The sequence below is a fragment of the Ammospiza nelsoni genome, chromosome 8 (genome assembly GCF_027579445.1).
Source record: "Ammospiza nelsoni isolate bAmmNel1 chromosome 8, bAmmNel1.pri, whole genome shotgun sequence".
Taxonomy (NCBI): Eukaryota; Metazoa; Chordata; class Aves; order Passeriformes; family Passerellidae; genus Ammospiza; species Ammospiza nelsoni.
The window spans coordinates 5,802,347-5,944,968 of record NC_080640.1 but is presented as its reverse complement, the minus strand read 5'-3'; the positions used below and the strand labels follow the sequence as shown (position 1 = coordinate 5,944,968).

Sequence of the window (142,622 nt, the reverse complement as noted above, 5' to 3'; positions counted from 1 at the left end):
GTCCTGAGGAGGCAAAACCTGCCTGGCTGCTCCCTCCCTTGGGCTTCTCACATTTCCGATGCTGGTGAGGGGGAGGGAGGAATGTAAAACAAGATTTCTCTGCTGCCCTAATCTATGTTATGCCCCTTTTAGTTTTTCTCCTCACATTTCTAAGTACAGACGTGGCTCTCACAGCACAATGTGGGCATAGATACCAACCAAGGACATCATGGTTATCCTGCTTATTTGCTCTAAATAGGAGCAACAACAGGATCAGTGGGGAAAAGGGAGCTGCCAGGGGAAGGAAAGAGCAGATTTAAATTCTCTGCATTTCAGCAGGGCTAGAAACAGTTAAATGGGTCACCCCACTTCGATAGGTTATCCCATTATTGAAGTTGTAAGCAGTGTTGGAGCATAAAGGTTTTGGGCACAAAAATGTCCATGGTTATTTTCAGAAAACAAATGTGTTTTAAAAGGTTTGAGTCCAACAAAGGGTCTGAGCGGAGGGAAATACTGGAGTGATGGGAATTTTAAAAGGTATAAGCATTTACAAACCAACCTAATTTGGAAACTAAGAAATAGGAAGATTAGTTTATTAGGTTTGTTTCTTTTCTGATTTCTATAGCAGAGTGTTTTTATCAAGTGAAACAAGAGTCAGTGCCACAGCTAGTCAAATATAACAAGTGGGAGAGAGAGGGGAAATAATTCTGAAACCCTTCTAAAATGAAAAGCTTTCTTCTAACTCAGGAGCCATAAATAAAATCAAGTATTTGCCCTCAGGGAAGAGCTTAACACAACTCAAATTCAGCTGGAGGAATCTTTCACCAAGGCAGTCTTTGCCCTCCCTCTTCCTGTGCCTTCTCCTCACCCTCTTCCCTTTGGGAGTCAGAGCCACTCTGCATTTAATAGCTACCAAAAGTCACCCTGAAGGAGCCAACAGAGCCACTAAAAGCTGGGCAAAGATGATTTCTAACAACTCCATTGCCTGAAGCAGGACTCCAGCCTGCCAGGCTTATCAGCACAGCCCAGCCCCATCCCTGCCCCAGGCTCCCACAGCACCCCCAGCCTGCTCCCCACAGCACACTGCACCATCTGCAGAGGGTTTTGCTGGTGCAGGATTGTTCCCCCACCTTCCACAAGAAAATATTCCAGGTTGGAGGGTTTATTTCAGGAGGGGTTCACACCAAGCCAGTTTATCACACCAAAAAACCATTTGCAATCTAAGTCCACTTCCCCCATCCATCTGAAAACCACACAGAAGCCAAACAAAATCTCATGGTCACCATTTCTCCCTTCACCACAAAGTCTTCCTTCCTTCCCTCAAAAGCAAAACAAACCCTGGGACCAAAAGCAAATCACTTTTATGAAGTGGGGAAGGACAGTGCAATGAGTTCAATGATGTCAAGACAGCCAAAGACTTTCTAAAGTCTTAGATTAGCCACAAATCCAAGTGCAACAGGCCAAAACTCTTTTTAATTCCACCTGTATAAAACCAAAGTCACTTTCCAGTGAACTCAGTAGAGCTGCTCCAAATTTACTATGGTATAATTCAAAGTAGTGTGGGAAAGGAATGTATAAACAAAGTCTTATTCAGGCTGGCTTGTGACAAATGGTGACATTTTCTTCTTGGAATAAAACCTGTCAAAATTCATGTAATTAAGCAGAGACTGCCTTTGCTGAACAGGCTTTATTTTCAAACACCAAAAACATCCTGTATGAAGTAAATCTGTGTTCTTGTTTTCCAGAAGTCTCATTTCCAGCATGACTTACATTCCCCCTTGGAAGATTTCCTGAGCTAGGCTGCCTCAACCTTGAAATAATTGAAATAATCCAAAAGTGTGTGCAGCAGTGAGGGGCAGAACTGCAGTCTTGTTTCCAGCCTGGCTGTTTCTGCATTCCTGCTTTGCCTGTGTGTTCACAAAAGTTAAGGATTCTTCCAAAGGTGTTACAACTCACAGCAAGATAAACCAGCCCTTGAATGGATGCACCTGTAACTGGTCACAGGCTGCTCCAAAGTATGTTACACTTCTTTACAAAGAAAACAAATCACCCAGAAGCATGTTCATATTGTGAAACAGCCCAGGGAAGATTTGGGAGCTGTTTTTAAATAAAAGCTAGCACAGCAGCAGCCGTGGAGGGGTGGGATGGCTCATTTTGGGTACAGCTGCCTTCTGCTGTTGATAACAGCTCTCACTGCACAGGGGACCCCAGGTCAGCAGGATGCCCCAGAGCCTGCAGGGAGCAGCAGCTTCCATTAATTCCAGGCACTCCATCAGCAAAACGACCCAAATCCCTCACAAGCAGCAGAAATGAGAATCCACCAAAAAAACCCAGGCAAAACCCATGTAAAACCTCCCCTTCAGTGGGAAGAGGAGGTTGCATCCCACATCCAGGTGTAGGGGCTGAGCTTTTCCAGAACAAAATACATCCCCACAAGGCCCAGCTAGGAATGTGCCTACAATAGCATGGAAATAATAATACACCAACAATCCAATTCCAAGAACAACACTGGAAAACGCTGAGTTTGCCGAAGCTGATTCATGGCTCTGAGGGAGGGGGGGAACAAAAGGTGGTTTTGACACATCTTGTTCCTGCCTCCTGTTTTTCTCTGCTTCTTTGCATTTTAAAATTCAGATGCTATAATTGGAATTGAGTGAAAAACAGAACTTGTGTCATATGAGAAACTGACATTCTGGCATGTTTTTCCATTGAATCAGAACCAAAAAAAAATTAAAATTTCTCATGAAGTGACAATCCAAAAAAATCCAGTTTTGAACTCGTCCATATTGATACAATTTAAATTTTTGTTTTGAGAACATCAAAGCAATGTAACAAATTAAATCCTGCTAAAGTATATCAACATTTTGCGTGAAGAATACAAACAAACACAGAAACAAGGATTTTACCTTTCCAAAGCAAAACAAAAATCCTCCTTGGTTGTAAATATCTGTGAGATTGACATGTCTCAGGAAGACATTTTGATGAAATTTCGTTTTCTGACAGAAAATTGTTCCATCAGAAATTTTAATGAGCTTTCCTTCAGTACAAACACGTCTGTGTTACTCATGCCTAGGAGGAAATGTCACTGTGCAATATTTTGCTTGGTGAGGTGCCTCCCCATTAGGATGAGAATATTACACCGAGTCTGATTTGGTTTCTCCACATTCCCCCCTCCCCATGCACAGCATGCACATCTATCATCTGATTAAAAACATTATTTATCTCTATAGAAAAACATATATTTCCTAACAAGCCAAGACGTTTATAAATAACATATAATACTACAGCCGAGTGCTAAACATCATGATTTAGGATGAAAGAAGAAACCTTTCTGATCATTGTCCTTTAGTATTTCAAAGCCCATTTTTCATGTTTATTCGCTGTCACTGGCAATAAGTGATTGCCTTGCTGTATTGCATTTCCTCTGCAATGGTGAGTTGTTTGCAAAAGGAATGGAGGACAAGCTGTCACATCAAAGAGAAAACACTGAAACCCACCAGGAGGTGAAGCAGGGGTTTATTGGCTTTTGCCCTGGGTTTTGACAGTTAATTAGCTCTCCTCCAATTTATGCTCGTGTGGCAGCTACACCGGGGTCACCAGCAGCAGCTCCAAGGTGAGGATACAAGGCAGGGAAAGTTGTGGCACAGCCCCAGCAGAGCAAAGGGCTCCATCCCTCACCCAGCCACCACTGATGGCCTCCTCCCCTAATGAAGCCTTTGACTTGTTTGTTTTCTCTTTCACCACACCGAGGACTCTTTCAGCAGCTCTGGGCGCTGAGGAATTGCCAAAGTGCTGCTAAATGAAGCAGTCAGAGCAGCAGCGTCCCTGGGAAACGCTGCTCCTTCAGCTTTCTTTGTGTCAGCTGCCTTGGGCAGGGGAAGAGGAGGAAGATGACAATGAAGGGCTTCACTGCAGGGCTGGGCTTCACTGCCTGCTCTTCAGGGCCTTTCAGGACCTCACCCACATCTTCTGGCACCCAAAGACTTTCCAAGGCTTGGCAAAGCAAGTGCTCTTCCCCCTCTTATTACCTGTTGCTCTCTCTGCTGCTTTGGTGGGTTTTGCCACCTGCACAGGTTTTACCTCCTCTGCCAGTTGGAAACACCAAGTGTAGGGAAAAATCAGAGCCCAAGGTGTTGTCCTGGGGCAGGAGCACAAAAGCAGGATTTTCACTTCATGGAATAAACCTTTGGTGAAATCACAGGTCTCAGCTGCAATAAATGCTGGAAGAGTGCTGCCCTGCTTGATGCCTAGTGAAAAGCAGCAAGGTTTCACCTCTGAAAAAAGACTCTATCAATTTAGAGGTCAGGTAAACATTTCAGGGGAGTATGACAGACAGTAGCACCAGAAAAAGAATTGGAAATGAGATGCAAATTCACTTTATATTAAACACCCACTGAATGGGAATTCCTAGACATAACTGAACCAGTCAAGGCTCAGACTGGAGAGCCAGCCTTGAATAATACAGAGCTCCTTGGCAATGTCCTAGATTTGCCCCATTTCCAAGTTAAATCTTCATACCTTGTAGAAAGCACCTGCTGCCTCAAAAATAGTTTGTTTTTCACAATTACCTGTTCAGACCTTACCTAAGCAGAGAGAGGCAGTTTCCAGGCACACAGGAAGCATCTTTCCTGCAGAGACACTGCTGAAGAGTCAGCCTCATTTAGCCACATTAAATATGGAAAGCACTGCACTAAAACAGCACTGGCACAATATCCAGCTTCCTATCTCAATATCCCAGCTTCCCTGCAGCTGGATCCTGATGAGATCCAGGGTCTGAATCAGGGCTCCCACGATGGGACACTGGATGTGCCTCCCGCCAACAGCACCACAGTCCTTTGTGTTCTCTTTGTAAAAGACGCAGAAAAGTCACCAGAAAATTGAAAGTCTGAAGCACACAATAATCCAACTTTCTATATTAAAATCACTTCTGGAAAAATCTTTTTTAAGTGAGCCAGCCAATTACAGGAACCACCCCAAACAACCCCCTCCACACAAAAGCTGGAGCAGACTGGGATTTAAGCTCTAGTGAGATGCAGCAACAAGCTCATATGAAGCACCTGCAGGAACTGAGCTTGGGCCTCAAGAACACAAAAGGGAGAGATTCCAGCTGAGCATGAGGGGCCAATCCCCAAACACTGGGCCAGCAACAGCAAGGGAGCCAACACCTTGCCCAAACCCACCTGGAAGTACCAACAGAGTCCCCCTCTCAAATCACTGAATCACAGAATTATTTGGGTTGTAAGGTATCAATTCTTTATTTTCTTTTTCTGTTTGGGTCAGGATTGAAAGTTCTCAGGACAGTATTTTGTGTTCAGACTCAGATGTTTATTATTTCTTACCTATATTACAGTCTTACAAGCCATGAGTTCTACAGCACTTCACTAACAAGCTACAAAATGGCCCTCTATCTATCTCTACAAGGTCTTTTAAGGAAAAAATACCCAATTAAGAAATGACACCTAAATTATTTTCACTTTTAACCCAATAACTAATCACCCATGCCCTGCCATGTGGACTTTTCTGTCCAATTACAAAATACCACCCAAACCCATGAAGAAGAAGGTGCAGGAGGAGGTCCAGCCACCACCCTAAAACCTCCAACTTGCTTTATATATATTACTATATTCTAAAAGCTTAAACTCTAAGTTTTCCACCCTGTGATATCACACACTTGTATTCAAACTCCACACCCACAATCCCAGGGCTATCAATCAATTTTGGAAGCTTGTCCACAGCCTCAGGTAAATGTAGTGTTCTCTTGAGGGTCTGTGCCTTTCAACACAGAAAGCCTGAAATTCTCAGCAACCAGGGTTCCAACAGGAAGGGACCTCAAAGATCAATTCCAAACCCCCTGCCATGGACAGAGACTGCTACCATCACGCTGTGTTGCTCAGAAACACGAACATTTCCAGGATTCAGAGCACAAATGCCTCCTTCCTCTGACGCCAAGCAGCTGAGACCCACCTCTTCTGAACACCTACAGCTAGGTGTGATGATTCCAGCTCCTGCAGCCCACTCCTAACATCTGAAACATCCCTCCAAGCTGCAAACCCCCAGTGCTACCCTAATGAGGGACGGATGTGAGAGCCACTGGCACCGAGGCGCTCTCACGAGACGTGCGAATCAAGAGCTGAAACTCAGCGCGTGGGCTCGTGGCTTTGTGTTCCTCTCAGCTGTGACTCATTGTGTGGGATAGAAAGCTGCCTGCCTCCCCCAAAATATCATGGAAAGTAAGCAGTGCTCACGTTACACAGCAGGGGCCAGGGCTGTGTTACTCACAGGGAGCCTGAAGACTTGGCAACGTCGCAGCCAAATCTGTCAGTGACATTTCACACAGGCCATTGAGCAACCAGCAGAAGAAAACAATTTTCAGCCAGTGTTGAGCCAGAGAGGTTCAGATAAGAAATAGGATAAAGGCTCTTTCAATTGAAGGTCACCTACCTCCTTTCTCTTCCTGGAAAGCTTCTTTGCAGTCCCCTCCCTTGCTGTGGTGAGCACTGCACACAGGTCCTGCCTTCCCTGGGGTGATGAGATGTGACACTGCTGCCTGGGGACTTGGATGCTGCACCTGGGAAGGCTGCCAGCTGGACAAGGCAAGCCAGCACCTCTTGCAGATTAGCAATGAGCCCAAGCAAGCCTTTTTTCTGCACAAGTTTGGAAGTTTGAGAGTTGGAGCATGCACGCTAACACACTTCCCAGAAGATTTAACAAATTTGCATTGGAAAATGTTCAGTGATTCAGCTCAGGACTCCTCACCCTCCCAAGTAGGCACATCAGGTACCCTGGTGTGTGTTACCTGAGCATGTCCCAGTGAAGCACCAGCAGCTGCTGCACTGCTCTAAGTCAGGCACTGCAACCATTTTGCAGCAGGAACATTAAAAAACAAGGTACTGAATAGTCAGCTCAAAGGGAAAGCAAGTCAGAAACCCTTAATGTGATTCCTTGGCTTTGATCAGGGAATGGTTTTCACCCGTAGGTGCTTGTCTCCATCAAGGAAAACAAGTTCCTTCATACCTGCTCCAGGATGTAATCATAAACAGGAGGAGGCAGCCAGCGGGGAGAGGTAAGACATACACACAATATGCACATTGACAGCAGTTTTGTGCATGTTACTGCCTAAAACTCTTGTCCACTTTAGGACAGTGACCAAGCCTCTTGTGGGCCCTCCCTGAACCAGTTAATAATGCAGTTAGCAGGAGTCAGGAAAGCCCCAGATGCCATAACCAAGGCAGGAGCCAAGTTCTGCTGGAGAAAGTCCCAGTCACACAGTGCAGGAGAGGGACTGGGTCTTGGCCAAAGTCTTGCAAGACCAGCCAGGATGGGCTTTGCACCCACACCAAGGTTTCTCTTAGATGTTTTTGGTACTAATTTCCCCCAGCCCATACCTGTGAGAAGCACCAAACACTCCTCCACTGGCTCTCACTGAGGATTATCAGCATTTTTTAGGTTTACAGAGGCTGCGTGGGTGCAGCAGAAGCTTGAGACCAATCACAGCACTTAACCACCCTCTGCCCTTAAAGGATTTTTGAAATTGCTGCTGCTTGAAGAACCTGAACTCACAGGATAGGCAAGACCCCAGCACACAATGACCTGCTTTAAATGTCTCTTTGTCTTTGGGAAAACACAGTGAGGCTTTTGAGAATGAATTAGAGAAGGTAAAACTTCTAAAGGAAGATCCATGGTTGGACATCTTTTCCATTACAAAACCATACTGACATTTTTGACTTGTGCCTGTATATCTTTTGTCAGTGGAGCTGTGAGTGAGACTCATGAGAGAGGGTTCAGAGGGATTTTGTGCTACCCTCAACCTCATATTTTTATAAACATCTCTTTTCATTTCTGACCGCACTGCAAATCCATTATGGACAAGAAAAGCAGCCCTAAAACACAATTAAGAGATGGAGTCATGGTGTTGCAGCCTTGCAGCTATGAAGCAATGACCTCAGCAGAAGGAATAGAAGGGATAGAAGACACACTAATCCCTATTAAAGGGGGAAGCTGGCAAATAATGCTTTTTAAATCACTTAAATCTGCAGCACACTGAGCTGAGGGTGCATGAGGAGAGCTGATGTAGCTGTGCCAATGGATTTCTGTGCTCCCTGGGGCTCACCCTGCTAGCAGGGCCACTGGGGAGCTGGATGAGCACTGCGTGTCTAAACAAGCACAAACACACTCAGCTCTTGGTCTCATGACAGCACACAGACACACTCAGCTCTTGGTTTCATGACAGCACACAGACACACTCAGCTTTTGGTCTCATCACAGCACACAAACACACTCAGCTCTTGGTCTCATCACAGCACACAAACACACTCAGCTCTTGGTCTCATCACAGCACACAAACACAAACACACTCAGCTCTTGGTCTCATCACAGCACACAGACACACTCAGCTCTTGGTCTCATCACAGCACACAAACACACTCAGCTCTTGGTCTCATCACAGCACACAGACACACTCAGCTCTTGGTCTCATCACCCAGAGACTGCAGGGGATTCCTGCTGGGGGCCCCCCTGCTCACACAGAGCAGCCTGGTTCTCACAGAGCAGGCACAGCTTCATGCTCAGGATGGCACAGCTCCAAAGGGATGCTTTATTAAAAAGTTTTTTTCCCAAGCCTCTACTCCTACCCACATCTGCTTAGTGCTGCAGGGGAGCTCAGAGCCCCCAGAATTTCCCAAGAACCTTCTGCACACAAGTTACAGCACAAAATCATGGAGGGCACTTTTCTGGCAGGTTCTTCCCCCTCCCCTCACCCAATTTCAAAGCTTTTGGCTTTGAGGGGTCAGTGGGAAAAAATAAACAATGAAATAAACCTGTGGGAGGAAGAGATGTCAGAGGAGAAGCAGCAGAGCAGGGCAAAGTCTCTGCTCACCACAGGTCTGCTGGCAGCCAGGGACTGTGAGGCACATCTGGCAGGAGAAGTGCCACTGCACAATCACTCAAAGCAGCAGTGCTTCTTTTAGAGGCATTCACATGCCTGGGCATCCCACCGAGCCTCCAAATAAATAATGTTTGATTGTGACAAGTGCCTAGCATGCTCTGAATGCAGCAAGGAAATAATGCACTGGCATTATGAAAATATTAGGGAGGAAAAAGTCAATCCTACTCATCCTATGAAGAACAAAAAAAAAAAAAAAAAAAAATTACTCAAAATCCCACACAATTGACTAAATATAATGTCCTCACCAGCATCAGCAATCATAAAAAAAACACTTTTCTGGCAAGGCTCAAGCTACCTGCAGAGAATTCACTTTGCTTTTCTTCTGACAAGAAGCTCAAGGAATAAAAATGGCATCCATCCCTCTTTCCTCTATGTGCTCCCTTCTGCTCCATATGGTGCTGCCTGATAGTAAATGAGAAATTAAAAACATTAGCACCAGCCCCTGCCCTCTCCTCCCCCACTGCTTTCTCCCTGCAGTGGCTGCACAAAATCTGCTGGCCCAAGCTGGGGACAAAACCATTTAACTGTGAGCTCTGGAGTCACACAGGAGCCCTCTCTTGTCTCCCTAGTTCATAGATGCCACTTTTGCCAAGCACTGACTGCCCTTCTGAATTATTTCATCTTGGAAAATAACACTATTGGCCGGCTGAAACTCACACCATGGATTATTTCTTTATTTATTTAAAACTGAAAGTAAAGATACAGAGACAATCATGAACTAAAACTAAAACCTTTGAGTGTGAGGCAGGCAGCAGTAAGCTGTTACATTACATATCCCAGTCCTTCCAAAACACAATTTGTAGAGACATCTTCTTATTAAAATAAATTCAGAACTAAATTTTCCCAGTAAATTCTAATCACAATCTGCAGCTGACAATTTACTTTCTCTTTCACATCCCTTCAAAATCATCTTCAGCATGTGCCACGTGCAGTTGGTTCCTCCACAAAAGTGTTGTAAAACACGATGCAAACCTATTTTTTTTTAATAATACTTGGGAACGGTTGAATGAAAAGCCCAATAACAGAGGGAAGTAATCAGCAAGCACTGAATGGTTTTTTTAATTATTCCTGTAGCAGCCAGAGTGGAGGCAGGAGCAGGTACCAGGTGGCTTGGGGGAAGCTGTCCCTGCCCATCACACTCTGCAGGGTCAGGGCCAAGCAGAGGAGGGGAGCTCAGGCTGAAATGGGCAGAGTGAAGGTGACAAATCCCTCATCCACATGAGGGATTCTATGATCTGTGTCCACAATTCACTCTGCAAACACATGAGCACTGCAGATTAACCTCGCAGGAGAGCCAGTGTGATCATCCCATCACAGCACTTTGGAAAGCTTTGAGCACTGAGGGTAATTAAGCTTTGTTATCATTATTATTATTACCACAGCCACAGCCTTGGCTTTGATATCCCAGGAGCCTGAGGAGATACAGACTGTGACCATCACAAAAGTTGCACCATGTTTTCAATAAGAGCTTTCAAGAAATGCTGATTCAATCTCTGCATGAAGCTTTCCCTGTTTGTCCATGATCTGAAGCAGCAGCAGCAGGGCAAATCCCGACATCTGGCACTGCTCACACAATGTCCAGGCTGCCCTTCAGAGTCCCTGTGCAAGGTTTGGGATGTTGTTACCATCACCCTCCACACCAAAATGTTCCCACCAAGTGGGTAAGGCCATAAAGTCCCTCGAGCAGAGCTCATTCAAAACGCGTGGAGAAATGTGCAAAGGAGAGAGTTACAGCAGAATGCAATTTTTCATCCATTCTGTGAGAAGAAGCTTGCTTCAAATTAAAAAAAAAAAAAAAAAGATAAACAACCAAAAACCCACTGATAACTGCCAAAACTGCCTCAGACTTCTTGACTGCCACATCAACAAAATCTATGTCTACAATTCACTGTGCACCCTTCAGCCCAGCACAAGCCAAGTGCAGGGGAAATGTCCTAAAAAGAGACAGGGGTTTCATCCCTTAGCAAAACCAGTGCAACCTGAGCAATCCCTGCTCTTCCCACTCCCCTGCTCCTATCAGCCATGGCAGGTATTTCCCATGAAGGGATCATGGAGAACAAGGTGCATGGAGCTTGCAAACTGGGGAATACAAGAGGTGACAGTAGCCTGAAAATGCAAGGGACTAGAGAGAAGAAATTAATGGATAAAAGTGAGAAGCAGCCTGAAATTAGAAATGAAAAATCCATGTTGAGTGTGAAGGAACTCTCATCAATGCAGAGAATTACAAGGCAAATCATTTACCTGGAAAACCTGACTAGATAAGCACAAAAAAAAACCCAAATGAAAAGGCACTTGAAGGGAAATAATTCCCTCTCTAAATAAAAGATTGTTTGTGATACACTCCAATATTCACTCAATCTCTTATAAAAGGCAGAGATTCCTGCCTAGTCAGAAAACACAGCACAGCAGAGATCCAAAAGTGAGCCCTGTCTAGTAAGGCTTTGGACAGAACAGCTTTCAACTATCTGCCAAACCAAGGATTTTTAAATTAAGCATATTTTTGTCATGTAGACTTAAAGAGGAATCCAGAGCTGGAGAATGCTCCTTCTCACTGTCAGTTGGAAGGATGATGTCACATCATGCATCAGATTCAGGTGGAAGCACCCAGGTACCTCCTCTGGGGGAAGCAAAAGACCCAGAAATGAGTCTGGGGGTGCTTCGAGTGTCTTTGATGGTTTATGACCCACAAAGCACCCACAAATGAATGACTGAGTCATTACCCATCAGCATTCCAGCCTCTCAAGGGGGTACATCCCAGTAATATTTCCCTCCCCACCTTCCAGCGTGGTCACACTCACTAGCACAGGGAGATGCAGCCAATAAAAGCAAAACCAGAGATGAGATGCTCCTCCTGTGGGGAGAAAATCAGCTGTGGGGTGAAGCCAGGCTGAAAAAAAGGATTCCTTTTGCAGTGGAATTTCTTTGGATCTGCTGTGCAATTCTGTCCAGAGAATGTTTGCCAGCTCAGATATGAGATGTACCCACCAACCTGAGCTTTGGTGGTGCGCTGAAATTAAAATAAAGTTATGAGCAGAGCCTGTGCAAAGCTGACACACAGAGAGAAGGGCAGGCAGAGCCCATCCCTCCCAAACCCAGGCCCAATGATCCCTGCCATGGCCTGAGCTCCACGGGGAGATGTCCCCAGGGCTTTCCCAGCCTTTGAGGCTGCTCAGCCAAGTGTGGATGTGTCTGTGAGCACAGCTCTGCTCCAGCTTCTCTGTTTGAAAGTGTCTGCAGACCTGGGGCTCAGTGTAATGCAGCACAGGGCAGGAGCAGACCTGAGGGAAGCTTAAAACCAGGATAAACAACTTATTGTGGGTAATGATTTTCTCAGTTTTTCAACCAATGCAGGGCCAGTCACCCAAAGGCAGGGCTGTGAGTCTCAACATTAGCACAGGCATAACAAAAATATTGTATCATAAGTACATATAAATAATAATAAAGTATTTCTATTGCATCATAAAAAGCGTCTGAGTGGAAGTTCAACAAGCCAGGATTATTTTCACAGACCTACCATGTTACTGATGCATGTGAGGTCAAGAAATACAAATAGAGCAGGTAATTAGAAGGGAAGTGTGTGGTGCTGAGCAAACACATCAGGCATGGGAAGATTTTCTGCTCTGGAAAGGCAGAGAAATTGCATTTACAGAACTACCTCGTGTTGGTTTGAGCATTCATGAAAAACCAAGGACTTGCAGATTTACAAATCCAAGATAATCAGCCTGTAGAATTGCAGTTCCTCTTTCAGGGTTTGAACATGGGGCTCTGTAGAGACCAAACTCACCAGAAAATGAGATATCAGGGACAACCCTTGGGGACAAACAGGTCACATTCATTGCTAGAAGAAATGAAATAAATGCTCTGCAGCAAACAGAGCTGAGCACAGCTTCCACCAGCAGCAAACACCAGGCTGTGCTGTCATGTTTTACACCCTGGAAAGCAGAGCATGGACACGTCCCACTTGGAAAAATCAGTTGTCCTGTCTGCAGGGAGAAAAATCCTTCCTCTGACACAGAAGCAAAATATCAGAAGCTTTTCATTCAGCTTGCCTTAGCCACGAGTTCTGCTCGCTTCTGAGTCATTTCAAAATCTGGTTTAATTTTGTGTTTCACTTTCCCCTGAAGAGCTGTTTTCAGGAGCACCTTTGTGGGTGAGGGTATGGTAGAAAAACAGGGAATTCTTGCTTTTAAGAGACCCTGTCCTGTGACACCAGGCAGCATTCAGGTGCTGCAGAAGACACTCAATCCACAATAATTCACCTCATCAGCAGAGCAACGCTCTGCCATTGACAAAACCCCTCACAAACACCCAGCTGGCGATATGATTATGCCCTGAGGAAAAAAAGATTGATAGTCCTGCTGATTTCACTGTGCAATAACCACAGAAGCTGCCTTTGTCCACACAGCTCTCTAATCCTTTCCTGAAGCATCATCACTAAACAGCCCAGCCCGACAAAGGTGAGCTCTCCAAGTTGATAGCACATCACAGAAAGAGCAAGCAGAACCCCTGTGTTCAGCTGTAACCCTTCTGCTCACTAATGAAGCTGCAGACACCAGAGAGATTTTTAGGATGCCTGCAAACCTCGTTATAATCCACAACGAAAAGTTCAGCTACAATAGGAAGACACAGAATGTTATAAGTAAAATATAAATATAATATAATAAAAAAAGTAAAACATTTCACAGTGCTATTAAAAGATCCAAACAGTCAACACAAAAAGCCTTACCTGAAATAAGGAAAAAAATTTAAACAAATATTCTTCAGTGTTGTAATTCCTGCAACCAAATTTATTAGCAAATTTAAATTAATCCTGCTCTAGGCATTAGGATACACTATCAGTTACTCCCTCACCCTCCAACCCCCCGGGAAATATTTCCCTATTGCTGTCAGTCAACTGCTTGAATGCTTGGAGTTTACCAGCTGCATAACATATATTGATTTTTGATGAATGACATCTCTCTCTGGGCCATTATGATTTTGTTTTCAAACCTTATTTAATTGTTCGCCTATTTTTCAGTGAAATAAATGCAAAGTGTTTATTCTCCAAAGGCTGTAAACAGAGATCTCAGGTCTAGTTTCTATGACAACCTCACTTGATACAGCAAACCTAGATTATCTCTAATGACAGACATGAAGTTTAAATTGCACATTCTGCACAAACAGTGCACTGTTGACCTTTTATTGAAAAATGGAATACAGAGTGATTAGCATAATGTGCTATGTGAAAGGAAAAATTGTGGAATAATGCAGATTGTAGTTTAATCATAACTACAGTGCTAATCTCTAGCAAGCTGTTTGCCAGAATGTGAAGCTTTAAGAATTAGGATTTTCCCTGGCACCATTTTCAAATTCTGTTAGATAGCAATGCTATCACATTAAATAGTTATCAGATAACACTTGCTGCTCCTGCTATTCCTCTCCCATCACAGTTTTTAACAGGGGAGCAGAAGTGGATAAGCTTATGTAGAAATATGATACAAAAAATCCCAGCTATGAGAACTATTTTTAAACCTCCTGAAGGCATTTTTTTCTCTCATGCTTACAAATTGGTTTGGAAGTGAGAGCCAAAAGACACAGTCCTTTCTGTCGGGTGCTGTCTTCCAAAACCTGCATGTTCTCCTAGGAGGGGAATTTGCATGGATGTTGGTGAATAAATCCCAGCTCATCCTCAGAGACAGGAGCTGCAGGAGGCACTCTGCTCTGCAAGAGCAGAGATGGAAAACATCTTGCCTTCATATTCAGCAAGTCTTGGCAGGCTTTGATTTTTGCCAGCTTCGATTTGTTGTTGCTCCTCACAGAAATGTCTGCAGCAGTTTACAAAATGGGAATTCTTTGGGGAGTTTTGCTGCATGAATTCAGGTTCCCCCTGGAGCTGAAAGAGTCACATGCTTCTCTAAAGGGGACAGCAGGCTGCTAAATCTGTTCTTCCCCCTGTAGAATACTTTTATTTCTTTCAAACTTTGCATGGAACAATAGGACACATTTCTATTTACTGAATGATATTTCAGCTCACCAGTATTCTGCATAATCAGTGAACAGTCTGGAGACAGCCAAGCAAACAAAACCCTAATTAGTATCAAAATACAGTTTTAGATGGTAGAACCGAGAGGTTAATGAATAGGGAATGAGGCAGAGAAACTTCCATCTCTACATTACCCAAAAGTAATGCCAAGTTATTATTGTTTTTCCTGCATCACTAGGAAAAAAAAAAAAAAAAAGTGACAAATACAGAGGAAAATTATAAAAGTAGCTTTCCCTTGTGTAGCAGAAAGTGTTGGATTATTCAAGCCTGGTCACAAACACTGCAGAATCACAGGAGTTCAACTACCACCCCTTTTCCTTCCAGAGTGTCATATTCACCAACTAGATCTTGTCAGCATCACATCAAGGTGGTCTCCTCATCCTCCCTATTCAGCAAACAAGCCAAAAATGATATTCAGGTGCTTGTCTACAGAGCAATGCCATTAGAGGAAACCTATTCCCTCATTTCTCTCTCACTCTGATGGATTTATGCCATTAATCCTGTCAGCTGAGTTGTTTTTAATCAGCAGTTAGGGCAGCAGTAATAATAATAAAGGATTTTTTTTTAGTGCAGGCAACCCCCAGTGTACTTGTGTTCTGTGCAGCTATTCACACCACTGCTATTCTCTGCATATCAAGATATCTCTGGTTTTCAGTGCTTTCCATTTGGCAGTTTTACATTTTTCTTAACAAGCATTGTCTTCCACTACAGCAGCAGGCAGGAAGGAATCAATTAATTTAAAAGGCTTCCACATGGAATTATTATCCTTGGAAATGTAATCCTGTCATTTGATACATCAGATAGCAAGCTGTGTGTTTGGGAAGGTGATGTGTCGCATGCTTAGGTATTTTTAAACCCTTTAATGCTGCCCAAACTTGTCCAGTGAAATTTAAACTTCACTGCCTCATGTGATGGCAAAGAGCATTTTTGGTGCTGCTCACCTTGTGGGTTATGGGACAGAGGCTGCATTGACCATATCTGCACAGCCGTTCAAAGGTCACCACACATTGTATAAATCTTTTAAAAAAACAAGGTAAATATCAACAAAAAATTGACAGCAGAAGCCAACATGTCTGAGCAGTGATGCTACAGGCAGCCTCCCTAACCACTGCTATGTCTAAACACCAATAAATTACTGCTTTAAGAGACATTTTAAATCATAAACCTATTTAAAGACAAGGTCTATCCACTAGCCTCTCTGTCAGAAAAATACATTCCCTGGACTTTTGCTTCCACAGATCAACAGAAGGGAAAAACTTCCTTGCTCTTCTGGCATATTCCTTCAAGCTCCCTTGTAATACTTTTAGTTAGGATACTGACCAATGCTGGTACCTGCAGTTAATTCTTCTCCTGCGTTTCACAGTTCCTCCAGGCACAGTTTGCACAGTTCTAGTCATTTGTACAAATATTTAAAACCAGCAAGACAAACCAAGCATAACAAATCCAGAAATAAAGCAACTCCCACAGAAGCTAACGTTTACCCAAAAGGGAGCATGAGACATCCCACACCTCCCTCCAGGCAGCCTCTTCTGTCTCTCTAAGGTGGGACCTGTGGGCAATAAGGACCAAAATCCTGGCAGTTTATGCATTCCCACCTTGGACTCTCTGTTGTTGAGCTTTTCCAGCCCATTCTGTGACCCTGCAAGGGCTGCAGCTCCTGCAGGTGCAGAATTAGAGATGGTGAAGGTGAATTTGTCAGTCTCATACACAGCAGACACAGACAGTGTCAACCTCGCCATGGGGCTGACATGGTCAGGAACCACCATCCCCCTCTTTTGTCCCACATTTTCAGCCAAGCTGGGATATGGCTACCCTGGCAAAGTGGATGAAACATTTCAACTGGGCAAGAAAAAAAAAATAATAACCAACAACCCTAATTAAATTTTGCCATCAAAGTAAAACACGCTGTTAAGAACACAGAAAATTCATGCTGGCTGCTACAATCACCTTCCTGCAGTATGAAAACACCTCCTAGAAAAAGGCAGCTGAAAATCCGTTTGTTTTGCAATGAACTTTTAGCCCTACAGCACAGCCAAACATCCACTTTTTTTTTTTCCCCTCTGCAACATAACCAGCTCTGCGAGATGCCAGACAGCCAGGAGAGCACTCCAGGCTGGAAACAAAAAGATCCTATTGTCTTGGGACTGCCAGAGTCATTGTTCCTACCCATACTCATCCCACCTCTTCTGCAAGGCTGACAAAACAGTCACAGAGAGCTCTTCCACTCTCAGCTGCTTCACAAGCTGCAAATCTGAGCTGGAGCTGGAAGAAAACAAGTGGCAGAAATGCAGCATAATGCGCTCAGTTGCTGCTGTAAAGAGCAGAATCAGGAGTCCCAAACAGATGTAAGAATCCAAACTATGTTTACCCAGACTTTTATATAGACACAGGTAGCTCATTCTGCAGCTGAAACTGGTTTGCCATTCACTTAGAAACATTTCCAGTCCTCCCTAGCACAGGGAGCTGAGATACCCAAAGGGTGGCCAAGCCTTTGGCTCCCAGCCTTGGGTACCTGACAGAGCCCCCTTTGCAATCCCTGTGAGCACAGGGAATAGTGATGGCTCTCAGATAGCACCCAAATGTTTACTGGGGTTCCAAAATAAAACATCGTGCAGTTCAAGTTCTGTAGTTAATGTATGATATTGCTCATCCTGACCAATCAGGAGGCTGTATTGTCTACCTCTATGTTCTTTGATCCAAGTGAAAACTACATTTTTGCAAGTGAAAATTAGGATTATGTATACAGTTATATTTTTTAAGTGACTTCTAATTTTAAAGACAAAGGTATTCATAAAAAAGGCTTCTACCCTTCACAACAACTTCTGCTACCCCATTTGTTGGCACTTTGTTTCAAATACTCTTGAAATGGGAAAGGACTAATCAAGATCTCCAGCATTTGTCACATTAGGAGTTCAAGTTCAGGTCTTGAACTCTGAGATGAGTGTGCTGGATCAAGGGATGTTCAGAAACTGCTGTCCCATCTATGGAGGAGATTCTTAACCAGGTCAAGAGAAGAGAAGCATGAGGGGTAAGATTTCTCAAAAAACAAAAAAAAAAAAATCTCCAAATCTTTATCTGCTCTACCCCCTTTCTCGTTTTCCAGCAGGGGGATGAGTTGGCACAACACCACAAATAAGTGAATGTGAAGGGACAGAGCAGTCCCCAGCTGGGTGATGCTGCGCAGTCAGGGTGGCTCCCAGCTGTGCTGGATTCCTGCTGTATTGATGGATTGTAGAAGGGTTTCCACAATTATATCATCATCCAGAGCCTGTGAAAAACAAGATGAGAGTCAAAGTGCCAGGCATGATAGGAATGTTAGCAAAGGTGTCTGTAAACTTCTGCTGACCCCTCACACCAGCTAGGTTGAGAGCTCTTTTATTAATGCTAATGCTTTTCATATTAGTGCTCACAAAGAAATCCTGCTGACTGCTGGGTCAGGGAGTTCACAAGATGTGTTGGCCACATCAGCAATGCACTGATGATTGTTCCTGACATGACCCCACAGCTAATGAAGGGCCATTTGTGGGGGAATTGCTTTTCACACAGAAGAGGTCTGTGATGAAGGCATGGAGCACATCTGAAGAGGTCTGTGATGAAGGCATGGAGCACATCTGGAGCAGGACAGGCTGATGTTTGTGTGGTGCACTAATGAAAGAGATCTCCACTCCCCTGAGACACAGTGTGGCTGTGCCCAGTATCCCTGCGTTTCATCTTCCCATTCATTCCTGTCAGTTCATTTCCCCATGCACCAAGCACTGCTCCTGCTCCTTGTTGCTAAATGACCAACACCCTCTCTTTATGACTCCTCCCATCAAGTGTTTCACCTGTAAAATTGGACCTTTTGAAGCCAAGGTCAATATACAGCTCAGCATTTCTCATCCTGCACATCTTTCCTTTGGGTCCCTGTCAATTGGTTTTCCAAAGGATAAAAAGCTCAGGTGCACCCTGGGATGGGGATGGAGCAGCAGGAAATTCAAAGGAGCGGCTCACCAAGGAGTCCCAACCTGTTGCATTGCTGTATAATCCTGTGTTAGGCAACATTTCCACTTCCTTTGGTAGAAATCTGTTCCTGTGCTTGCCTGAGCATGAATCCATCACAGAAGAGCAGTCTGGAGAGGGCTTTAGGAGCTCATCCAGAAAGGGACTTGTGGCAGATGTGCCTCCAACCTATTCTGAAAACTCTCTGAAGATCCCCAAGAAACTGGGCCTGAGAAGCCACCCTTTGTGCCACTGTAAATCAAGATATCCTCTGTTACTGTGTCACTGCAGGATCTCAGGAACATCCTTCACATCATGTAAATTATCCTGTTTTGTGATAGCCTGGAGGCTCTCTTCTCTAGCTGATAACACCTTATCTGTTTACAAACTTACAGACTTGCATGTTTAATTTATTAGTAAATAATGGCTTCATTACCTGGTGGGAGGGGCTAAATGTATTATGGGGGATTGCAGAATTATGGGGAGTTTATTAATTTTCACACTGAGGGGAACAAGTCACCATAATAATGTAGGGGAATATAGGTATTACATGATCCTGGGGAGGAAGGGATTGCATGCAAACCTACTGAACCAACCAAGCAGAAAATCAAGAGATCACAAGCAAGGAACAGCCATGCAGAGAAATTTCCCTTCATCACCTTGAAAAGGACCTGCTGGGAGAAAAGAATTCCACATTATGAAAAATGTCAGGGTGTCAGATATTCCTTTTCATCCCTCTGAGCAGGGTGAGGCTGTGTCTGTCTCAGCAAGCCTTTTCCATTGGATCTGTTGTTCTTTGCACAAATCTGGTATCATATCAAGCAAGGAACAGCACTAACCCAGGCTCAGGATTTCCACCCCACCAGAAACCTGCAAAACCTTGGGTTCTTCTTGGGAGCTGTGTTTCCTCTGTGGTCCAGGATGAATATGCAATAAAAAGCTCTTTTTAAAATAAATAAAAAAAAAAAAAAAAACAAAAACCCAAACCTTTTCCGCAGAAGGTTTTAACTTTCATGAGCCATTGCTCTCCAGCACAAATACATTTAGTCAACATTCCCAGCTGCATCATTAGCTTCCCACTCAGGTGGGAAGGAGGGGGAATGAGGCAAGGGTTCACAGCTGTATTACTGTTGCCATGGAAAACAGAGCTCCAAAAAGCAGCAGAAGACAAAGAATGTGAGGTCAGCCTGCAGCCTCAGAACATCTCCCTGGCCTCTCCCACTTCTTCACAGCACAAGTGGCAAAACTTCCTCCTGCAAACATCTCCAGCTCAGCCACCAGCGGGGCTGGAGCCAGCCAGGAGGACACAGCGCATTCCTCTCCAGGCAAACCAGCTGCAGCTGACAAAATAGTGCAAAAGGTTTTAACAAGGGCTGAGCTGCTGCCTCAGCCTGGGGCTGGCACGTTAAAAACAGGAGGCCAAGTGTCCAAAAGCTTATCTGTTTTATTCAGCTGTATCAGCTGGCCTAAAATGACATATCTCTCCTTACAGCTCCCCCCGTGGAAATGGGAGTCATTTATCAAGAAGGAATTTTCCCTGAGCTACCTTGACCTTTTCTGCTTGATGCTGCTTTTTCACAGTGATTTTTGCACATTTAGGGGATAGTCACACAGACTAATTTTAAATTAATCATAGGTTTATATGCCCTATATTATAGTGGGACCACAAATGCAGGGAGATCTTGGAGCCCTCCAATATTTTACTTACAGCATTAATTTCTCCTATACATACATTAAATATGGAGTTAAGTGGATTTATAATTATTTCAGTGTTGTTACAACACACACCATTATGTGCGCTTAAAGCAAGTTCACAAAACTTAAAATTATACATATTTTTAAGGAATCCTAATAGCACCATCTGATGTGGTAATTCTTGATCTTGGCTTCCTGTAGGAAGAGCACTCAAACAAGCAGCTAATTTCACACGTAAAACAGCTGTCACATGGTGATGGCATTAAAAGTCACCAAGCTGATCTACATTCAAAGCCATGCCATGGAGGTGAAAGGCCCTGTAGCCAATTATTGCTCCTCCGAGCCAGAGTCCCCAAACACAAACAACATGTGCAGATCCATCCCTCCTGCTCTTTAATTAGAGCCTGCCTGCCCTCTGTGGCAGCAGCAGAAGTGAGAAGGGCACATGTTAGGCAGTGGGGAGATGATCACAAAGAGATCCCAACGTGCTCTGTCTGGCATGACCTGCAAGTTGTACACAGGAACTCAACCCAGCAGCAAGAGACAAGGGCTGTGGTGTCCACACTGCAAAACACCTGATTTTCATGGAACTGATAAATAAAGGGCATCCTGTGCACAACATCCCAGGTCTCTTCGCTGCAATGACTGTGTCACTGACAGATTAATGATTGCTGGGGTTTTTCTGGTAGTTGTGGGTACACAAGGAATACAGGTTTGCACCCATTGCTTACAAGGAGATAACTTTAAAAACATCACTGGCACAATCTGGTACAGCTTGAGCGAATCTGGTGAATCTACCAGACTTGCAGTGATCATGAAAATGGGCAAAAGCTCATAAAAAAGGTCCAAAGAAAGGTGCCAGAGCAGCCAAACTATCTTAGAGACTTTTCAGCCAAAAATTCTCACCTGGCTGTTGTTGCAGGTTCTGACATGGAGGACTGCCATGCCCATATCTATCCTTACTCCCTGCAGGTTTCACTGGCTCTGACTCCAGCCTTTATGGTAGAGTTGGGCCAAGTCTGCTTCTAGTTCCAGGAATAAACAAGATTTTCTGAAGTTTCCCTGGTGCCTCAGGTTTAGCTTTTCTATTTTTCCCATTCTGTGCTGCTTTAGTGTGTGGGTCTGGGTTCACATGAGGGGATGGTGAGCTCTGTGCACAGAGCAGGGAGACAAAACAATTCCTGCTCCAGCTGGGCACCAAGGACAAATGACCCAAATCTCAGCCCAGGAGCACAAACACCGTGGGCTGGAGAGAGAAAAACAAGCAGGGTGGGACTGCCTGGGCTAAAGCTGGAATGGGACAATTAACTCCAAGATGCAAATGGACCAGAATTTATAAAAGTGAGAGACCTCATTACCAGTCGTGTATTTTGTGGCCATTTTGAGTTGTGCTGCCCAAGGTGGATCCATTGAGGCCTCCTAATAAACCCCTACTTTATTCTTTAACTCCATCTAGTCTCTGTTCTAGGTTACCCTTCACAAGGCATCATCCCTAAGATGAAGAGAGGGAGATTTATCCTCCTGCCAGGTGAATCCCCACCATCCCAGGTGCTCCCTACTCACCACAGCCCCCACCTGGCAGGAGCAGGTTTCTGGCATGGAATGGACACAGCCTGCTAAAGAGAGTGGCCTAAACATGGCCAGCCTGGACAGTCCACTAACCCAGAGCAGGTGTGGCAGCAGCATGCACAGGGATTGAGCCACTGAGGATCTATTCCCCAATCCCAGAAAGCAGCTCTAGAATGGAAACAATCCCCTGCAATCAGCAGACAGGAATCTCAACACCAAACCAACACACTTGAGTCATACACAGTCATTCCCAGAGAAATCTCTGTCCTCCTTTACAGTGCACTGACTTCACCACTTAGATTAAATATTTCATTTCTGAATTTCAAGGGCAGTGAATTAAAACAACATCAGAAAAAAAGAGATTGTAGCATAAATAAATGTTGCTGCACCCAAAAAATGCAAGTAATTACTTATTTTTATACACTGCAAGTCAGAATCTATGCATGGGTGTTTTTCTGTTTTCACTGATCTGCATGAACCTTAGCATGGATTTTAAAAACAAATGGCAGCTTGAGAGTTTCCAAAACAATGCTGGGAATTTCACTGTCGATGAGTCAAGAATGACCAACACTTAAGGAATAAGCAGCAGGAGCAGGTTTCTGCCTTTTCCCTCAGAAACAAATGGAGAAGATTTCAGAGCAAGGAGAAAATAACAGTGCAGGGCTGGGAAGAGAGGGTCTGACACCATGCCCTGAGAGCTGTGGCTCTGGCTGATGAATTATCTCTGCTTGGTTAAACCCCTGGCATTGCTAATCACACAAGAAGCATAAAGTGGAAAGTTCATTAGCAAGATCATAAAAGAGTCAGACTGACAGAGATCATTCCACTTGGAGATAGGAAGGCCAGTTACAGGAATCGGAAAATCACTTTATTTAAGGGAAACAGGTTTGACCAGAAGCAGCTCAGAGTCCAGAAAAGACCTGCACTGGGATTCTGCTTTATTTCTGGAGCATAAACAGGGAAACATTTTCTTTGACAGTGGATAAGCCAGACTTTAATCAGCACCATGCTGGCCCAGGGTAGGCTGGGCAGTATCAGCTTTCTGCCAGGGCTGATTCACCCACCTCCACCCAGACCCAAACATCCCAGAGCTCCTCTGCAGAAAACACCTCCAGCACAAGTCACAAGATGGTCTCAAAAGTAGAATTTGCTAATTGTTTCCAATTACATGTGAAGGGTTTACAATATGGATCACCGCCCACTTGGGATTTAAAGGAGATTGCTAAAGTAATTTTGAGATTTCAGGATAATTCAGAACCTCTGTTCCCAGAGGTTACTAAATGTTCTTCTTATTACTATTACAGCCACGCTACACTGGGGGTTGGAATTTGTTTTTTCAGGGGTGGAAGGAAGAGCAGGTGAAATGGTGGTGGTTTTTCTTATAACTAGAAGGAAAAAAACAGAATGTGTATATTCTCCATATTTAGCTTGGTTTTCTAAATAAATATGGAATAATAAATAAATACTAAAAAAATAAAATAATAAATAAAAGGATCCTTTTCACTTTTGAGGTCACTACCTTATTTCAATCCCATTTGGGAGGCAAAAAAATGGGAAAAGGACTTGTACACATCTCATGGACATGAATCAGGTAAAAAGGAGGCAAGAAGTTTTTACTGCCCCTGGGGATAATACTACAACCTGAACTCAGTTAGGAAGACTCAAAAAACAGGAAAAATTCCATTGGTGCCTTTGTAAGCCTTGAATAAACCTGACAAGAGACACAGAACTGCAGGAAATTCAGTCACAGCCTTGACACATGCAAAAAAACTTCTTCTAGTCCAACATCTCTACCTGGAGATGCTCCATCAGCCAGAGCAGCCAATTTCCAGCAAGCATTTTCCTTTCCAGAGAAACAGGCCAGCAGGAGTGGGCAGAGGCAATTAATACAGAAAAAATAAGATTTTTGTCATTGTTTCTATACAAGAGAAAGCCACTGGTCAAGGTTTTCCTGCCTCAGACCGAACCTTGCCAGTGCCCCTCTCCCTGTAGGACTGAACTGTGTCCAGTTCCTTTTATTTTCCCCTTGAAAAACCAGCACTTTCCCTGCCCTGCAAGCAAGTGTTACAGTGCACATCAGGAAGGAAGCATTAAATAAATGTGGATGGTTTCTAAGCACCCTGCTTCATGCAGGATTAACTTGTTCAGGGTACATTTTGGAGAATGGTCCTTTATGTTTATTGATGTCAAATCTAAATTGCAGTGGGGAGAAGTATCCTGACCACAAAAGAGCTCGACAGTTTTACAGCTAGGACACATAACACAATAACCATTTAGCCAGATTAAAGCATACTGAGAGCTGCATCAAATATTGTTTAGAGCACATAAAAACTGCTTTAATATTTAAATGTATCCCATGGCTGGGCTCTTTAGATTTGCTAGATTCACTGGGGCTGCACAGCTATTAGCTTCCACATTTCATCTTCAATTCCTCTTCACAGTAGGAGAAACATAAAAATGAGGGTCACTGCTTGGTCATTTCATTACCCCTGGCAGAGAAATGTGCTTTGCACAAATGAGGAAATATTTCAGATGTAGATTGTTGTAATGTTGGTGTGACAAAATAAAACCGGAGTTAAAAAATAATAACGATACTATAATGGTTATTTTGTAGAATAACATTAAAATAATATGCAGTGTAGCAGTGGTTCCCCTATCAAAGAGCCTGGTGTATGTCATTGTCATCATTTAAAAGATCCATTAGCAAGAGCCCTGGAAATGTATGGCTCAAGGTCACCACCAAACTAAATGAGACTGAGCAGTAATTCAAAAACATTAAACTGTTTATGGTTAGAAATCTAATAAATAAATCCTCAGTACACACACGCACACACACAAATCTTAGCAGCAAACTCATCTACAACTCTTCCTTTATTTCTGTGAAAACAGAAGCTCAGTGAAAGAAATTTATAATCTGCTTAGAGCCAGAAATGGATTAGATAAAGTATCACTTGGGGAGATGTGTGACTTCATGCCACAGCCAGGGATTAGGCTGCACAATCTGTTTAGCCATGGGTGCCCCTGTGACCCGAACACAAATAGTGCCTGTGCCCAAAGCCAGCAGCCACAGAGACAAAAAATGGGCAAGAGCCAGGCAGGAACATGGGCTGAGCAGGGACAGAGCCCTCCATGGTCCCTCTGCCTGGGGACAGCTCCCCTGGCCATGGGGACAGGATCACCACAGCCTCAAGTGAGATTCAATGCAGAACAGGAACACAATGCTATTTACTAATCACAAACAGGGGGAAAAAAACCCAGTTATCTTACTAACCCTAAGCTCTATTTGTATTATTTAAAGCATGGCATTTAATCTATATTCTGAATATCTGAATAAAAGAAACTTGATTTTCGGTCGTATTCTTCTCCCTAAAAGAATTAGTGTGAGTTGTGTTCCTCTGATTTGCAAAATATAAATTTAGATGAGAAAGCAACATCCAAGAGAATCACTCCTGGCACTGAAGGAGAACTTTTGTTGAAACAAAAAGCCCAGCATTCCTTACTGCAAGGTTATTCCTCTACAGCTCTCTGAGCTGGCCCTGAGATCACCCTCAGATCCTCACACTGCTCATGTCACTAGTTCTGGAGGATCAGGGCATATATCTTATGATGATCCTACCAAGAATTCCTGTGTGTAAGAATCACTGAAGTTAGACATGTTCAGCACAATCAAACTCACAAAAATGTGGTAAAAGTAATTTAGAAGAAATATTTTAGTATATTTAGGCACATATACTAAAAGGTTCCCTTAAGAGCAATGAATTTTAGAATAGCCTCCAATGCAGAATATTAGGATCTAAAGACTGAAGCCCAGCTGAATATTAACAAACACAAGAAATCTTTGCAGTCTTATTGTTTCTCCTTGAAAAACATTCTCCTAAACCTCCTGGTTTAGTATCACTTACTTTCCTAAGCCTTATAAAAATACCACAAATGGAAACAAGATTCCCTAACAGAGAATCACAGAACTGTGATGGAAACACATGATGAAACATAAATGCAATCAGAGAAACTGATTCTTGGGGGGAAAAAATGCAGGCAGCATACTCTGCTGCCATTCCTGTAAATGGAATTCAGCTTCCAGGTAACTTACATGTCCTGCTGACAGAATGCTTTATTGATGTCATGGTGATCTTGTATTTCATTTCCCAGCTGAGTGTGGGTGCAAGGGAAAAGGCCTTTGCAGGCAACTGTGCTAACACTTCACATCTGGCTGTGCTCAGCAGCTGTTTGAGGGCTGTCAGTGCCTGGAGAACAGTGGCACACCTCTCTGGAACTTTAACCCATGCTGGATGCACATCCAACAAATGATAAGTTACATATGAGAAAAAATATTACTCTGTTAGCAGTTAAGTCACAGCCCTGCAATGAGTAAATTGCAAAGCAATGCAGCTTTGTCCAATGACTATCAGTTGACCAAAAAGAGCTCAGGGATACGTAACACATGCAAAAATAAAAGCCCATACATCTTGATTTAGATATGTTGAAAGCATTTCCTCTGATATGGCTCTGTAGTTTTCCAGCAGAGCCTTTCCTGCAGGCAGCCCCAGCTCCTCTGCACACAGTAGCACAGCTCCTGCACACAAACCCCACTGCCTGGTGGCTCACTCAATCAGGGCTCACATCTTCCCTGCAAACAGGATATGATTCAAAAGTGACATAATGCACATGCATCCCAGCCTCCCAATAATCCCCTCTCACCACTTGTGGAAACGCTTGGCCAATAAAAGGTAATGACATTATTGCACTAAAGTCATTTCCAAGTGCCTGGCTCTCTGTCCCTGGGACCCCACCAACAGTCAGGCCGCAATCCAGCAAATAAACAAAGGCTTCAATTTTGCAAATGATCTCATTTGCTAGGGGTCAACCCAGATTTCATTTAAATCAATGTGAGCCTCCTGTCTGTACAGGTAGTTGGGACCAGGCTTCACAAATGCGGGGCCCCTCCTTTCCCTCACACTCCCCAAATCCTTCCTTTGCAGGGTTTGTCAGGCACTGCACGGTGCCAGCCATGTGTCACAGAGTCACCAGACACCCAGGACATGCTGTGGCAGCCCCAGGGCTGGTTTCTGAGCCAGCTGCACCCTGGGGAAGTGGGAGGAGAAAAAAGAGAAAATTGGGAAATTTAGCGACTACAAGAAAATGGACCGGGATTATATCAGGTGCAGCACAAAGGACCAAAAGAAAAGAGGCCAAAACTGAGCTCACAGATGTTGCAAAAGCAGGGAGAAAAATCAGAGGAAGACGCAACATGGAGGGGAAGATATGAAGGACATGGCATGGGTACTTAAAAACAGAAAAACATCTTCCCCAAAGTCAAAGCCATCAAAAGCCATGGCATGCCATCAAGTTCAGGGACATGCACCAAAGCTTGCCAAAATTGATCCTGGTTTTGCTGGTGGTGCCCAGCTGCTCCACACCCCTCCAGCACCCCAAGAAAGCCACCTGACAGCAAACAGAGGTCCCTGGAGGCTCCATCCATGCTCTCTGTGCCTCTGCAGACACCAACATTCCCTTGATTTGCACTCTGCCACCACAGGCTGCTCCTGGTTACCAAGACACAGCACAAGAGCAAGCCCAGGGCTCCCCTTTGCCAGGTACAAACATTTCATGGGTATTTCAGGTGTTTCCAACCCCTCCTGTTCTGTAGGAGGTGTTAGATCATTTCTGCCAACACACACACCCTCGCTTCCAGGCAGGGGCTTGGGGGAAATGAATTTATTCTTTGTTAATTTTTCTCTCTTGGATCCTAGCTGCCCTGAGGGAAATCTGAGGGGCTCCCATGGAGACCAGGCAGTCCTTTTCCCATTTTATCAGCCCCACACACCAAGCTGTCCGCTCAACCCCCAGCCCATGGTGGGGACACACCAGACAGGGAGCACCACAGAGCTTCCCACTTTACCATCCATGAGGAGCCCCCAGAGCAGAGCCTGGGGCTGGAGCAGAGACAATTCCTAAAAGCCCAGAGCAGAGAGGCAGTGACTTAATGACAGTTCAGCCATGAATCCAGAAAAGCAACTCATTTGTTGTCTGAAGCTGGAATCCACTTGGTGTGATGACAGATAGCTTAGGAGAAGCAGATCCTGCCTGCCAAGAGAACTTCAAAAAGGACAAGGGGAAAGCAAAAATCTGGCTAGGAACCAAATGCTTTGCTAAACCTAGATAACACACTGTTTACCAACAGCAAACTAGATTAGGGGAGGGGGAAAAAAGGATTTATGCAAGTGTTCTTAATTTAATAATTATCATCAGATATGGCTTTGTTTCTTCCATGTAATTTGTGTAATGCAAATAAAGTACAAGGGCTCTCTTCCCCTATAGGAAATGAGAATTATTAAACATTGCACCAAAAAGAGAAGGAATGTGTTTATTGACATGAAAAATGATCCTGCGGATACAAAAGCTTTTGTATGTTAATTGCTAAATGTCAGAGCAATTTAGAAAGTGGTTGCAGAAGGAAAGAATTCCTTTCCAAAACAGAAGTGGCTTTTCCTAATGCACCATCCTGATTCAAGGCTGCATCTTGAAAGTATTTATGGCTGTGTTTTGATCGGTGACATTGGGTTAGTACCCAAAAACATCCTCACTTCATATTGATGTGGTTACTTGCTAGGAGGCATAAAGGAAGTGAAGGATTTCCTCCCAGTTTTATTACTGAATGCTCAAAATGTTTCCTGGGGTAAACAGCACTAAAGACATCTGGTTTGTTGGGTTTTTTTCTTTTTGGAAACAAAAGGAGAACAACAGTAGCAACCAGGGAATGGAAAAATCCAGGTTGGAGCAGTGCTGTGAACAAGGTTTTGCTCTGGAAGAGGGAAGGGGAACAGCCAAGGGTGTCCTGGGCTGATAGAGTCACTCAGCAGCACTGAGAGTGGTGTCTCTACTCTTCTGTCCTGCTCCACAAAGGAGAGGAGAAATAGAAAATGTGTGATTCAGCTGCCAGATAGTTCGAGATGCTTCACTAAATTAAACTTTGGACTGAAAAATAAAGGAGCTTCTTAACATCTTTAATTACAGCCTGTTGATTTACTGCTCCAGGCAGGGATACAAACCAACAAACCCAAACCTTTGCAGTCCTGATGGAGAAAGACACAAAGAAATCTTGCCGTGCATTCATGAGCATATTTCAGAAGGAAATGAATACATTCCATCCAAAACCTGTTTGTGAGCCATGCAAACCCTTAGAGCAGCAAAGCAGCCACCAGCAGAACCAGTAGTTGCATTGAGTCAAAAAACAGGACAAGTTTCACCATGATGAAACAACAGAACCTGCAGAACATCCCACAGGGATCTCCCTCATCCAGCATCTCCTGGAGAGCCTCTGGCTGTAAAACCTCAGGACAGCTTAACCTGCACAGAGGGAAGGTTGATGTGCCATAGGATGCCTGCCAAGCCATCCCTTCCATGTGCAAAACCTTCCTCTGCCAAACCAGAGCCAGCCACGGTCACAGAGAACTCTCCTTTCGTGAATCTCTCCTCAAAAGCTGCTATTCCCACAGCTCTGCAAAATTGGTCTGTTAAATTAACATTTCTTATCGCAAAATTTACATGCAAACACATACTGTATAAACCTTCTATCAAAATTTAAAACTTCTCTATAAATTCATTTCCCACAGTGTCATGGACAATCCATGGCTTTCCCTGGAGGAAATCATACAATTTAATGACTTCCCTGGTAAGCTGGGCTTATCCATAAAAATTTATTTATTCCAGTTATAGAGCAAGGGACAAGGTTCAGGTGATGCCAACAGCCCTGAAAGTCTGTTATTGTTAGGTTAGATCTGATATACACACGCATGATTAGAACTTAAGAACAAAAAGTTTTTATTTTGTGTGTTCTCTAGGTTATATACTCTTAACAAAGGGTGATTTAAAGTATTAACTACATCATAATAACTTATTATATTGACTGGTGTAAAGTAATTAGTGTCAATATAATTGGTAACATTTTAATAGAAATGTAATAAGGCACGTATATGCATTTACTTCTGCACCTAGTCTAACTTACAAAAATTTTCATGTGTCTTTTTTTTAATTTGTTCTTATGTTGACAGCTTTGTCTTCTTTACTATGGATGCACTCTAAAATAATCAATTGTTATTTCTTCTACTAACTCAGTTTTGCTTGTAGACCAGCTGTCAAGCCTCTCCATACTTCCCCCTTTATGTATTTGAGTGATAAATAGAGCTGATAAGGATTTTTTAGGGTAATTAATTCTTTACTAGTTAAAGTAGTTTACTCCATGCTAGTCTACATGAGAACAAGGTGCCTCTGGAAGTATTGTATTAGCAGGGTGCCCAGGCAAAGGAAGGAATGATGAATCTGAGAACATGGCGTCAGAAGGCTAATTTAGTATTTTATGATACTATATTATATTAAAGAATAATATACTACACCAAAGGATATAGAAAGAATACTTACAGAAAGCTAAAAAGAGAATAATAAAAACTCGTGACTGCTTCCAGAGTCCTGACTCAGCCTGATTGGCCAAAGAATGAAAACTCACAGCAGAATCCAATGAAACAATCTCCAAACACATTCCAAAGGACAACAACACAGGAGAAGCAAATGAGATAATTATTGTTTTCCTTTTTCTCCAAGGCTTCTCAGCTTCTCAGAAGAAAAATCCTGGGCAAAGGGATTTTTTCAGAACATGTGAATGCCCCACAGCAGCACCTCTGCAGCTGCAGTCACTCAGCTCTGCACTTGCAGTTCTCCATTGATCCTGGTGCATTCAGGCACAAGGACCACAGACAGCCCTAGGATCTCTACTGCCTTCTAAGAAGCTGCAAAACCTAGAGGATGAAGAAAATTGCCACCAAAACCATTTAAAGGCTGGGGAGGAGGAACTGCTTCCAGTGAGAAATTTGATGGGCAGGATTTATTGAGCTTATCAAAGAGAAGACCAAGGGTGACTTGATTACAGGGTATTAAGTACCTCCATGGAGAGAAAATACCAGCCATAGAGGGCTCTTTAATCTAGCAGGGAAAGGCTTTACAAGAACCCATGGCTGGGAGCTAAAGCCAGACAGCTTCAAACAGAGAACACAGCGCAGATTTTTAACAGCAAGCTGGCAAAGGATGCAGTGGATTCCTCAGTTCATGCTGATGAATTCTGCACAGCTGCCTCCACTCCCAGCAAGGGCCAGGCCTGCAAGGAGCAATGCTGGGATCCTTCCCCTGCACTCAGCAGTGCTGGAGCCATGGGAGATGCTGGAAAGGGAAGGGACTGGAGCTCCCAGAGCCACCTTGGGAAAGAGCACCTGGCTCTGCACCACAGCCAGGTGAGAGGTGAGCAGCCAGGAACTGTTACTGCTACAGAAAAGATTCGTTGCAGCTGTTTAACAGATACATGTGAAGTCAGCTTTCATCAAAAAGAACTCAAATTTAGTGTAATTGATTTTGGCTTTCCACCTTCAGAGCAAGTTTGAAGGAATATTTGTCACAGACATCTTTTATGGGAAATCCTTTCCTTAGGATTTTTCCTCCTGAGAAGCTGGGAGGCCTCAGGAACAAAATGTAAACATTGATTATCTGCTGCTGTGGAATGCAACAGGTGCATCTGTGATTGGTGTCATGTGGTTGTTTCTAATTAATGGCCAGTCACAGCCCAGCTGGCTTGGACAGACAGCCAAGCCACAGACCTTTGTTATCATTCTTTGCTATTCTCTTCTTAGCCAGCCTTCTGATGAAATCCTTTCTTCTATTCTTTTAGTATAGTTTTAATGTAATATATATCATAAAATAATAAATCAGCCTTCTGAAACATGGAGGTCAGATCCTCATCTCCTCCCTCATCTTGAGACCCCTGTGAACACCATCACAGATATTCAAAGATTAAAGATACAGTTTTGGCTACTGCTTTGTAAAGCATTTGGTATCCCAGTCATGTTTGGGATTCTTCCCTCTGCCTGACTAATTATTTCTATTTCCTGTTTTCTTTGAAATTGCTACTATGTTCTGCATTGCTGGAATCTGAAATATTGTTTCATGGAACATGATTGTATTTGTGCATACCACAAACTCCAGAGATGCCAAATTCCTTTTCATGCTGCTGCTCCTGCTCTTGAAAAAACATTTCCCATCTCCAGCAAATATCAACAGCTCTGCCTCAAAAAAAGCATGAAAACTTTAAACCCATAAAAATGTTTAACCACAGAAACAAAAAAACAGTGATGAAAAATTATATTTCTCTATTTGCACTCACAGCCTGCCTTATTCTGCACTCAGACAACTTGGTGAAAAAAACTTTGGTGGCTATTCATTTTATGAATTCATTTTATTTCAAAACATGATGATTTCCTTCAGCTGAAAGAAAACTCTTGGAATTAAAGCAGAAGACAGGGAAATTGTGGATTTTTCCTAACACTACCACTGATTAAGAGATGGGCCCACTATCACATGGATGATTTCTCTTTTACTGAAATAAAAATCAAAGTTATAATATTCAGTTCCAGGAAATTCAGCTTTTTGTGCTTTCACATCTGCAAAGAGATGCAGGGTCAGCTAATGGGAAGCCAGATGTATTTCAGCTCTTAGTTATATCCTCTTAAACAGTAACTTCAGGGGGTTTTTTGTATAAAAATCTGCGACTCTGCCAGTAAACTCCCACTGAAATTCCACTTTTTAGGGACTTCCCTGTCCCCAGCCAGTGTCACACTGCAGCCTGCACATGTGCTGTACAGTCTTTGTCCCCTTCTCATATCCAGGAAGGTTCTGTCCTGCTTCTGTGTCCTTCTCCCCACACACCACTCCTATTCCCATCATTAATGGTTGATAAATAGCTAATGAGTGGCTTGGACATTAGGGCCTCCCTTTCCATCTGGGCTACATGCTATTTTACAGGCCCTGCTAAATCTTTATTAGATTTGGGTGCACATTATTGATTTAGGTAGATGAGGTCGTTGTAACCTCATCTCAAAGAGAAAGGAAGCAGGAGAAGCCAAATGTAATTCAGCTGTTATTTTCTGTAGCACTGCAAATCAATAGCAGGGGAAAAGGCACAACAAAACCAAAAAGTGTCCATTGAAAAAAAAAAAGAAAGTCATAACTGGACCTTAAACCAAATGCAATGGTCTTACAGGCAATTGGAAGAAAGGAACTGAGATAGGCTATAAAAGTTAAGAGCTGTTCCCATTTTAGCACTAGAGAATAGGTGGTAGGTTCTAGTGAAGAGACAATGTTAATAAAATACCAGGCTGTTCCTAGGGCAAAGTGACATCTATTTATAGAATAAGAACACTTTACCTAAGACACAGTGATGGCTTAATAAAAGGGCATCTTTTGGTTAAGTTATTTTTGCTCCTGTTAAATGGCCATATCAGAACCTGCAGCTCTAAAAAAAAAAAACTCAGGCTTTATACCAAGCAATTTGAGCATCCTGTCAGAGGTAACTTAAGCACAGAAATCCCCCAGAAAGTCTTGCATTCAGAGCTGGTCCCTCTGAAAGATTTCAACCACACTGCCACCACTTATAATCCTATGGATGTGAACATCAAGGGTGTGCATGGGCTCAAAAGACCTTGCACACATACACAAAAAAGGAGCCTGGAGGTGCCACATTCTCTGGAAAAATCCCTTTGCCCAGGATTTTTCTCCTGGGAAGCTGAGAAGCCTCAGAAAAAAGAAAACAACTATTATCTCATTTGCTTCTCCTGTGTTTTGCTGCTTCGGGATGTGCTTGGAGATGGTTTACCCACAGGTGATTGTTTCATTGGATTCTGGTGTGAGTTGTTTTGACTTAATGACCAATCAGTGCCCAGCTGTCAGGACTCTGGCAAGTCACGAGTTTTCATTATCTTTTTAGCCTTCTATAAGTATCCTTTCTGTATTCTTTAGCATAGTTGTAGTATAGCATTCTTTAATATAATACAGTATCATAAAAAAATAAATTAGCCTTCTGAGAACATGGAGTAAGATTCATCATTCAAATGTAATTCAGCTGTCATTTTCTGTAGCACTGCAAATCAATAGCAGGGAAAAAGTCACAACAAAACCAAAAAGTCCAGGGGCAGCACAAATACAATATGGAGGTACTTTAGGAAAGAAATCCTTGCACAGGTGTGTGCAAGAGCTGTGTGTTCATCCTTCCCCAAGCCCATTCCATGCACAGGGCAAGGTGAGCCAAGGGGGAGGCACAGCTGCTGTGTTCACTGGTGCTGTGTGCCCTTCCCTGCTCTTCCCAGCCCTGGTGTCAGGCCATGCTGTCCCTCCCAGCTCACAGCTGTCACTTCAAGGCAGAGGTGACCCCAAGCTGAGCACCTGCCCCTGAGACACAGGTGCCAACTCCGGCACAGCACCCCCTTAGCCCTCCCTATCTGCCCCCCATGAGACAGGGCCTCTCCCTTCATCCTCTCTTTTGGAGGATGCAGCCCAGGGTGGCAAATTCCAGCAGGCAGCAGAGCACTTATCCAAACTCACAAAGGACTTGTGTATTGTGTGCCTAATCCAGGGGCATTTTGGGATTCCCATCCCTAAAGCCACAAACCAAACCACACAAAAGCCATTTTCACCTGGGCTCAGGAGGGTGTTGTTCCCTCCTAATGCACCGTGACAGGCTGCCTGGCTGCTTCCAAATCACAGCTCTTTGATCTCCCCATTCCAAAGGAATAGGAGATTGAGGGCTGCTGGTCGTATCCAGGAGCTGTCGAGTCCCACTAATCTGCCTCCCTTCCACATGACAGCCAGCTGGTGTTTGCCTCTGCAGCCACATTCTGGTGTGGAATTCCAAAGCCAGGGAGCCTGGAGCTGCCACCAGGGGCCTGGGGGCACCTGCACACACCCAGCTGCTGCAGGACTGTGTCCAGTTTATGCCCAGGTCTGTGCAAGCCCCTCTGTCCTGTTTAGCAGGTGGATTTGGCTGCCTGGAAGGATTCCAGGCTGGCAGCTCAGCTCTCTCCCTGCATGGAGCCCTGGCAACTCAGCAGTGCAAGATCCAAACTCTTTATTCACCCCTGTGTTTCACCCAATATGATCAATGCTGGTGTGAGTGCTCATTTTCAGCAGCATTAAATGCTCAGCTCATCAGGGTGTGATAACAGTCACACAGGAGTCTCTCTCTGTGTTTTCTGGTAACAGAAACCATGACAGGGCACAATATATTCCATTTTACTGCCGCTGTGACCAGCTCCCAGGCACTGCCACCTCACTGCCCACCAAGCACAGGTACATCTCCAACCCTTTGCTTTAAACCAGCCAGAGAGCCAACACCCTGGGACCCCATGTGATTTCTAAGACACTGGAGATGAATTTGGAGAATTTTCAAGTTGTCCACACCCCCAGGCACTTCTGCAGCTGATGCTGAGTGCACCAGCCTGGGCTGCTTTGGAGCTCACACCATAGGATCCCTGCTATGCTGCAGCTGAGCACTGAATGCAATCCTCTCCAACAGTGAGGTCTGGGACACTCATAAGAAAATGTGACCATATCTGTCCAAAATATAATTGAGAAACTACTGCCACAGGGGCAGCACATCATAGCCTTCATTTACCATTTCATGGTTTCACAAAAAGGTCAAAACACACTAAAAAGGTCAAAAACATGCCTTCACCAAACTGGTTTGAGTGAAAAGCTGTGTATTTCTATCTGGTGTCAGGGATCACTCAGCTGTCTCCAACTCTTTCCAGATGTGCAGTAAGAGCACAGTTCCTAGTCTTCCTCATCTTCCAAAGACCAGAAACATCCTTGGATCAAAACCACAACAAATTACAGCAGACATCAGCACTGCAGCTGAAAGTGCAAGCCACCAATGGGTATGTGTGAGTTTTATGTGGCCATGTGGATGCTCATTTTCTAGATAAGAAGACAAGGGAAGCTATAAAGTGAAAGGTTTTTTGTTTGACCCAGTGAGAGTCTTCATGCACTCTCCACTCCCTCACTCCAACTTCAAACCAATTCTCTCTTGTTGGACTTTGCTGCTGCTACAGCCAGAATTTCCTTTTTGCCTCATTAGCCAGAGCAGTGGCTAGTTTTAAAGCTTTGCTAACACTTCCTTCCTTCTCCCCATCCATAATGCTCCATCAGACATCATCACGGCTCAGTGAGAAAATAATGAAGAAAAATGCACATTTGACAGTTTGCTGAGACTGCCTGCCCTGCTGGCCTCAATTCTACTTTTTGTTAATTCTTGAAGCACTTATGCCAGGCAGTACCCACTCTGCAGCAAGCAGCAGCCCTGGAATCTCAGAACCCCAGGTCTGTTTCCACACAGCAGCAGAGGGAGATGCTGCAGTAGACCTGGCAGTTCTGGTCCTTGGAGTTCCCACTGGCCACATCTCTGCTCCCTGTGGATACACCTGAACATGTGCATGGAGCTCAGGGCTCCTCAGACACCTACCAGCGTCTGTGCCAGGGAGACACAAGCTGTGAAATGGGAATAAATACTGTCGCAGAGATCTTTTATGGAAAATCCTTTCCTTAGGATTTTCCCTCCTGAGAAGCTGTGAGGCCTCAGGAACAAAATGTAAACAATGGTTATCTGCTGCTGTGGAATGCAACAGGTGCATCTGTGACTGGGCCATGTTGGTTGTTTTTAATTAATGGCCAATCACAGTCAGCTGGCTTGGACAGAGTCCAAGACAGCTGCCTTTGTTACCATTCATTCTTTTCCTATTCTATTCCTTTCAAGCCTTCTGATGAAATCCTATTCTTTTAGTATAGTTTTAATGTAATATATATCATAAAATAATAAATCAAGCCTTCTGAAACATGGAGCCAGATTCTCATCTCTTCCCTCATCCTAAGACCCCTGTGAACACAGTCACAACATACATCATGTAGTTCACCATCAGTGTACAAAGCTTATTCTCTCTAAAGAAATCCTTGAGTCACACTGCCAAAACAGCAGGGACATTTCAAAGTAGCCACACTCAGATTAACCAGCACTTTTGCTGGCTCCAAAAGAGTCAACACAAGCTGATCTTACAGTCCCAGACACACCAGGCTCCTGCTGCCATTTATGTGGCCACAGACAGAGATCAGAGTTCTCATCCTTCACCACTCAGCACCTGGGCTGGCTCCCTGCTTGGCCCAGACCCAAAACCAACACTGTCTGCAGCAAATACAGAACTTGGGGCCACCTGGGCTGTGGTGCTCCACTGGCTCTCACTCACAGCAGCGTTCCCTACAGTTACAAGCTGGGGTAAATAAGAGAGATCATGACAAAGCAAACACCAGCAGGTCATCCTTAATTCAGAAATTGTATTTTCTGTGTTCCCAGCCACCACCATCAGATACTTCATCCTTCAATGTATAGACACTTTCCAACCTGCAGACCAGGAACCCCGGGGAATCCTGAGATAATTCTACAAAGGGTAATTAAGAAAAGTGAGTCTGTTGTTAATGGCCTTAAAGTAGCTCTATGGGGATCCATGTACTCACTGAGAAGTATTTTTAATAAGAGGAAAAGAAGGTTTACACGGACACTCATTGCACAAAGAGTTCATTCTCCAGAGTAGCAGAGGTCAGAGACACCTTCTTGTCCCCTCTCCTGCCCACATCACATCCTTGTGACTGTCCCTGTGCACTCTGTATGTGGTGACCCCCGTTATGCTGTTGTTTTACATAAGCTCAGCCCATGAGAAGCAAAATCAAACAGCAAAAGATCACTGCACTGAGACGAAAGCAGAAGAAAACTTCTTTCCTAAAACTGATGTTCATAAAATTGAAAACAAACTAACCTGAGACAGCTCCTGTAACACAACATCACTGATCAAACATTACAACAGGCTCGCTCTAAGAGAAGCCCCTTGCCTTGCCACATATGCCCAGCCCTCTCTAAACTTCATTAAAGTCTAGTAAAAAATAAATAAGATAAATATCATTTGCATGCATTATAGGAATTAGAAGGGATTGCCAGATGGGGAGCTCTCCTCCAGCAGGGCTGTTGTTTTCCAGCAGAGACCAGCACTGGCACTACCCAGCTGTTTGGGGCCTGTGATGCTCCCACTCCTGGAAAAGCATCGCCCCTGGCTTCTCCCTGTAATTAGTTGGTGCTAATACCCTTGGCTGGCTCTGCAAAAGTCACATTCTGAGAGATCACCCCTGCGAGCAGCTGCACTCAGGAGACAGAACGTCACCGCTGCAAGCTGTCAGCCAATTCATCTCCAGCACAAGTCGGCCTGGCCAGAAACTGGGAGTTCTTTATCTCAGGACAGCAGACTGAGCGGGGCTTTAATTGCTGAGCTATGCTAATGAGCCTGGTGTGTGACACGAGGTGCTGGTGGTGGCTCTGTTTGAGAGCACAGCACTGTCACCACCCCCCCCAAGGGCACACACAATCAGCTTAAAGCTGCAGCCGTCTGGATGCAGAGGAGAAACCGTGTAGGGTCCCCTCAGCATGGCACCTTATCAAAGGCATCACTAACAGCTGCTCCTGCAGGGGCAGCAGCCTCTCCTGGGTCAGCTCGGTTCACTTCCCTCCTTTCTGCCCTCCCTTCACAGGTTTGTTTTTTCCCCTAAATTGTGAGTTCTGTAAACATCGCTGCCAAATCAACTGCAGGGGAACAAAATGATACCAAGAATTCAGTGTTTCCTCACAGATAAGAGCTGTGTCTGGTTTTAAAAGGAGTTAAAACACATTGTGCCAGGGGAAAACCAAACAAAAGAATATCAGCTGAAGTCCTTCTTGCTGACTTCTTGAGTCAAACTCTACTTCAGCCTGCATTTCACCTTTTACCTTTTGGGTTAGTACTGAAAACAGTTATTTTAACACTGACATTTTGGGTTAGTACTGAAAACAGTTATTTTAACACTGACATTTTGGAAAATAATCAGAGAATCACACAATAGTATGGGCTGGGAGATATCTTAATGATCATGTAGCTTCAACCCCACTGCCATGGGTAGGGAACGCATCAGATTACTGAGAGCCTCATCTTCAATATCTCCAGGGATAGGGGATCTACAGCCTCCCTGGGCAAAATGACAGCCCAGGTGGACACAAGGCTACAGATTTCCTTGTCCAGACATCAAATGATGTTTCATTTCCCCATTAATGATGAGGCTTGCCCGCCACAGAAAGCCAAAGCCACATTTCCATGGGTAAGGCCAGTGCTCAGCATCTTTAAAAACCATTAGTATTTAAATGTGGCATTATTATTCTTCTGGCACTACCTAAGGAGGTGTGCAGGCATCCCAGAGCCCAGACACTCTGCAAACATCCATTTCCCCAGTCCCTGAGATCTTCTAACCTGGGGGCCCAACCTTGCACACACTTGAGCAACCACCAGCATCTCGTGGCCCCACTGAAATCAACACAACTGATGAATGGATTGAAATCAGTAATTACCCATGTGCTTAATTATTTGCAGAACTGGGCGCTAAGTGCTTGATTTCCAGCTTTATGCTTGAAAATACTGGTTCTAATCTAGAGTGCCTTACTTTGCACTCAGTCCCACGAGGAGCAGCATGGTCTGGCCTAATTAAGCAAAAGCACTTAAAGTGCTTAACTTGAGCATGTGAACAAACCATTGACTGAACACTGCATTGCTTGGCTTGGATGGCAGGATGGGGCCTCAGCCCAGGTGTGAGGGGGGCAAAACTGAGGGAAACGTGACCCAAACGTGTCCAAGGACAGGTGCTCAGCGTGTTAGACATGCCAGGCCTCCCCTGGTGGGACAGGCAGGAGCCCTGGCAGGGCTCAGGATCCACCCCTGTGTCCCCCACTGCCATCCTGGGTGCCATCCAGGCCTGTCTGTGCAAGGGGGGGCACAGAGGCAGGGCTGGGACTGAAAGAGAAGCTGCAAATGTTCTCTGTAATTCACTGACTGAAAGCCTTCATGCCCAAAACTCATCCCTGATTAAACACTGGCCACAGCTCCCACTGTGCAGCAGGGGAACAGCCCAGCCCTGCTCAGCACTGATGGCCCTGGGGACATCCCTCACTGCCACACTGGGACAGGCACCTTCCAGGGCCACAGGACTTGCAGCCAGACCCCTCTGCACCTCTGCTGCCACCTCTTTTCTTTTTTTTCCAAGCTAAGGAGTACCTGGAATGTGCAGGTGCATGAGGAGACCCATCTCTCCCCAGGCCTAGGACAAAGCCTCCAACCGTGGCTTGCTTCTTACAAGCCCTAATTTTAGGCCCTTTAGGACACAAAATAATGATAACACACTCCCTGGAAAAAAAAAATCCCCTTGGGCCTGTGTAAAATTAGCAGTGTGCTGCCTGTCCCACTTTCACTCCTGCTATGTGGGGCAGCCTGGCTTATTAATACCCTGCGCTCATTTCCACATCCTTTGCTTTCCCCCTTGCAAAGGGAGCCTGGGGGCTGCCAGAATCCTCTGCTGCTCCTCCCAGCAGGGCCAGAGGTGCCTTTCTTACCCTGACAGTCAAAACCTCCTGCACCCCACCTGGGAGGGCAGCAGGATGGGCAGGGCAGGGTGGAGGAGCTGCAGGGGAGGAAGAGGAGGGATGTGCCCTTTGCTGGCACCCCAGCAATGAGGGTGAAGCACAGCTTGGACCGTGCATGAGCCCAGAATGTATCAGAAATGTAAAACATTTAGACTGATTAAAAATATTTCTCAGTGTTTTAATGGCTTCTGTATTCTTCAGTTTATTTTCTTGGATATCACTGTTTTTCTCAAGAGAGACAACTTCAATTTCAGATCAATAAGCCAGCACCACCAAGCAGGGAGGACAATGGAGAACAGTCTGCTTACTCCTTTTACCAAATAACAAAACAGAAAACAAGCGTAAATTTGCACAAGCAATTTCCAAGTGCAAGCCTGATTTTTTGGATTGCTTTTGTCTTTCAGCTAAAATGTGCTTATCAGCTTGACAGAAAATGCAATGACTGTTTTTCACTAGGAATTTTTTACTACTTTAATGGAGTTGTCAGGAGAAACGCTGTTATCCTCACCATGTGAAATTAATATATCAGGAACTTTTCTACTGTCTTGTATGTGTGAATGACATTTATATGGATCATTGCAACTAAAACATATATATCCAAAGGGGGGGGGAAGATATATATAAGATATCCAGTACACATATATAGAAGATATGTATATATATATATATATATATATATGAGATGTCCATATATATATGTCCAAGAGGGGAAGATAAACCGCAGGTGCTCTCCACCCTCCAGAGGCTCTGGCAAGGCATCAAGGACTTCAGTGCCACTCCTGGAGGGAGCTGGGCTGTCCTGCTGTCCTACACACACCCTTCCCCTGGAAACAAAGCACAGCCTGACAGGAAGACTTCTAGAAAGTGTCATCATTACCATAAATCAATATTAGTGTAAAATATAACCTCTGCACAGAAGCAAAGTGGAGGTTGGTGCCTGTTGTCTGCCCAGGTGAGAATCTCCTGACAGGGATCCCCAGGGAAAGGGAATTTCAGAGGTGCTGTGAGATTTCTCCCAGTGTGCAAGAAAAATCCCAGCTAAACCGAAATGTGCAAAGAGAGGAGAGAAAAATGGAACTGACCCCAGACACATCTACATTAGAGCCTTTTAAGGAGAGGAAACCTCAGCTAAAAGAACAAAGTTTTCGGAAATAAGGTTTTTCATAATGTCACACAGCCTGTTCTTTCACTCCAGACAACATCCTGCTCCAACATTGTATTTATGCTCACAGAGAGTGTTGTGACACTCCAACCCTAAGGCAGCTCCCCTGTTAAATACTGATTTAACCTCAGCTCAAACAAAAACCTCAAAAATCAGCACTCAGTTTGATTCAGATATGGAACACAACAATACACGAAGAGAGAGAGGAAAGGAAAGATCTGGGGGAAATGATGTTGTATACCTTAAAAAGAGAAATGTATAAACTGCCCTGGCCCCACAGAGCCTCAGGAGCTAAGCCTATGAATCAAATACATTTCAGTAAACAAAGAAATCTACTGGAATAGCACTGCTTTTTCCTGTGTAGGTTTTTATTTTTTTTACTCTCATGGGGACTGCAAGTTGTGTTGCTTGGTTTGTGGTTTTTTTTTTCCCTTTCTAAGGTACATTATTCCATTTAAGTGCTTGTCTGTATTTATTAATAGAACAAAAATGAGTGAACTAGGAGCTGCTCTGGGGAGGCTGAAAGCCTCAGTGAATCAGAGGAACAAATCCATTTAGGAAAACTCTTATTTTCCTAAATGCAAAAGTTCCTTTCACATTTGAGTTATTTTCCTCTAACATAATCAGACCCAGAGACATGCCAACGCTACAACACCACGTACACACCCCAGGCAGGGCCCTCCAGCTGCATCTCCTGATGTTGTGCTAAAAAACAATCAGAAAGTGGCCAAGAGCAGCTCACAGTTGCTAGGAAGCAATGAGTTGTTGTCATCTTATTGCAAAAGTTCCATACCTTCTTGGTGATTTCTCATGGGCACCTCCTCACAGCACAGCCAAGAAACTCCAGCTCTCTCCTCACCCAGCTAAGCCACTCCTTTATAGCACTTATCATTATTGGACACAGCTGTGGCCTGTTAAGGGCAGGCCTGTTCCTAATCTTTGGTGATTGGTACAGCTGCAAGTCCTCAGGTGTGAGATTACCTTCTGCACTACCTTTATTTTCTTACATTCTATCCCTCCACAATGAATGGAAAATGTTTAGGAAACATCCCTCACTCAGGCTGTGGAGGAGCCCCTGTAGGACTGGCACCATCACAGCTATTGCTGCCAGGTAGTGGATGGAAGACATGAAACCTGAGATGATTCTGGCCCTTCACAACTGTCCTGTACCCCCAGGTGAGCCCCAGGGCTGCCAAAACCTCCTGAGCAGGTGGGGACAGCTCAGAGCTCCCTGCAGAGGCACAGGGGACATCACTGCTGGCTTCAGACAGGGAGAGCATCCTGCTGTGAGTGTCCACTGCTCTGGTAAACCCTGGGGAAACACCTGAGCAAATGCACACACAAAACCAGACACAAATGTGGGCACAATCCCCAAAGCAGTGGAAAGGCAGGTGCCCAGAGCTGGTCAGGAAAAGAGAGTCAGAAGAAAGTAAAAAGAAACGGAGTCAGAAGAAAGTGAGGTACACAGGAAGATGTGTCAGCAAAGGTCACCAGAGAGAGAGAGAGCACAAATTGTCCTCTTGCTAATGAAAGGGGTTTAGTAATGTGGGAAGAAATGTTTCCAGAGCAGCTCATCCCTTATCAGAGCCCCCCTCAGCCCTGGCAGAGACACCTGACAAAAGCAACCTGGGAACCACAGAGCTCCCTGAGCACACCAAAGGTCACAGGTATTTGATTCATTTGCTGTCCCCAAAGGGCATTGCTATTTATTTGCTTGCTGTCAGGATCTGTGCTCTGCAGCTTCAGCTCTCTCTTGGCTTTGCTAAAATCCTTTCCCAGCCAGTGGGGGCTGCAGCTGGATCCAGCAGAGCCAGGACAGTCTCAGCTGTGTCCCCCAGCACCAAGCCCCTGTTTGCAGTCCCTGTGTGCTCTCCAATGAGATTAGCTGATTTCAGACAGTACCTGATGAAAGCTGAGTTTTTTCCATGCCAGGATTTGGCTTCCCAGCCTGAAAACACACGGCTGGAAGGTTGGCCTGGCACTCAGGCTGCAGCATGTGACTCTTTAATGAGGGAGGTCTATGAGCTGCAGGACTAATGCACACAGCTCCCTGATGTGACCTGCTTCACTGGAGTGGAAGGATTTTTTTTTCTTTTTTTCTTTTTTTTTGTGATTAAGGCCCACTAAGGGGAAACAAGCCTGTTCTTGGGTCTTTCACAGCCCTAGCAGGTGATTATGAACAAATTCTATAGCCATGTCCTACCTCAGGAGTGCCCCACCACAATAACGAGGTAAAAATGCCCTTTGTCACAGGAGGATGCAGCAGGTTCAGGAATTAGAGGGATGAATGTCACAGCAATGCTTGTAAAATGTAAAGACTAAAACTGGAGCAAGCCCTGCAGCGCTGGCTTTGAAAGCCTGCGTGGAATAGCTGGATTACAGTGGTCCTTTGGATCTCTGAGCAGCACCTGCAGCAAACGTGGCTGCAGTGCTCCCCTCCTCCTGCCATCCTGCCCAACAGCAGCCTTCTGTCCTGGAAGAAAACATGGAATCATCTCCTAATAAAGCAGCAGCTGACACAGCAGAGCAGGGGGATAACTCAGGGACAGGATTGCTGAATGCCAAGGACCTGGCTGGGCAGGGGCAGGGGCGTCCCAGGCACTCAGGGCAGGATGGAATCCCCAGCTCCATGGGGAACACAGAGGAGGCAGGGCTGTGTTCAGAGATGCTCAGACAGGTTTGGGGTCCTGGTGGTTCCTCAGCTCAGCTTACAGACAGGGAGGCAGTGTTGGTTTGATTTTTTAAGTTTTTCTAAGCCTTCTGATGTTCATATTCTTGTAATGAACTTTCTTGTTGCAGACATCTTTTATGGAAAATCCTTTCCTTAGGATTTTCCCTCCTGAGAAGCTGTGAGGCCTCAGGAACAAAATGCCAACACTGATTATCTGCTGCTGTGGAATGCAACAGGTGCATCTGTGATTGGTGTCATGTGGTTGTTTCTAATTAATGGCCAATCACAGTCTGCTGGCTTGGACTCTCTGTCTGAGCCACAAACCTTTGTTATCATCCTTTCTTTTTCTATTCTTAGCCAGCCTTCTGATGAAATCTTTTCTTTAATTCTTTTAGCATAGTTTTAATGTAATATATATCATAAAATAATAAATCAGCCTTCTGAAACATGGAGTCAGATCCTCATCTCTTCCCTCATCCTAAGACTTCTGTGAACACCGTCACACTTTCTTACACATTTTAGGTAAAAAAGTGATTGGTTTGCATTCCTTTATAGAAGAGGAGAAATTTGATAGACTGTTGGCTTGTACAGTGTCATTTGAGAGGTGGCACTGTCACTCTCCAACCCACTGTCACTTTTAGAAGTCTATAAATGCTGGAGTCAGAAATTAAAAATTCTCTTTTTACCTTGTGAGAGCAGCATGTCCATATCATGTTATTTCATGTCCTGTGGTGACAAGGCAGGGCTCCCCAGAGCTCCTGCCCTGGATCTCAGAGCTCTGGCAGAGCCCAGGGTTTGCTCCTTTTTGGGGTGCCAGGGCTGGCACAGCCATCAGGGTGAGCCTGTCTGCTGCTGAGCACCATCCCCACACTGTCCTTCTGTCTGCCCTGCCTCCCCAGGGGCTGCTGGGATTTATAAATATCCTTTCCCAGACTCCTAGCAAAGACACAAATCTGGTTTGCAGTTTAACTCCTGGGGCAGCCCATGGCACCAATGCTGGGAAGCTGCAGGACTTTGGATGCCAAAGACATTGGACACCAGGCCATTTGGACACCAAAGAATTCCAAAGGCTTTGCATGGAATTCCAGATTGTATCTTTTTTTTTAAAAAAGATAAAGGGAGGCTGTGCAGGGAAATGCCACCCTTCAGAATCCACCCACTGCTACAAACAAAATGCTGAGCTGGAGGAACCTTGGTCTGAGCCTGTTTTTGTGCTCCTCTTCAGCTGTACACAGTGTCTGAGGGTTGTACTGGGGCAAAGGATGCAAATCTTCCCGTGCTCCTGGCATTACTGGTGCAATTCCCACCGGAGGGCCATGTTAATTTTGGAGCCCACAATTCATAAAGGAACTGACAAGTTGCAGAGAGTCCAGAAAGGAATATGAAAGATGGAAAAACAGCATTTACAGCTGCAGGAGCTTCGTCTGCTTAGCTTGTGAAGAGTTTAAGGGATGACTTGGTTAAAGAATATCAGTGCTCACAAGGAGAATTAAATGTTGAGATCGGGGTCCTCAATTAGCACAGGAAACCTTGACACTGAAAGCAGGCAAGTCCTGACTGGAAACATGAGGCACATGTTTACCAGTGTAAATAGTGAATTTATTACCAAAGCCAGAGTTGAAGCAGACAGGATGACTCTTCATTACAGGGATTTTAATAACATTTGAATGTTTTTTTCCTGAAAAGACATGTTGAAATTCAAACAAGCACAAACAGAACCAGCCTTGTGACCTGTATTATCCAAGGGAGCAAAGAGCAATGCTTCCCTTTTTTCACATTCATGGCCTTCTCTCCCTTCCACCAGCAGTCCTGACAGCAATTCCAAGTGTGTAACAGCTTGGAGCATAATTCTGATCACAGATCCTCCTGGCAGAGCTGCTCTGTGTTTGTGCAAGCACCAAGGAGTTCTCTCAGCTCTCTGCCAGAGATAAAATATAAAAGCCATAAATACTATTATAGGGACACCGGTGCTCCCTCCTCACTGCCTGAGGCCAGAGGCCAGCACAAAATTCACCTCCTCACTCCCCTCCTAGTGCCCAGCAGCAGCAGGGAATCCTCTGACACATCCTGGTGCAAGCAATTCCAACCAGCCCTCAGTTATCCATCCTGCATTTCCCTAATATCCAATCAAACAGCTCTCAGTTATCCACCCTGCATTTCTCTAATATACAACCAGCCCTCAGTTATCCACACTGCATTTCCCTAAATCCAACCAGTTCTCAGTTATCCATCCTGAATTTCCCTAATATTCAAACAACCAGCCCTCAGTTATCCACCCTGCATTTCTCTAATATCCAATTAAACAGTTTTGTTATCCATTCTGCATTTCCCTAATGTCCAACCAGCCCTCAGTTATCCATCCTGCATTTCCCTGATACCCAATCAAACAGTTCTGTTATCCATCCTGCATTTTCTTAATATCCAACCTCTGTTATCCATCCTGCATTTCCCTAAATCCAACCAATTCTCAGTTATCCATCCTGCATTTCCCTAATATCCAATCAAACAGTTCTCAGTTATCCATCCTGAATTTTCCTAATGTCCAACCAATTCTCAGTTATCCATCCTGCATTTCCCTAAATCCAACCAATTCTCAGTTATCTATCCTGAATTTCCCTAAATCCAACCAGCCCTCAGTTACGCATCCTGAATTTTCCTAATATCCAACCAACCAGCCCTCAGTTACCCATTCTGCATTTCCCTAAATCCAACCAATTCTCAGTTATCCATCCTGCCTTTCCCTGAATCCAACCAACCAGTTCTCAGTTATCCATCCTGCATTTCCCTAAAATCCAACCAGCCCTCAGTTATCTATCCTGCATTTCCCACTTCTCAGTTATCCATCCTGCATTTCCCTGATATCCAACATCCACTGTGCTGTAACACACTCCTCTGTGTCCTATCCAGCAGGATCACAGAGAACAGATTATTCCCTCTTTTCAAGGCATTTAAGACCATTTTCATGCCTCACTGTTCTCTCCTCCTGACTTGACAGCACCCATTTCTCCTCCCTTTCCTGAGAGGCCACAGCTCTCTTTAGTTTTTGCTGCTGGATTCCTCCCAAGTGCACCTCCTCCTGCCCAAAACATCACCCCCAAAACTCCACGTGGGGCTACAGAACTTCCACAAACCCACACCAAACCCCAAGCTCTGTCACGTGTGCCTGAGAGCAGAGCTTGGCCCTCTTTTAATCCCATTGCCTCTATCAGCCATATAATGTTTTGCACATTATCACCCCAATTATAGAGGCTTGTAGGTGATAATGAGATTGCCCTGGATGTATTCCAGCAAAGCACATTCTAGGTTTTACTAACTTCATTAACCAAGAAAAGCTGGTTAATGGCTGAAAAGTGCAACGATGCACATAATCACACCAGTTGCTTTGCTGCTACAATTATATTATTAAGATGGATCTTTTGAGGTACAATTTTCATGTATAATTAGTGGGTTATACCTTCAGAAAAAAAAAAAAAGTAATTTAAAAGCACCCAAAGGTTTGAGCAAAATAGTTCTTGCTGAAAACACAAATGAAGTCATGCTCTCAGGTCAGACTCTGAATGGGATTTGTGAGAAAACAGGAGTGCAAGAATTTAGAAACTTGACAGAGGCTCCTCAAGGATGTGAAATGCCAAAGCTGCAATCCACTGGCACACACTGGGAACACCCAAACTCAGTGGTGTCCATGGGTACCCAGGCTGTGACTTCTGACAAGACAGCAGAGCCCAGAATGTATCAGAAATGTAAAACATTTAGACTGATTAAAAATTATTTCTCAGTGTTTTAATGACTTCTGTATTCTTCAGTTGTTTATTTTCTTGGACATCGCTGTTCTTCCCAACAGAGACCACTTCAATTTCACATCAAGAAACCACCAAGCAGGCAGGACAATGGAGAACCCTCTGCTTACTCCTTTTACCAAATAACAAAAGAGAAAATGAGTGTAAATTTGCACAAGAAATTTCCAAGTGCAAGCCTGATTTCTTGGATTGCTTTCCTCTTTGAGCTAAATTGTGCTTATCAGTTTGACAGAAAATGCAATGACTGATTTTCACTAGGAATTTTTTACTAATTGAATTGAGTTGTCAGAAAAAATGCTATTATCCTCACCATGTGAAATTAATATATCAGGAACTTACCTACTGTCTTGCATGTGTCCATGACATTTATATGGATCATTGCAACTAATACATATATATCCCTTCTGCTTGGTAGAATTTCACACAATAAAAAACCTTCAGAACGGAATTTGTTATTGTCTAAAAGTCCTTGAATTTGGCTGGCTCTGCCAAGGAGCTTAGCAGGAGACTTTGCTGGATTTAATCAGCCAGCCAGACCTCAGAAATTCTGCTGGAATTCTTGTTGCTATCAGAAATATGCACTAGCATTTGCTAATTCAGTTCAGAACTGATTCAGAAACTAAAAGCAATAAATCTTCATGCAAGCACTGAGCTCTCTCAAGGATATCCTGGAGCAGTGATTTTTTTTGGAGAGGAGGAATACATAAAGGAATGTAGAGTGTCTAGCCAAAATTTTATTTGAAATACTTTTTTCAATGAATGCAGAGACTTGTCCAAAACAGAAAACCTCTGATTTTTCCCAAATGCATTGACTTGGCTTTCCACTTCCAAGAGACAAGAAAGCAGGGACAGCAGGAGATGAACAAACTCTTAAGCAGCCCCTTTTAGTAAGGAGGATTTTCATCTCTGATATTAAACAGGGGTTTAATCTGCACTGTGAGTCACCAGGACACCTTTCTGTGCTTTAAGAGCTCTGTGGTCCCCTGACATCTTATAAAACTTCCAGCTTTGAGAAAAACTGCAGGTGCTGTGGCAAGGCCTGCCACAATAAGCACATCCTTCACGTTTGCTGGGCTGGGGTTTCATTTATTATTACTCTGGAGTTAAAGGAAAGTGTGAAACAATATTATCTGCAGGTGAAGCCCACTGACACTCCAAAATTCAGTGTGTGAATTAATACCAAAATATTAAATATATAATTTACCAAATTATATACCAAAATACCCCCAAGAGGCACAAATCAAAATACCCCCAAGAGGCACAAACCCAGCACAGCTGCTGGGGCAGACTCTGACAGAGGCGCAGATAACAACCTGGCAGGACAGTGAGCTCCAAAGATGAACGGCTGGCTGCAGAGGGGTGCAGCAGGCTGGGGTTTAACCCCAGCACCCCCAAATGCACAGCCAGGTCACAGAGGGTGTCAGCAGCTCAGATCAGATCAGACCAGAGCTCCTGCTCCCCAAAAATGTGAGTTTGAGGTCACAGCATCGCAGAATGGTTTGGGTGGGAAGGGATTTTAAACCTTGTTCCAGCCCCTCTGTCACAGGCAGACACACCCTGCACTAGACCAGGCTGCTCAGAGCCTCATGCAGCCTGACCTTGGATATATCCAGGGATATCCAGAGATAGTCAGCAATAATAAAGTTCAGTAATATAGACTTGATTTAATTCATACAAAATTGTAAAATTGGCACACCTCCTGTGCCATTTCAGGCTCTTTCCAGAAGTACCTGGTTCTCCATCTCAACATGGATTTGCTGTAAAGGGAAATCACATTTGACATTTAGGAACTAAAGTGCTTATAACATTTATTACATTTCCCTGATATATTAATAAAATGCATAGACACAAACTGTTCTTCAACAAAATAAGAAACCAAACCTACCTTTTGGTTTTCATAAAAAACATTTAATTTTCTCATGAACAGTATATATGAATTTCCATGCCACTTTAGCATCCTCTCCATAAGTCAGTATATCTTCAGGACAAATATGGTGCTGCTGATAATCATTTGGCTCTTGGCTTTATTTGTGTCCTGCTCCAGTTTGGATGGGCAACTCAAAACCCTGGCTGGTTGTCTATGACCTTTGCATTCTCCTTTAAATTCCATGCATTTGCAAGAGATGATGGAAGAGCTGATAGCATCTCCTGTTTATCAGCCACCATAATTAGATTAGATACATTTTTGATTGTAAAAATAGTTTTGAGATGGATTTTTTTTCCTTATTTTTTTACAGCTTCTATTTCCAACACTTTCAGCAGTGCTCTGATTTTAAAAGACCAGGAAGCACTTTGTCTCCTTCAGCTGACAAACTTTTCTGGGGGGAGAGGAAATACATTTCTCTTCTCTCTGCACTGTCTCTCTGTATGAAATCTCCTCTCATGCTCTTTGCTGTCAGCCCTGGGGAAACTCAGCTGTCCCCACACACCCCTGAGCTCCCCTTCTGCTGCAGGTGATGCTGGGCTGGGCACTCTGGGCTCTGCTGAATGCTCAGCTTCCCTTGACCTTGGCTCAAGGTGCCATTGCTAGAGAGAAAGCAAACCAGGGGAAATGACAGCATTTTGCTGGAAATTCAAGCACAGCCATGTTTAGGTTGCCCATATAACTTTCTGCTGTGATGAGCACATTGCTTACTTGGTGGCAATGATGTATTCTCGGAAGCACCTTTTATTTTCTGCCCTCAGCTCTTTCCAGGTGGAGCAGCAGTTCTTACAGAGCTGGCTAATGCTGTGTGCTGCTCTGCAATTTCAGTGGTTGAATCAAACTGAGACACAGCTAAAAATGCATCATATTCCTCAGCAGCTGTGTTGGCCTGGGCAAACATTTGCAAACATTTGCTGCAGAGGAGTGTCATGTAACTCTAAATGAGTGATCTGGGCAGTCACTGCTGCCCCCAGTGCAGTGAAGGTTGTGCTCTACACCCCGAGGGAGTTTGATGCCCTGTTAAGGAAACACCTGATGTGTTTGGTTATGCTGAAACAGCCTCTGGGCTCAGCACAGACCAGAGGTGAAACCACCACTGCCTCCTTTGCAGCCACATTTCCACCCCCTTGAAGGATCAGCTGCTTCCACTCAACAAAAGCAAAAGCACAGCTCCAAAGAAATGCTCCCAAAACCACAGCCATGTTTTGTGGCTGGCTTTTGCATCCCTAATCCTGCATCACAGAGGTTTTTGCCAGTAAAATGGGGCTGGGATGATTTCTTTATCCCTCTTACCAACACTGTCATGCCAGCTCAGGGCCTCCTTTCCCTGGAGTTCGGGAGACACCGAGCCTGGGATCCCCTCACAGCCCTGACAGGGAGCCGAGGCCTCCTCCCTGTGCAGCCCTCCCTTCTGAGGAGGGAAACGCCAGAGAAGCTCTTCTCCCACAGGAACATCTGATACCTTGTGGAGGCTGACCTAGAACAGAGACTGGACAGAGATATAGAATAAAGCAGGAATTTATTAGGAGGCCTCAATGGATCTACCTTGGGCAGGACAGCTTAAAATGGCCACAAAATGGACAAACCATCATGGGGTCTCACACTTTTATGTTTTTTCCTATTAACATATTGGAGCTAATTGTCTAATTCCAGGTTTAGCCCATGCAATCCCATCTTTCTTGTTTTCTCTCTTCAGCCCACAATGTTTGTGCTCTTGGGCCTGAGATCCGGATTGGCTCTCTTTGGGTCCCCAGCCAGAGAAGGAATTGTTTTGTCTACTTATTCTGTGAAGAGAGCTCACCATCCCCTATTATGAAACCCAGACCCACACACTAAAGCAGCACAGATCTGAAAAATATAAAAGCTGAACCTGAGACATTACATCGAACATCGGCACTGAGGCCTCTGAGCAGGCCCCAGGCTGAAGCTCTGCTACCCTCACTTGTGTTTGTATCCTCTTCTGAAACCTCACTTGTGTTTGTATCCTCCTCTGAAACCCAACTCACCCATGTCAGTCCCACCAGCTGCTTCCAATCTTGTGCACAGGATTGCTCTGTGCTATAAACCTCAGCTTTCCAAACACAAGCATCATCTGTTAAGCAAAAGCTTCAGACAGGATTGCTGAACACCAGGCTGGGAGTCCAAGCAGCACAGGGCATATCTCCCCTGTGTCAGCACACACATCGTGTATTTTCAGTGCTGTCAGAAACAAACCACTCCCTGATATTCCAGAGGGGGGGGGGGGGAAATTCTTCTAGAAGAGGTGGTGAAGCTAATATTTTTAAAAGACCCTTCTGAGAACTTGCCAGCCTCCTGGGGGAGCTTGTCAACATCTCCCACATTAAATGAAAGCCACTTTAAAATCCACAGGGGTTTTGAAGAAAAGCTGGAACGTATCAAAGCTGCTGGGATGGCAAGCTTCACAACGTGCACAATACATCAACACTTGCAGGCAGTAAATCCTCCCCAGCCTCGGGGGAGCTCTCAGCCCCCCAGAGTAAGCCCTTTCCTAATGTATCTCTCAAATGAACTGCTAATCCCCTCTCTAAACTTGACAGCTGTCCTGCGTGCACTCAAACCCCTCTGTGCTTAAATCCTTCTATCGTTCTTGTTAAGTCACTTGTTAGATCATTTTTGCTTTGATACCAAGAAAAAAATCTTTCCTCCAGCCCCAAACAAAGGCCTCACTCACCTGCAGCTGGCACAGCCCCAAATTTCCTGTGTATTCCCAGGAGTAATCTTGGACCCTACAAATTCCTGTGGCCACTGGGAGCTCCCCCAGCAGATTTCTCAAACCCCAGCAGATCTGGTGGCTCCCTGTGCTCAGATCAGCTCCAATTTCTGACACAGTTTTTCTCTGCTCTGAGGAAGCAGAAAACTTTCCCCCTGGCTGGGCAGAGCTTGGTGGTGGTGCTGAATTCACAGTGCCAACAGCTGTTTATTTGTCACTTCTGCTCCAGATGAGAGTTTGCCAGGGTTGCTGTGCCACAAGAACTCACATGAGACACCCCAAGGCAGCTGTGCTCCTACACTGCCCAAGCCCTGACAGGGGATCCCTAAAGGGGACTTTGGCACAGTCAGAAAAAATCCCAACTTCCAGCTGAGGACAAAGCAGTTGTTTTTCATGCAGTTCTCAGTGCTGCAAATGTAGAACATTTCAAAGCACACCAAAACATCAGTCCTTCCCAGAAGCAGCTGCCTGTCCATTAGCTCTTCTTGACGACATATTTTGTTTACTGCTTGAAACTGGTGAAGACTTTCACCAAGACTTTGATTCATTCCATGTCAACAGTGGGATTCCCTGCTCTGGCACCAGCACTGTGCCTGGGTGACCCCAATGAGCTGGCATGAGCTTGGTGCAAGCCTGACAATGCCTGGCAGCTCTGCAGGGACCTGAGTGGAGCTGCTGAGTCTTTGCTCAACACCGGAACATGCAGGTCCATGGGCAGAAGTCTGGACAAAGAAAGTAGTGAAGTAACTCCTGAAACACATCCCAAACACTTGGATTGCCAAGGCACGTGAGCTCTGCTGAGCTGTTGGTCAGACAGAGGATGCTGTTACTGCAGTGCTGGTGACAGGCGTCTGTCCTTCACAATATTTTCCCAGTGAGGATGTTTTTTTATGCTGCTCCAGGTTCTTCATCACAACACAGGGTCATTTTCCTCTCTGCCTGTAGCTACACATCCTGCTACAGCAGTGATGTGAAATTATTCACTCTGCCTCTTGAAATGCCTACAGAAGATAAGACACAACAATTGCTCCAGGAAGTGATGCTCGACCACTCTGACTGATCCCCCTGTGCCCTGTCACCCATCTGTCACCTCTGCCATTCCCTGCTGGCTCCAGTGCAAATCAGGCCCTGAAACACTCCAATGAAGAGGGAAAAGGACAGTCACATCTCAGGGATGAGCTCTGGGCTCAGCCTGACACCCCATGACAGTGAAATGTCCCTGCAGTCACCCAGTGCAGAACTGTGTCCCACACAACGTGGTCTGGAACAGAACTTCCTCTGGGAATGTTTTCAGTGCTGGAGGGAGTCCCAGAGAGTTCCAGCCAGGGAATTCATGCTCTGAAACTCTGCTTCCAGCCAGCTCTGCTCCCTGCAGCCATCCCTGTTGTTCCCTGCTCCTGGGCACACCCACTTCCCAGGCATTCCATGTGGCTGGGGAGGTGGATCCAGCCCCCAGGGAGGGATTCCTGATACCTGAGCTTATGAAACCTGCCCGTTCCAGATGCAAACAAAACACACTGGAAAGCTGCTTTACCTGCCAGAGGAGCATCTGTTTGACAAATCAGGGCCGTGCACAGGGGAGAGATATTTACTCCTGACAAAACCCACCCACCCTGCTCAGCCCAGCAGCTCTCACCAGGAGCTGGAAATTAATAGGATCTTTGCATTGTCAGCTCCTCTTGCCCAAATGGAAAAGCACACCTGATGCTTCCCAAAGGAGGATCTGGTTTCTGGGTGGCCTGACTGGATGGGAACCATCAGAGGCAGCAAAGGGGGTTTGCATCTCCCCACCACGGTGCCTTGTCCTGCAGCACAGCACCTGCCCTGCAGGACTGCCCAGAGGGCTGGGCCACCAAAACCTGGGCTCAGCAGGCCCAGCAGTGGGTGCTGAGGGACCCTGCTGCCTGTCCTGCTGCCAGGGTGTCTGTCCATCCTCCCACTGCACACAGAGCACTCACAGGCACAGCACAGCCAGGCCCATCCCTTCCTAGGGTTCAATATTCCAGACTGCTTCCCCACACCTGAGCAGCACTCCAGTGAGGGCTGCAACTCACCTGAGACCCCAGCCACACCTTCTCGAATTTAATTAATTAAAACTCACTTCTGGCAGAGGTGTAAAGAGGAAATCTCCTCTGCCCCAAACAACTTATTGGCAGCAATGGGAAGGCACCTGCTGCCCTGTTTCCATGAGCTTACAGGGCTCGTTCGAGCCTCTTTCCCCCGTACAAACTTGTTCTGTGCCCGCAGCGCTCTGCGGCGGGGGGCGATTCGCCCCTGCCACTGCCGGGCTCTCGGGGCGGCACCGCCCGGGCCTGTGCCCTGTCGGGTCCGGCTACACGGGCTGCTCCCGGATCATCCTGAGGCTCCGTTTCCGCTCCCCGTCCCGGTCCCGGTCCTGATTCCGGTCCCAGTCCCGATCCCAATCCGCATCCTCATCCCCATCCTAGTTCCGGTCCCGCTCCTGATTCCGGTCCCAGTCCCGATCCCGATCTCTCTCCCGATCCCACTCCTGATTCCGATGCCGGTGCCAGTCCCGATCTCCATCCCGGTCCCGATCTCCATCCCCATCCCGGTCCCCGTCTCCATCCCCCGGTATCCCGGTTCCCCGATCCCGGTCCCCCCATATCCCGATCCCACAGTCCCCGTCCCCCGGTGTCCCAGTCCCGGTCTCGGTATCCCTATCCCGGAATCGCTGTCCCTGTCCCGGTCCTGTCCCCGGTCCGGCCGCACCTGCGGGACCGGAGCGCGCCCCGACCGCGGCTGAGCCACGCCCCCTCCGCCGCTCAGCCAATGAACGCGAAGGAGCTCTGGACATCAGCCAATGGGAGCGCGGCGGCCGCGCCCCCGCCCCCTACTTGAGGCGCTCCGCGCGGCCGCGCGCTCGCAGAGGCGGCGGCGGGAGCGGGGAGCGGGAGCGGTCCCGGAGCGCACGGAGCGCCGCGCCCGAGGCGGGGCCGCTCCCATGGAGGCATTCCCGGGCACCAAGCTGGAGCAGCACCGGCACCTCCCGCCCGTGGAGTGCCTGCCGGGCGCCCGCTACGGCGGCCGGAGCCACAGCGCCTGCGGGAACGTCTTCAACTCCTGGAACGACTACCTGGGGCTGGCTACGCTCATCACCAAGGCCGTGCGGCCCGGCAAGGGCTTCGGCCCCGAGCCCCCCTCGGTGGTGGTAGCGGCCGCCGTGCCGCCGGCCGAGGAGGAGGAGGAAGAGGAGGAGGAAGAAGAGGCGGCGGGGCCGTACTTCGAGGGCGCGCTGGACTTGCACGACCTGGAGCTGTGCGGGCATCACCACCATCACCACCACCACCACGGCGAGGGGCTGCTGGAGGAGCGCTTCGCCGAGTTCAGCCCCTTTCCCGGGCGCGGCGGCCCCGCCGCCGTGGTGTTCGACTGCTCGGGGGAGCACCCGGGCCGGGAGGGCTCTGCCCACGCCTGGGGCGGCGTGGTGGTGGCGGGGCGGCTGCCGGCGCACCCGCGGGCCGCCTCCCGCCTGCTCAAGCCCGAGCTGCAGGTCTGCGTCTTCTGCCGGAACAACAAGGAGGCGGTGGCCCTCTACACCACGCACATCCTCAAGGGACCCGACGGCCGCGTCCTGTGCCCGGTGCTGCGGCGCTACACCTGCCCCCTGTGCGGCGCCAGCGGCGACAATGCCCACACCATCAAGTACTGCCCCCTGTCCAAAGTGCCGGCGGCGCGGCAGCTCCGGCACGCCCGGACCGCGCTGGGCAGGAAGGGCCGCTAGCGGCCGGGACCCCCGGGGCTCGCCCCGCGCCCCCCAGCGCTGACACCGCCCCGGACCCGGCCCCGCTCCCGGCCCCGGGGCGGCCGCTGCGCGCTGGAACGCGCGGAGCCCGGCGCCGGGCACGGGCACTGCGAGGCGGAGATGCGCTGTGTTTGTTTATTGTAAGAAAAAATATATCTATATGTGATTTTTATGGAGACGGCGAGGTCTGACTGGGTGCGGTGTGCGGGGGGAGTCCGGGGTTAAACCCGCGGCCGGGGAGGTGGCGAGGTCCCGGTGCCCATGTCGGGGGTCCCGGTGCCCGTGTCGGGGCAGCGCCGCCTTCTCCCGCCCGGCCCGAGCGCTCCGTGCGGCGGGAGAGCCGCTCTTCATTGCTAATAACAAGGTGTTTAATTAGGGTACAACACTCCGCCTTTCAGCGCTTAAAGCAAACATCCCGGCGGTTTCCTTCGCCGGTGTTAATGCCGGTGTGCAAATCGCCATCGGAGCTGCGCTCGGTGGTTCGCAGCTGCTTCCCGGAATCGCAGCATCCCAGCGGTCAGCCTGCCTCCCGTGGGCACCGATGGCGCTGGTCCCGCTGATCCCCGTGTGGAATACGCGGCTTTAGGGGAGGTCTGAGGGGAGAAAACATCCAAGTGCGTGTTTGAAAACGTGCTGGCTCTGGGCTAGAGTGCAAACCGAGCCCGTGCTGCTGACAGAAAGGCAGAAAGAAGGGCAGTGGAACAAGCTTTGATGCAGCTGTGTTTGTGGTGGAGAATGGGGGAAACCCGATGGAACGAGACCTGCACAAAGCAGAAAGCTGGGACCGTAGGAGAACGGAAGAAAGGGAGGTTGTTTGTTTTCAAGAGTTCAGAGAATGTGGCTTTAACTCCTTGCAACTAAAAGAGATCTACCCGTGTGGATAACAAATATCCTTAACTCTACACAGACCGTACAAAGCTTAAGAATTAGGCTGAAGTCCTGGACCACTCTGGGTGATGGCAGTTCCTTGGTACTGAATATTGGCCAGGGCTGTATCATGTCTAATACCCAAGTGAAAAAAGGCTTTTTTTTTTTTTTTTGGTTGGTTTGATCGTTGTTTCTGTTTTGTTTTGGATGTTTTTTGTTTGTTTTTAGTTGGGATTTTTTGTTTGTTTTGTTTTGAGTTTTTGGGGTTTTTGTTTGTTTTTGGTTTTAGTTTTTTGGGGTTTTTTTTATTACCCAGAGGCAGGACAAGGAGCAGCAGCTGTTTGGAGTTTAAGAGTACTCTGGAGCAGAGATGGGTGCTGGAGTTTTCAGGGCAGAATCACACTGCTGTGCAGCAGGGAGGTGAAGAGAGGTGGGACATCACCAGGAAGGTGAGAAAGGAGATGGGACAGAAAAAGGGAACTAGGAAAGTGAAGAGTAATCCACACTTGAGTGGGGTTTTTTTGAAAAGCTGCTCAGCAGGGTGGCAGATGGGGTCAGGAGAGCAGGACAGTCAAGGATGGAGTCAAAACGTGTGGGATGGGCTGGGCATGGGGACCCAGGGTTCATTACTCACTGTTGACTCCCAGCTGCAGCAATTAGGAGGGAGAATCTGATTTTGTGTGGAAGTGTTCCCTTAAATCTCCATCAGATGGCTCCAAAGATGGTGTCAGGTCTAATTACCAAATGCAGTGGGGTTTGCATTAAATAACACTCAGTGGCTGCAGCTATCCTTGTGCTGAATACATTACATTTTGCCTCTTGCTCTGTGGGGAGTGCACCACAGGCTCTTCTAAGCTGTTAAAGTTAGATGTGTTTGGTTTTGTGATTCCTGGTCCACATAGGTTTAATCTGTGTCCACATTAGAATCGAGCTCCAGTGTGATGCTGTGGGAAGAGTTTTCTTCTGTAATTTTGTTACCTCCTTGTGGGAAGTTTGAAGATCCTTATATACATTTTAATGCAGCTGACTGTTACTGGACACAAAAGCAAGAAAGATCAAAGAGAAAATGTGTCTCGGGTATTTTCTGAGGGTTCACTGGGCATGATTGGAGGGGTTTGCCATGACCCTGCCCCTCCTCTTGCTCTTTCCATTCAGCTGCTGTGCAGCACCAGCCTGAAATCCCTCAGGATAACAGCAGATCTGTGTCCTGCATGGCACTGGCCTTCTGCAGAGCCTGTGTGAGAGGAAAACTTGTGTCCACAGCCTGCAGCTCCTGGTTCTGTTCTGCAGGGAGCTGCAGCCTTGCTCTGGAGAGGCCAGGAGCTGCCTGGCCCCGCTGCTACCCAGCACTGGGCATCCCATCACAGGTAAAGTGCAAGGGTAACAGCTTCAAGACCAGTTGGGGGTGGGGGAAGTAAAAAAAAAAAAAAACAAACCTCAAACTACTGCAGAAAGATGACAGGATTCAGCAAAAGCCAGCCTGACAGCAAGGCTCTTCAGTGACTTTATGTAATCATTCAACAGGACAGCTTGCCCTTTAAAGATTTACAAGTGTGAGTCTAACAAAGACTAAACCTTAAAGGATTTTTTGATTGGTTTTTTTGAAGTGAGCTCCTGTGATTTCTGGCGTACCAGCACACTCCTTGTGGCACTGAGTGAGCAGAAAGATGCTTGTTCTTGGTCACTCTGGAAAGGTTATTACAATAGACAGTGTTTTGTTTTGCTACTTTGACTCCTTAAATACAGGGAACTGTTTGCATTAGTAATTTAAATTCTAGGAACAGCAAAGAGCTTAATCTGAAATCTATGAAAAGTGAGATACTATTTTCACTCTTCTGCAAGCATTTGCAAATCAAAATATTATGGTCACCTGATTAAACTTGTGCATGTAAGTCATGGAATCTTTTCTATAGTGATAGTCTGGCAAGAGCAGTGAACACAATATTGGATAATCATCCTCAGCTGGTGCTAGTCTTGGCAAAAAGCAAGCTACTTTTAATTAGAAACTACTTTCAGGTGCATAGGTAACTTGATTCAGCTGAAGTCAGGTAAGTCTGTGCCCATCTTTAGTGGAAATTCTGTTTGGGCAGGTTGCTGTCAGTCTGCTGACCAGTGACTCAGATGCCATAGGACCCAACCACAACAGCTATAAAATGTCCTTTTTTCTTTTACAGTGCCAGTGTGACCCATCAGATATATAGATTATAGGTTATTTTTTACTAGAGATGCTAAGAGTTGCATAGGGAGGAAGATAGATATAATTCTAAAATTACTGTTTTCTGGACAAAACAAGTGATGCACTGAAAGTGGAACAAGGTTTAGCGAAGCCTCCTGCCCAGGAGAGAAAGGGCTAACAGAGCTTGAAGTGCAGCAAGGGAGGCTTTGATTAGCAAAGTGCAGTGGAAGAGTTGGCAAAATCTCTATCCTACTGTAATTAAATGCATTGATTTTATTTAAGGGAAGGACCAGACAAAGTGTAGAACATTTCAGCTACAGCTGAAAATGGCAAGAAAAAGGAAGAATTGGGTGGGTTTTTTTCACCACTTGAGTGCCCACTTGCTGCAATGCTGCAGTAAACCACAGGATGGGCACTGGTGCCTGAATGAGAGGCACAATTTGGATCTTGCATTTCACTGACCCAATGCCTTCCCTTTGTAGGCTGGCACCACTCAGCAGAACCCTTTAGCCACAGGAGGAAAACTTGCTTACATGCAGCAGCTCCGGCCAAGGAGAGCAGCCCAAGGACAGGGAAATGACAGAGATCTCTTTCATTTACAGCAAGACAAGCCTCCCAGTACTCTTGCTGTCTGAGGTGGCTCCTGGCTGCCCATCAGCCCACCCCAACATCCTCCTGGCCCTCCTCATGGCCTCACTGAGGTCACCAAAGTCATGACATGTCCTGGGCTGCAGATGTGGCTGTGCCCAGTCAGGGGAAACACCACTGCACCCTGCCAGTTCTCATAAATGTGGATTTTGTAAGTAAATATTAGTTTTTATAGGTAAAGCACTCTAGGTAAAGCTTAAATATGATGCCAATTATGCCCCTCTTCTGCTGAGGACCCTGATGGCCCTGTCCATGGGCTGGGTCAGTGTCTGGACTGCTCCTGCAGCAGGTAGGAAACTGCACTTGTCATACCTGACACTGCCCTGCTGGAGATTTATTTTAATCCACCAACATTTGCACCCATTCAAACAGCAGCAGCCTTAAGTTCTGCCTTCTAAACACAGCCTGTCACAATTTGTGTTCTTCTGAGGTTCACTGAAAAATTTAGCTGTTTAAGGGAACATGACTCAAACAAGGCAAAGATTGACACAGAACTCATTTGGCTTCATCAACGTTTTCAGGTAACCAAATTCTGTGTTCATGTTTAATGATGGCGGGAGATGGAGGTTTGAGCTGTTGGATTTGGTCAGCAGAGGTTTTTGATCACTGTCAGTATTGTGTCTAAGCAGATCAAGCAATAAAATAAACACCCTGGCATGCCTGCAAAGCTCACATCTCCCCAGCCTCTTGCCAAGCTGCCCAGCCCTGAAAATGTAACACTCACTGACAACATTGCCACAATCTCAAATAATGCAAATTAACAACACAGATTGGGAAGCAGCTTTAGCTGGTGCAGGGATGACTAACTCCCATCCCTGTGTGGAAGTGTCTTTGTGTGGATACAATTAAAACTGCAACTGAAGGTATAATCACTATTTGCACATTATAAGGCTGCAGGAAGGCAAATGTTGTGATAAAATGCTGAAAGGACCATCTGAGGAAGCACAGGCCAGATGCTATCACTTCAGTTCCTGGGAGAATCAGAGGAAATCCTTGCAGAACATCTTTTTGGGGACATGCAGAAGACAACTGGGAACAGCCAGAATGGAATTACTGAGGGTAAGCCATGCCTGGCTCACCTGCCTTCTACGTGTATTAAAATATCTTTGTGGATGAGGGAAGGAGCACTGGATGTTCTTCATGTCAGCTTTAGCAAGGCTTTCAGCACTGTCTCACACACTGTCCTTGCACCCAGCTCAGGATGGAGCCCACCTAACAAAGGGGGCAGCAAACCTGGCTGGGTGTCTGGGCTCAGCACCGTGGGCTGGGCTGGAACCATCCTCCAGGCCTGGAGCAGCCACAGGATGGCACTGAGGTGGGACACAGCTGGGACAGGGCTGCTGGCCAGGGGGATGGACAGGAGCCTGCTGACCTCAGGAGGGAGCAGGGCAGCCAAGGAAGGAGCCCTTGCAGTGCCAGGCTGGGGGCACAAACAGGGAAAAGGTGAGCACGAGGCAGCAGAGCCCAGGCTGTCTGAGCTGGGCACTGAACTGTTCCCAGCCTGCAGAAGGGAAGAGTCCCCCTCAGTTCACCCCATCTTTCCTGTGTGCTCTTTGGGGTTCCATTCCCCCTGTGTGCTCTTTGGGGTTCCATTCCCCCCACACAAGGACTCAGCCAAATTTGAGTTCAGCAGAGGACCAACACAGTGTCCAGGGCTGGAGCACACAGCTGGGAGGAAAGGTTGAAGGGACAGGGCTTGTTCAGCCTGGAAAAAGGAATTGTTTTAGGGGAGACCTCACAGAAGTCTCCCATTTCCTACTAGGAAGTTATCTGGAAAATTCCAGCTTTTGCACAGTAGCACACAGTGAGCAGAGAGATACAGGGTAGAAGCCAAAAGAGAGAGGTCTAAACTTTTGAGGGCCACAAAAATGACCAGAGAGCTGGAGCACCTCCCCAGTGAGGAAAGGCTGAGAGCTGAGGTTTTTCAGGTTTTTCAGCCTGGAGAGCAGGCTCCACAGAACCCTAACTGTGGCCTTTGAAGGGGGCCTGCCTGTAAGAAGGATAGGCACAGATTTTTTGGCAGACTTTGTTGTGATAGGAAAAGGGGTAATGGTTTTAAACTGAAGGATGGTTGATTCAGATTAGATACAAGAGGTTTTTTAACAATGAGGGTGGAAAACAGTGGCACAGATTGCCCAGAGACAGGGTGGATGCCCCTTCCCTGGAAACACTGAAGCTCTGAGCAACATGACCTATTGAATATGTCCCTACTCATTGCAGCTGAGGGTTGGACTGGATGTCCTTTGAGCTCCCCTTCCACACCAAACCATTCTGTGACACTGATTTTTCACTCTGGAGCAGGCAAGCACTGGAAGAGGCTTCCCAGAACAGTTGTACAGTCCTCAGCCTCAGAGGTCTTCAAAACCACACTGGACAAGCACAGTTGTTAGGACCACAGGAATTTCACAGCCAGCAGTGTCCCCTTTAACAGCATCCAGTGACACAGAATGCAAGGACAGCAGGAGGTGGCTGAAGAACAGCAGCACCTCTACTCCAGATCCAGTAAGCACCATTACTGGGGGGCTGCCGGTCTCTAGTTCCATCATTTTTGGGACTGTATAAAGAACAAAAAATACTTTTCGGGTTTTTTTTATGCTTAGAAAACACTACTTCTGAAGGAGTCCTGTGATTCAACCAGCAATGACAGGATCCAAAGACACAAAAATCAAGCCCTGAGAAGATGGCTCTGAGAGCGAGGTTTTCCCAAGAAAACTACTGGCCCTGGATAACCCAGAAGAGGGCAGGAAAAGGACAAGAGGAGTAGTACAACTTCTGTTCACACACCAGGTTTCTCAGGGAGAAACTAGCCCAGGTGTTCTCACCTTCTTCAGCAGATACAGAACAGGTCTGAGAACAGAAAATGGTTGTTCAATAGCTGTTCTGCATGAACACATGGTGCAGGACTCACCAAAAAGTCAAGACACTGCAGCAGCTAATTCCTTAACTTGTTTATTTATCATTGAAGAAACACACAGCAGCAAGTTCTGTGTTGGCTTCAGTGTGACCAGATTGTTCCTTGTTGTTACTGCACCCCAGCTTTAAAGTCAACACAGCCATTACTACAAATCACTTTTTTGGAAAGGGAAAGAATTGACCCTGAAGACAAAGAATTGGGGGGAAAATTGAACAATTTCTCCAAAACCACACATTTTAAATATGACAATATTTATAAATCCTTGAAAGGCATGAATTATCCAGTAATGGAAAAAGCAGTTGTGATATTGGCAACAGAAAGTACATAGCCATATGCTTACCAAAACACAAATTGTAAAAGCTGCAAGTTTGATTTGTACACTGCAGCAGTGTGTACATTACTGGAACAATGACTGCAAAGTGGCCTCAGAGGCATTATGGATTCAAGTAAATCTACAGAAAATATCCCAGTGTAGCTAATTCACAATGTTTATTGTATTCAATTCAAATTTAAACAACTTACTGAATTTAGATAGTGATAGAATATCTCAGAAACAGCCTGCCCTCAAAAATACCTATGTAAAAGAGGGCTTTTCTACTTTCTGGCTAATTATGCAAATTCTTTTAGCTCTGCTTTTTCAATAATTCCACTGTGTGAACAGAGGCGTTTTCAGATGCGTGTCCTGTGACAATAATACCCCATTCCAAACTAAGAGAGACTAAAAATAAAAAGGGCAGCCTGTTTTTGGTGCAGAAGAGAAGCTGTACTGAAGACAGCTGTTGGGTTTGCTTCTTTTTATTTTAGCAACAAATGACCCATGAAATAAGCATCATTTGAAATCTCAAAACCTGGCATTCAATTTCCAACCTTCTGCTGTGAGTTTTGTGCATGATCAATCTATATGAGTAAGTAATTCATGCTTTCATGTTACCTCAAAACATTGGTTAAAGAATTCCAAATTCAGAATGTTTATAAGCACAAATATAATCTGTGGATTCCATCAAATCAAAGCTAAAACATCGGTTAAACTCTGTGATTCCCACTTAACGTCGTACAGTGGTCCACCCTTCTTCGTCTGTCTCGTTTTTAGTGCGGCGTGTGGGCTCACGCTCCTTCTCTGCTTTCCAGGATCCTTTCTCCTTCTCCCCATCCCTTTCTCTCTCTTTGGAAGCTGCTGGGGGAGCAGAGGTTGGAGGAGCAGCAGGAGCAGGGCCCGAGCGCCGCGGCGGTTCCCGCTCCTCGCCGCGCTCTTCCCTCCTGTCATCGGCGCGCCGCCACGAGCTCACTGCGGGGAGAAAGGAAAACAACTCAGTCACGCTCCAGCAGCAGCCTGCAAGAGCTCCAACAAACAGCCCCCACCCTGGCAGTGGGATTTACTGATCCTCAGCCCTGACAACAGGGAATACCATCACAATGGCCAAATACACGTTTTGATTTTATAGGAAAGTACAGCAGAACTACTCAAACCTCTTTTCAGGTTTGGGATTGTGGTGAGCAAGCCCAGTGTCATCTTAAAACACAGTAACTGCAGTAAGAATGTTCTACTGCTGTATGTGGCTTTATGGTGTAAAAACATATTCTTATATTAGCAGAATTAAAATCACAAAAGTGCCTCCTTAGAAATGACTGAACCCTGAAAATAGAAAAATCCTGACTCAAAAACATCTGTGGAAAACGTTTAGGTGTTTGCTGTTATTGCAAGACAGGAAATTGCTATTAAGCCTACTGGAATCAGATGTAAAATGGTACTGAATTACATGACTCCACTGGTAACAGCATCCACCACCCTTTACTGTATGAAAAACTGTTCATTTCCACCAAAAGGATGTGCCACCCCAGCTGTGTGTGAACAAAGCTATGGCAGATGCCAAGAAGTCGAATCCCATTAAAAAGAAATCTCCACACTGAGAACACTCTGCCTTTCTGTCAGCAGCACTCCTGTGTTGCCATGCTCTGTTCCAGCTTGCTCCTAAGGAGCACCCACATTTGGGGCAGAGACAAAATGAGATTCTGAAGGTAAGAATGTCAGAATTGGAAGATGTGGTGGTCCCTCCAGGCTAAATGGATTTGCTGTTAGCGTATTTTTAGAACACAGCAAAAGATTAATAACTATATGAAATTAATACAGGTCTGTCATCAAAATTAATACTATTAATAGTGTAAAACCCTCATTCACAAATATTTCCGTCACATTTTAATGGTTTTAAGGAAAGGGTTTTAAGAAAAGGGTTTTAAGAAATTACTTTCTGGGATGTCTGTCTTGATAATCTGAACACAAGGACTACATACACCCAGAACACAATCCTATGAGAAGCGCGTACTTGAAATGTTATCCTGCTACTGTAGAAGTGAAATGCTACTAAGATGGAAAACAACACAATTAGAAATAGTTAAGATTCCCTGAAGAACTCCCTATTATGCCAAAGGTGCTGTTTATTATTTTGTTTATGGAAAGGCAGTTTAAAGATAGGCTGAAATCTATTCCCCTGGCAGTGTCAGGAAGAGGGAGGCTCTGTGCAGCATGCAGGACTTTGGGGACACTAAAGGGAACGTACGCTCTTCCCGGTCGGATCGCAGGGGGATCCCTCTCCTGAGGGGCGGCTCCCTGTCGTCACCACGCCGGTCCCTCATGTCACGGCCACCTCTGTCCCACTCCTCACGGCGACTCGAATCTCTCCAGCTGGAAGTTTCCTCAGCTGGCCCTCTCCTCCAACCGCCTTCATCCCTTTGGCCACACAGAACATAAAACAAAACGTTAGGATTTTTATCTTTGCTATGGAAAGGCGCAGTAATAAATCACAACACGGATATTTACAGACCTAGTGGGTGTATATTTAACATACTTCCAAAATTGGTTTTGTTTTCCTGGAGCCTAACATGGAATTCTCTTGATAAAAGGTTAAAAAGAAAAATTTAAAAGCATTTTAAGCATTGTGGAATTCCTCCTGTAAACAGATATCATCCTAAAAATAACAAACCAAAAAGGCTCCAAAATGCCCCTATCCATTTGCTGCCCTAAAGTGCTTAGTTTCACACAAACTAACCCTTGTTCCTTTCACTCAGCAATTCCACGTTATTTCTGTATCAGCAGAGCCCTTTTTTCTTTTGGCAGAAACATTCTAGAAGTACTTAAACAGAGCAGTCAGACCTGGGACGCCTGAAACGATCGTCTCGATCAAAATCTCTCTCCCTGTCGAATTCCCGCTCCTTCTCGCCTTCATCCCGATCTTTGTCTCGATCCCATTCACGGTCTCCCGAAGGTCTGGAGTCTCGGGGAGGGCCCCAGCTGTCCTCACGAGCCTTCTCTCGTTCTCTCCACCCCCCTGGAAGAAAGAAACACAGTCAAAGGAGTTTGTGAGTGACCTCTGATCTCTCTTGTAGACAAAGAACCCTTTACTTCCGTCACAGAAACTGGTTCTTCAAGTTCTGACTCCTGAAGATGCAACTCAAGATGTTTGTAGGAAGCTTGCACTTGGGAGGCACAGAGAAAACACTGTGCAAGCAGCTAAATGTAAAGCCAGTAATGCACAGGGCTGCAATTCAGCAGAGCTGGCTGCACCCTGCAGCTTTCAGCCAGAAACCACAAGGGTCTGGTGCAAAACAAGTGCAAGAAGAAGCAGAGGGTGTAGCCCAGACAGCAGATTCCTTTGTGAAAATCCACAAGTGAGGAGATTTTAAGGAAGCAGATTTTTAAAGGACTTACTGCTTTTTAAAGCACTACTTTAAAATGTGACTTTTGTTACCATCCACTTAACACAGTGCACCCTGCAGTACTGCTCAGTTATTTATGAATGGGTGTTCTTTATTATGTAGCTTGCTTAGGCTTTAAATAGGAAAAACTGGAGTGCAAGTTTTGATATTTATAGTAAGTATTCTAAAGGTTTGGATTATATGATTAGTGTTTATGAAAGCTGACATGGTGCCTGCCAATACATAAGTGAAAAGAACCAGGAAATCAAAATAATATCTAACATTCATATGTCATCAACAGTTCTGAAAAAAATCAGAAACAGCTCTAGACACCATCAATGACACTTAAGAACAGAAATAAACAATACAAGAACAGGATAATTCAGATTTTAAGGGACCTCAGAAGGTCATCTAATCCAAGCTCTGCTCTTAACAGGACTCTCAGTAAGAGTTAAAAACAAAAAGGGAATGTTAAAAACTTTATCTCTGCACACACAGGAAGGGCTTATCAAAACCACACCCACTTGAATGAAGTATCAAAATCTTCCTTTAGAAGGAGATTAACTTCAGACACATGGAAGTGGCAGGGAAAGAGTCCAAGGTGTGCTAATCTAGTGAGAATGCTCCCAGCAGAGCATTCAACTTGTATATTTTGTTTTTGCACACAGGGAGGTGACCAGTGTTAAGTGTGACCATCACATATCTTCCACACAAGCAATTTTTTTTTAACTTCAACTAAATGAAAAGGTTTAATTATGGTAAGTGGAGGAGTGTGTAGCCATGATATTTTCTGAAAAATCCGTTCCTTAGGATTTTTTCTCCTGAGAAGCTGGGAGGCCTCAGGAACAAAATGTAAACATTGATTATGTGCTGCTGTGGAATGCAACAGGTGCATCTGTGATTGGTCTCATGTGGTTGTTTCTAATTAATGACCAATCACAGTGAGCTGGCTCAGACTCTCTGTCCGAGACACAAGCTTTTGTTATCATTCATTCTTTTTCTGTTCTTAGCCAGCCTTCTGATGAAAACCTTTCTTCTATTCTTTTAGTATAGTTTTAATATAATATATATAAAATAATAAATCAAGCCTTCTGAAACATGGAGTCAGATCCTTGTTTCTTGCCTCATCCTAAGACCCTGTGAACACTGTCACAGGAATGTCCATATAAACCAAATTAATCCAGATGTTTTCAGAGCTGATTCTCCCACCTCTGGTACCAAGTATGTTACATTCACTATCTGTGAGGATACTCTGGAGGGAGGATTATTGTTTTTAAGTTTTACCTGGTTTACCAAACGGTCTCCAAGGGCCTGGCCTGGAGTCCTCACCGCCACGCCACGGGCCCCTGTCATCGTCTCTCCTGGAGAGCCTGTCATCGTCCGCGTTGCGCCAGGGTCCCCTGTCCTCATCCCTCCGGGCCATCCTGTCGTCATCCAGCCCGCGCCGGGGCCCTCTGTCATCATCCAGCCCGCGCCGGGGCCCTCTGTCGTCATCTGCAGCCCTCCAGCTGCCCCTGTCATCATCCAGGGCACGCCTGGGGGGCCTGTCCTCATCCAGGGCACGTCTAGGGGGCCTATCATCATCCAGCCCACGCCGCGGCCCTCTGTCGTCATCCGCCGCGCGCCAGCTGCCTCTGTCATCGTCCAAGCCGCGCCGGGGAGGCCTGTCGTCATCCAGGGCACGTCTGGGTGGTCTGTCATCATCCAGGACACGTCTGGGGGGCCTGTCATCATCCAGGGCACGTCTGGGGGGCCTGTCATCATCCAGGGCACGTCTGGGACCTCTGTCGTCATCTGCAGCTCGCCAGCTTCCTCTGTCATCATCCAAACCACGGCGGGGCGGCCTGTCCTCGTCCAAGCCACGTCTGGGGGGCCTGTCCTCGTCCCCTTCTCGCCTCGGGGGCCTGTCCTCGTCCCCTTCCCGTCTAGGTGGCCTGTCCTCTGCTGACTCTGGAGGACGCTCCTTGTCATCTGCAGGACCACGCCTGGGCAGATCGTCCCCTCGCCGGGGCAGATCGTCCCCGCGGCGGAACGGTCGGTCATCGTCTCGCGGATCTCCTCGACGCCAGTCTCTGCAAAACCACAGGGAACGAGTGAGAAGTGGAGGGTGACATCCAGGAAAGCTTTACATCAACAGCAGCAAACCCCTCAAAGCCATTTCTGACTGCACCCACTTGATGAGTGGCTCCAAACACAAAGTGTGCAGTTTCAAATGCACCTTTTAACGCCCTTCACTGCCACAGGAAAGCGGCAGGTCACCGTCCCTACAGCTCCAGTAAAGTCTCAGCAGTTCATCACCTCCTTTCAAACTACAGTTTGGACAGTCCCCTGTTGGTTATCTGCTGCAACACCACAGAGAAGAGGGCTTGCTTCTACACCAAGCCTAATTTGGCAAACTTGACCTAAGTCTGAAAGAATCAATACTAAAAAATCCCACAACCATCAATTCAGTATCCCTCTCTCCAAGCACTTGCCAACCTACACACCATTAAGTCTGCTGTCTACAAGATTTTAAACATATATTTAGACCATAAACCCTGTTTTTGTCACCAAATTAATTTATTTCAGGAAATTAACCTTCCTCAGAAATAACAGAAAAAAAAAACCAAAAAACCAAGAAGTAGAACATCACAGAAATGTACTGGTACCTGCTTCTTGGCAGGAGAAGAGAAGCTGCACTGGGGTTGAATCTCAGGGATTTAAAAAAAATAAAACCCAAATCAAAACACAACAGAAAGAATACCCCAAGGTTTAGAAATCCACTATGCTACTAAAATGTAAACAAAAAACTAGCAATGACTTGCTACAAAACAGCAGATGTAGGACTTGAAGAGGTGAGAACAAAGAGACAACAGTTTGTGACAACTCAAGAGTCTTGAGAATTTTGAGGAATAGCAAGCAGTGCATTTCCAGGGTTTGGAAGAGTAAGGGAGAATGCAATTATCATTGATCTGTGAGGTAAAAACCAAGACATGGAGATTGTTAATTTCCATTTAGACTCAAATTGGATAATCTTCCCCTTTGAAAAATCCGGTTATTTTACCATAAAAGACATGTGGAAGAATGGTTATAATGTTTATCAGATGAACAAGTATTTAATTCATTCAGATACTGTCTCAGTGTCTTAGGATTTTAAAATCTAATTTTAAACTATTACTTTTAAACTACCTCTGCTCTAATCCATCTCTTGGAAAGCTGAATGAGAAATGACTAAGACAAGCTGCATCACTCTGTGTGGAAAAAACCAAATCTATGGAAGCATACAAATAAAATTAAACACTTCACAAAATCACAGAATGGTTTGGGTTGGAAGAGACCTTGAAGATCATCTCATTTCACCCCCTGCCATGGGCAGGGACACCTTCCACTGTCCCAGGTTGCTCCAAGCCCTGTCCAACCTGGCCTGGAACATTTCCAAGGATGGGGCACCACAGCTTATGCAATATATTTGTAGTGAAAGGCTTCACCCAGCAGTTTCATCCAATTGTTAGATTCTGCAGTTCATGACAAAGTGGATCACTACCAAGAATGGCAACACAGCTTTTAAGGAAAGATGGAATTCCATTTTGTTTATAGAGATCATGCCCTTCTAAAACATTATAAGAAATTACTAGAGAGAGAAAGAGTCAATAAACTTGCTTCCACTGGAGTCAGAGCAAGCAGTAATGGATTTAAATTGCTGTACTGGAAATTAGGGTTAGACATTTACAAAAACCTATCTACCTGCAAGGCTAATTAAACAATAAAACATACTGCCAATTGGAATCAGCAGTGTTATCTCCATCAGCACAGGCTTTTAAGAACAACTAGATGTGCACCATCAGAAATATTTTTAGCTACAGTTCATCCTGATGTGAAGCAGAAAAACAGACAAATGTTAAAAATCTTGTTTTCTACAACTGTATAAACAGTTTTCATTATTAGTGAACATATCCACAATAAATGGTAACAAGTGTGGATTTTTTTAATATTTTTGAAGTTCAAAGTACATTCATAATATTCTTCCTTCAGAAATCTATCCCTCCCTGTTCAATACAGCTCTTCAGAACTTAGTTTAATTTATGGCATGTGTTTTTTCTGCTCTGGGAGTTGCACAGTTACTATCAATTTTCTAAATGGAAAATCTCAGAATTTCATCATCCAGGAACACTGTACTTGCTTGTCATTCTTCTCCATTCTGTATTTACAGAACTGACACCAATGTTTGAGTGGGAGAGAAGTTGTTAATTTAAAAAGGAATCCAAGGAAGCAAATTGTTTATCACACACAGAAGGTGTCTGCTTGCCTTCACATATCTAAGCCACATAAAACAGGAATGTTATCTGAGCATGGTTCCAAGATAAAACCTCTCTCTCATTCCAAGATCCTTACAAAGCAACTTTTTAATAGAAGGTAACTTTCAGAGATGCAGAGGCATGAGATATGACTCAGTTAATGCAGCTTTAGCACCAAAATGGAAACTTCTATTGATCCAATGTAACTGGGGCTTGGTAAGCCCTGATTACCTCTCCACTGGTGCTCGACGCCATTCAGATTCCGGCTCCCCTCCTCTTCTCCAAGAGCTTTCTGACTCCCTGTCACCCCAACGAGATTCCTGCATGCCAAGAGAAATTATGAACATTCTCTTTGAATGTGTAAAACTAAGATTTTCAACATATAATTCACTCTTGAGCATGTTATGTCATAAAAACTCACTTGCCACACTGCAGAACACAACTATTACGAGTTTTGAGTAACTAAAGTGTGGCTTGAACTGACTTTATTGTTTCTGCTGTAGTTCAAACAAACATGGTTCCCCTTGTGCCACACACTTCACAGGCAGGGAAGGATGTATGCAAATACACTAAAAAGTTTATGAGAAGTGTATGAACAATTGAACAACAGCTACAGTCAGCCACAGCCACTACCTGTTGACACAAAAGAGATATTTTAACAGTTAAACTTTTCCTGGGCCTTTATACAACAGGAATGAACCTAAGTAATTATTTGCTTTTGTGCTTTCTGATCTCATCAGGAAATGTAACTGAATACACTGAAAGCTCTCTGTAGCAAGAACAATTTTGTTCCCACTACTCAGTGCACAGAAGAGATGAGGTATTAGTGATTCCCACAGGTTGCAAGGCAGACCAATAATCAATCTGTATTTTTTAAAAATAAAGTGTCTCTCTCCATTGCCAGACAAATCATTTAAATGGATTTTTATGCCTTAATTCCGGAACTAGTTATCCAAACCATCCTAAATACCTGATTTCACATAATCACACAACCTCTTTATAAGAAGGGTATTCCAGTTTTAAACCCCTCTTTGAAAAGTGCTTTTATTTGTCAATACAGCTTAACCAAGATCTTGTATATCCACTACTTTGTCTCCTTAAATTCTTTTGAAATTACTCCAAAAACCAACAGTGAGCAAAGAATCCCAAAACTGCAAATGGAATTTCTGGAGTGGTACAGGGATCTCTCTCAGAACCTGAGGCAGCTTTTCCATGTAATCAAGTACCCAAGACCTCTTATGTGAAAAATACCCATCATGATTATTTACTTGACAGACTGTCAAAACAATTTATACAAGCTGATAACTTATCTTCATAGTGTTCCTCAATGAAATATGTATTAAACAAAGAGAAAGGCTGTGGGGGATGAAATTTAAAACTAGTTCTCTTGAAAGGTAAGTTCTAAAAAAGTGGGAGTGTAGAAGGCTTATGGTACTTAGCTGCATTCTTTTAAACCATTAAACATTTCCAAATAATTTTGTTGTTTTATTTCTTGTTGGGTTGGGTAACACATTCTCCCAACCAAAGTTATATTTGTAAAGAGAAAGTTGCACACACATCTTGGGTTTATGTTATTGCATATTTCTTATAAAATACAAAACTATGCTTTTATGTTTAATCTGGAGGGAATTTTCCTTCAATATCCACTTGAATTTCTGACTTTTGCATGAGTTGCTGCACTTGCTTCCAACAGTTTTCCTTCTTTTTGCATTAAAGAAAATTTTGTCCAATATTCATTTTAGTCTTTATTAATTTAGTTTTCAAACAGCTTGGATATCTTAGTTTCAAAGTAATTTATTTTACTTTATTGCTAAACTAGAGATTCCAGATCCTGATGGTGAGCTGAAACTAAGTGACAGTAATTTAACTATTAAATTAGCCACTCACATTATAACTTAATAAATAAATAAATAAACTAACCTATGACTTTGCAATGCTGACACCTTATTTCAAATAAACTACTGAAGAAGGAGCAGTCAGAAAGAAACAAACCTGCAGGAATTACCCACCTTCCTTGAGAATGGGTCATCCAGCCCTCTCCTCTCCTCCTCTCGGCGGCGCTCTCTCTCCTCGATCTCCATTTCTCTCTGCCGTTTTTTCTTCTCCAGCTCCTCCAGCTTCTTGACCCTCTCCTGGTACTCCCGCTGCTCCTGCTCGCGCTTCTCGCGCTCGATGCGCTCCTTCTCCTCGCGCTCTGCACAGTTGGAGACACACAGAGAACTTGTTACCCACACAAATTCCGTTGCTTTGCTGTATCCACAGAGGGGCTCCACAACACAATCTCTCCCCTTGGACTCTATAAAAAATAAACACTTAAAAATAGAAGCATTTTGTGTGATGTGTTTAGCTAACCACAGAACCTGTTTTCTGCAAGTCGTCTAACTCAAAAGCAATAGGAAAAGATACATCCATTAATGAGACATCTTGAACAACTAGCAAGAAAGAAGTTCCAATACATGTATGTTAATTCAATGTACATACTCTAACTGTAGCAACCAAGATATCAGCAACTACCTCAAACATAGCAGAGAATCCCTCCTTTAGAAAAAGTCAAACAAAAAAAATCAGCTAAGAGTGTCAGAAATTTGATATTCATGGCCACTTCTGGTTTTGTTTGTTTTTTTAAATACTGCGTTGTGATGAGCTCTGAAGCATAAAATCTTCAACCTCCAACTGACAAATAGGGCAGAAATTCATCCTGCAGTTTGCCAATCACATCTTCTCCTCTAAAGTCCTGAAACAGGCTGTTAGGGCTATCAGACACAACAATTCACAAAGGATGTGAGTCGTTTACAATTTTGGAGCTCTTGATCTGACACCAATGTTCTTGTCTCTTTAAGATGTGCACAAACAAGTGGCCAGAACTCCAACTATAGGCTAAAATCAAAGACTCGTTTTTTCATTAGCCTCCCTTACTTTATCTCCTCCTTCACTCACGTCTAGGAGCTACAAAGCTTTACCTTCCTGTCTATGCTGCACAGGTAAGCAAGGAAGGTGCAACAACTGGAAGTTGGAAAGACTTTCTCCAAACTCATGAAACAGGAAAACCAGACACTAGCTGTGTTACAAAATGGGAAGGTTCAAGGATGCAAAGGATGAAGGATTCTCAATGCCACCTTTAAGCAGCTGCTCCTCCCGTAGCCTTTGCTCCTCCTCCTCCTTCTCCCTGTAGTAAGTGATGCGTCTCTCCTCTTTGCGCTGCTTCTTGCGTTCCTCCAGACGGTTCCGCCGCTCCTCTGCCAACCGCTCCTGGAACTGCTTCAGTTTATCCTGAAATGCCAACAAACACCTCAGAACACCACACTGTAATGTCTGAGAGCTAGGCAGTTACACAATTGGTAAATAAAGCTACACAGAAACTCAGAACAACTGCAACGTTAATTTTGTTCCATTGAAAAATGAGCCGTTTGGCATGCCAAACTCTTCTGTAGTTGATTTTGTATAAAAGAATATACTCTAGCATAGAAGAAAGACACAAACAAATCATCATGTACGGTATTAGTCCTGCTTTTTCAGAAAGGAATTGCCTAAATAATAATTTATCTGTACCCAAAACACATTACCCAAAATTTTCCCTATTATTGCAAAGAATCATATGCAGTTACTAATTTATATTAACATAACACCTCTTCTGCTTTTTTTTTGGTAAAGCCAGTTTTTACTGTCACATAGCCAAATACTCAAAGCTATAAACAGGCAGATACAGCTGCCTGCCTATATGACACCCAGTGATCCCTTACTAATACGTGTAATGAAATAAACAATTCACCCCTCTTTTATTTTTCATATTAGCTATGCCAGAAACTGCCAAAAACTTTGAATGATACTACCTAGGAACAGGTACAAGGAATTCAATTTAAAAGACAAAGCAGAAAAGAAGCAATTCCACAGTTCTGAACCATTTTAAATACTAATTTGTTTCTAGTTTGATGAAGAATCAGTTTTAGCTCCTCACTTTAGGGGTGTACTTTGTTAGCAATGCCACATCTCATGTACCTCATAAACTGTTCGTCGTGATGCCTTAAGCCTGGCTTCAAATAAATCTCTATCCTCCAACATCCTGGAGAGTCTGCTCTTGTGCTCAAGGGCTTTCTCACGCTCCAGCTGCAGGGTGGTGATCTGAAAACAGAAAATACACAAAGTATAACTTCACTATACATTTGGATTCAATCTACCCCAGCCACTAGAAGGTGAAATTTTCTCTTCCTCATTCAAAGCAAAGACAGAAGAAATTGCTGTCCACTAAAACAGTGAAATCACAAAGCTAACAATTTGTGAATTTGTGTAAAGACTTCAATCTTTATTTTTTGGAAAAAGAAAACAGTGCAAATACCACTATTTTTCATGCATTGCTAATGCACTTTATCAACTGAACAAAAAATTCTTACCCTTTCTTCTTCCTGTTGCTCCCACAGCTCCATATCATGCACTCTTTGTTCCTCATAGGCAGTCTTTATTAATGGAATTTCTTCCAAGCGCTTCGCTCTCTCAAAGTAGTCAATCTGAATAAAAACAACACATCTTTAGTGTGAGATAATGCACACATAAACCCCTGATTTCTGGAGACTTCTCCAATATAGCTGATATGTTATGGCAAAATAGCAAAAACCACACTGGACCATCTAAGGTCAGCCTAACCAAAAACCTGCCTCTACCACTGCAACTAAGTGTACTCCCAGGCAAGGATGCAGGAAGGGAGACAGGCACATCAAATTCTCTCTCAGCATCATCCATTTTCAGCTCCCAGCATTTCCTGTGTTAAAAGTATTTTTATATTTTAAACAGTGGGTTTCCTCTCTTGTCCTGAGCTCAAAGCTTTTCATATACAACAATGTACTTTGGAAAGAACTCCTGCATGCCTGTGGCTCACAGCATGAAGATCAAACTTCTACCTACAAACAGCTCTGAACACAGCTCCTGCTGGCTTCATTTGATGCTTCTCACTCCACTACCTGTTGCAGGCAGTGCAAGAACAATTGCTCCCACCAGCAGCTCTTACAACAGGTACACTCTTACAGACTGGCACCACATCCTCTCTCTAGAAATCTGACAGAGGGGAACTATTTTACACAGACAATATCCCCACAGAAGTTAATCTGCATCATTGATAATTCTTGTTGGCCTACTGACAAACTTTCAGTTCAGCCACATCCTTTTAAACAAAGAGACCAGAACTGCAGACAGCGCTCAAAATGCAGAGGCACCAAGTTCTCACTGCTGGCAAAGAATGTTAAGTTTGAAGTCCATCGTTTAATATGCAAAGCCAAAGGGAGAGGGATTCTTTCCCCAGCTTTCCCTCTATGAAGTTTTTTAATCTATCTAACCAGAACATAATTCAAAGACTTCCTTTTGTCACACTACTAAGTTGGGGTTTTTTGTGAAGAGCTTTGGAAAAAGCTTTTTTTTGAAATCAAACTTAGTTGCACCCATCAGATCAGCCTTGCTCATGTTTGCCTTGACAGCTTCAGAGAACTCTAAGAGGAAGCCCTTGCTAACATTCCTTTCATAGAAGCTGTGCTGACTTTCTCAGGTAGATCACATTCACTCAGGTGACTACTAATTCTACTGGTAATGTATTTTCTGCTCCTCTGTCCAGTGTAAGCAACAGCTCTACAGGCCTGCAGTGTCCAAGATCCTCACTGGAACCTTTTTAACTAACCTGCCACTTTCTACTTGCCATTTTTCTTTAAACCAGTTTTAAGTGACCCAAGTCACCAACTGTACCACAGAACCCCTGTTTCATTCCTGAATAGAGCAGGAAGCCCTGGCTGAGTTTCACCTTGCCCAGGTGATGAGTTTCTATTTATTACTACACATTTCTCACACTTTTATAGCTACCCACGTTTCAGACAGATCCTTTTCTGCCATCTAGGAGGGCTCTAGCAGTGGAGTTTCCTCTCTTTCAGTGAGGACTAACATCATTAATTTTGTTTCTCTGTCATGGGCTCCCCTTCTCTGAACATTTAACCTGTTTTGAACATTTTTTAATTACAAGTCTTCCCAACTAAGACTCAGTTCACATCCAGTTTAAGGATCCTTGTTCAAATTAACTCCATTAATCAGAACAGTAAATTTTGCACCAAAATCAGAGACCCAATTGGTATATAACACATTTACCTTTCTTGAGTTTCAAACATTTCCAACACCAGTATTATATATGTGTGTGTATGCACATATATGTATCAACACAGATCACATTCACTAAAAAACTGTATGGACATTTTTACCCTTCCTACTTTGTACCTTTTTCTCCTGATTCTTCAGTCGTTCCTGAAGTTCCTTCTTTTCTTTTTCCAGCTGTTCCACTTGTTTAGCCATAATAAAGTCAGGATCCAATTCTTCAAGATCCTACAACCAAGTAAAGTTATCAATACAAAAAGGAGACAAAACTCCCACAAAAGGTGGTCTTTATTCCCTCAAGTAAAAATGATCCTATCCAAACCCAGAACTAAAGTTTACTTAATTGTCTCATTTTTAGGAGAGACTGTAAGACTAGTTGCAGTACAAACCTATGAAACTCAGGTAGCCCAGCAATGTAACACTGAAATAACAAAATAACTCCCCACTGCAACAATAAATCCCCTACCTCAATATCAATATCTTTAAACGCTTTGGCTCCCAGTTCAGTCTTCTTAATCTGCTCCAAGCGCTCCCGAACAGTTTTCTTTTTGATCTGCTCATGCTCCTGCAGGATCCTCTCCTTCTCCCTCTCCTTTGCCTCCTGGCGCAGCCTCTCCTCCTCAGCTTTCCTCACTTTCTGCAGTTCTGCTTCCCTTTGTTCCAGCTCCTCCTTTTCTCTCTGGATGTTCAAACTTTCCAGGCGCTCCTTTCTCTCCTCTATGGTCTGACGGCGTGCGAGGATACGCTGGTGCTCCTTCCTGGAGTTCTTCAGGAAGGCAGTGACTGCCAGCTGATGCTGCTCTTCCTTCTCTTGCTGGATTGAAATTGAGAATAAGACAATGATGTAAACAGTCCTTCTTTGAAAAGGCAGTAAGCAAAGCAAGTGCTTCTCAAGGAAAAACACTAAGTTAATTCTATTCTCCCAACTTGCCAACTGAATGGAAGTACAGCTGTGGGGGCAAATCTAAGCAATCACTCATCCAAGTGGCATCCCAGGCAGTGCCAACTGCCCAGAACCATGTGCACATGGAGAAAGTTGTCTGTAAAACACAATATTCTGCAACATGGTTTGGGTATCACAATTTGGCATTTTCTGTCCAAAAATACTGTACACCCAGATGTTATTGATATTGAAATCTCTGACTGGAATGGGTGTGTGGGCCAATCTTGTTTGTCTCTATGTTTACAAACATATCACCACATGTACTGTATTTCACCAAAGTTATTCTTTTCAATTTTGTTATTTTCCAAACACACCAATAGAAGAAAAATGTATCCTAATTAACACAAAACACTATCAGTGAGATGATTAAAAAGCAAGTCAATGACTTAAACATTATATTTAAAAGCATTTTCATTACCTTATAAAAACCACTAGGCTACTAGACACTAGAACACAGACTGCTGCATAAGCAGCCTTCCCACCCCCAGCACTGCCCAGAGCACCCCACAGTTCTTGGTGGACATTCATGCTGTACACACAAGGAGGTGTCACTGTGCCAGCTCAGGGAGCTGCCCATTTCCATGAGTCCAGCCAAGCATTCAGCCCAAATCAGCTCCCACACTCCCCCAGCCATGCTACTCCTGAAATGTGAGCACACACGGGGTATTTTTAGTAACCTGTCACTTCTAGGGCACTCAGCAAAAACACTGAAACATCCATACTTTCCTGCAGATTTGCACACATTCAAAGCTAATTGGAGGGGCCAGAAACACCAAAGTAAAAAGCTTTAGACAAATTTAATGGCTTTGTGAATTATTAGAAATGTGACAAATTAAAAGCTTTTAAGCAACTGACAAAAATGGAAGGTTTTGACCTGAATAGTGAAGGAAAAAAAGGATATCAACTTGTTCTGTAGCTTCTCTAACATCACAGATTGATATTAACCTTGATACTGTTCTCCAATTTTACAAGTGTAATGACCACTAATGAGTTAAATGAGGAGGATTTATGTTTAATTCAGCTACTAACTGTACTTACATGTCAAGTCCAAGACTAATTGCCATTTCTATCCACAAATGTATAGTTAAAGCATGTTTTTTCTTTCAAAATAAAAATCTAATACCCATCACAAATCAAATATTTTTAAGGGAAAACCTGTATAAAAATATTTTTATCTTAAACACTATAAAATCACTAATGTATGTTCAAGCTAACATAATAAAGTGAGCATTGGGTGCCATGATACAGTTCTATGTTCTGCATTTAGATTTTAAGAATATCACTTAGTATTTCAATCTGTAGAGAATCTAACATAGACATGCTGCTATAAGCCTTTTTTTCCCTATGGAACAAATATCTAATTTGAAATCTTTCATAAACCTGAAACAAATGAAAAAATTACTGCTCTAGTAAAAGAAGTGAAGGTTTAATTTGCCACGACCAAAGCGTGTTGGAAATCTGAGACTGATTTACACCTTGCTGCTACAGAGCACTGGAAAACCTGAAATGTGAGTCTGACCTTGAAGCCAAGAGCCCCAGGGAGGAGGAAAAGAAGTGACAAAGACAGGTCAGCTCTTGAGCTGTGGGATGTTTGGTTCTATAAAGCTGCATTCCAGGTTTTTCACAACAACAGTTTCTCCAGGAAGAATAAATGAAGCAGGCTCTTGGATTTCCAAAAATGTATGCAAAACTTTAAACAAATCCTAGTTCTGTAGGCTCACATATTATCAGTTATTATTTGTTATATCCTAAACCAGGTATTTTCAAGACTGGAAATTTTAAACTCAGGCCTCTTGTGTACATTTTGTCATATTTTGATTATGACCAGAAACAACTAGCTGAGTGCTTTTAAGAATGACTTCTTTAAAAGCACAAAAAAACTGATTAGCACTAAGCGGAAAAAAAGGAAAGTAAAATGTATGTCTAATCTGAGAAAACACATTCATTGAAATATAAGCTTTGTCAACACTCTCCTAAGACTTTAAACGACTTACCATTAAGTGAGGAGGCTTAATGACTGCAAGAGCCTTAGCCAGAGCTGAGGACATGGCAGTCAGCTGGTTTCTGATCTGCTCAGAAGGCATGCTCTGCAGCTGAGGGCCCAGGGGAGCATCCTCTCTAGTACAGTAATTCAAATCTGAACCAAAACTCAGTGTCCGGGTTGTGTGATCAAGGCGAACCTTTGCAAAAATAGAAAAACAGGAAGAGAAAGGATTGTTTTTTATTGAACAATTTCTCTGTTGTCCTGCTTATGATCTCCACGAGTCAACAGAAGCTCTAAGCAGAAATAACTTTAAAAAAATGTTGCTATACCACTCAAATTAGTAGGAGAAAAAGAGCAATGTCAATGAAGGTTTATTTCTATGGTTTAGAAAAAAAAAACCCAAACAACAGAACCAAAATCATTGGAAGAGGCTGAACTTTCAATGATTCAATGAAGTTAGCACTGAAAGCCAAATCACTCTTGTCTCTTCCTCCACATTGTCAAGCAGTTCCTTTTTATCACATGCAATACACATGACCCCAGACACGACACAAAGTCTTTCACAGCCCTCACCTGTAGGTCACAATGCCTGGCTGCATCCACGATACAGCGCTCCAGCTGGAAGGCATCCACAAAGGGAACCAGGGTGCACAGCCGAGCAAACTCAATGCTTTGATAAATCTGGGCCACCTGAATGTGAACAGAAACATCAGTATTTTTCCTCAATAATAAGAAATCACAAGTAAAAGTTGTTGTACAGGCCTTAAAGTTAACTCGCTAAATTGTCAACAAATGAATGTATACACACGAACGTAGTTGCAAATACTGTTTGAGGATTCTGTTTCTGTACTGTATTCAGATTAAACCCCATTCCTGAATGGCTGCTTTGTATGAAGGAGACTGGCAGCAGTAACTACATCCAGCTATGCTGCTAATTAGCCTTCAACTATTTCTTTAGCACACCAGAAATAACACTGCTCATCACTGGTAATGAAAGCAGGTCAATGAAATGTGCATTTTATAAAAAAAACCTTAAGATACAAATGCAATTTAAAAAAAAAGAAACTAAAAACCAAAGTGAAAGACTTCCCTCCCTGACATTACTCCAAAGAGAAGTAATGAAGAAAATCTAGAGAGGATTACTACACCACTGTACCCCACTATCAAGTATAGCTACTATAGCTGTATTTAAATTATGCACAAACTGAAGATATGGGTTATATATCATAAAAATGTGTTTGAAAGTCAAACAGTCTTCTATTTGAAAGAAAGAAAAATTATTTCGGCATTAAAGTTTCCAACCTAATCTTCCTCCAAAGCAAATTCTAACTTATGTATACTTAGGAACATACACTATCTTTACTCATACCTGCTGCAGAAGGCGAAGGATGGTGTTGTTTTGCAGGTGAGGAATGTACAGCTGCAGCTCAGGCTCCTTCTCAGCTTGGTCCTTCACCCAGTTCAGAACCTATCAAAAGCCTGAAAAGTTACTCTATCTGCATTGACCTGTACAAACTTCACCATTAAAGTTACATTTCTGGTTTACACTCTTAAAACAAGAGCACTTCTGTCCAGATCCTTTTTACTGAAGTGCATCCTTTGATCAGAACACTTACAGTTACAAAGGAGAGCTGACAGTTTTTGTATGAAGGCGACTGACAGTACTGGCAACATTTACCACACTGCTAATTTACCTTCAAGTTCTTTTTAGCACCTCAAATATCTTTGTTCCCACTATCAAAGAAAAAGAACATGATGTGCTTCATCAGCTGCAGAATTTACACTAATCTAATCAACAGCTCTCACATTATTCTACCTCCCAACACTCTACCTTTTAATAGTAAAACCAGTCATTGGTTCATCTTTCCACTTAGCATACAACCCACTTGCCAGCATGTGCCCACGTGTGCACACAGTATTCTTATTTTGCACCTTTAAACAAAATTAACTCAGTATCATCTCCACCAACAAAACCTTCTGACACATTCCCAAAACTCTGCACTTTTATGGAGCCCTCTGAATAGCACCCAAAAGACCTGAGTGAATTTTCATTCTATTTCAGTGACCTGTGCACATGTCATGGTGATGGAACTTCACCAAATAAGGCTACTACTGAAAAATCAGGCAACAGCTGGTTGATATTTACCACAAATCAATATTGAAAAAACAGACTATTAGTCAAGACCAATTACTACACACAAAAGAGCTACAAAAACCTTACCTTGCTGACACGGGCACTCAACTTGAGGGGGTGAAAGTCTACTTCAAGCCAATTGTAAAGTTCTTTCACTTCTGGGACAACATATTGCACTACATTGAACCTGACCTACAGTCAACAAAAAAATTCCAAAGATCTCAATATAAATACAGTATTAACCAATAGTTAATGCTTTAAGAATTTCATATTCAACAAGTTAAACAGGAAACAGATGTGGTTTTTAATAAAGGAAACTAGGTATTTTTCATGACATTCTTAACTGCAGTGACAGTAATTCTACACTACATCAATTAAATGTAGTTAAAAATGGAAAAGTGGACAAAAAACAAACAATCTAAACAGACTAGAGTACCATCCTCAGCCATTTCTAAGACACAAGCCTACTACACAAACATAGGCCCACATCCAAACTAAAACCACACATCCCTGTTCATTATTAAATTTCTGAAGCCTTAAATTGTGGGTTTGAGGCAGACTGAAGAGTACTGCAAAAAGAATTAATTCAAATTGTAAAATGAGCTTTGAACCTAAATTTTAGATATGAGTGTGAATGACTGCAAGAAATTCAAACATTCTCTGAAAATACCCATTACTTAATGTCTAATTTGTTCATGAACATTAGGGGAGGTCTGAGGATAGATAAATCTAACATCCCTTCAAATTAAACACATGGAAGTTTTCATAATCACTTAGATCCATATGGTCCAACATTTGACATCTGGCCTGTGCTTATCCAAAACACATTTAAAACAGAAAAATAAGCACTTGGTTCAGTTAAGTACACACTTCAGAGTTGGAAAAAAACCCCAAAGTTCTAGATTCTAACATGTCTCAGACCCCCCAGTGTTTCAAATCAGTATTCGTAGTTTGGGTGACATAAAAGACTGTAAGTGTTCATTATCACTGCCATTTCCAAACACTCCTTGTGAGTCTGCAATTAAGTTCCAATTACCTACACAGCTGTTTTAGCTATTAAGTTTCCATCCCACAGCTAAGCAGAGGAGGAGCAGGACTCAGCATTGAGGAGCTGCTGAGCTGGCCCCCAGCACCCACCATGTCATTGATGAGGCTGGCCCGGGTAGGGGGCGCCTGCAGCCCCAGCAGCGTGGCCAGGCGCCGCTGCTTCTCCACGATGATCCCGTCCATGTCCAGGAGACGAGCAATATCAGTTCTCTCTGGGGTTATGGGAATGGACAGAGTGGCCAAAAGGACTCGAGTGGACATCCTGGTGACAAAGCAGAAGTGCAAAAAGAATGCTTACTAATTCCTGTTCATGGATGTAGCAGTTCAAGAGAGGAATGGGGAGCATCCATGATGCAAAACTGTGTAAAAACACCAGAAATAACAGAGCACACACCAACTATAGCATGAGAAGAAACAGTGAAATCTTGTGAGGAAAATACCACCACTCAAAAGAGAAAAAGAAAACAAACCACCAGATATTTATTGACTTGCATATCTCCTCAGTAAAGAGAAGGAAGCTTAACTAAGGTGATGCTAATGTTGACAATACTTACACTGCAGCTTTGTAAAACATCCTCCTTGCTCTAGATTTCTTTTGAGGCAATTAGTACTGGCCAATTTAGGCAGAGCTGCTCATAGCCATACATGTCATCTGCTTCTTTTGGGGTACAATTTAGTTTATTTTTGAACCTAGGGGGTTAAAAGCAGATTCTAAGATCACAGCAAGCATCTTTCCCCACCTCTGCATCTCCTCTTGTGTGAGATTCTTCCGCATTTCCCTCGATAAGTGATAAAGGCGGTGAAGGGTGGATGCGTGAAAAAGAGCATTTCCTGATTTCCAGAAGACAGTTGAGACTTTGTGGTAGTAATTTGCCATCAGCTGTGGTTTGGGTGGCTTCTTTGACAATGCAAACAGTCCATGAATATCTTCCACTGCTTTGAAAGCTTCCTAGAAAACCCCAAAACAACCAAATACGCCATTGTTAGGAAGTTTTTTGCAACATCCCAAAAATGGAAAAAATACAAATCTATTAAAGGTTATAAGACTATAAAATATTTAATACTACTGAAAGCTGTGATCTTCAATCACAACTTTTAAATCTGAAAGTTTTGTCAGCTACATGAAATTACATCCTTCTTAATAAATTATTTGGACATATTCACTTTAACTATCTGCTTAGAAGTTGGTATTTTTGAAAACTTGTTTCATTCCGATTTTCAAGCTACAAACCAAGGTGGGTGGGGAGCCAAACAAAAAATCTCTCAAAGTTCTACCATCAAAGCTTGGTTTGAAATGCTGTGCAGGAACACCAGACTAAGCATTCAATATTCTAGATATTAAAATTTTATTCTTTAGCTCTTATCCTCTCTTCACCTTGCTGCATGTACCATGAGACAAGAACAGCTTGGAGAAAATTCTGGAAAGGCTGCAGACCAAGCGTGATGGGGAGCCCTGGTGCATACCTGCCACAGCTCCATGCTGATAGCACTGTCCAGCTGCACCAGCCTGGTCTCCAGGTGCATGGACTGGCTGTCAGGGTTGTTGAGGTTGATGGCTGTGCTTTGGTTGTGGTGCCGCTGGATCTGCCCCAGGTGCATGCGCAGGTTATCGCAGAGCTTGCGGAACTCCGCTTTCCGCGTGTACTGCAGGCAGAACTTGAAAGCTGCAAAAAGGAATGATGGAAATGGAAAATGTTCACTAATGGTGACTTCACGGTACTTCTAAATGGGATTTAAGTATGTAAATCAGTACACTTAAAAAATCTTCATTTGCAGTCAAAAGACATCTCAAACATGATACAATCTGTCACACATAATGAGTAAGTGACAATGCAGCACATTGTCATCTTGACCTCAAAAGATGAAGATGTTTCCACATAATTAAGATTAAAGAGCAAAGGGAATACTTTAAGTCTCTTTAAAAATGTTCTAATTTATGTAGCGATTCCAGCTTTTAGTCTGAACTAAGAGCACACAAAATCCTGTGAATGGCATGAATTCAGGTTTTGGCTTTATAAAATGTGGGGCAAAAATTCTCAAGGCATCTAAAGATGGTAAAGTCAAACGAAGCTTTCAAATGACTGGATATTACACAGACTAAAACCCTGTCATTAATCCCATAGTTCTCAAACACCAGTCCTTGTTCTGGTTTCCAGAGATAAGCACAACACAAGTGCAGGAAAGAGGCCAAGAAGAGAGTATGGACTGTAGAGGGGGATCAAGACCACCCAAAACCCTGGAAGCCCTCCAACTCATTTCCACAAAGGTCCAGAAGAACAGATGGAGCATGAGAACGGATCTGCATAACAAGTGAGAAACTCATCTATAAAAAGGTCAAGCCCAGGTGTGTGTACACCCCAGGACACCCCCATCAGTTGGATCAACACTGAGGACTGGTGACTTCTCTCTTTTACCCTCCCATTCTTTCTCTCTAACCCTCTTCTTTAATTCAACCCTCTCTTGTTCCACCCTATCCCTTTACCCAGAACCCATTATGGGGGTTATACTGGGACTAACACACCAATTTTCATGCCAAGCATGTCATTCACTACTAAACTCTGTAAGCTTTCGAGGACCCTCTGATTCTTGTTGTTCCTTTTGACCACATGCATCTACAAATCTTGATGTTCCCCTCCCCTTAAGGGGGACACACCACATCATTACAGTTCAAGTTTCCAACTTTTGCACCTACCTTGCTGTGCAATGTCATGGTACAGGCGTTCTACTCGAGAATTATTTCGAAGAAGATCCAAACACTGTCTATAGGATTCCCACAGAAATTTAACCCAGGGTGTCAAAAGCAGGCGGTCAGTACGATCCTGAGTGTCCTCTCCACTTACAGCACTCAAAAGAACACTTCAGTCAGGGCAGTGGGGTAAGGAAAGAGAAAAAAGAGAAGTGGGTTATTCTCTACAATTCTTTCTCATCAATTTTTCTTACCAGGTTCTAAGACGAGTCTGGACAAATTGGAACAGCTGATTGCTGCTGAATGGTCTATTGCTTATTTTCAAACTGGTCCCTCAGATGGCTCCCTTTTCCTTTAAAGGATGCAGATAAGTATTTCAAAGTTTTAAGTTTCAAACTTTTGCCACTGCCTATATGACTGACATGTCCAAGCTCCAGAGGTAAGACATCAGAAACTTGTATCCTTCAAAGGAAACTAAGTCCAGGATTTTCACCTTCCCTTTCCTAGCAGGGAGCTGTGTCCTGTACCTCTGTCAGAGGCAAGTATCAGTGCCAATGCAAACACTTTAGTACTTGCTGACACTTCCCTTTTAGTCACCAGCACTGCTGCCAGAGTTCACTCCATGTTGACATGTGACACAAATGCTGTGGTATCATCTGCACACATCAGAAACCAGAATACTCACACTAGCATTTCAAATCCTTTACAAATTCTGACATGAAAAAGATGATTAAATACACCAGAAGTAAGACACAATAATCTTGCATTTAGAACTTCATTCCCTCCTCACAGGAATATAAGACAGGGGAAAGCATTCCAAAGACACTGAGACCAATTCAGTGCTATGTCCCACACGATCCCTTTCTGCTAAACAATCCACTCAACATATTAAACTCACAAAAAAACATCTTCCCTAAGCCTATATTTTGAAAATTCTTTTTGAACTGTTTTTAATATAAAGTCTTAACTCTTGTATCTTTTCTACTACACCATTTGCAGTTTTAATTTGCATCCTTGGGTACTACATACACTATTAAACACGACACATCACCAGTGCTTTCTCTAAAAGATCAAGAGGTGAATCCAGCAAAACAGCATGAGAAGTCTAGAAAACGGGACCTAAAAAACACTAAGGAAACTGTGCTTGTTTAGAGGAGAAGTGTGATTGAAAAGATCCATTCTCTAGTCCTCTGTTACAGAACGGAGAACAAGGAAAAGAGAGGTCAGTCAATCTTCACTGTTTAACTATTATTGGATTCCTCTGTAACAATTTCAGGCACTGAAATAACATGAATGGCACTGCCCCCTATTGAAGACACATCTGCCACCTCCTCTTTTTTGCAACCAACTTCTACTAGAGAGTTTTGCTCTTAACATGTAAAAACAGAGCAGGTTTTTATGAGTATTACTTGACTACTACAACTCTATTCCTACATAAGACAAATATTCAGTAATTTCTTCCATTTTTTTATTATTTCTATCACCATTCTATGTTCTCATTACCTATCCTATTAATTCTCTCTTGACTGTACATATCATGTTCTTTCTTCTATTATCTCATCACTTAACCAAGCAAATATAAAGTAACATTTCCTTTTGTTTGTATGTGCACAATGTCAGAAGAAATGAAGGCTATCACACATAAGAATTACATTGGTCTGATATAATTAACAGCATTTCTACATCAACTAGTAATGATCAGTTTACCATAATAAACTCTCCAAAACCACTAGAGATGCAGATCTGAGCAGACACTGGAAAGTGGTGACCCAACTCCCAGAACCACTCCCACTGCACCTAGATTTTCTACTCCTTACTGCTTGCTTTCTTTACTCCGGATTTCTTCCAACATAAAATTTCTGCTTTTATCCCTACCTTTAAAACCTCTAGAACACCACTAGTATTCCATTTCAAGTCTACCACATTTATATCTCAACACTGTGAATGAAATTAGGGATGCTTTCTGTGAATTGCTACATTTTAAAGACAGCTCACCTTTCTGGAGTCTGAATGTTATCCAAGTCTTCTATGTCCAGCACCATCTGCTGGGATTCTTCCTTAGCTGCTTCTGTTTTTTCTTCAGCTAATTTTAAATAGGCTCGAACAACATCCTCCAAGGATTTGATGTTAACCTACACCAAAGGCAAAAAAATGGGAAGATGTTTCCACCCACAATAGGCAACATATCTTTTAAAATGTAACTGCTACAAACCCAGGAACATCTAAAAGGCAGGTTAATCCTAATTCAGGACAAATCAGTTACTTTTAGATTATATCAGCTGAGAGATACCACGCTTGCTATAAATACATACCATAAAAATTCAAAAGCCATACCTGCTGGCAAATATTCTTGTACTGGTACAATCCCTCTTTTGCCAGGTGACTCTTGCGCAGATCCACGCAGAGCTCCAGGTACTTCAGCATAATCGGCTCGTGGATTTTCTGCCATGTTCGGTGTTTCTTACTTTTCATAACATCATAGAGAACATCGAGGGCAGGCTGCTTTTTGCCAACCTCAAGAAATTCTGAAAGTAAAATCCCAGTTAGCAAAAACTTGCACACCAGAAGATGCATTTTTTTTATGCTTAACACAGGAAACACTCAGTATTTCATTAACTCTACCCAGGTGCATTGATGGTTTGATTTAGTTGGCCAGACCAAAAACACTGGCAACTCAGTGCCAGTCATTCAATGACATAACTGGCAAACAAATGTTGACCAGGAAATTTACATGGGAATTTCAGGATAGCAGAGCTGTCTCTCCATCCATCCAGGCATGACTGAGCACTTCATACACATGAATGTGTATGAATGCACACATCCAGTTTTAACCATCCTGGTTTCATCAAGGACAAGGAATACCCACCAGGAGGCTTGTGGGTACAGCACCTACCATGGGCATTTAACAAGGTACAAAACATACCACAAATGTGACTGAATGTACTGCTCTCAGGTGAGGGAGGGAGGGAGGAAGGAAGAAACTTCTTCAGCAAAGTTGTTCATTTGTTGTTTTTAACTCCTGAGTGGTTTAGCACTTCAGTTTACAGAAGTTACATCAAAAGCTGCTGCAGTTCAGTTGAAAGGTCAGATACTTTTCAGATCAGCCTTGCTGCTGAAACCAGTGCCCCATTTACTCATCCCTAAGCAGCTGCTGTTATTAACAGGAGCTCTCAGCATCACAGCAACTCCCACCTCTGACATCCCACACATTCTGCCTTGCACAAAACACAGCAAAGCACCCACTGGAAACACTGAGGCAGAGACCCACATCCACACAGACCCTGCTCTGAATGTACTCTGCACTGCAGAACAGCAGGAGAAATGAACACACAGAATAGGAAGCAAACAGGTTTAAAAGATAAGGAAGGTCAAGCACAGCCAGTGGGAAATATGCCTGTTCTTAAAGGCTGAGGGTGGAGTCAGTAGTGCCATGAAGTACCCTGGAAAGCACTCATTCCTAAAGAAATAATGGCAGAAATTATTGAAGTAGGGGCCTGCTCCAGGGGCTCAGATGTCAGACAGCTTCCAAGTTTTGGAACCTCAAATTTGAAGTTAAACATGGCAAAAGGTTTAGACTGAAAGCAGCAGAGTGGTTTTAATTTAAGGACCACAACAGCTCATATTCATGGGTCAGTTTATGTAAATACTGAGCTGGCAGAAGATGAGCAAACTCCTGTCTAGAGAAAGCACCTGATACAACTGCAGATAATCAAAGTTACGGTGCGGCAGTGCCCAGCAGTACTTTAGTCACCAGGGGAATTTTAATAAAGCTACCCTCCATCCCATAATTTACACTGCTATTCTATCTCAGAGCTGCTTTTGAGACAATTACTGTTGAGCTTTACACTTTATTTATGAAAATAAACTTGAAAGGCAAGTTTGATCCTGCAACAATACCAGGGCACTCCAAGCACAGCGCTCAGTGGTCGATAACCAACTGGACAAAGCACAAAATTAATTTATGTTGTTTTGAAACTTTTAATTAACTCTGGCCAAGCAGGTTCTTACAAGTAAGTCAAATAATTAAGGCTAATTTAAGAGACACTTCAGTAAAAGCACAAAATGAACCTGAAGAATCAAATACAGCACACAATGCCAAGCTTTGCAGTAGGAACTGTAACTTATGGAAACTCAGATCTGTAACATATGAACTGTAAAGCTGAGTCCATAAGCAGCTGTAAGAGTTACCTTCTTTTTGTACTTTTATACTTCTTAAAATGCTAACAGGTATCCAGAGTAGCAACTGAAGCTGAGTGGTCAAGAACCAGCTGATACACATCAACTCACTGCTGCTAACCCTAAATCCTGAATTAAGCTCAGTTTTCAATCTGAGAAAACATGTCACCACAAGAGGTGACAAAGATGTCAAGTGCTTTACAGTATCTCTAACAGTGAGCAGGCTGTTATATGCAACAATAAAACACTCCTTAAAGTTGCATTACATGCCTGAGTACAAAGCAATGCCAAATAACAACAATAGCTGAGGGTTTGCCTTGACCTACATTAATCAATTATAAAAACACTTTTCTTACATGTCTGTATATACTTAAAATTCTTCATGCTCTTTGCATTTCCAAACATCACCTCTGTATGTTGAAGTCGCTGAGAACATGAAGTGCTTCTAATGCTCACTTGAGCCTTATAAAACACACACTGAAACTCTGAAAACTGCACTGAATGTCCCCATTAAAAATGCCAGTTTAACATTAAACTGCTTCCTGCAACACACAATCTGCCTTAGGTACGACTTTCCACCCTTTAATATGCTTGGCTGTGGTTAGATTGAGCCCCTGCAGTTTGTAAGATGTGACACTGCTTGTCATGTTTTCCATTCAGCCCACTGAAATTCAGGATTGCCAGCATCTGTCTGGAGAACACCCCCTGCAGTTCCACTCCTTCACTTCAACACAACTTAGCTGAATTGCAGCACTATAAGAAATGTGAACTTATATTCCAGGAAAGCATCAATAATAATAATAATGAGCAGCTTAAAGTCAATATTCCAGAAATGTGACTTGCACACCAAATGCCACTTCCTCTACCCAAGCATTTGCAAATATAAATAAAATTTATATATTATGGTACGTGCATCTTTTCCAGTGAAAGGACTGATACAACACATCTTCATCCTTGAACGCTGACTGAAGCTGATTTTGTCTTTGATCATTTTATCTTTGTGGGAAAGATTTTTACAATGAATTTTTGATTAAAAATCTTGAGGATGTGCAGTACTTCCACATTTTCTTGTTACACTAAGTACTTTAATAATAATGCAGAGTCCCCAGACCATACAGCCTCTCCTGCTGTCATTTAAAGGCCCATAAATCATCCCTAAGTTGTGGATGTCTTTAAGTGTCATCTTTCGATTAGCCCTGTGACAATGATCAGTCTAAATGGTCTCGCTAAGGGCTTAAAATAGGATACTATAAAAAACAGAAGCGTCAAAGCCACATGTTTGGCCCGAAATGAGCCAGCTGATAAATATAACCAGTCCAGCAAGCAACGGCTACAGCGCTGAATTGTCTCCCTAGGTCGGTCTTCCAGAGGCAAACCAGCGTTACCAGCCTGTGCGGCAGCGAGGGAGTTTCACCATTTGCGTTCTCGCCGGAGTCACGCGAAGGACGGGACACAGCACACGGTGCCCACAGGGGCCTCGAACGAGCCCGCGTGTGCGCTCAGCCCGGCCGGGCAGGGCAGCGCGCTCCGGCCCGCTCATGGCCAGGCCGGCAGGCTGAGGCCGTGCCAGCCCCGGCTCCCCCTGCGCCCGGAGGCGGCCGTGGGGCCCAGGGGAGCGGAGGCGGGGCCGGGCCCGCTCCCCGCGCCCGCCGGGCCTGCCTCCCCTCCGCCATGCGGCGCGGCCGCGCCGGCCCTGCCCGGCCCTTTCCCCGCGCCGCCGCCGCACCGCCCGCTCCCTCCCGGGCAGGCGCTCCCGGGCGGCCTCCGCTCAAGCGCCGGGGGATTCCGGGTGGGCTCTCCCGGGCGGGCCCGGCCGCGGGGTCCCGAGGCGGGCGCGGCCGGGAGCCGGGGAACGGAGCGGGAGGCGACCCGGCGCTGTGTGTGTGTGTGTGTGGGCGCGGCCCGCACTGACCGTTCGCCCGCTTCAGGGCGTTCTCGGGCCGCTGGAAGTACACCGGCATGATGGCGGCGGCGGCGGCTCCTCACGGGGCGGCGGCGGCTCCGAGCTCCAGCCAGGCGGCACGCGCGGCCGGAAAGGGAGGGAACGCCAGGGGAAGGGGAGGGAAAGGGGCCCGCGCGCGCCGCCACGGCCGCGGCGGCGGAAGCGGAAACCCCGCCCGGCGCGCGCGCGGGCCGGCGCCAGGACCGGCACCGGAGCCAAGGGGCGCTGGGATCGGGACCGGGAGGGGATCGTGGGGAAATCGCGGAAAAAGCGGGAGGGGGTTTGGGACCAGGACCCTGAAGGGATCGTGAGATGGGGCCATGAGGAGATCGGGCCCGTGAGGGGAGCGCGGGGCGAGCTCCACAAAGCCCTTTGTCCGAACGAGCCTTAAATCAGGGGGTTTAGCGGAGGGGTGGTCGGGTGGCGCTAGGTTCTGTGTGAGTGGTTCGCCTCTCTCGCACACTCTGTTATTAGTATTGTTGTTACTGTTCGTTTTCCTATCCTTTATCTGCTTCTAGTAAATTGTTCTTAGTCCAACCCGCGATCTTTCCCTTTTTGTTCTCCATCCTATCACAAGAGGAGGTGAGGGGGACGCGACCGAGTGGTGCATAGTCTGGGGTGTTTCAATGGGAACACTAAATTGGGGAATTTTGTTCCTAAGCCATGACAGACGTGCGTTTTAGTACAGTCTGCATTAAATAGTCATCACTAAGGTATTTATAGCGCTGAACAAGTGCTTTTCTTGTGTTCATAAAATTAATTTAAGTCTGTCGGGTGAGTATCTGAGGTCAGGATGGCAGCTGTGCCCATGTCACCGGAGCCAGTGGCTGTCCTTGCAGCCTTCTCATGGGGGCTGCTGTGCTCTCATGGGGACTGCAGGTGTCCTGCCTGGTATTTATGTCTGGGTTTGCTATTGGGCAGCCCACTCCATGTTTTTGGATCTATAAAAGCCCTCACAACAATTTTGTATCGTCTGTCTTATCTCTTCCTACTAATGTGTGTACCTGATGACTTCATGAAAATCATATGGCAAGCCGCCCTTTAGTGTGTTCTCTAGCCAGGCTGGGACAGGCCTGGCCTTTCCCACAACTTCACACATTTTTTATCAGCTTCTGATGCTCCTCTAGTTATCTCAGTTATTTCAGAAGTTTCTTCTCCTAATCAGTATAATGGTATTTCTGGAATCATTTAGGTTGGAAAAGACCCTTAAGGTCATGGAGTCCAATGTTCAGGTGCCACTGCTCATCCAAACTTGCAAATAAGATTACATTCTTGCAAATGAGATTTACATTCTCAATAAACTTGCTGGTGTGTGGAGTTACTCAGGAATAGTTGTTCTGCTTCCATGACTGTTCCTCACACCACTCAGTCCCCACCTGGGCAGTAGCCAGCCTTTATCCATGCTGTGTGGAAACACAGGGATGTCTGTTTTGGGTTACTCAGGGGACAGATCCTGGCCATGATTTCAGGAGGTAGTTGCCAGCAAGGCCACCTTCCTTTTGTGTAACATTTCATATGAGCTGTGACACAGAAGGATGTGGAGATGATGAGGGCACTGGAGCTCTTCCCTTTTTGGGAAAGGCTGAGGGAGCTGGGGCTGTTCAGCCTGGAGAAGAGACAGGGATCTCATCCATGTCTGTCACTATCTGAAGGGACGTGTCAGATGGACCAGGCGGTGCCCAGCAATAGGACAAGGGGCAGCAGGCAGGAACACACGGAATTCCGCCTGTATTGTGCAGTGATCATACACTGGGACACTGCCTACGGAAGGTTTAGTTTCTCTCCCTGGAGGCGTCCAGAAGCCGTCTGGACACGCTCCCTAGTGCCGTGCTTGGGGACCTGCTTCAGCACGGCGATGGCACCGGCTGAGCTCCATGGTCCCTTCCAGCCTGACTATCCCAGGGATTCTGTGACGCAGACAAAAAAAGGGCCCATTTTTTCCCAGACCCATTTTTTTTCCCCGGTTCCCGCCGGAGAACGGGCGGCCGTTCTGAGGAGGAAGCAGCAGGGAGCGCTCAGTAAATGGCGGGGGGGCGGAGCGGGGCCGTGAGGGTGGAGCGGGGCCGGGCGGGCGGAAGGCGGAGGAGCGAAGATGGCAGAGCCGGAGGCGCAGCTGCTGCGGGCCGTGGGGCTGATCGGTGAGGGCCGGGGGAACCGGGCTGGGGCGCTACCGGGGCCCGCCGCGCTGAGGCCGCGGGCCTGGGCGGTGCCGTGCCGGGGGTGCCGGCTCTGCCTGTTGCGGGGCTCAGCCGTGCACAACTCGGCCGAAGTGTCTGAAATTCGCGGCTTCCGAGGTTGGTGTTGCGAAATCAGAAATAGGGAAAATCATCAATGAGCTGGTCCGGGTGCTTGTTCCTCCATGCCGTGCTCATGTTGAACGTGCATTCAAACTTGGTGCTTCTTGGACCTCGTGAAGCAGGTCAAGAATAACATTTAAAAAAATAAAACCCGTGTCAGAATTCCTGCCTTAAGGCTAGGGTCAGGGTAAGGTGAAATTTTAATCTGATTCCAGGAAACAAACCTGATTAACCCATCAATTTACTTCCTTGCTGCTGTTTGGCATTCTCACAGTGAACATCTTTCCACCATAGAAAAAGACACCAACGGAGATGTTTTGTGGGTTTGGTGTTATCCGTCGGTAACAGCGGAACTGAGGACTCTGCTGCTGCGAAAGTGCTGCCTTACAGATGAAAACAAGCTGCTCCACACGTTTGTGTTCGGCCAGTATAAAAGGTCTTGGTTCTACATCACAACGGTAGAAGTTCAAGATTCTCCAGCCTTGAAGAAGGTATGGCTTGGTGGAGTTTTTCAGCAGAATGCAGGGAGGGCTTCTGCAGAGTTCTCTGTAGATTAAGCAGTGTTTTCTCATGGAGAGAAATAAGAAGGGATTCAAGGTGTTGTGTGCTCACAGATGCAGCTCTGTCCAGGTGTCCAGCTAGTCTGTTTCATTTGTCACCAGGACATGGCATCACAGAATGATTGAGATATTCATTACCCAATTCTTTGTGTTAACATACAAATGCTATTTCATGCTGCTGTTTCTAGGTAATTTGCATTTTAAGTTCAGCATTTTATTTCTTTCTATGGAGTTTGTTTCATAGTGTCCAGAGTCTTGTTCTTATAGAACCTGCTGCTGTTTTTCCCCAAAGGATTGAGTTTTTAGGTACTTTCTTTGCCACTGCATTTATTACTGGAAGACAGCAAATATAGTTGTATGTTCTATCTTTTCCCTGTTATAGAAATCATTAAACTGTTGGTTGAGTCTGTTCAATTTTCATGTTTTATGCTATCTTGTTAAGTAGAAAGATGACATGGTAATTTTGTATGCCCCCAGCAGAATGTTGCTTGTCTTTCCTCACTCCGAGTTTATATATCCTATGAAGTAAAATAAAATTAAATGTCACAGTGCTGTCTTCAGTAGGTGCAGTGGGAGATGCTATTTCAGGAGGACATGTGAGGCTGGTCATTGTCTGCAGCCTTTCAGTCTGGTACTGTCCCAGCCACAATCATTTGCTTGAGGAAGTTAGAGCAGTTCTGTTTGTGGGCCTACTGTCTGTGTTTTTTCCAGTCTCTTTCTAAATTTGTTGATGGCAACAAATTCTGGAAGTTTCCTCCCTGCTATGGGGAAGGAAAATGCCTTTCTGTTTTTTAATAACCTCATGAGGTTAGAGGAAAGCAACTCTTGTGTGTAGGTTAAGCAGAAGATAGTCTGTACTAGAGCTGAGTCACACAAGAAGTTCTCTGTCCAGGCCATTCCTGCAGTTAGGAGCTTGGACAGTGAAGTGACCAAGGCTGTTCCTGTGGGGTCATTACCTGAGCTCTGTGTGTTTCTGTGCCTGTGTCATGTGCAGGTGACCCACTTCTCCATTGTCCTGACAGCCAAAGACTTCAACCCAGAGAAATATGCAGCCTTCACCAGGATCCTCTGCAGGTCTGTACAAAAGCTGGCCTGAGGTTCTGCATGCTTAGATCTTGCCAAAGCAAAAGGTTCAATTCATTGGGTTGCATTTGTTCAAACAAATTGCTGGAAACTCAGCTCTACAAAGGAAATCAGATTATAAAAACCCTTGACTTGAGCTGTCATATACAGAAGGTGTTGGGTGAATGTCAGATGTTTACTGGGTTTTAATCTGTATCTTCTCCATACACACACCACCACCACCCTCACACTCATTTTCTCTGAGAGTATATTTTAAAAGGTGTAAATGTTTGGGAAGATGTCAGTGCTGGACTTAAAGATCACCCTGTGTATGGTGAATGACTTGGATCCCTCCACAACATCTTTGTAAGTGCTGCTTGCAGCTCCTGTGAGCCAAGCACAGCACCCAGGGATGGTTTTGCTTTTCCTGTGGGGAAGTGAGAGCCCTGTTCCAAACAAAAAAACCTCTTCTCATTTCCTTCTGTTACTCACTTCCCTTCATGTCCCCATTCTCATTCTCTGTCTGCTTCTTATTTTACTTTTCCTTCAGTTTCCAAATTAGTTCAGTCCCAGTTCTTGATACCAAGAGTATTCCCTGGGATTTTGCAGCTCATTGGATGCAATTGTGAGGTTACTGTGCTCTTGGGAATTACTATATATAATGCAGACTTGGAAATGCTTTCAGACTTACCAATTCTGCAGGGTACTGAAAAACTGTTCTTATTTGCTGGTACATGAAAAATTTAGATTCACTGTGGATCACATTTCTGCTGACTTACCAGCTAATACTTCCTTTCAAATCTAGAATGGATTCTTCTAAGCATGATAATAATTGAGTTTCAAGTGTGATGTTGCTTTGTGCTATAGCTGCCATGGAAAATGTGTAGTTGACAGCTTCAGTGCTGTTCCTGAAATATCTTGCCCTGTAAAAGAGGTTACAGTGTCTCTGTGCTTCCTGGAAGACAGCTGACAGTGCATGGCTCTCTTAGGGTGTGCTTCCTCTGTGTCATTTTGGGGTTTTATTGAGTATCAAGGACATGTTTATATTTTTCTTTCATTATTTAGTAAAGAGTACAGAAGAATGGCAAAAGATACTTGGATAAAAAAAGCTACCTAGTCATAGTCTGCATGTTACTGGAGTTACTGTGGTAGTTACATTTTCATTAAGCAGACACCTTCCAAGTCTACAAAGAATCCTTTGTCTGGACACCTACCTGCACCTTTGGGGTGTGTTTCTATCTTAGTCCATGCTGGTTCATTCATAAAATAGAAAGCTGAAATAAAAATACAGGGTTATTTTAAATTCTAAAAGACAGATGTGTTTGTGTGCATGTTGGAAGACTTCTAGTTTAGTATTTAAAACCTCAGCCAGCTGTCCAGAATAAAAATTATTGCCAGCAATATTACTATTTGTGATACTGATTTTTAACATATATATATATATATATATATATGTGCAGTGATTGCAGTTAAAATAGCAGACTCTCTCCTTTTCCCACAGAATCTACCTGAAGCATGGAAGCCCAGTTAAAATGATGGAGAGTTACATTGCAGTCCTCACAAAGGGCATCTGCCAAAGTGAAGAAAATGGATCCTTCCTCAGCAAGGACTTTGATGCTCGGAAGGCTTACCTTGCTGGCTCCATCAAAGGTTAATCTCTGCCACAGTCTCTGCTCTGATTTCTTTCTTACAGCCTGAAATACAATCTTGTTTTCATGCATGCTTCAAGTAAACTGTGCTGACACTGTTATCTGTGCTGTTACTATTAAGGTTTTTCAAAAACATGATAATATCAGCATAAATATCTTCTATAAAATAATTCCCTCTCTTTTCTAGATATAGTGTCTCAGTTTGGAATGGAAACAGTTATTTTATATACTGCACTGATGTTAAAGAAGAGAATTGTAGTGTACCATCCCAGAATAGAAGCTATCCAGGAATTTACCAGGTACTTTATCAATTCCTTCATTCCAACCCACCCACCCTCAGAAGTCCAGCAAATTTTGAACCTTCATTGAGGTTCATTTTTTCCCCTGTATTTCAAGGGAAAAAAATCCATCTTAAACTTGTTTATAGGAATTCTGCTAAATCCCTCTTAAGGTTTAACTGCATGTTGCTCTACTCAGAGAAATTGAATGGCAGAATGAGTGATAAACTCTGCTTGTACTGATAGGTGAAATTTCTACAATTCATAAATAAATATACACACCCCTAAATGGGACCTAGTGATAATTTTTTTTTTCATGGCATGCAGTTTTTAGAGTGAAGCTTTATTTAGTGTAAGTAAAAATGTACTGTGTCTCAAGTTGCACCCTGATCTCCCTAGGACTTTGCCTGCTTTAGTGTGGCATCGACAAGACTGGTCAATTCTTCATTCATATGTGCATCTAAATGAGGATGAACTGGAAGCCTTAAAAGCCTGCACAGGTAGAGATGATTTCTTAATCAAAAATACCAGGAAAATTCTATTTCCGCTTGTTGCTGCAAAGTTTTGCACTAGGGAACTTCGGAGGGAAAAAAAGGTTATTTTGCTGTTAATGGTATTGATCAAAGTTAAGCAATTTTCTTTGGAAAAGGCAAATCAGCTAAACAAGTATGTGTGAAGATAATTAGTTAATCTGGTGGCTTTGGGTGGATCCACATCAGTCTGTCTCTAATCACAGATGCAAAGCAGCCTTGAGACTTCTTTGATGCTTTGATTGGAGGGATTAAAAGTCTTCCTGGTGTACAGAACCAGCTCACTTAGATAAGCAACATTTCTCCCAGCTTCTACACATTACTAGTAATGGAATGTTTGTTTTTTTCTTTTAATTCCTAACCCCGAAGTCCCAGCCTTCTGTTTTGATGTCAGTGAAGTCTGAGGCTCCTCATCCCAGGTAAACTTTACCTGTAGGAGTTGGTCTGTGTGACACAGTGCTGTGTGTGCACAGTGCTTCATGCATAATCCAGGAACAGGCCCAAGCTTTATGCAGAGGTTCCTGTGACACATCATGTGGCCATTAAGAGGCTTCTTTATACAGAATATGGGCAAGGAGACTGCTCATCTTCAGCATTTCTACAGCTCACCAAGCACCTTCCATGGAAAAAAACTGCTCCAGGTTTGCTCATCTGACATGCTATAAATAAGCAAATCTGCTGGGTTTATTCCTCTGTTCCAGTCTAATACTGACTTTGTGACAGGAGGCTCCAGAGTGGAGATTTTGAGAATATGAGTTACAAATGAGTAATTTTAGTAGGAAGAGAGTTTAAAATGTCACATTGGTAACTTGGTGATATTGCTGTAGTGTTAGCAGTTAATCCATGCTCAAGGCAGTTTTAGAAGTTCATTTTTAAGCTCCTTGGAAATGAAGCATCTGCTGAGCACTTGTGGAATGACTGATAATATCAAGAGAGCAGCCTCTTGGGTCCAGTGGGTTTTGTGTCAGATACTCTTAGAAGAGACTTTAGGACTGTGATTTTTGATTTTATTTCTGAAGGTCCTAATCTTGCTCAATTCTGTGCTCTAGGTTACATTGCTGGATTTACAGACTCTGAAGTGAGCAGTAGATCAGACCTCTATGATGTCTATGTGAATTTGGCAGACAGTGAGATTACAGTTTCACCTGTAGCAAAAGGTTGGTTGCTCTTTATATTTTGGATTTAGAGGCAGTTTATTCCAGTTGACAGTAATTGCTCAGCCTTGCTGTAGATCAAACAATCTTGATCCTTCTTCCATCCAGGTTTTGAAAAGTCGATGTGTTAGTGTCTGTCTTCATTTTATTGCCACCCTGGAAGACTGGTTAAAGTTGGAATTTGTATAAAGATGTGCTTTGTTTTCCAAAAAATGCATAATTGAGATTTCATAACATCCATGTTAGACATGGAAGAGACTTTCAGCTGAATGGAGATATATTACATGAGTTTTTAGAAAAACATGGCACTAAATACCTGAAGTCTGGGGATTATTTGAAATAAAACCTTTTATATTGCTTATCATCTTGCTGCTCCTTATCACTGCTTTGGGCCACTTCAGAGGTACTGGCTGTTGATACAAGATTATTGCCTTTATCAACAGATTTCTACTGGCAGTCATGAAAGGATTCCTCAGTTTGGTATGTTACTCATATGCATTTCTAGATATCATGAAAAAGTTGATTTTATGTGTGGTGTTTTGGTTTTTTCTTACACAGAGGCAATGACAATGGGAAAACTTCACAAAGAAATTGGACAACTAATTGTTCAGTCTGCAGAAGATCCAGATAAATCAGACAGCCAAGTCATTAAGGTTAATATTTTATTTTTAAATCTAATTAACTTCTATTGCTGAATCTTGGCAGGAGGGAGTAGGAGGAAGAGTGGCACTGAGAATCAGTCAGTTTCTTCTACCTTCTGCCTTTTTACAAATGAGCATTTTTATTTATCATGCAGGCTTTTAAGGATAACTTAGTTTATATTATCTCTTGGGTAACTACATTGCTGAAGAAAGTTCAGAAATTCTATTGATTGTAAGACTGGTTTCCCAGTTTTATTCCACAAGGCATGGATTTTGCTCAGTGCTTTGTCAATAGTATTGGCAGTACCTTGAAAAGGTCCTGCTAAATATGGCTTCTTAGCTATAAAACCTGATTTTTATGATGATGGCATTTTATCACTCCCTCCCCCATGTAATATTAGACACTTCACAACTGAGTGACTCAGTCACAGAGCTCAGTGAGGTCAGGAGAGGAGTGGTTGTGCTTCCTTTATCCAATATGGCACAAGAGCAGGCTGAAGAACTGTTACAAGTGGGGTCTTTATTTAAATGAGCTATTTATTTACCATTGCTTCCTTTTTTTGTTCTGCATTGATTGTTTTTTATTGTAAGTGTATGTGAAAACCTTTTAATACCTAATACTATATTCAAGGTTGCTTGTTTTTCTGTTCCTAAGGACATTTCTCTGAAGACAAAAGAAATCTTGGCCACTTTAGCCTCACTTACTGAAGTTTCTGATGGCAATGAAAAACCAACCCTTAATGCTGAGGCCCTGAAACAAAAGCGATTTCCACCAGCCACAGAAAATTTCCTTTTTCATTTAGCAGCTGCTGAACAAATGCTCAAAATCTGATTTTGATGCACTGCAGTGTTATGGACCAATTCTGAAAAAGCTGTCTCTGCCATCCAGATAGGTATACCTGGTATTTTATATGAAAACTAAAGGTATGAGTCAATGTCCTAGTTACTGATGTAATGCAGAATATTGGATCTTGACTGGGAACATGTGGAGACATATTTGGGAACATTCCTGGTGTCATTATCTCCCCCAGCTCTCACTGTGTACCTATGGCTCCTGTATTTCACCCCACAGAGCGAGTGGATGTACAAGTAGCACAGGCCAGTGTGTCCAGGCTGTGTGTCCATCAGTGTAGTGGCTGTTTGTCCTGCACACTGCAGAGGCTGGACAGCTCTGACTTGTCTGCCTGGGGTCTGGAACACGGCTGCAGCACAGCTGGCATGTGCTGCTCTCTGCACAGGACACCTGAACATGCTCTGAGTGCTCCTTCTGGGCTTCCAGGGATGCCAGCCTGGTGTCAGATGCTGCTCCTGCTCTGGACTGCCTGGTACCTGGAAATCCCAAATAAATGGACAAGTTCTCTCTTTCTACTTGAAAGTGTCTAGGTGTGAATAAAGGATGTCTGGGAAAATCTGATGGGCAGCCTTAGTATGAAAAGGAGGGGATGTTTTGAAGCTCAGGTGTGAGTTGAGCACCTCTTTGGGACTCTTGCCTTAGAGGTTTTCCCCCACTCTGGTGGACGGATAAGATCCAGGATTACTGTGCTTGGAGTGGGTGGGGGTCATGGACAAGTGCTGCCTTACAGCTGGAGGCAGTGGAGAAGCTCTTGGGGCTCTCAGCTGAAAAGGGACCTGGCCATTCATTCCTGATCCATGTGAGAGAAAATCAGATGAGTCAAAGCCTTATGCACCAGGAATGCTCAAAAGGCCAGGTGCCACAGGAGGAGCAGCAGCTTCTTGGATGACTGGAGCTGGAACACAGGTACTGGCTGATGGTGCTCTGTGTAAATGAAATCTAGAGGGAAACTTCTCAAGTCATACAGAAAACTGGGAAAGAGTTTAGAGAAAATTAAAATTTGCCTACTTGTTTGGTTGCACAGCCATAATTCAAGAATGGGTTTTTTTTTATTGTTATTGGGTTTTTGTTTGGATTTTTTTTTTTTTTACTGAGCAGCCTGAAACTAACTGCTTTACAATCTTCTGAAAGAATTTAGAGTCTGTAAGGAAATGCTCTGAGCCAAACAATCTGTATTTGTTCAGAAATGTCGACAACAAATCAGTCAATTCTGCAGTAGCACTTTGTTACAAGAAAAAAGAACCTTTTTCCTGGCCTTTGTACAGAGAGGCTGTAGCATGTGGTTTTACATAGAGATTTTATACTTCTGATTCAAACTTTAGTAACCAGTATTTATATTGTCAAATAATTGGAAGTTTGCTATTCTGAAACTGGTAGAGCTCATCAATAACTATGTGAGAAAGAATTGTTCTTCTGCTATGTATGATACCTTAAGGAAATCTATTTTAGAATGTGATTAAGGAATGTGGCATCTGTGTATACAATGAGTGGTTATTACAGTCAGGAAATGAAAGTGTTTCAGAACAGTCCCCTGTTTTCAGGGGTGTAAAATTCTGCTTTAAACACTTAGTCTGAAGTTTAAATTCTGAACACAGTAGCATGTAATTTTAACTTCTGAGAAAAATACTGCAACTGCCTTTGTTTACCTGTAAGTGCTCTACAGCTTTTCCCCCCATTTGCCCATTCATGGTTTTTGTTAATGGTTCTTTAATATTGCTGCCTCTTTAATATTGCTGTTTTGGGGCCTATGAAACAGTCACATTAGAAGAAGTGCAAAACTATGCTGAAAATTCTATTCAGGACCTACTTTAAAGTCCACTGAAATGGAATTCTTTCACCAAGGAAAATCTGAACCTGCTTCAGCCAGCTGTCTTAACACCATAGTGTAACTGAGAAGAAATTCCCTTTTTTTCTTATTAACAAACTGCCTTAAGGCATATCTAGAGTCAACCACGCAAAGCAGAGGAGCTCAGTTGCAAACTAAACCTTGAATGCCTATTTTGATTTCTGTTCTGGAAATGTTTCAGTTGAAAATCTCAGTGTTGTATGAGACCTTCTGCTGTTTGTGCAACACAGATGAAATTCGATTTTGCACTTAAGGAACTGGACTCATAGCATGCTTATGCCTATTAAAAATTCCTGAAGAGTCTGCCCTTTCATTTATGTAAATTTATTTTTGAATAGTTGTGACCATGGAGCCACAGACCTTAGCTCTTAATTTTGCAATACTGGGATTGAGCTGTGGTTTGGGCTTTAGGTTGGAAATGTCCTAACACTTGTGTCCTTGCTGATTTTATCATCAGCACTGTACAACATTTATTGGCCTCTCTCAGCTTCAGTGAGTTCAAAGGATTATCTTAATGTTCTTGCATTTTCTTATTGACTTTTGACACTGTTTCTTTTCAAAAATGTTTAAAATAAAATAGAAAAATGTGCAAGGTCAGGACAGGAAAATATTTCTACTCATTTCTCACTTCCCTTTCCCCAGGATGCACACAAGCAGGCTGGGGTGCAGTTGCTTTTTTGCAGTCAGATGCCATCCTTTCTTCCTCCTAGAGGCAAAGGCCATTTCAAATGGAATTTTTATTCATACCTTTTCATCTTATCACCTTTCTGTTCTTGGAGAAATACAAAATGGTGAATGGTTCCTGCACCATAACATCTCCACTACATTTGCAGAAATTGGAAGGTAAAGAGTGAGCAGGGCAGAGGCCTGGAAAGGGGAGCAGGGTAAACACTCAGTCCCTGCAGTTGAGATTTTGCTGAGTAAATTGGGTTACTTGCTTTACTGCTTTCATCCCTGGGGTTTTAGTTCCTGCTAGGAGCTGCCCTGCCCTGTTTCCCTGCAGGCAAATGTGTGAAGAGGGAATGTTCAATGGGGAGCAGTGTAATGCTGTTCAACCTGGAAAAACTCGACATGGGACATGTTACAGAATCCATCTTAAACATCCTGACTGCTCCTGAAATGGCTACAGAGGGTTTGTTCACTGTGTGGTGTGAGATGTCAGTTGAAGCAGCTCCATTTCTTGATTCAATATGAGCCATAAAGCTCAGTGCAGGGAGTTCCCAGCTGCCTCACAGTGCCTTACACCCTTCCCTAGGCAGCTGGCTGCAGTCTGAGTCAGAGCCTCTCTGGTCAGGTGAAATCATTCCTTGGAGCTGCTGAGTGATGTGGGATAGGAGGAGACTCCAAGGCTGGGCAGCAGCTCCTTGCTGAGTGCCACTGTGTGTGACAGGGAAGGAGCTGCAGTGCAGGACTCCCTCCTGTGTTCATCCTTCCTTCCTCCACCCCCAGCATGTGGGGAAAAGGGAAAAGCAGCGTGGCTGGGTTACAGGCCTGGGGGTGAAGCAGGGACACAGCTCCAGCTGAGAAATCTTTGATCTCAGTATTTCTTCACATGAGAGTGGCTGATTTTTTTTTTTTTTAAGCAACATTAAAGGGGCCTGAAAGCCTCACTGGATTTTCCTACATTTCAAGATGACAAGCTGAGTGGGTGAGGCACAGCATCTTGTGCTGTACTAAGACTTCTGTTTTCCTTGAAGCTGAAAGCTTCCATCTGTTATTCACCACAGCTTAAACTGGTTCCACCACTAATGCACTGTCACTTAACACCAGGGCCAGCTAAGGCAGGACTCAGACCTGCCTTGGGCTGGTGTGTTGTTAATTTATTCCACATTACAAAGGGGAAGGTTTCCTCTTCCCAGGTCCCTCAAACACGCTGCTTTGCTGCTTGTCCCAGTCTTGTTCCCTGACTTGTATCTCTGGATTACCAGGTGTGTGCTCCTGGCAGTTCTCACCTCAGGGACTGGTTCAGGGTTGAGGATGCCAGGGCCTTTTTGGCAATGTCATTTCTCTGCCCTGATTTGGGAAGCAGCTGAGTCAGCCAGGCAATTTAAATGGCAGTGCTTGCCCTCCTCTTCTGGAAAATTCTGGTTAGGGCAATAGGAACATTTATGAGAATGGGGGAAAGGGGTATTTAATAACCCTGAGGGGGCTGGGTTTAATATGGCAAATTTCAGCTCAGGTATTCAGTAAGGAGCTGGTGGAGTTTGAGAAGGGGCAGCTGTAATAACAGACTCTATTACCAGACCTATTCCAGAAGCCTTACTCATGGAGTTGTAATGACATCAATTTGCTTAAAACATCCAAGTGTGCTGCCAGTGAATTTATAGCTTGTCTAGTTACCATGACAATCCCAAGTTCACCAATATATTCTCTTCTATTTGTTGGCTTTGCTCTACTCTTAGGTTTTGGGTTTTTTTGCTTGTTCCCACTGTGGTTCATGTAATTAGCATTTACTTTAGCCATTCTTAAATGATGTTTAAAAAAGGAGTGGGGAGAGGTGCAGGTCTTCACTGTAGTGCCAGTTACTGTTTACTGAGAGTGGAATCAGACCCCTCCTGCATTTGCCTTTGGTATGTAACAGAAATAGGAATAGAGAAACATGGTTTAGATAATTTAACTGCAGGGTGTTATCTGTCCCTCTGCTATTAAAGCTTTGGAAGGAGACAAACACTTCACCCAGAGAGGCAGGCTGAGGCTCAAGCCTGTTCCACCTGACCTTGTGCTAGAATCATGGAATGGTTTGGGTTGGAAGTGACCCTAAAGATCATCTATTTCTACCTCCTGCCATGAGCAGGTGACATTTGGCTCAGCAGGCCCTTTGGTCTGACACAACACAATTATCTTCTTGACCCTGATGAGGTTTTACCATGTACTGAAGGACATCACCCCCAGAGGCTGAGTGAGCCTGCAGAGTTCAGTAGCTGTAAACAATCCTTTACCTTTAAAAATTCCCCACAGTTCTCCAGTGGAGTAGTGCAAACTCTGCCAGTTACAGACAGTATCCATATGGTTTTTTTAGAGCATGTTCCCCTCCAGTTCCAGGTCCTTAGGATGTGCTGCTGCTCCTCTCTCTTCTTCCCTTGTCTGACCTTCTTCCCCAGCAAGTTGTCAGAGGAAGGCTCAGAAAAGGCAGAACTCAAACAAGAAATTAAACTCAACCCCCAACTTCCTGCTTTTGTTCAGTGCCAAAAGCACTGCAGGAATCTCTTCTTGCAGAAGCCCAGGCCTGCTAGTTTTCCTTGCTCTTCTCTATGCTGCTCTCTTCCTGTAGGATGGATTGATTGGGCAACCATTGTTTTCCTCACACTGAAAATAAATCAAATCCTGCAGCAACAGCAGAGCAGTGACCTGTGTATTGTGCCCTAAGTTAAATTATGGCACACTTGGAGGCTGCACTTGTGCTAATCACCTTCACATAAATAATTTTGTATTATTTAGTGTATTTCCATCCTTGTCACACAGCCTTAGCAGCACATGACATAACTATAGGCAGGGGTTGTAGCAGAGGTGGCTCCAAAATCACTGAAGATGTTGTCACAATCACAGAGTCTCCTGTAAGCTCTTTCTGCAGCTCTTCACAGACAGCTGAGGATAATTTCACTGGATCAGCAAAATGTATCACCTTGCTGATCCACATATACAAAAATGATGGCACATATCAAAAGAACTTTCTTTCTTTGGATAAACACAGTCAACCTGCAAAAGTGGAATTCCTCATTGTCCACTACAAGGTCAGAAAGAAATGGGATCTCCTCATGGCTTCAGTGTAAAAACCAAGTTCTAAAGCTCAAGGGCTATCAAGCTTCACAACTCCTTCAAGTATGTTTAGAAAAACAGGAATTTACTGGAGGTCAAGTTTGTCACCCATTTCCTGAGCACTTTTTAAACAACTAAATTAAACCAATATTCTGTTGCCATCCAGGGTTGCTTTGTCTAATATCACTTCAAGGGCTGCCTCACTCACATCTCATCCTCCAAAGGAGCATTGTTAGATCACTGAGAACATCAAAGTGTTCTGAGAAGAACCAGCTGGGCTTTACCCACAGGAGTGCTGATGTCAAAGCTTTCACCAGCTGGGTTCCTGGAAAGAAGCACACCAAAAGTTGCAACAGCAGAACAAACTTAGGTACTCAGCAGTCATTTAATTAAGGAATCAATCACCTGGGGAAGCAGAGAACACAGGCTGTGACAAAGGCTGTGTTACAGTGCTTTTCTAGCACTACTCAGCATCAGCTGAGGTGTGTTTGTGTGCCTCCAGGCTGGGCTGGCAAAGCCACATTCCCAAGTTCACCATCGTACACCAGATCTGGCACCTTTGCCACACACAATCACAATTCAGTCCCAAATGCCAGTGGTGCATTCAGGATTCACTTGGATCAGAGCACACATTTCTGTATAAAAGCCAGGCTCTAAATGCCCCTGTTGTAGAAGAACACTGTTTCTTCTGTAGATGACAGAATTTCTGGTTCAAGGTCTGCTCGCTTTATCTGCAATGTAGGAGAAAAGGGAATCAGCACCACCATGGCCTGGAAAGTGGATGTTAAATCATTGTTACTCCATTGCACTTTGCACAAATTCAAGTACTGCATTCAGGATTTGGGACTTGCTCTTTGTTTATTTGGGGATTTGAGGGATTTTTTGTTGTTGTTTTGGGCCTTTTTTTTTCTCCTCCAGCATTTTCTGCATGTGCACACATATTGGAAAAAATACTTACTTTTTAAATAGTGACATTATCTCTGTTCACTATAGAATCACAGAATCATTTAGGTGTGAAGAGACCTTTAGGATCACCCAATCCAGCTGTAAATATATTTGGGTGACACACAGGAGAACTTCTGCTGTGGACTGAGCCATTGGGAAGCCCAAAGGGCATGAACCAGCCCTAATTTCAGTACATAATTCCTCAAAAGTCCCCTCATTTATGTTCAGTTTGCTTTGTTGTCATAAGAGATGAAGAAATTTTAAATAACCCAAAAAACTAAAACACCAGAAAGTTTAGACAAATAAAAGAAACCACTGAAAATTGCAAGAGTTAGTTCTTTAGTTCTCCTGACTTTGCTTGCTTCAGATTGTTGTGAAAGTCTGATAAACCTACATTGAAAAGTGTAAATATAAATACCAAACAATGCAACTCAGACCTCAAAAGTCCTGTGAGCCTCTCCCTAGTACATGGGCCTTCACAAGCAGCCTCTTTGCTGCCCCATTTAAGATGTACCACATTAATCCTGTTAATTTTTTTAATATGTGGCCTTCAGAGTGCTGACCATAGTTCTGAAAAGCTGATTTAATGTCACAACAATCTTCAATCAATTCCTGTGAAAGGACTTACCTCCCCACACTGTGGAAACATACTAAAGGAGACTGGCAGCATCCCTGCTAGGACTGACATAATCACAAACATCCTCACAGGACCCAAAGCACGAGGATTTTTAACAATTCTTGCTCTGTCCAAGACATTGAAAAAAGTATATATGTCAGTATATAAAAAAATAACCTGACAGTAACACAAAGAGCATTAGCTACTGTTTTACTGAAATTAGTAATAATCTAGGCTTATGGTTCCAAAAGATGTTTCCCCACTTCACTTCCTATGTTCTTACTCTTAACTTCCTTTGTTTTGTGCTTTCCTGCAGCATTTTCCAAGCTCAGACTGTCAAGATTAAGAAAAAAAGCAGCAAGATCAAAGTGACAAAAGGAGATAAAGTACATTAGTGCTTAAAAGTATTTCAGTTCCTTCATTAAGATTTTTCTTGCCTTACCCTCTTTCCTTACACATCCAGTTCCTGTGGGCAGCCCTATTTTACTTTGTACAAAAATGTATTACTTGACATATAGATATAAAATTTTATTTTACATCTGCATTTGTCTTCTGGTAACAGGAGTCCCTTAAGCTGATAGGGAATCAATTTAGGCAATACCAAATTACCTGACAGAGATAGATTATCCCTACCTGTATTATTTACATGACAAAAGATCATGACCAAAAGTTCAGGGCAGGCTAAGAACCCTCTCATCAAGCATACAATGTATTCTTAGGATACAGGGATTTAAAATGTTGAAAAGCAAGAACATGTTTTACAACAGGTGGAAAACTATTAGGAAGTTTGCATCCAGCTATAATTGCAAATTCAAGTGCCACATTACCTCTTCAAATACACAAATGTAAGCTAAGTGCTGTGAACAATCTTGATACAAACACTGAAACTCAAATGTTAAATTAGGGAACTGGAGGTGGGTAGGTGCTGGAAAAGAGCCTGTCAGGAGAGCACAAACATGTTTCCTGCATGGGAGCAGAGAGGAAAACCTCATTCCTACAAACCCTGGAGCATGGGTTAGACATAACCACATTCACTTAATGACCTCAGAGAATCACAGCAGCTGAACAGCGACTTCCCACATCACCATTTCCACCAGGACAAGCAATACTGGAAACCCAAGGGAAAACTTGGCAAATGGTGAGAGCCAGACTGAAAAGCAGAGTCCCACTGCCCAGGCAGCCCAGCCCCTGCAGTGCCTCTCACCTCTGCACACAGTGCATCAGCACTTCTGGCAGGAAGAACGTTGTCCCAAACAAGACTGCTCTGGACAATGCTGTTTCCATAACAGCCTTCAGGGAGAGAGCAAAACAAGTGGTGTCAAAAGAATGTTCTGGGCAGCTTCAAGCACTGCCTGCTGCCCTGAGTGCTTTTTTGTCTTACACTCTGGACTTTAAAGCAACAGGTCAATGAGGGATAACACTTACTAGAGGAATTCTTTCTTAAATGGAAGCTAAGAGGCAAATACTCTGCTTGTGACTGAGAAATTCTTTACAAGGAGGGTGAAACTACTGATGAGATTTCCTGCCATGATAATAATTTTGCTAAGACTTGCTTTTTAAAGTTGTATGAAGCTGAACTTCATACAATTGGTTATACCTTGTGGACATCCTAAGTAGCCTGTGTTAAATCTGAAGTTCCATCTCCAGCTGTCCCCAAATCTTTATGCTCATGCAGTTGTTTCCACAATACAGGGCATTTCTCTGAGGTGTTCCTCAGAAGATCCAAGAGTCTTATCTCCTTCTGGAGGTGACCAGAGCAAACAGAAATATCTGTGCCAGTGTCTCTGGTCCTCAGTATATTGGTGTGGGGAGGCAGCCAACCCTTGATGACACTGAAGATGTGGAATCCAAGCCTGCCCAAAGATTCAGCACCTGGTGTGGGATTCCTTATTCAATATATCCAACCTAGCTACTGTCAGCATCACATTCTGCTCTTAGCAGGGAATGAAAGGCAAGTCAAAAAAGTTCTCCACCCCCTCACCTACCTTCTCACCAGCCTTCTTAGACACCCCTATAACCTTGCCGTTCTTGTCCATCACTTCTATCCCATTATCAAATTCTGGGCTTCTCACCATTGCCACGGTAAACGCACTCGTCAGACCTGCAGGGGTAAAGGGGACTTTGCTTTAATAGATCCCAAAGGACTGCCTCAATAGTAACATCCATAATGATGTGCATTTTACATTTCCAGTTCAATAGTTCACATCTGAATAACCTGACAGCTTGAAAAAACACTGCCCCATGAAAATCTACTCAGGATCTGAATCTTTGTTTCAGAATCTTGAGAGAGACTGCAAGGCTTCAGGCCTAAAATGTGCTTTGTCATTATGGATTCAGAGCTTTAAAATCATTTCCATCCAGTTCAAACCATGAGTACTTTGTCTTAAGAGAAGGTGGAGGGATTTCTGTTGTGGTTAGGTTTTGTTCTGCTCAGCATAAAATCCAGCACAGAAGACAAAATCCTGAAAGGAACAAACAGGGTTTCAGAAAAGTTGCATCCTGCATTGAAAGGAAGGGCACAGACTGTCAATCTGACCTTGCCTGAAAGACGAGGTTTATTAGTTCTTGGTAGAGCTATTCCATAAAGACATTAGTGTACCAGAGGACACTTTGCAAATGGCTGGACTAACACTAATCAATTACCCTCAGGCTTTTCTCTACATTTAAGAAAAGGGAAGCACATTTAACACCTGCTTCAAGGAAGCAAGCCAGAAACCTCTAATGTACTTCAGAAAGATCTGAGTAGGCATCTCACATAACTTGAAACAGGAGATGATGCATTTTAATTTTATCATTTTTTTCCTGAGAAAGGAGAAAAATTTCTATAATGGCATTAGAAACATAATTAATGACATTAAATAATTGAACTTGTCCTGATGCAACTTCACCCTGGCAGAAGAGCTGTTGCAGTAATGAAGTGAGTCCCACTTTCCTTGCAGGATTAATAACACCCTGCTGGAACAATCTCCTTTTCTGCACTCCCAGAGCGATGTCGCACTCTGGTGTCACACATGTGCCACACCAGGTCACATCAGTGCCACTGCTACTGTCCTCCTGATCTGTCCAGCTGCTTTCAGGTGGGTATACAAAGCTCACAAGAGTGCTCTGCAGCTCTGAAACTAAAACCAGCAAGAATCCAGTGAGGTCAGGGACACTCACAGTGAGAGTTGTCTCCCACAGAAAGGAGGGGACTAACAAATGCAGCCAGAGAAGAAACAGAGAGCACACCTGGGCAAAAGTAAGAAAACTCTACAGTCAGACAGGCAGATGGCCCTCAGGCAGCTGCATGGGGCACAGTTTGTTCCCACTCACCAAGCAGAGGAGCAGGCAGCAGTTTTCTGACCACAAGGTGCATTAATGAGTTCTTCAACATGTAACGATTCATGAAGACAAGAGGGAGAGCCTAAGGCATGGAGAGGAAACAGGCCACTGAAAAAATGTGCAGCATTTCAGTGTGACAGGTTAGGAAAATCAATCTGTGACTTGGTTACCATCTATGAAAATAAACAAATGCCTTGGTTTAACATTCCAGCAAAATATACAACTTCTCTAGTTAATGAAGGTGCTTATAATCACTCTTTTAGATAAGAATGCAAAACATTGTGATAAAAAAACCATTCAACATTATTATGTATAGCACAGCAGCAGTGTGAATACAAAGACAGAAAAAAGAAAATAATTACCTCTGACTAATATTCCTTGGACATTTGTCCAACTGCATTGTGTCACATATTCCTCTCTCCCCCAGACAGGAAATCTGGTTTACTTCTGTATTTTTCCTGCTTCTCTGCAGCTTCAGCCCAATTCTATATTCACATAATACACTTGCAGGAAGTTTCATGTAGGAATAAAGGGCCAGGACACCAGCTGGCCCTCAGAGACTCCCCTGAAGGACAAAGGGAAGCACTCCCATGATGACCCAACAGGCAGGGCTGCCTCCCCAGGTTTCTGTAAGGCCTGAGCAATCCTGGCCAGCTGTTCCACCCTGCAGTGGGCAGAGGTGAAACCTCCCTCTAACAGAAGCAAGAACCATCATATTTTTCTGCCAAAAGCTTATGAAAATCACTGCTTTGTGTGGGGGCTGAGGAGAGGCATTAGAGACATCTACACTAGTGATGAGTGTCATGATAATTCCTGAGCTCATTCTGATGTAACAAACTCCAGAAACCAAAACCTCCTATTTCAGCAGAGAGCACAGGGTCAGCTCCCTTTTGGAAGGCTGATTTCCCTGCATCCAGTGCAGTATTTTCATGGCTATGTTCCTGGGATTTGAACAAACACTGTCCAGTACTGATGCTTGCAGACCTCACCACTTGTTTGGAGTTAGATCTCTTCCACAGCACCACATCAAAAATCAGCTAAAACAGTGGCTCACCCTGTGCTTGTAAACACTGGCCAGTTCCTCTCACTACCTGTGTGCTAAACTTGCAAAACAACAAGAAATTGACACAAGAGGAAGCATCAGGGGAAGCCAAGCAAAATAATGGCTGACAGATGATCAGAAAGTATTCTTATCCTGAACAGTTCTGTGGGAAGATATCAGAGCAGAGCACCAGAGCACAGTCCTGAAGGATATGTGGCACTGTGGATATCCTGAGGGATATGTGGCACTGTGGATATCCTGAGGGAAATGTGGCACTGTGGATATCCTGAGGGAAATGTGGCACTGTGGATATCCTGAGGGATATGTGGCACTGTGGATATCCTGAGGGAAATGTGGCACTGTGGATATCCTGAGGGAAATGTGGCACCGTGGATATCCTGAGGGAAATGTGGCACCGTGGATATCCTGAGGGATATGTGGCACTGTGGGTATCCTGAAGGATATGTGGCACTGTGGATATCCTGAGGGAAATGTGGCACTGTGGATATCCTGAGGGAAATGTGGCACTGTGGATATCCTGAGGGAAATGTGGCACTGTGGATATCCTGAGGGAAATGTGGCACTGTGGATATCCTGAGGGAAATGTGGCACTCAGTGCCTACACCTTCTCAGGAGAGCTTGTTAGGAAAGCAGTCATTGAGCAAATACTTACACCAACACAGGCTGAATAGGAAATGGCTCCCAAGCCAAGCAAGAGCTGCTTTTGCTGAAGTGAGTATCCCTAAGGAGAGAAAAACCACACTGCATAAATACATTGTAAAACATTTGCAAATCAAGTTCAAAATGGCATCTGCACAATGAAGAGGATTACAAAAATAAATATCAACACTCACTTGAGCCTTTGGGGTGCCATTTCCATTTACCAGAGTGAATGCTGTGGTGTATGTGTGAAACACAAACTGCAGAAACAAGAGATTGTAAGAAAAAATTAATTCAGGGTTGAGACTAGAAAAGCTGTAAAAGTAGAAAGAAAGAGGCAATTACCTGCCAAAAGAAAGAATGCCTTGCGTGGCGCTGAACAGATGAAATGATGACCTAAGAGGAAAACGCACAAGAAAATGAGGTTTGAAGAGTGTGGAGGATTTTGGTGCAGGAGCACCAGGAGAACTGCTGAGGTACCACTGGCAGCAGTGTCAGACTCCAGCCAGTGCCCAAGGCCATCAGCCCTGGTTCCTGGCTACCACATTCTCTTCTTACAGTAGTGGCATGCTCATTTTTCTGTACAACAGAAAGCACACAGACATGTAAAAATCACAGGCACATTGGGGTAAAACATTGTGTGTAATATTGCAGCAAGGTGCTTTCTTACCCAAAAGAAAAATGCATTTATGCCTGTGAAGCTTAAATAGATGCAAATAAAATAACTAAGGTAACAAAAGTCTAATTAAAGAAATGATTGAGAAAGAATCAATGCTGGAGATATGAACACTAACTTAGATCTAACTGACCAAAGATCAAAGGTTTTAGGAGTTAATTCCCAGCTTCTTCTGAAATTCAGACAGTGAATACAAACTTCAGCTTCAATAAACCACAACCTTTCTTGAGGTTTCAAGCTAAAGGTCTGGAACACTTTCAAAAAACAGTCAGTCAAGATAAGAATACAAAATATTGAATAAGAGGAAGGCTGAGAACCTCCAAAGCCTCAGAGAAAGATCAGTAATTCATTTAATATTAGCAGATCATCCATCTTTATTAGTAATGCCAGCACTGACTCTAACCACATCTATGAGAGTACATTAAGGTGTAAATATAAAAAATAAGTATTTCTATTAATTTTATTACTGTTATTAATGAATTTAACAGCCATCAAGACTTTCACTGTACTTTCTAGCAGTGCCATGTAAGTTCATGCTGTAATGTCTGTATGGAATGACATATCTCAGGATGTACACTCATGGGCCAAGCCCAAACCTAAAGAATCTAAATTAATAAATAAGCACATGATTACAGCTACAAATTTGATGAAACAAAATGGTGCCATTTTTGAGCACAGTAACAAGAGTTTATTTTTATATATTTGGTAGTTTACTGGCAACACCATTTCCTACTTGCAAATGCACATCAACATAAGAAAAAAAATCATATTCTGGGTCTGAGCCACAGAACACAAGGCTCCAACCCCTTCCCAGTGCAGTTCCAGATTTTTGAGGCTGAACAGACCAAACCTTGCCTTGCTGTCATTGCTGAGTGATCTCACCTTGCATCAGAAAGCTGTCCTTCACACATGAACAGTCTCTTGGAATGCTGCTGGAGAAGGGTAACCAACAGCTTTGGACTTCCAGGGAGATTCTTTAAGGACTCAATTTCCAGGTTACTTCCCATACAACAGATGTCTTTCAAACAGCTTGTGCTGAAGCTACAACAAAGCCCCAAAACTCCCATTCCCTCCCTCCCACCCCTGGCTATGGCAAATGGAAGCCTTGCTGGATGCACACTGGAATCTGTCACGATTACTCACCAAGGGAAGAGTTATGGGCATGAAAGCTAAAATGAAAGAAAACTTTATTTCAGTAAAAATAGCATCTGTGAGTGTAGATGGATGGTCTAGAGCAGAAAATTCCCCTCATTTCCCCTGTCTATTTCCATCTCCAAGTAAAACACTGCCCACAAACCCCAGCATCACCATTGACTCCAACCCTAAGCTTTATCTCTCACTCCTGGCTCAAGAAACCACAACCCCTGCTCAGATTTCACAGCCAAAAGGAGCCCTCATGAACTCCCCAGGGCTGCTTGGAAACCAAATAACTGAAGACAACTTCAGCCCTCTGTTCAAAAAGAGAGGTGGAACAAAAGCTGCCACAGTGTGAGTGGCACAGGAGATAATGAGTGCAGAGCCTCAGTGTGGTTATCTGTGATTAACAACCTGTGCTCCTAAACAAACCCCAAGCACACCTGATCTGTCACCAGAATGTAAATTCACCCAGCAGCCACAGCCATCAAAAGGAAAATTTAAATTACAGCAGACAGTTAAATGTGGAGGGATTTGGGAACTCATTCTGCACAACAAGAAGGACAGACTGATCAGTGTTTCCATCTAGATAAACAGATTATCCCAGGGAGAAATTCTTCAGCAGGACCATAGGAATAAATCAAACAATCTTCAACACATTTAACAATACAACTAAGAGAAGAGCCTGCTTGCTTTTCTGTGTGAGTGTCACTGTGGTATCACAGCAGCTGTTCACCATGAGCTCTTCCTCCCTGATGCTTCAGTCACACACACAAAAAAATTTCACTTAAGGGAACCCACCTGGAGGTCTAAACAAAACAGGAATTATCTTGTCTGTATCAGGATGTACACTGGACTTAAAAAGGGAAAAAAAGCAAATTAGAACATCTTTGCCATACTTGAATAACAGGAAAAAAAATCTAAATATTTTGTAAACTTACCAGGCTTAGCAAGAAGTCTTTTTTAGTCTACAACAGTTGAAAAATTAGGTTAATAATTAAATTTCAGAGGAGGCTGGGTAAAATCTTCTTTCTAAACTTATTCTATGTCTTTTTCTAATCACTTCCTTTTATACATTCCTTTTATATATCCCTTTAATTATATTCTTCCCCTAAAATTTCTCTGCATATACTCCCTGTGGAATATAAAGCATTCACATCCCATGAGCTGTGTAACAGCACCAAAGCACACACTAGAGCAGAACAGAAGGTTTATTTTAAAAAGTTAAAACTAGTGAGCATTTTAAACCATAAAACAACAATTGAATATGGATAAACATATGCAGTCCAAAATACCTGATTATTCTGTATGGGCTCACTTAGGGTCTTCTCATTGATTAGTATTGATAACCTGGTTCTTTGTATTTCATTCTGTATTTGAGAGAAAAAAATAAACAAAACAAAACAAACAAAACCATCTCAGTTTCAATATTTTCAGTGCAATTTATCAGCTATAAAACAAACCTAGAAGCTAATGATGTACCTGTAACTTACAATGAAAGCAAGAACACTCCTAGACACAATGAATTCACATTTACAGAAACTTTTAAACTATTGGGACAATTCAACTGCTGGCACAGTGTGAGCAGGGCTGCTGAGATCGCTGTGCCTAGAATGTCCCTTGGTTTATGTAATCACAGGTGCATCCACGTGTGTTTGTTTATTGCAGGACTCTGGAATGCTTTGGGTTGGAAGGGACTTTAAATCCCACCCAGTGCCACTCCTGCCATGGCAGGGACACCTTCCACTGTCCCAGGTGCTCCAAACCCAGTATCCAACCTGGCCTTGGGCACTGCAGGGATCCAGGGGCAGCCACAGCTGCTCTGGGCACCTGTGCCAGGGCCTGCCACCCTCACAGGCAGGAATTCCTTTCAGCTACACAACCTAAACCTCCTCTGTCACCTTAAAGCCATTCCCATGTCCCAGCACTCCGTGCCCTTGTCGAAAGCCCCTCCCCAGCTCTTCGCCACCCCTTTAGGCAGCGGAACATGACATCCACCGCTACATTCCTCACGAATTCCCTTCTCCTCGGCAGCCCTGCGGTGATTTCACAAGGCCATTCCCCCCCCGGCCCAGGCACAGCCCCTCAGGCCGCCCGCTCATCTCGACCTTCCCGCGCTACTCACGGAGGACTTGAGCAGCAGCAGCGGATCCAAGGCGTCCGCCCAGAGGAGAAACCTCTGGAAGAAAGACTGAGGGAGACACGTTGGAGGCGTTATTGCGGACCTTCCCTAACAGGACCCGTGCCCCCTCCCGGCCGCGGTGCCCACCTGCCCCTCCGCCCTCCAGAAGCGCAGGTTGGCATCCATGGAGCCGCGGCACCGGAAGCGCCGCCGGGCCCGGTCCGGTGCCGCACGCTCCGCCCGGCCACGGAGCCGCCGCGCCGGGGCCCGCTCCCTGCAGCGCGCTGGGGAGAGGCCCCACGGCCTTTCCCTTCCAGCGGCTTCCCCCCGTGTGAAATACGCCAATCACTTGTTTTTAAAATGTTCAAAGTTTAATAGTAATAAAATGGTTATAAAAATAGTAATACAATTCGAGTAATAATAATTTGGACGATTTGGATTAGGACAGTATGAGACAATAGAAACAAAGGGTTATGGATGTCTGGGTACCTTTTTCTGGGCAGCATAAGCCTGAAAAAGGACACATTAACAAAGGATTAACCCTTAAAAACAACAGCCTGTTGCGTATTCATACAGCTCATATATGATGCATAAATTCCATTAAAACATAGGATTCTGTCTGGTCAGTGTCGACTTCTTTCCTGAATCCCAACTGTGAAAAATGCGTGTCTTTTATGATTGGCTTTTCGCAAATATTAAAATGGATATTATATGTGTTGTGTTAGAAAGTAATGCTGTATTAATTCTCTTAAGTAGTGTGCTAAATATAGAGTTAAGTTATAAGAAAATGTTAAAATATAAACTATGCTATGTAGGATACTTTTTGCCTTGCCTTCCTGGTTTTTCACACCGGGAAGGCAAGGCAAGGCCCCATGGGCTTTTCTCTTTCCAGCGGCTTCCACCGGTGTGAAAAATGCCAATCACTTGTTTTTAACATTTTCAAAGTTTAATAGTAATAAAATGGTTATAAAAATAGCAATATAATTAGACTAATAATAATTTGGACGATTTGAATTAGGATAATATGAGACAATAGAGACAAAGAGTTACAGATGTCCAGGTACCTTTTCTGGGCAGCAGAAGACTGAAAAAGGACCCACGTTAAAAAAGGATTAATAACCTGTTGCATATTCATACACCTCATACATGATGCATAAATTCCATTCAAACATAGGATTCTGTCTGATCAGTGTCAGCTGCTTCTTCTGAATCCTAACTATGAAAAATGCATGTATTTTATGATTGGCTTTTCGCAAATATTCAAATGAATATACTATGTGTTCTGTTAGAAAGTAATGCTGTATTTATTCTCTGAAGCAGTGTATTAAATATAGTTTTAGGTTATAAAAATGTTAAAATAGAAACTATGCTGTGTAGGATACTTATTTTAAAAAGAAAGGACTTGCAGCAACATAGCAGCCACAGGACACCTCAGTATTTCAGAGAAAGAGAATTTATTGCCCTCTTATCAGGAGAAACTAACTTCTTCCCACCTCGAAGGTGCTGTCAGGATTTAGAGGAAGAAGTTGATGATGACCAGACAGAATCCTGTGTTTGAATGGAATTTATGCATCATGTATGAGGTGTATGAATATGCAACAGGCTGTTGTTTTTAAGGGTTAATCCTCTGTTAATGTGTCCTTTTCAGGCTTGTGCTGCTCAGAAAAAGGTACCCGGTCGTCCATAACTCTTTGTCTCTAATGTCTCATATTGTCATAATTCAAATAGTCCAAATTATTATTACTCGAATTGTATTACTATTTTTATAACCTTTTTATTACTATTAAACTTTGAAAATTTTCAAAACAAGTGATTGGCGTTTTTCACACCGGGCAGGCAAGGCCCGGCCCCACGGGCTTTTCCCTTCCAGCAGCTTCCCCATTATAAAGCTCGCTCAGGGCTCAGCCACCTTGTGCTTCTTTGCTCAGAGGGTCAAAAGCTGGAAAACAGAAACACACAGAGTGTTGTATGGATCTGTGCAGCCCCCCAGGACTTGCATCCATGGGCTGCTCCCCATGGCACCTGTGAGCTGCTGTCAGAGCTGCTGAGGCAATGAACACACCCAGTTCCTTCCAGAGAAACAGAGAAAGAAAAGCAAAGCACCACACCTGCTGCTAGGCCACCTTAAGATTATTTTATTATGGCTAGAGAGATGCTACATCAGTTTCAAGCAGTAAAAGAGTCAAGCAAATTCAAGTGAAAGAAACTTTGCCATTAAGCTCCAATAAGTACACTGTGGGGGTTCATGTTTTTACCATCTCCCAAACAAAATTAAAGTTTATGCTTGTTAGTGCTCCTGAATAGCTGCACTTCTGTTTTAAATGGCACACATTTACATTCTTTCCATGTTTTAGTGCATTTACACACAAAACCAATGATTTTAAAATTACTTTTACTTGTTACATTCATCTCTTCCTCTGCAAAAATCATTAAAAAGAAACCATGTATCAAAATTCTACCTTGTATTTTTTCTTTTTTTTTTTTTAACCGACTTTTACATTGTGTGAGAAAATGAAATGCAGGAAATTTTCTGGTCCAAAACTAGATAAAGGGAAAAGCCAGTGGAAGGCAACTGTAACTTGTGTACTCATCACATTCAGAAGATGAGGAATGGTCACAGAAATCCATGAAAGTGAAGTTGCAGGAGGCAGAGGGAAAAGCCTTAGTTTTACTCTTTTTAAAGCAAGACAAGGGAGTCAGTAAATATTTTAGCATTTAATTTCTTCTTAAACATGAGAAAATGACAGCCTTTATTTTTATTATTAATTTTTACAATCACAGCTGTTTTCCTAATGTCTTCAGTAGACAAAACTAAAGAATTGTGTCCACATATTTGAGTGTTTAGTAATGCACTTTTTCAAAATATTCCTTGGAACCTTCTGGGCTTGGTTTGATCTGTCAAGAAAAGAAAATTAAGCTATTACTTGGAACAGGTATGATAAAAAAACCACAGATTTGATACTTTATCCATGAAAATACATGCATACTTTATAAAAACAGTGATCTATTTATTGATTGGTTGAAAGTTGGTTGAAAGACAAAAGCCTAGATCATGTACAAGTCGTACTTGAAAATTTTAAGTATAAACCACATTTCTTCTCTTAAAGCAAAAAAAAGGTAATTAAGTAAATAAAAAAACTAAAATGTAAGTAATTAAGTAAATAAAAAATCTGAACTCAGTTAACATATAAACTACATTTTTCCTGTTAAATTACAACGCATTAAGTAAGTAAAAAAATCTGAACTCAGCTAATAGATAAACCACATTTTTCTGTTTAATTACAATGTATTAAATAAATAAAAAATCTGAACTCAGTTAACATATAAACCACGTTTTTCCTGTTAAATTGCAATGCATTAAGTAAGTAACATATCTGAACTTGGCTAACCTATAAACCATGTTTTTCTGTTTAATTACAATGTATTAAGTAAGTAAAAAATTTGAACTCAGTTAATGGAGAGTCCAAGTCAAGTTTGGAGTTTTGAACACAATTTGCATATCCTAAAAGGAAAATTTCTTCACAAACATCCCACAATTACTTTCAGACAAACAAACTAAAGTGGCCCAACCGATAACAGCTTTGACAGCAGGCGCGACGCAGTGAAGCACCTCACACCTGAGAGCATCCCAGCCCTGCAGACAAGCACCAGTGGCCGTCCTGAGGAGGATACATTTACCCCTGAGCTCACTCACCGTGGGGGAGTTTGGAATCCAGTCAGCAGGGCACACCTCGCCGTGTGTCTCCACGAACTGGAAGGCCTTGACCAGGCGCAGGGTCTCGTCCACGCTGCGCCCCACGGGCAGGTCGTTGACGCTCAGGTGCTTGATGATCCCGTTTGGGTCAATGATGAACAGACCTCTGCAATGCAGCATTCAGGCAAGGCAAATCAATTTCCCAGGCCAAACACAACTGGGTGCACAATTTCAGCAGTGACATGCATCAGTTAGGAGGGCACCTGCAGTATTTGGTATCTTGTTTGTTAGCAAAGTGATCCACTACTGCTGTGGTACTGTGAAATTTCAAAGTGTGTATGGAGACTATTCAATCCAGGCAGAGGGAGCAAAGGGAGAACTCAGTGTTCCACCTGTGCTTCAAACTGAAAGCTGACATCCTGCCCTTGTCTTTTTGGTCAAATCTGTAGGTGCTGAGCGAAGAGCTGCTTGTGCATTATGCTACTAAATTAAATCCTGTTGCATACAAGTAAATACTTGTAAAAAACCAACGTCCCAATCATACCATACTAATTAACTTAATCTCTCAGTAAGCAAATGCCAAAAGTTCCTGAGCCAAAGAGATCAGGAACTGAAGGTCTCCAGAAGACTCCTACCCAATCCACTGTTTCTCAGGAACTGCTATGGAAAAAAATGATCAGAGACACATTTTCAGAGAGGCCTGGAGCCATTCTCAGTTTCATGGCCAAAATGAGCAGGTGCCCTATTCCTAGGGTGGGATCCAGCCATCCTGCAGCAGAAGACATCTCCCAGTCTTCACCTGATGCCATTTCCCTGCAGGAGGGCACAGTGTGCCCTATGTTGGTTAGTCTGGGTTGTGTCCCAGCACAGCAGCCCAGCCTTACCTCAGTGCTATGCCAGGTCCTTCCAGCAGCACCCCATACGAACGGGAGATCTCCTTTGTGAGGTCTGACAGAACTGGAATATTCATTTTGCCCAAACCGCCACTCTAGAGAACAGGGAAAGATTCCTCTTGGTTACAAAAAGCTCCACAGGATGATCCTTCCTGAGTGCTGGATTCCATGTTCTTGAGGGCACAGTAACAACAAAACACAACCAAGGCATCTGCTCCATGAAAGGAACCAAGTGTGTGTGGTGTTGCTTTGGTTTGTTTTGGTTGTTTGTTTTAAAGTAGTCAAGAACAGACTGTTTCTTTAGAAAGTGAAAATTTCTTTTGCACTGTGCATTTTAGAATTGCTGATTTTGGTGGTAAGAGGCTACCAATGGCAACAGCCATAAATTTCCAGAAAAACTTCCTTTTTATATCATTCAGCAGCTTTGAATAGAAAAGTTTCTACTGCATATTTAAGTGTTCAGAATTAAACAGGATGAACATGGTGGGGAGGAAAGGGAAACAAACCTGTGAACAAATAAACTTTGGAGCACACATCTGATGAGGAACAGCTGAGGATATTTAGCCTGGAGAAAAGGAGACTCAGAAGTGACCTCTACAATGACTTAAAAGTGGGTGTAGCCAGGTGGGGTAAGCCTCTTCTCCAGGTAATAATGGACATGACAAAATGAAATTATGTCAAATTGCACCAGGAGAGGTTTATATTGAATATTATCAAAAATTTCTTCACAGAAAGGATTGTCAGGCATTGGAACAGACTTCCCAGGATAAGGGGAAAAAAACATGTGGATGTGGCACTTGAGGTCATGATTAGTGGTGAATATGGTGATGGTGGTGGCAGTGAGCTCATCATCTCATCATCATGAGACTTCATGATCCTAGAGGTCTTTTCTAACCTTAACAATTCTGATTCCAAACACAATGCTCTTACCAACACACTAAGTATGTCAAGAGTTCTGCTGCTCTGTTCCGTGCACATGGTTATTTTTGTTTTGCCTCTCACAAATCAATTTCAATCTATTTGAAGAGTCAAACAAGATTTCTTTCCTTTTTGTCACAGACTGAGACTGCAAGAGAGATAAGCTCTCTAACCTTGAAACAAGGCTGGAGTTTGTTAGCTTTGCTATTCTTGGCCTCATCAGTGATTCACTGTGTAATCTCAGCCACAGACCCAGATCCTGCAAACACTTGTCTGCAACAGAGTTCCCTACACAGAGCTTTGAGCACAGATGTCAGAGAAAGCAGGGCTTCAGCTTCTCTGGGTGTCAGTTCCCTGCCTGTGCCACCGTGGAATTCTTTCCACCCTGTGCAGGGTGTTTGAGCTGGGCTTGATGATCCTTGTGGGTCCCTTGCAACTGGGAACAGTCTGTGCATCTGTAAAACAACTGACATACCCTGAACACCTTTGGGATAAAGCTGGGAACTCAGGCCACAATTATAGTGCTGAGCTTTGAACAAAGCTTGCAGAAAATAAAGACTCTTGATAGGCTCAGCCAAGGTGTATTAAATGCAGCAAACTCTCTTCCCTCCCCTGCATGTTCCAGTGGTGCCAGGAGGCACCCAGCCTGCAGCACAACTGCACACTGCTGCCCACACAGGCTGGGACTGATGGCACACGTGCTTCTGCACCTTCCTGGGACACCTGTGGTCCTCTACAACTGCCTAAAGCAGGGGGATGCTTTATGCCATCAAAAACAGGTGTTTATATATATATCTGAAAGAGGCTCCTCTCCAGTAAAAGTCTTTATCATCTGATTTCCCTAAAGAAAGCCAAAAACCTCCATTTGTACTGCAAGAGTGGAACCCTTTCACCCAGTGAGAATTAATGATACAAGTGCTCCAATAAACTGGTGGTTCCTCTGCTTCCAACCTAAAGCCACCAGTGTTGGGTAATTGTTAACAGTAACGAATGAACAGCTGCTGCTCCTTTTCTGTGATAACTTCTGTGCATTATCAGCTGTCACAGGCACTTTGGGACACTGACATGTAAACTGAGCATTTGTCTTTTGAGATATATGTTATCAACAAAGCTATCATCACAGCTAAACAAGTTAAAAACCCAAGCAAGACAATTATGAAAAAGAAAACAAAGGACAGAGGTCAGAATTATGTCATCAAATCCAGAAGCTGATTGCATATGACTTTAGGAAATCTATTAAAAAATCAGCGTTGGCACAATTATTTATTCAACTCCACTTCTCTGGAGCTCTTGTGAAAAGAAACCAAACCAAAACAGAAAGCCTCAAAGAGATACTCAATTCCTACCCTTCGTGGTGTGTTTATCCATGCCAGATGAGTAAAATGAGAGTCCACTGAAACTGCCACCACTTCACAGTTCACATCACGAAATTCTTTTGCTTTGTTGCTGAAGGCCACAATTTCTGTGGGGCAGACAAAGGTGCTGTAGGAAGAGAGATCAGGCTGTAATAATTCTGCCATCTTCTCTAGAGAAGACTCATGTCTGTTTCTAGGCATTTTCTTTAGACTGATAATTTTAGCCATGTTTCCTGCTCAAAATTAGTTTCAGTCTCAAACCAACAGTCACAGCCGCACAGCTGGCACACCAGTTACCATCTCTGAGTTCTAGACAGATTCCTCACAAAGATGGAGAAACTGCCTCTGCTAGAGACTCTCTCGACAGAGAGTTTTTGGGAACTATAGCAGAAAGATCTGCAGGTTAAACCCTTCTCCATGTGCCCACCTGCACCAAGATACTCTCGGCAATTCAAGTCTTCCGAGCAGACTGACCCCCATCCTATCATGTTTTGCTCTAAAGCTGTTAGCTGCAGTTCTGCTGGCCTTGCTTCTTCAAGGACAGAGTCTCCAAGGCAGTCCCAAATTATAAGGCAATGTCCTCACCCCTGGGATCTGAGTGTAACAGGAACCACAGCCAGCTCCTGATGCAGGCCCTGCAGCTAGAAGATGCTCTCCAGCCCCTTTATCCACTGCTTTAACACACAATGGCCGTGTGCCTCCGATCTTATCGCTGACGCCCTAGAAACAGGCACATCTGCCCTGCAAGACTGGCCCAAATCGAACAAACCCAGAACGACCTGCAGCGCCTGTGATGACCTTCAGCAGGACCTTCAGCAGGCCCATCGGGAAAGGGAGAAAGCCGCACTCACAAGTCCAGGGGGTAGAAGAAGAGAACCAGGTATTTCCCCTTGTAATCATCCAGGCTCAGCTCCTTGAACTCTCCGTTCACGACGGCCGTTCCCTTGAAGGCCGGGGCGTGCTGGGTCACCGCCACGGCGAACCGCGAGGAGCCTGCGGAGGGGAGAACGCAGAGCTGCGGGCCGGGCCCGGGGGCGCTCCCGGGGCGCCTTCCCCGGCCGCCCTCCCGCACTTACCGAGGCTGAAGGGGCGACGGGCGCAGGCCGGGGGCCATGCCGTGCCTCTCCTCCCGGCGGCGGCAGCCAGGGGCACCTGCGGGGACAGGGAGGGTCAGGCGGCGGCGGGGCCGGGCGGGCAGGCCGGCGGGCGGGCCCTCACTCACCGCGGCGCGGAGCAGCCTCCCCAGCGCGGCGGCCATGTCGAGCGGCGGGCGGAGCGGGCGGAGCGGGGCGGAGCGCCGGGGGCGGGAACCCCGGAGGAGCCGTGAGGGACGCACCGGAATCACGGAATCGATCCGGTTGGGAAAGGCTTCTCGGACCATGGAGTCCGACCTATGGTCGGACACCACCGGGCAGCCAGACCATGGCACGGAGGGCCATGTCCAGTCTGTCCTTGAAGGCCTGCAGTGACCGTGACTCCACCACCTCCCTGGGCAGCCCATTCCAATGTCTAACCACCCTTTCTGCGAAGCAGTTCTTCCTAATGTCCAACCTAAACCTCCCTACGCACAGCTTGAGGCCATGTCCTCTTGTCTTGACCTTTATTGCTTGGGAGCACAGCCCGACCCCTGTCAGGGAGTTGTGGAGAGTTATCACTGCTTGGCCCTGAGCCTCCTCCGGGCTAAACCCCCAGCTCCCTCCCCTGCTCCTCACAGGACTTGTGCTCCGGACCCTTTCCCAGCTCCGTGACCTTCTCTGGACCTGCTCCAGCCCCTCAATGTCCTTCCAGAACTGCGGGGCCCAGAACTGGCACAGGACTCGAGGTGCAGCCTCACCAGTGCCATGTCCCCGGCGCTGTGCCCACTGATACAACCCGGCTTGTGCTCAGAAACCTTCCTCATACACCCTTACAACTGGCTCTGACTCTGTTGAACTCACTTGGATTACACTTACAGGATCACAGAATATCCTCAGTTGGAAGGAATACACAAGGGTCATCAAAATCCATCTCCAGGTCCTGCCCAGGACACCCCCAGAGTCACACCATGTGCCTGAGTGTTGTCTAAACACTTCTTGAACTCTGTCAGGCTTGGTGCTGTGTCCACTTCCCTGGGGAGCTCATTCCAGCACCCAGTCACCCTCTGTTTTTTCTAAATCCTGGTGGTTTTTCTAATACACAACTGGAAGCTCTCCTGACTCAACTTCAGGCCGTTCCCTCGGGTCCTGTCACTGATCACCACAGGGCACACATCACTGTCTGCCCCTCCTCTTCCTCTCACACAGAAATTGTAGACTGCAATGTGCTGTCCCTCAGTCTCCTCCAGGCTGAACAGACCAGGTGCTCTCAGCTGCTCCTCATGCAGCATCTTCTCAAGGCCTTTCACCATCTTTGCAGCTCCTAGCTTCTTTCTTTGTGTTCCTTCATCTAAACACTTAAACCAAGCTGAACCCAGTTTCCCTTCTGGGTTTTAATAACTTCTAGTTTCATATATTTATTAATATCCACAACATTTTAGAAAGGGCGGACCTTGTGGACTGGAGAAGAGTCTGGCTCTGCTAGCAGGATAAGCTCAGCCATCAGCATCAGGGGGGCAAAGCCAAAGGCAGCCAGAGAAATGTCAGCTACCCCTGGGACGAACTAAATCTACACTTTTGAACTTATTCCTAGTACTGATCCGTCTGCATGGTCCAGTCACCTCTGTAACAGGGAACCTCTGAGCCTTCAAAAGAGGGAGGATTATGTTCAACCTGCCTGTTAGGGCTGATAACCAGCTGGTATTAACTCTCTACTATGCCTAGGAATTGTTTGGGGCAATATTATTTGGTGTTGTCCAAAAGTGTGCTTTCTGGACTTTTAACATCATGGCAAATTTCAGTCACTGGTGTCTTGAATTTATTAATCCAGATGTAGCCAATGACAGCTGCTAACCTGGCTCTGAAAATCTTCTCAAAAAGAAAGTAATTCCCAGCAGAGCAGCCACAATAATGTTATCTACCCAAAACATGAAAGTGGAAGTGAGTAACCAATTTGCACATTAGAAAGTGTGTCAGGTAGAGTGTGGGTGAACTGTGCCCTAGCCTGCAGCCTTGGATTAGGAGAGGGAAGGAGCAATTGTGGAGATTGTGGCCAGGACAGAGGTGTGGGAGGGCTTTGTGCTGCTGCTGAGGGCTGCAGGCAGAGCAGTGAGCAGTGCAGCTGAGCCTGGGACACCTGTGGAGCTGTAGGTGGAGAGCAAAAAACCCACAGCCATTACCTGGGCTGATGCTTTTCAGAGCAGTGCAGGATGGCATGGCTGCATTTGTGTCTGAAACCTGGCACATGCCCTCAGACACAGGGATTTGTTTGCCCAGATGAGTGCCCTGGGCTGGGCAGCAAATTGTGTGCCAGGGGTGGCTGGGTTCCTTTCCCTCAGGTGTGGGAGCTGCACTGTGGCAGCCAGAAAAGGGCTGTTGCTCGGATTTCCTGAGGATGGCTGTCTCATCCACAGATGATTATTCACCAAACTTCTAAGTTGATGTATTCTAAACCAATGCCCTTCCCCCCATCCCCGGAAAGTTATATTTGTTTAAAACTCTTTGTTTAAACTCTTGGCTTGCAGGTGGGGAAATATTGCTCATGCTTTGTTATGGAGGCAGCGTAATCAGCTTCTCAGACTTCTGTGCAAAGGCTTGAACTACTGCCATTTAATGGGGAGTAGTTTCCACTTTGCTTTTGCAAAATGAGCATCCCTGCAATCTGAAGATGGACCTTGTCACTGCCAAAGTGCACCTGATAAAAGTTGTTCCTTTTTCCTCAGCTCTGGCTCTGGCACAGTCTCAAGCAGCTGCTAAACCTGGTTCTTATTGACATCCAAAGCTCAAAATCAATCTACCGAGTGATACCATTTGCACATCTTTTTCCAGGTCTTGTTGGTTGTCTCCTTCGCTGTGTTTAAGTGTGATTCAAATTGACATGTGAAGTTGCTGAAAGACTCTCCAGGGATTTCAGCAGGCTTTAAGGAGAAGTTGCTGTACAAGGTGCAGAGTAGTCTAAAAGGCGCTTGAATAGATAATGGGAGATGTGAATGTTCTTTTTGGTGAGGATACTTATCTGCCTGCTCTCATTTTGTGCCTCTCTTTTCCTGTCTGGAAATAGTTAACTATGTCTTTCTGGTGAAAAACTACAAGATCAGTTGATAAAAAATACAGATAATGCTTGTGTGTTGTTTCCATTATTGTTTTGTAAGTTAGATTTTAAAGAGCGCTTTGAAAGATATCATTCACACAACAAAATTTTAGGGGAAAAGTAGCTGTTTCTCTCTAAACTTGATGAAAAGGATAAGCAAATCCCAAATCAGAACTGCTGCTGTGGATCACTGAGTGGCAAATTCTGTGCAGAGTATGTCAGGATACATATGTCTGCTTGTTTAAAAATAAAATCTGCTCAATTTCTAGAAGGTTATGTTACTCCATGTGCTGAAATGCTGTAACAATCATTTGTCCTCTACCTTGAGGAAATAGATAACTGAAAAAGAAGCTGGGAAATGGAAAAAAAAAAAGAATAGAGGCATAAACATTTTTATCTAAACCAAAGCAAAAACTTTGGCTTCAGCAACACGATGCATCACCCCGTGACTGTTGGTAGATGGCAGCCTCTGTCCTTGCACACAGGGGCGCTGGAAAATCTTCCAGCTGCCTGCAAATGCTCTCACAGGCCTGTGTGCTCCCACCTGCTGATACCTAAGCTCAGCAGGAGGAGAAAGAATTTACCCGTTCATACCAATAAGTTTCGGAAGCAATCCCAAGCACAATCCAGCTTAGGGTTAATCATGAACGGGCTTTGCTGCATGAATTAAGTGTCAGAACGTGGATTGAGGAGATAGCTGCTGTTAGGGTATGTTTCCAGCTGATAAGTATAGGTAAAAGCCTTTCTGACATCTGCTGCACCGGGGGTCCTACCCTTGGCTGTGCAGGCGGCCGTGCTGAGGCCGAGCGCTTTCTCTGGAGCCAGGATCAAACTGGGTGTGTTGCCGCCGTGTTTGGCTGGAGCTGTGCGAGCCCACCCTGCCGATGAGTCATCCTTGAGTGGCTCAGAATATCACACTGAGCCTCGCTGCTTCCCTGTTCCCATTACACTGATGCATTTGGGGCTCGCTCGGTGTTGGCGTTTCATTTACAAACCTCGCTTTTGCCATAAAGGAAAGATGGCTGCCGGCCCTGCTTTACCCTGATGTTCAGCACTTTTAGGTTTTTAGGAGCCTCTCCTGAATGGCTTCAGATGGAAATTTGAAAGCATGTTTTTAAAGCACCTTAGAAAGTGCATTTTTCAGAATATGAAATAATTTTGGGTAGCCTCTCCTTTTTTATTTTTTTCCTTCCAATACTGGTTGCTTCTGCATATGATTCAGACTAAATTTTCCTTTTTCTCCTTCAAGTGTTGAATCAGGATATTTAGGCCAGCAAAAGAGACCTGTATTCCTTCCCTGCATTCCTTCCCTGCCACCCTGTCTTTGAGTCCAGGTATTTCAGCACCATTTTACAAGAGTGAATAGTCAGATAAGCAGTGGAACAGATTTACAGGTCTCCTGTTTCCTTCTCCCTCACTCACAGACTGTTCCATTAAATCAGGTGCAGACATAGCTTGAAATTAAAGGACTGTGTCACCACAAGGGAAAATGGATATAAATAAATCTACCTCCTCCTAATTTTCTTTGTTGGTTTTGTGAACCAGGTGACATGAGAATGAAGCTACTGACAGCTGTGAAGCAGTCATGAGGTAAGAGTCCAAATGCTGCAGTGGGTTCTGCAAAAGCCAACTGATGGACTTTGTGTGCAGTGGAAATACATGGGGACCATATCCATGAAAGGGGCCATCCATCTCAGGCCTGTGTCATATACCAGGGGTTTAATCAGACTTTAAAAATATAGTAGAAAAGAGAGATGCAGTGAGGACTAATGTGGAACTACACACTAATCACCTTGATTTTGCTTTTCAAAGTAGTGCTAGTGAGTGCTAGTGAGCACACCTCCTTCCATGTCCTAGTGCACCACACTGAGACAGATTTATTAGAAACAAGAGGGGTTGTTAGTTAACATAATATTGAAAAAAAACACCCCTCCATTGCTCTTCCTGATAGGCATGGAGTCAGAATCGCTGCTCTCCATGTAGATGTGTAAGACAGACACACATTTATTGCAGACCCTCAGCAGCCCTGTAGCAGAGCTGAGCTGGAATAACCCCTGTGTCCCAGCACACTCACTGCTGTCCCTGCTCCCACAGGAGCTGGAATAACCCCTGTGTCCCAGCACACTCACTGCTGTCCCTGCTCCTGCTGGAATAACCCGTGTCCCTGCTCCCTCGGGAGCTGGCTGAGCGTGCCTCCCGTTGCCAGGATCGAGGAGCCTGCGGGAGCTGCGCCGCTCACGAACACTAGGTAGCTCCGTGGCATTTCCAAACTCCTGACAGATCTGTCGTAACTCGTTTGATAAATAGGTTTGCCCTTTCAGGCATTAAATATTTGAAACTATACAGGGCAACATCAGCACATTGGAGTCATGCTTTTGTGCCACAGGGCAGCACTGTGGGTGACTCCACATATCTCGAGGTACATACAGGTATGAGATAAGAGGAGCAGTACAGCTGTTCGATGCACGTGCTGATTTCCAGTGCAACTCATACTTGAGCTCTTCAAGATCTGCCCTCTTCATTCAGGCACCTCTATAAAAATAACTCACCAAACACAGTCAGTGCTCCCTGTGGAGTCTCCCATGAAGGTAAATCCCACTGACCAGTCTCATCCTGAGGCACAGCAGACACAGCAATATCCCAGTGCTGCTGCAGTGAGTGGTGCTTCACAAAGTGGCACTTAGACACATGCCTTCATTTGTCCTCTGGAGAGAGGAGTTGCTTGTGGCATTAAAAACATTCTGTATAGTAAAAGTTCTGTCTTCCACCGACCATCAGCCTTGTTGCAATGGTTGCATTGTCCTTATGATGATCATTAGTGGGAGGCTGGGCAGGGATGTGAAGTGCACTTAGAACTGAGCATAATCTGGTCTGTTTACATCAGTGCTTGCACAGAAGAGTTCAAACAACAAGCAGGGCAGATGCTCCTTAGGAGCCTCATCTCAGTGCTAAGGCTCTGGTTTCCAGGAAGCAATTTCTCCCTCAAGAATTATTTAATCAGAGAAAAATCTTCCGGTACTTACTGACACAACTGCTGCTGTATAGAACTTGTATTACAAAGAAAGGAACCACAACATGGAATGGCTCTGAAAGCTGAATGTTTTTCTGAAGCTACAGGAGAAAGGCTGTGGAATATTGTTCATAGCAATGCCACCTGCTATGCAAAATAACTTTCAAAGGTCAAACCTTTGACACTTAATCAGGTACAAAAGGCATTTATTGTAGCAATTTTACCTGCAAGGTATTATTCATTAAATGCATTTCTCATCTATTTCCTATGTTCAGAAAATGTGTTCTAGGCAGTTTGCAAGCTCTGCTATTGCAGGCCATTTCTGTGTGGCTGTGGAAAGAAATAAATTGGTACAATAAAAATAAAAGAAGAAAAAAGTAGTGTCTATGCTCCACTTACAAGAAGGTGCATGTTAATTTGATCTGCTTCATGTGGATTTAATCAATGCAAATATAGATGGAAGAAGAGTGTCAGTGGGAGTAATGGGTCGTTTTTATTTCTCTTTCATTGCTTGACCTGATGAATCGATCTACCCCGTTGCTAGGAAAATCAGAATCATGCTGACATGAGCATCTGTCCTATGTAGACAGGGGAGAGCTTATGTTGTAATCTAGCGCTTAAAATTCACAAACTTTCCACAAGTGGCTGATGCTTCACACAGCTCCTTACAAGGGTGAAAACAATGGTGTGGGGGAGAGATGGGGTTCCCTCGGGTTCTTCTGTGGGGGCTTTTGAGATCCCGAAGAGAAGGGCGGGGGTCGGGAGACGTCTGCGGGTGTCGGCGACCCCTTCCCACGAGCGTGGGCACCTGCGGGGGGTGACACGCACGAAGAGCCGGGCTGGGGAGCCCTGGGGACCGCGGGCAGGACAAGCGGAGCCCCGTACCGCGGGATGGAGCGCGGCACCAGGGCTGCGCCGGGGCCGGGACCGCGGGAGCCCCGAGCGTCCCCGGCGGCGGCGAACACCCATCCCCACGGTCCGGGACGCTCTCCCCGGCGCCTGTCCGTGCCCCTGCCCGTGCTCTCGCCCTCCCCGATGCGGACAGTGACCGTCCCTCCCTGCGGACTCTGCACGGCTGCGGAACCGGCGCCAGGTGCGGCGGGGCCGCCCCAGGACTACACGTCCCGGCGTGCCCGGCCCGGCGGGGCCGGCGCCTGCGCGGGGCTGCGGGGCCGCTCCGCGGTGCCACACCCCCGGGGAGGGAGGCAGGAGCGCCCGAGCCCTCAAACCACCGGGGGAGCCGGCGGGGCGGAGGATGGAGTAGCGGGGCGCGGCGGAGCCGGCAGTGCGGGGAGCGCCGCCTCCGCCCGGCAGCGCGGGGGAGCGGGCGGGCAGGCGGGCGGGGATGATGCGCGGGGGGACAGCGCGCTAGGGGCAGGAGGCGGGTGGTCGCCCGGAGACTCCGCACCTCGGAGTGACGTCCTGCTGCAGTGCCGCTGCCTGCGCTGCCCGAGCTCGTCAATGGAGCTGGAAAACATCGTTGCCAACACCGTTTTGCTGAAAGCCAGGGAAGGTGAGAGAGCGGCGGGAGGGGAGAGGGGGCTGGAGCATCCTTGTCGCAGTCGCCCCTCCGCGGAGCGATGCCCGCGGGATGCGGGCGGGCGCCGGTGGGGATGCGCGCCGGTCCCGCCGGCGGCGGCTGTCGGGGTGCCATGTGGCTGTGCCGGCGTTGGAAACGGCTTGTTTGAGACGGAGCCCTGGCGAAAAGGAAAATACCGCTGTTTTTCCCTGTGCGCGGGGGTTTGGGAAAGGAAGTGAATGAGATTGCAGAGATTACAATATTCACCCATCTCTTCCTTCCCCCTTCCCGCCTCCCCCCCTCAAATCTGGTCCCACAGATTGTGCTATTTCAGCGTCTATTGTTAAAGGTCAGCTGCAGATGCATTCATTCAAAAGGGCTTAGCAAATCTGCAAATAGCTTTCCGCGCCGTGTGGTGAGACCGGCAGGATCGTATCGCTTCCCCGTACAGTCATTGCCTTATTCGGCGTTATTAGGTGAGATCATGTTGCTGCAAACATGCCCATTGTTGCGAGCGTGTTTGTCCCCGGCCGGAGCCGGCCGGAGGGGCTGGGGGCTGTCCCCTGCCCGCGGCCGGCGCGGGGGTCTCCGAGCGGGGTTTGTCCCCCGCGGCCGCCGCCGCGCTCGGGCAGCCCCGGGGATGCTCCGGGCGATGCCGGAGCCGCCGCCGCGGAGCCGCCGCTGCTCGGCGCGGGGCGCCCTCGGCTGCCCGGGGGCTCCCCCAGCATCCCCGTCCCGACCCCGAGGGCTCGCAGGAGCGAACCCCGACAGCCACCGGTAGATCGGGCTCCCGGCGCTTTCTTTCGCCCCGTGCGGAGCGGACGCGGTTTCCTCTCCCCGCGCTGGCGGAAATCCTCCCGCGGCCGCGGGGCGCTGCGCACGGCGGGGCCGGGCTCGGGGTCCCCGCGGAGCCCCGTCCGCCCGGAGCATCCCTCCGGCTGGAGCGGGAGCGCCGCGCACAAGCAACACGTCCTACGGCTGCGGCATCGCTGCCAAGACGCGATCGCCTTCTGTCTGCTCCAGCCCGTTTTTATGTTTGTGTTTATTTACTTGCTTGCTGCTTAAAATAAGGCATTTTTCCAAGCCCTTGGTCAGAGTTTCTTTCATGAGAGCACTTGCTGGAGCGTTTTTAGGTGCGCTGCAACCTGCAGCCTGCGCTCCACCGCCCGCCGGAGCGCTGGAGCTGCCTGCCCGCTTGGGTGGGCTTCAGCTCCGGCCACTCCGAAGCTGTGGAGCTGCGAGTAAAGCTGCGTTCATTTTCGAAGAGAGATCATTCAAATAGTCCGCCCCTGGAGCGATCCTTTTGCTGGGAAAATAACTCAAATTGTAGAATAGTGTTTATATAACTCACAGGCTGTTGAACTTTTGAGGCTTAGCTAAAGAGTAAAGTCCTGAGATCGTCCCAAAAAAGCTCTACAAATAATAATAAGGGCAAAGGTGTTCAGCAGATCAGTGAATTATAACTTTTTGACTTCTGATGGAGATATTTTATTTTCTGTTGTCATTTTATTTGTTGTTTAGGATGCAGTTGCTGTTACCAGTCATACAATACTGGTTTAGATTTCAGCAGACTTTAGGAATACTTTAAAGGACTGGTATTAATTACAGTTATTGTGTGTTGTTTACAGAGAGCTGATATTTTGCAATTAATTTTAAATGTGCCATTCAGTTTTATGGTCCTTTTCTACCATTCTCAGGAAGATGGTTACAGTCATGTTGCTTTATTGTGTTAGAATTGCATTAAAGAAGCTGTTAGCTATAATCCCAATGGCAGAAATTTATCAAGATTTCCTCCAAACTACATTGCAAGTGTTCTTTATACCACGTATGAATCTCCAACAACATTTTTGGAGGCCTGGTGCTAATTTATTTTAAAGCTTTTTTTTTTTTGGAGGGGATATGAAATTTTTTCAAAGGAAGAACAAGGGCAAATGATGTACCTGACATCAGAGCCACAAGTATTATTGCTGTATGAGATAGGTTGCCACACTTCAGTTATTGTTGCAGGCTGCTGTGGGTAAAGTGGTTTTAAAATTTGCAGTGAGTAATGTAGGTGGCCTTCATTGCAGATGAAGAAGGCAGACAACATATGCAAGACCAAGAGTAAAAGCAAGTTAATATATTGAAGATTATGGTATCTAAAAATGAGTTTGTTCCAGGTTCTGCAGACTCCATCAACAGATTTAGCTGGGTGAAATGTGTAGCCTAAGCCAAGTATGTGCCTGTGTGTTTCCACTGGTGAAGTCAAAATCAAAAGCTGTGTTAGCTCAGTCACATGCTGGTTGGTGCCTGCAGTGTGGTCCTTAATGTTAGGAGGAGAAAAATGATGGAACCACTCTGCAAATGTCAGTAAAGGCAGAAGTTTTGTCAGAATTGCAAGGGGAGCACAAACCTACTCTCAGTAGCAACAGGAGTGTCAAGGGGGGGTTTAGGTAGAGCTGCAGTGTGAAATCCAGCAGTGAGGACATTTCAGGGAGTCAGAAGTAGGGCTGAGTGGCCACCACAAATGTTTCATAGCAAATATTGGTTTAAATTTTGCAACTCTTTTGCTCTGGCCTTGGTAGCTTTGTTTTTTCCCCCTGTAGTCCCTTGTCTAAGTTCCTTCACCCCAGATGTAAAGTAAGCTTTTTAGCTGAAATACCAGGGGGCAAGTTTTATAACTGCTACACAAATACTTGCACTTAAATCCTGATGATCACAATGAGAAGCGCACCCAGAATTAGCTGATGCCATGTGATACATGAGTAATCTTATTAGAGCAACAAAAAGAGTAAATGTGGTTCACATACAAAAATGCATTTCAGTGAATAATTTTGAGCAGAGAATAAATTTCGGGAAATTTTAATATTTTTGCAAAATATGAAGGTTTTTGACACAAAATTACACATAAGTTACCTCAGAAGTCTGTCAGTTTGAACATGCAAGAATGGAGATTTACTGCATTTGAAAGTCCATTCATTATTTATTAGGAGTAAATTTATGCTTTTTCCTCAACTGTAATTTCTCATTTCTTGAATGCAAAGTCCCATTTCACAAATCACTAATCCCTTTTCAGGCTGAACAGAAAATACATCTGGTTTAATTATAGGAACCAAATAGGTATTTGGGAACTATCTAGCATTGCCTGGGGAGAAGAATAAGCTAAAAAGGGAAGGCAAGAAAGATGAGAGTCATAAAGAGAAAATCAAAACAATAACAATTGCAGTCATTTTGGGTTGAGTAAGAGCCCCAGATTTTGAGGTGATAAAACATTTATCTGGATCTTCATGGCATCATAGAATGGTTGGGTGGGAAGGGACCTGAAATCCCATCCAGTGCCATGGGCAGGGACACCTTCCACTGTCCCAGGCTGCTCCAAGCCCTGTCCAACCTGGCCTTGGGCACTGCCAGGGATTGGGATCCACAGCTGCTCTGGGCACCTGTGCCAGGGCCTCACCACCCTCCCAGGGAACAGTTCCTAATTCCCAATATCCCATCCAGCCCTGCCCTCTGGCAGTCTAAGCCATTTCACTGCCCTTTCTTTCCATCAGCCTTCGTGTTCCTGAGTCTCAGCAGTGGTGGCTGAGGCTCAGAAACTCCCAGCCATGAGCATTGGAGATCCCCCAGCTGCCATCCAGGCTGGGCAGGGAGCCCCAGGTCACCTTCCAAATCTGTGATGTGACAGAGGCCATCATCAGAAACAAGGAGCCAGGAGAGACCAAGAACTGAGTCTCCCTGGCCTCAGGGGAATTGATATAATCATAATCCAGAATTTCAATTGTATCCACAGTCTTGAATCTACTCTTGCCTGTCAAAAGACAAGTCTTTCAAAGAGGCTGATAATTAAACTACAGTCTTTGTAATAAAAATAAACAACAGGTTTATTTAACAACATGAAAACACGACCAAAGCATGGTGATTACCTGAATACTCTTCCTCATGAACTGTTCCATCCCAGCCATAAAATCAGCCTTCCCTGATGTTTCCTGCTGCTTCTGTGGGCATGAACTCCCTCAGATAACCCAAAACACATTTCAAAACTGAACTACAACTTGACTCTAAAATTGCAAAATCCTTAAAAAATTTGTGCAGACGATTCTCACCACTTTGAAGTTCTCATGATAACTCTGATGTCTAATTTAGTCATTAGTTTTAAAGCAGCCACTTTGGAAGATGAACTGTGTTTTTTTGTCAAACCTAGAGTATCTAAAGCGCAAAATTCACCATGTAAAAGGAAAAAAAAATCTTCAACAACTGAAACACAGTGCAAATGCTTTTTTCCCTTTTTAGGTAGGCTGGAATTCTAAAATGAGTTTATTTGTGGCACCCAAGCAGAGCCTCCTGTTGGCCTAGACAAAAGGGGAGACCTTTCATGCACTCAGAATTTTTTGATGCGTGCACACTGATGGCACATAACATGCAAAATGTTCATAAATTGCTGTATTTTTAGCTTGCTTTTGCAGGATGATCACAGGAGAGATTTGTGTGTGTCCGTACTGGCAGAAGACTAGCAATAAATCCTAAACATGAAGCGTGGTTGCTTTCCAAGAACTTGGCTGAAGAGCAGTTGGAAAAAGGGCAGGAGAACAATGAAAAGTATATTTTGAAGGAAAGAAGGTGGCTGTAGTGGCAGCCAAAACTCTATGGAGAATATTATTATTGCAACTTCATTAACCAGTGCACTGAATGCAGAATCTAAGGTCCTGTCCTCCATCCCTTGAAGTAAACCCAACATTCCTTGTATGACAAACATTGTGAGCAAAGGAAGCTTCCATGTGGTGTTCTCAGTTTAGTTTTCTTTTTGGAGTTCAAAAGAAGCTCACCACTGTAATAGCTTTCAAAAAAATTATTTCAAGAATGGAGTCAGCCATTGCTTCAGATGCAACAGGGTGCTTTCAAGCAGTAGTTTAAAAAAATTAGTGCCTTGGAACCATTTCTTCTTGGGGAAGAAAAGGTACCTGGAAGAGTCAAGACTATCTCATTATATTTTAATCAAGGAAATTCAGAAAAGAGGATTTTTCAGGCCTTTCTGAAAAGAATGTGTAAGCCTGAATCATGTCAAAGGTTCTTTTTAGAGAGGGTAATTAGTTCTGTAGCCACACCTGGCTTACGACAAACGTGAGTGTGTAGAACTGGCTTGAAATATATTTCCTATATTGTTTTGTTAACATTTTTTGATAGCAGGGCTGATTCAGAGCAAGGTGGAGCTGTATCTGTGGTCTTGGTGGACACTCTGGGGTTCTCCAGTCTGCAGACATGGGCAGCAGAGCAATGCTGGAGAAATCAAGAGCTCTTCCATCCAAACTTTTTCACTGCTCCTTCCTGTGTTGTTGGTGGAACTGTTATGGCCTGATTGCTATCTGTCTTGTTGGGTTTGTAGGCATTTAAAAATATTTAGTGGTGAGCCAGGTTATTAACACAGAGAACCTATTATGTAGTAAAACTTTTAGTACAAATGTTAACTGTGGAGGTTTGAGTAGAACTACTTACATCTGCTCCATTAATCTCATGGGATTGCTTTCCTCAAGTGCAAAATAATAAATCTAAGAAGAGACTGCCTGTCTCTGTTATCAGTGTGTTCTTTTTCTGAGAAGGTTTTAACTTCGTGTTGCTGAAATTATCCACTCAGAAAAGAATTTTCAGTACTTATACAAGACATTGACATAACTTTATGACTCTTTTTTTGTCTTAGTTAAGAATACTCTGACACTTTAATCAAAAACACCCAAAAGAGGTGGTTTTAGTGATGCTCTACTGAGTGTTGCCAGAGCAGCAGCGTGGGGACCAAACCAACCCATGTGTCTTTGTGATAAACAGCTGCAGAATGAAAGTTTTAAACACCGTGATGCCCCAAGATGAGCCCTACCTGTCCAAGCCTTTGTCCCCAGTGAGTTGGGTTGGCATGAGCTGCCCCATTTTGAAGGAGAAAATGTTTAAAGAGGAATCCAGCAGCTCTGACTTTGCTGCTTTAGGCCCTGTGGGTGTTACACCTGCTTGGTGGCTGAAATTGCTTCCTTTTTCCTTTACACCTGTGGGCAGCACAATGTGTTACTCCTGGAAAAAAACACACAACAAAGACCCCACAATTGCATCCTGGCTTGGAAATGAGCTCCCTTTCCAGGTAGTGCTGTGCCAGCTGAGAGCTGCCAGTGATCTCTTCCCAGCTCAAAGGATGGAGAAATGTGTGCTGAGGACTTGGGTGCTTGCAGGGTGGGGTCTGAAGCCCCAGCTGTGTAGTCAGACTTGCTGCAGATGTGTTCTGATCCCCACAAACCTCAAAACTGGCTGCCAGGATGGGGCAGGGTCCTCCTGCAGGGGTAGAGACACCAGTTGTGGTTTTGTTGTTCAGCTGACTGATTGTTGTCCCACGCTGATTTTCTGCCAGTGTTACTCTGTGGATGACTTCTGGTTTGTATGGATCCAGGGAAAGCTACAATATCACATCAGGATCCATATTGTTGCACTGAAAAACTTTAAAAGCAGATTGCTTTATCAAAGCAGTTACTGTGCTTATGTAAAAATCCAACCAAATAAACACAGGACAGAAAACTGGGAGTTAGGGATTTAACTCATGCTCATCTGAGATCTTCCCCTGCATCTTTATTTTGAAAATATTCTGTGTGCTGTATGACTTTTTTGTGTGGCAGAGGGGAAGAAAATAATTGGTTGCCCCCTATTTTTACTGGCATGTAATCTAAACAATAACAAGATGATATAATCCTAATATTTCTTTAAGACCACAGGATGTGAAATTAAATTAAAAGGCCAGAAAAATAAAGAACCCTGCAGTTTGATTACACTCAGCTGGATTATCTTTGTAATTATTTTCCTTGGAAGATTTAAAAATGCGTACGGCTTTGTGAAAAAGATTAAGTAGGGAAACCAAAATTAAAGTAAACAATCTAAAGAAAATATTGCAAAGATGATGGGTATTTTACTTAATTTTAAAAATGCACCAAGTTGCCTGTTAAAAATGAAAGGATGGAACAAAACACAGGTGAGGAGGAAGATGGATGAAGCTGTTCCACTGGCTCAGCTGCTTCTAGCTCATATAATGTCCTTTCAGAGATAGTTGAAAAACTGTCAAAAGCAGTTATTTAGGTAAGAAGGGCAGGCTGAAAGGAGCAGAATTACACACAGGCACTGAAGCCTCAATTCAGACCTGGGAGCAAATAATACCAATAGTGAAGGCTGTCTCTGTTCCAGCATGAGAATAGTTATTCACAGAGAAGTTTCTGGTGGTACAGCCAAGGCTGAAAAATGTCTCTATCCATCATTTCCAGCACCTAGGGATGTGTTTGCTATGCATGAGTAGTCCCATGGACTTCATGGGCTCTGCTGGCTGCTTGGAAATGCAGCTTGTTTGTGCTCAGGGATCAGCCAGCTCTCACTGCAGCAGAGCTGTTTCAGGCAGTAAAACCACATGGATGGAGCTAAGGGGAAGCTGCTGGAAGCCACTGGGAAAGGCCTGCTACATCACCCTGTCCCTGGTCTGCCATGTACTTGTTAAGGTATGAAACATTTTGGTGTAAAAATGACTCAATTTATGGGTCTGTCTCTCTAGATTTTTTTTAACGAGCCCAAGAAATCTTGGTTATCATTTTTTTCTCACTCCCATCTCTTTCACTCATGCAATCCCTTTTGTACAGTTTTCCTTTTTCCAGGTACTTTCTGTTCCCCCCCAGTTACAGTCTTTGCCAAGTTGAGCAGGATTTGTTCTTTCCTTCTCCCAGCCTGTCAGCTTGGATGGCCCAGCCCGGATTTTGTGCATTCAGCCCTGGAGTTCCCTGCTGGTGGTGGCTTCCTTGGCCATGCAGGGAGGCTGAACCTGCTCCTCACCCTGCCCCTCCTCAAAACCAGCCAGGACAGCTCCTGTGGGGGGGACAGGCCCTGGGGAAGGGGCAGGACCCCCAGGGTGTTTCATCAGGGTATTTCTGAGCAGTTTCTGCCGCTGAGGTTGCTGGTGGAGCTCCCTGTTGTCCCCAGGATGCCGGAGGGGCGGTGAATAAGCTGGAGCAGCTATTTTTTGCCTTGCTTGAGTATTCTCTTGGGTCCCATTGAATGCATGATTTCACTATGAGCCTGGCTTTTCCTGGTAGGCTGAAATTATGTTGCAAGTTCTAGAAGTTACCGTATTTTTCATACAATACCTCTTTTGCTTCACTACTCAAAGAGACAATCTTTACCTTGTGTGGGTGTGGAGGATGATGACTTTTTGGATGCTATTTGCTGGTTCCCAGTGCTCCTGAAGCCATCCCTTTTTCCTATCATTCTCCCACTGAATAAATTTGGATGATTTTATTTCCTCTCCCTGTTGGAATAGTCCAAATTTTTCTAGACCAAAATTCCCGTATTTTGTTCTTCCCACTTCTCTGTCTAGTTTATTTTCCCTGTCTTCTGTTTCTGACACTGCCTTTGAATTTGAGAAGTCTTTGATGTGCTGTTTAAAACACATTTAATTAGTTTGGATTAAATGTCAGTTTCCTAGCCACATGTAAGGCTTTATGTATTTACACACTCCTATTATCCTTGGTTGCTCTTTGGTCAGTGTTTAGTCTGTGTGACAAGGCTCCTGTCTAAAATTACTGAAACTCTTCTCTTTTTCCTCTGCATGCATGTGTTAGGAGAGACTTTCATGGCTCTATAGGAAGTCTCTATTTACAATGAAAGCTTTAGACTCTGCCTACCTCAGAGTTGTCCCTCAGTTTTATCTCGTGTGCCCCAGGAAAGGCCCAACCTGCCAGGAGAATGGAGAAATTCTGTAATATTACAGTGGTGTTCACTTAGCAGCACTTGCAGAAGGCACTGATTGAAGATCTCCTCTTGTGGGGAGAAAAAATGATTAAAAAAGGAGAGAAATGCAGCTGGAAGAAGAGGAGATTCAGAAACAAAGGGAAGATGTCAGTGATGCCAAGTGACAACAGCACCAGTGAGTCCTCCGTGACACTTCCGTCAAAATATTCCTGTAGGCAGTGCAGGGGAACTGACACCTTCAACAAGCTGATGAGTTGGAAAGGATGGATGCCAGGCTAAATCATCATTTAGCCAAGGTTGCCAGAATCTCTGTGGAAGATGTAGATATGTGTGGATACATACTCATTCATAGTGGTGGTGTTTCATGCTTGTCCTTAGCTTTCTGCTGATTTCATCTTCCTCTTCCCCCTTAGCTTAGGTCTTGTTTCTTCCTGGGGATGAAGGTTATGTTGGTAATCTCTTTCAGCCAATGTTCTCTCTTCCATCTTCTTCAGTTTTGGTTGTTAGAGATGCGGTTTCTTTATTTTTCCAGTGTTCAGGGGACACACTAAAACCTCTCTATGAAGGAGGAGAGGTTTTATTGGAAAGAACTCTGGAAATCAATAGGGTTGCTTTTTGTAGGGGTGATCTTGCTACTTGCACAGCAAACCTTTCTCCTGCAGCAATCAGCGGAACAACCTGCTTTTCCTCTTTTGTTGCACAAAAATGCAACTGCTCACCATGCAAGCTTTGCAGAGGAGATTTTACTTGGCTATCAGTTATGGAAAATTAAGAGAATCAAGACACTCATCCTTAACCTTACTATGAGAGGAAGGATGGTTGCCCAGTGCAACATTTGGAAGCTGTGAAAAAGCTTACAAGTACAGAAGTTTGGACTAATCTATGAATAACCCCTTTCTATTTCCCTCCTTAACAATTCCACATCTACATTCCATCTTTGCATCATGGTTTTGTGTTTTCTTGGGATGCCAAATTACAAATCATACATTGAGTGAGAGAATTTCTTGTG

At 44.4% G+C, this 142,622-nt stretch overlaps 5 protein-coding genes and 1 non-coding gene across 6 annotated transcripts; 2 read left to right on the top strand and 4 right to left on the bottom strand.

Annotated features, from left to right (window-relative positions):
- The first annotated feature begins 55,721 nt into the window (after positions 1–55,721).
- NANOS1 (nanos C2HC-type zinc finger 1) lies at positions 55,722–59,395 on the top strand. The gene is made up of 2 exons (XM_059477110.1): positions 55,722–57,900; positions 58,354–59,395. Exon 1 carries the CDS (start codon positions 55,784–55,786, stop codon positions 56,561–56,563), a length of 780 nt encoding a protein of 259 aa, XP_059333093.1. The 5' UTR covers positions 55,722–55,783; the 3' UTR covers positions 56,564–57,900; positions 58,354–59,395.
- Positions 59,396–63,208: 3,813 nt separating this feature from the next.
- On the bottom strand, positions 63,209–92,268 carry EIF3A (eukaryotic translation initiation factor 3 subunit A). The gene is made up of 22 exons (XM_059476741.1): positions 92,156–92,268; positions 88,402–88,592; positions 88,063–88,199; positions 86,074–86,237; positions 84,846–85,045; positions 84,122–84,330; positions 83,472–83,643; positions 82,422–82,526; positions 81,570–81,668; positions 80,774–80,890; positions 80,211–80,396; positions 77,740–78,087; positions 77,397–77,501; positions 75,542–75,655; positions 75,150–75,272; positions 74,270–74,423; positions 73,163–73,347; positions 71,385–71,473; positions 68,164–68,951; positions 66,338–66,512; positions 65,745–65,914; positions 63,209–64,474 (listed from the first exon to the last, which is right to left on the bottom strand). The coding sequence occupies exons 1-22, from the start codon at positions 92,202–92,204 to the stop codon at positions 64,233–64,235; spliced, it is 4,122 nt and encodes a 1,373-aa protein (XP_059332724.1). The 5' UTR covers positions 92,205–92,268; the 3' UTR covers positions 63,209–64,232.
- LOC132076558 (small nucleolar RNA SNORA19) lies at positions 81,085–81,217 on the bottom strand. Its single transcript, XR_009418939.1, has one exon. It is a non-coding gene; the product is annotated as a small nucleolar RNA SNORA19 (small nucleolar RNA).
- A 1,997-nt stretch (positions 92,269–94,265) lies between the features above and the next one.
- On the top strand, positions 94,266–103,663 carry DENND10 (DENN domain containing 10). Its single transcript, XM_059477497.1, has 9 exons — positions 94,266–94,323; positions 94,777–94,973; positions 96,037–96,116; positions 97,606–97,754; positions 97,941–98,052; positions 98,431–98,531; positions 99,611–99,718; positions 100,274–100,368; positions 101,012–103,663. The coding sequence occupies exons 1-9, from the start codon at positions 94,278–94,280 to the stop codon at positions 101,186–101,188; spliced, it is 1,065 nt and encodes a 354-aa protein (XP_059333480.1). The 5' UTR covers positions 94,266–94,277; the 3' UTR covers positions 101,189–103,663.
- Positions 103,664–107,177: 3,514 nt separating this feature from the next.
- SFXN4 (sideroflexin 4) lies at positions 107,178–117,538 on the bottom strand. The gene is made up of 14 exons (XM_059476935.1): positions 117,475–117,538; positions 117,331–117,396; positions 116,501–116,575; positions 116,147–116,173; positions 116,007–116,061; positions 115,215–115,240; positions 113,741–113,791; positions 113,590–113,655; positions 113,409–113,477; positions 111,685–111,775; positions 110,358–110,473; positions 109,577–109,662; positions 108,385–108,499; positions 107,178–107,542 (listed from the first exon to the last, which is right to left on the bottom strand). The coding sequence occupies exons 1-14, from the start codon at positions 117,511–117,513 to the stop codon at positions 107,465–107,467; spliced, it is 960 nt and encodes a 319-aa protein (XP_059332918.1). The 5' UTR covers positions 117,514–117,538; the 3' UTR covers positions 107,178–107,464.
- A 2,485-nt stretch (positions 117,539–120,023) lies between these two features.
- Positions 120,024–125,468, bottom strand: PRDX3 (peroxiredoxin 3). Its single transcript, XM_059477396.1, has 7 exons — positions 125,410–125,468; positions 125,264–125,339; positions 125,039–125,180; positions 124,179–124,314; positions 121,906–122,009; positions 121,022–121,187; positions 120,024–120,222 (listed from the first exon to the last, which is right to left on the bottom strand). The coding sequence occupies exons 1-7, from the start codon at positions 125,443–125,445 to the stop codon at positions 120,169–120,171; spliced, it is 714 nt and encodes a 237-aa protein (XP_059333379.1). The 5' UTR covers positions 125,446–125,468; the 3' UTR covers positions 120,024–120,168.
- Between the last annotated feature and the right edge of the window lie 17,154 nt (positions 125,469–142,622).

Excerpts from the sequence above, each read along its gene's own strand:
- EIF3A (XM_059476741.1), bottom strand. The coding sequence starts at position 92,204 with ATGCCGGTGTACTTCCAGCGGCCCGAGAACGCCCTGAAGCGGGCGAAC. Across the intron at positions 80,397-80,773 it reads CCAGGCATTGTGACCTACAG|GTTCGCCTTGATCACACAAC; the intron begins GTGAGGGCTGTG and ends ATTTTTGCAAAG. Across the intron at positions 75,656-77,396 it reads TGAAGAATCAGGAGAAAAAG|ATTGACTACTTTGAGAGAGC; the intron begins GTACAAAGTAGG and ends GTTTTTATTCAG.
- SFXN4 (XM_059476935.1), bottom strand. The coding sequence starts at position 117,513 with ATGGATGCCAACCTGCGCTTCTGGAGGGCGGAGGGGCAG. Across the intron at positions 116,576-117,330 it reads TGCTGCTGCTCAAGTCCTCC|AATGAAATACAAAGAACCAG; the intron begins GTGAGTAGCGCG and ends TCTCAAATACAG. Across the intron at positions 116,174-116,500 it reads AGCCCATACAGAATAATCAG|ACTAAAAAAGACTTCTTGCT; the intron begins GTATTTTGGACT and ends CAACTGTTGTAG.
- DENND10 (XM_059477497.1), top strand. The coding sequence starts at position 94,278 with ATGGCAGAGCCGGAGGCGCAGCTGCTGCGGGCCGTGGGGCTGATCG. Across the intron at positions 94,974-96,036 it reads ATTCTCCAGCCTTGAAGAAG|GTGACCCACTTCTCCATTGT; the intron begins GTATGGCTTGGT and ends TGTCATGTGCAG. Across the intron at positions 98,532-99,610 it reads AGCCTTAAAAGCCTGCACAG|GTTACATTGCTGGATTTACA; the intron begins GTAGAGATGATT and ends TCTGTGCTCTAG.
- NANOS1 (XM_059477110.1), top strand. The coding sequence starts at position 55,784 with ATGGAGGCATTCCCGGGCACCAAGCTGGAGCAGCACCGGCACCTCCCG.
- PRDX3 (XM_059477396.1), bottom strand. The coding sequence starts at position 125,445 with ATGGCCGCCGCGCTGGGGAGGCTGCTCCGCGCCGCG. Across the intron at positions 122,010-124,178 it reads GGATAAACACACCACGAAGG|AGTGGCGGTTTGGGCAAAAT; the intron begins GTAGGAATTGAG and ends CCTGTTCTCTAG. Across the intron at positions 120,223-121,021 it reads GGATTCCAAACTCCCCCACG|ATCAAACCAAGCCCAGAAGG; the intron begins GTGAGTGAGCTC and ends TTTTCTTGACAG.